The sequence below is a fragment of the Phaethon aethereus genome (genome assembly GCF_964289735.1).
Source record: "Phaethon aethereus genome assembly, chromosome: 28".
Classification (NCBI taxonomy): domain Eukaryota; kingdom Metazoa; phylum Chordata; class Aves; order Phaethontiformes; family Phaethontidae; genus Phaethon; species Phaethon aethereus.
In genome coordinates this window covers 1,397,147-1,535,184 of record NC_138604.1, presented here as the reverse complement: position 1 = coordinate 1,535,184, position 138,038 = coordinate 1,397,147, and the positions used below count along the sequence as shown (strand labels likewise).

The 138,038-nt window shown below is 53.2% G+C and overlaps 12 protein-coding genes across 26 annotated transcripts in view; 7 read left to right on the top strand and 5 right to left on the bottom strand.

Moving 5' to 3' along the window:
- Positions 1–289: 289 nt before the first annotated feature.
- On the top strand, positions 290–21,200 carry LMNA (lamin A/C; the record flags this gene model as incomplete). Of its 2 annotated transcripts, none has more annotated exons than XM_082011489.1 (12): positions 290–639; positions 16,656–16,812; positions 17,013–17,138; positions 17,262–17,432; positions 17,536–17,661; positions 17,769–17,989; positions 18,080–18,284; positions 18,413–18,520; positions 18,700–18,819; positions 18,906–19,001; positions 20,323–20,580; positions 21,174–21,200. In XM_082011489.1, 12 exons carry the CDS (start codon positions 290–292, stop codon positions 21,198–21,200), a joined length of 1,965 nt encoding a protein of 654 aa, XP_081867615.1. The 2 variants fall into 2 exon arrangements, with proteins under 2 accessions (XP_081867615.1, XP_081867614.1); XM_082011488.1 differs by having other exon boundaries at positions 21,168–21,200.
- Positions 21,201–29,311: 8,111 nt separating this feature from the next.
- Positions 29,312–35,012, top strand: SEMA4A (semaphorin 4A; the record flags this gene model as incomplete). The annotated part of the gene is made up of 14 exons (XM_082011417.1): positions 29,312–29,450; positions 30,593–30,753; positions 30,838–30,900; positions 30,991–31,089; positions 31,548–31,656; positions 31,768–31,884; positions 32,012–32,142; positions 32,240–32,409; positions 32,489–32,639; positions 32,873–33,062; positions 33,159–33,274; positions 33,364–33,533; positions 33,617–33,729; positions 33,848–35,012. The coding sequence occupies 14 exons, from the start codon at positions 29,312–29,314 to the stop codon at positions 34,477–34,479; spliced, it is 2,361 nt and encodes a 786-aa protein (XP_081867543.1). The 3' UTR covers positions 34,480–35,012.
- A 5,341-nt stretch (positions 35,013–40,353) lies between these two features.
- On the top strand, positions 40,354–43,788 carry SLC25A44 (solute carrier family 25 member 44; the record flags this gene model as incomplete). 2 transcript variants are annotated; one of them, XM_082011709.1, is made up of 3 exons in its annotated part: positions 40,354–40,975; positions 42,910–43,037; positions 43,597–43,788. In XM_082011709.1, 3 exons carry the CDS (start codon positions 40,354–40,356, stop codon positions 43,786–43,788), a joined length of 942 nt encoding a protein of 313 aa, XP_081867835.1. The 2 variants fall into 2 exon arrangements, with proteins under 2 accessions (XP_081867835.1, XP_081867834.1); XM_082011708.1 differs by having other exon boundaries at positions 42,874–43,037.
- Positions 43,789–46,600: 2,812 nt separating this feature from the next.
- Positions 46,601–49,234, top strand: LOC309414310 (polyamine-modulated factor 1-like). Its single transcript, XM_082011618.1, has 5 exons — positions 46,601–46,943; positions 47,065–47,170; positions 47,629–47,729; positions 48,502–48,697; positions 49,078–49,234. Exons 1-5 carry the CDS (start codon positions 46,711–46,713, stop codon positions 49,129–49,131), a joined length of 690 nt encoding a protein of 229 aa, XP_081867744.1. The 5' UTR covers positions 46,601–46,710; the 3' UTR covers positions 49,132–49,234.
- Positions 49,235–51,618: 2,384 nt separating this feature from the next.
- Positions 51,619–52,837, top strand: BGLAP (bone gamma-carboxyglutamate protein; the record flags this gene model as incomplete). The annotated part of the gene is made up of 4 exons (XM_082011403.1): positions 51,619–51,679; positions 51,993–52,037; positions 52,123–52,189; positions 52,392–52,837. The coding sequence occupies 4 exons, from the start codon at positions 51,619–51,621 to the stop codon at positions 52,522–52,524; spliced, it is 306 nt and encodes a 101-aa protein (XP_081867529.1). The 3' UTR covers positions 52,525–52,837.
- A 1,100-nt stretch (positions 52,838–53,937) lies between these two features.
- Positions 53,938–56,250, bottom strand: PAQR6 (progestin and adipoQ receptor family member 6; the record flags this gene model as incomplete). Its single annotated transcript, XM_082011533.1, has 7 exons — positions 53,938–54,205; positions 54,337–54,648; positions 54,859–54,949; positions 55,061–55,206; positions 55,434–55,561; positions 55,788–55,914; positions 56,180–56,250. The coding sequence occupies 7 exons, from the start codon at positions 56,248–56,250 to the stop codon at positions 53,938–53,940; spliced, it is 1,143 nt and encodes a 380-aa protein (XP_081867659.1).
- Positions 56,251–62,474: 6,224 nt separating this feature from the next.
- On the bottom strand, positions 62,475–92,125 carry SMG5 (SMG5 nonsense mediated mRNA decay factor; the record flags this gene model as incomplete). The annotated part of the gene is made up of 22 exons (XM_082011434.1): positions 62,475–63,889; positions 64,279–64,417; positions 64,763–64,837; positions 65,496–65,586; positions 65,974–66,133; positions 68,031–68,090; positions 68,308–68,466; positions 69,610–69,785; positions 70,244–70,319; positions 70,605–70,774; positions 72,612–73,313; positions 74,378–74,512; positions 74,657–74,865; positions 76,772–76,840; positions 77,295–77,420; positions 78,014–78,092; positions 79,006–79,095; positions 80,402–80,491; positions 83,591–83,747; positions 84,396–84,519; positions 85,135–85,233; positions 92,049–92,125. 22 exons carry the CDS (start codon positions 92,123–92,125, stop codon positions 63,806–63,808), a joined length of 3,147 nt encoding a protein of 1,048 aa, XP_081867560.1. The 3' UTR covers positions 62,475–63,805.
- A 2,295-nt stretch (positions 92,126–94,420) lies between these two features.
- TMEM79 (transmembrane protein 79) lies at positions 94,421–96,115 on the top strand (the record flags this gene model as incomplete). The annotated part of the gene is made up of 3 exons (XM_082011452.1): positions 94,421–95,153; positions 95,409–95,622; positions 95,911–96,115. The coding sequence occupies 3 exons, from the start codon at positions 94,421–94,423 to the stop codon at positions 96,113–96,115; spliced, it is 1,152 nt and encodes a 383-aa protein (XP_081867578.1).
- A 2,148-nt stretch (positions 96,116–98,263) lies between these two features.
- Positions 98,264–101,183, bottom strand: GLMP (glycosylated lysosomal membrane protein; the record flags this gene model as incomplete). Its single annotated transcript, XM_082011532.1, has 6 exons — positions 98,264–98,432; positions 98,754–99,031; positions 99,202–99,420; positions 99,582–99,764; positions 100,088–100,345; positions 101,094–101,183. 6 exons carry the CDS (start codon positions 101,181–101,183, stop codon positions 98,264–98,266), a joined length of 1,197 nt encoding a protein of 398 aa, XP_081867658.1.
- Positions 101,184–101,509: 326 nt separating this feature from the next.
- CCT3 (chaperonin containing TCP1 subunit 3) lies at positions 101,510–109,264 on the bottom strand (the record flags this gene model as incomplete). 2 transcript variants are annotated; one of them, XM_082011394.1, is made up of 14 exons in its annotated part: positions 101,510–101,774; positions 102,523–102,654; positions 103,247–103,492; positions 103,781–103,961; positions 104,088–104,169; positions 104,632–104,764; positions 105,193–105,342; positions 105,824–106,010; positions 106,192–106,309; positions 106,700–106,796; positions 107,396–107,458; positions 107,552–107,602; positions 108,060–108,121; positions 109,219–109,264. In XM_082011394.1, 14 exons carry the CDS (start codon positions 109,247–109,249, stop codon positions 101,670–101,672), a joined length of 1,638 nt encoding a protein of 545 aa, XP_081867520.1. In that variant the 3' UTR covers positions 101,510–101,669. The 2 variants fall into 2 exon arrangements, with proteins under 2 accessions (XP_081867520.1, XP_081867519.1); XM_082011393.1 differs by lacking the exons at positions 107,396–107,458; positions 107,552–107,602 and having other exon boundaries at positions 109,219–109,249.
- Positions 109,265–113,002: 3,738 nt separating this feature from the next.
- On the top strand, positions 113,003–115,007 carry SSR2 (signal sequence receptor subunit 2; the record flags this gene model as incomplete). The annotated part of the gene is made up of 5 exons (XM_082011682.1): positions 113,003–113,157; positions 113,717–113,815; positions 114,190–114,298; positions 114,472–114,549; positions 114,865–115,007. 5 exons carry the CDS (start codon positions 113,003–113,005, stop codon positions 114,973–114,975), a joined length of 552 nt encoding a protein of 183 aa, XP_081867808.1. The 3' UTR covers positions 114,976–115,007.
- A 20,849-nt stretch (positions 115,008–135,856) lies between these two features.
- Positions 135,857–138,038, bottom strand: part of TPM3 (tropomyosin 3) — a gene marked incomplete at its 3' end in the record, with an annotated part of 18,819 nt that continues 16,637 nt past the window's right edge. For 5 of the 12 annotated variants that reach the window (XM_082011389.1, XM_082011387.1, XM_082011380.1 and 2 more), the window contains one exon: positions 135,857–135,939. In XM_082011389.1, the coding sequence (XP_081867515.1) occupies positions 135,857–135,939 (83 nt within the window). Of the gene's footprint in view, positions 135,940–136,477; positions 136,664–137,419; positions 137,500–138,038 lie in introns of those variants that run through there. The other 7 variants (XM_082011384.1, XM_082011377.1, XM_082011385.1 and 4 more) reach the window with 3 other exon arrangements.

Genomic DNA, 138,038 nt, shown 5'->3' with positions numbered 1-138,038 from the left:
CAGCCTGAGCCGCGCGCCCCACAGCCGCCCTCCCAAGGCCCCTTTTCCCTGGGATGCCTTTCCAGCCTTTCCCAAGCTCGGGCCCGGACTGATGTAAGTGGGTTGTCTCCACCCAGGTTTCGGGTAACTCCACCCGCCTCCTCCTCGCAGCTCCTCCTCCTGGTGCGCAGCCCAGCTGAGATATAAGCAAGTCACTCAGCGAAGCAGGAGCAGCTGAGACAGCTGGGTGGGTGGTGTGGGGTGCCGAGCTGTGTCCTGTGCTGTGTCCTTTGCCTCGACGCCGGGCCCCATGGCGACGCCTTCGCAGAAGAGGAGCACCCGCAGTGGGGCTTCGGGGACGCCCTTGTCCCCCACCCGCATCACTCGCTTGCAGGAGAAGGAGGATCTGCAGGAGCTCAATGACCGCTTGGCCGTCTACATCGACAAGGTGCGCTCGCTGGAGCTGGAGAATGCCGGCTTGCGGCTCCGCATCACCGAATCGGAGGAGGTGGTGAGCCGTGAGGTCTCGGGCATCAAGGCTGCCTACGAGTCGGAGCTGGCGGATGCCCGCAAGACCTTGGATTCGGTGGCCAAGGAGAGAGCTCGGCTGCAGCTGGAGCTCAGCAAAGTCCGGGAGGAGCACAAGGAGCTGAAAGCCCGGTGAGTGTCCTGGGGACAGGGGGGGCCGCGGTGGGACGGTGACTGTCGTCATGCTTGGCAGGGAGCCGGGCGGGAGGAAGGAGTGACCTGGAGGAGGCAGGGAGAGGGGAAACCCGTGACCCGTCTGGGGCAGGAGTGTCCATGGCAGGGACTGAGAGAGGAGGAAAGCTCTTCCGGCATTCCTGCTCGCCCTCCAAGCGCCATCTTTGGCCAGGATGCCCTTGGAGGGGGGGATCTGGGAGCAGAGCTGCGGCAGCTCGGGGCTGGGGCCGAGTGGACATGCACCGGGCTCCTGGGCAGGGTCTGCGCGACGCAGGGCGTGAGTGCCGGGCTGGCGGCCCCTCCGCGTTCGTCATCCTGGAGCTATTCCTGAACACGCTCCAGCACAGACTGGGAAGCGGTGCCAGCCAGCTGGCTCTGTCCTGCCCACAGATCTCGCCTGCTCGTCCTATTTTCCTCTGCTGTCTTTGGCACCGGTTAAAGAACCGGCGCAGGTTTTGTTTGCCTTAACCCTCCCTGTGCTGAGCCGCCCCTCCTCTGCGAGGTCTCCTGCTTTGGGGCAAGCAATGCTCGGGCGAGACCTGCATCCCTCTCCCGTCGTCTGGCTCAGGGTGATGTGCTCCAGGTCTGCTTTGAGGCTCAGATCCCCCCACCGCTCACCTCGTTGCCGCCTCGTCGCTGCCGTCGGGTGCCTCTGCCCTCGCCGCCTCGGGACCGTGGCAGACGCCCAGCACCGGTCCCCTGAGGATGCTGGCCCCTGCATGAGGCGCCTTGGCCAGTGTCACGCTGGCCAGGGAGGGACCGGCCGCTGGGCTTCCCCGGGGCTCTGCCAGCCCATGTGGCACCGGGACCGTGGTCCTGTCGGGGCCAGCGAGCAGGTCCCCTTCAGTCATCAGCTTTGGCTTGGGGCAGGATCCAGGGACAACCCCCTTTTCCTCCATTTGATCTTTTGCCTCTTATTCTGGATGCCTCATTTTGAGTCTCTACCAAATGAGGCTAAAATTAACTCCCTCAGAAGACGCCATAAATATTCTACCTACTGGGAAGGGAGTGAATACGCAGCCTTTTACAGCTGTCTTTGAAAGCCGTGTGCTGTTTTATATTTAGCTTTCTATTTCCCGTGTGCTGCTGCGGCTCCGTCCTTAGATAAGGACGGCTTTGCTCGTCCCACTTGCTGCAAGGCAGATCCCTGCTCACCAGATCCCGAGGATCTGGGAGCTGCTGACATGAGGAGACGAGCTCTCTAAAGGCTTTTGCTGCCTTATGCAAACCCAGAACTATCTTGGCCGTGATCTTTTGAGGGCCGGAAAAAATGCCCGGCCTGCAGCCGTCCCTGGCCGAGAGCTGCATGCTCAGCCCGGAGCTGGCAGTCCCTGCAAAAAATACGTGTTAAGCTTTTTCCTGCGAGGGGGCTGTGCTCCTGGAGCTTGCTGTGCTTGTTCCCCGACGCTGACAGATCCCCGAAGAAGTGCTTTGACTCGAGGGGATTCCCAAAGAGCAGCTTTTGGTTTGGAGGTGGGTTTCGGTGGGGTTTCGGACCGCTGTTTCTGGAGAACGGGTGGTGAGCATGGTCTCTGAAGGAGAGAGGTGTTTCGATGTGCTGAGTTGTCTCTGAGTCACGGTTTCCGAGGTGGAAGAGCAGCTCCGCCGGGGGAAGCCGGTGCTATTCATTGCTGCCTCCGGCGTGCCCCTGCTTCCTTGGGCGGCAGAATCGGGGCTGCTTTCCAACCCCCAAAACCCTTGCGGAGGGGCTGCAGCTCACCTTGTGTCACTGGGGACCTTCTCAGCGCAGCAGAGTTGCTCAGAGGGGCACAGATCAGCTGCCAAGCTGCGGTGTTGCTCCGAGGGCTCAGTTTGGCTGGGCTGCCCCGAATCTTTCGGGCACGGGGGGAACGGGGCGGCCGTGAGCCCGACGCCGCGGATGGATCGGAGCCATTCACGGGGTCGGGACGGCCGTGCGCCGCGCTCGTGGCAGGGCCGGCGGCGCGGGTGCTGCTCCGCTCCCCGCCGTCCGGCTGGGCAGGGAGCTCCTGGTCCTGCTGGCTCTGCCTGCCCGCCCCGAGCCCCGGGGTCAGCGCCTTGTCCTGGGCGGTTTTGCTGACCTCGGTGCCGTGATGCTTTGCTCGGCTAATAAATAACTCCGCGGGCCTCTGCTCTCCTCGCCGTCAGCCCCAGGGGAAGCGCCGGGTATCTCCCGCGGGGCAGGCGGCTCTGGGGCTGCGTTATCGGCACCCGCAGCGTGGCCGCGGCCCGCGGCCGGGGTTGTCTCGCCTGTGCAGAAGGGAGGGCAGGGGGCTGGGGGTGTCGGGGCACAGTGTGTCTGGTTGTGGGTGCGGTGCCCAGCGCTGGTGGAGTCAGCGGGCGCTGGGCCCACCCCGGGCGGGAGAGGAGCTGGGTGCTCCATCTGGGGTGGGGGAAGAGGTGCTGGCTGGAGGGGGACGGGGCGTGCGAAGAGGAGACCAGTCTCGCCAGCTACCGATGCGCTGGTGCAAGAGCTGCGTGGGTGGAGGGGGGTCTGCCCAGCCTGGTGCAGGGCTGGGCCGAGAGGTGCAGGCAGCTGCCTGCCCTGTGCCTCCCGCCACCCCTCTATTCCTGCTCTTCCTTTTGGGCTGGACCCTTCCCTCTGCGGGTCCGGCTGCTCTCAATGCCGGGCCAGGAGCGGTTTCCCAAAGCACCCACCCCAGCCGCTTGCACCAGGGGACCCTCACCCCTGTGCTGGCTGTGCCCCGGTACAAGGGACCCCGTCCGGGCGCCGCTGCCTGGCTCTATGCCACGTGTGTCCGCAACCCCTGGGCTTCCCCGTCAGCTCCCCAGCTCTGCGTGGCTGCTGGCTGTGCTGGAGCCAGGTGCGGCGAGGGTGGCTGGTGACTCGGGTGCTGGCAGCGCCTGGCATCGTCCCCTCCCAGTCTGAGGGGAGAGCCAGGACCGGCCTGAAATGCCCCGGGCCCGGGTGTCCCCGAGCTGCGGTCCCCGAGGAGGGGCAGGCAGGGGGTTTTGGAGGGCACAGGCTCCAGCACGGCACCGGGCTGCTGCGGAGAGATGCTCTGCACCCCGGTCCTGCCCGTCACCCCCTCTCCGCGAGCTGGCCCCTGACTCACGGGGTGCAAACCGGAACCACAGCCCTTGCCCTGCTCCGCTGAGGATTCGCCTCCTCCCAGATCCGCGAGGCAGAGGTGTTGGTCAGTGCAAGCCCCATTTTGGGGGTGCAGGGGTGCATGGATACAGCCCTTGGGCACCTCCACCCCCAAGAGAAGGAGCCCTGGGGGGTTCCCAGTGGCCCGCTCCTGTGGGCAAGGGGTGGCTGTGCTGTGGCCGGCTTCCCTCCTCCAAAAGGGGAACCAGGCCCTCATTAGCAGTGCGGCTGATGAGCAATGGCTTCCTGAATTGCAGCCCCTAACCCAATTAAGCCAGTGCCTTGGCAGCCTCTTCCTGCCCAGGCCCAGATCTCATCCCTGGCCTTAATGAGGAAAAATCTCCTGTTTTCCAAAGGTGGTTTGGGGGCGGGGGGAAGCTCGTTCAAGGGCAGAGCAAAAAAGCAGCAGCGAGGGCACCAGGAGGGCTGCGGCGAGCCCCACGGTCCTTCCCCATACCAGGTGGATTTTGCCCCGAGCTGGCTTTAGCAATGACCTGCCAAGAAGGAGCAGGTAAACAGGACCCGTTAACTGAAAAAAAAAGGAGAAAAGGAAAAAGGAAGGAAAAAAAAATACCCCAAAACCGCAAAAACCAAACCCAAAATGCCTCCCGGCCGTGGGGCTGGGCGCTGCCTCTGTGCAGCCTTTAGCAGCAACGTGCTTGTGCTGGAACATTTTGCGTGGGGGAGAAACCTCAGGCTCCCGGGCTGTTTTCCCCCGCGCCGTCTCACGGAAACCCTGCCAGGGAAGGAACAGTTTGGCTCAGGGGAGGCTTTGCCCTTTCGGAGAAAACAAAGAACAGCTTGTGCAGCTGGGTGATGCTTTGGGGGAGCAGGCGACACGGGGCTGGTCCGGGACCCCCCCCACGCCCCTCGGGGACCCTCTTAAATGCACCGCCCGAGTCTCCAGAAAATAAATCTCTGGGCAGATTTATTTTCGCCCGGCAGATTGGGATGGCTGGGCACGCCTGCCCTCTCCATGTGCCGCGGGGGTGAAAGGCTCGGTGGCAAAAGCCCCGTTGCTTCGAGGCTGAGGCTTTTGTTAGCCCCCGGCTATCCCTCTGCAGGGGTACCTCTTGTCTGTGCGAGCATCCAGCCCCCCCTTTCTCCCAGCTCCAGCGGGATGATCTCAGGCCGAGGAAGAGGCTCCAGCACTTTCATCTTGTGGCTCGGCTCTCATCGCCGGCTGCCTTCGCCGGCATCTTCCAAACACTACTGTTACCCATCCCGCTGCAGGGCTGGGCCGTCCCCTCGCTGCGCAGTGTTCCCGCGGATGAGGGGAAGGAGAGGAAATCCCGTTGCCTGAAACGTTTTTATTACGCTAGGATCCACCCTGGCAAATTAAGGACCTCAACCTCAGAGCTGGGGGATTAAAGAGAAGCAATTGCTAAGGGAAATGGGGCTGGTTTTGGTGTGGGAACGCGTCCATCCCCCCGTGCAGCGCCTAGCGCAGCGTGTCCCAGCCTGCCCCGGCCACGCTTGCTGCCACAAGTGTTTTTTAGTCTCGTGCGCGTCGCTTCAGTTGTCTGAATTCCATTAACGCTTAAACTTCAGAGCCCAGCCGAAGTGAGAGCTGTTCCCGGCGCGGTGCTTGGCAGAGGCATGTGAAGAGGGTGGCGTGGCTGGGGTGCGGCACACCGAGCTGCTGCCAGCTCCTGATTTTGCTAAATTCATGCCCTTTGGGAGCACCGGTTTCCTCCCCTGCTGCTGGCAGCCCAAACAGGAGGAAGGCACCGGAGCTCTCCCCCCGGTCTTGGCCAAAATTAGGGCTGGCATGGAGGAGGCTCTGGGAAGCATCAGCCCAGTGGGTTTGGGATGGGATGCCCTGGGGTAGGGCAGGGAATGGCCTCCCGCTGTCCTGCCCCCAGTACGTCACCCATTTCCCCGACCTGCTCTCTGCAAGGCCCTTTGCCCAGCCTGTTCCTTTCTGACTGGCTCGGCACGTTCCCAAACAGTCGGTGCCATGTGAAACCCGTATCTGTCCGCAGCTGCCCTCAGCCACCCGCAGCCTCTCACCAGGGTGTCGGGGCTGGGTGCCCACCTGCCTCTGCTCCCTTCCCCTCCCTCCTGAGGGCTGAATAGCCCCAGTGTGAAGCTGAACAACTGCAGGGGCTGGTACAGTCCCGCAGCCCTGCTCCATGCAGTGGCAGCTGCTGAGCCCGGCTGTCCTGGAGAAGCCCCACTCGAGTACGTGACGGGCACTGCAGCGTGTCTGTGAGCCCCACGGCACAATCTGGGGCTGCGGGTATTAAGGAGAGCCGAAGCGGGTGGAAGTTGGTTAATGAAGTGCATTGAACCAAGCCCACAGAGATGCCACAAAACCAAACTGGGGTTGGGACGCCTTTGTTCCCTGAGCGACGCTGAGTCAGCATCGCCTGTTGTTGATCGTAAACCGCTTTCCTTTCCAAGGTGAAGGTGCCTGTTGCTGGGGTTCTCCTCCAAGCCGTAGTCAGCTGTGATGCTTTATTGCTGCCTTCCCTTGTTTAGAGCCGGGAGGTGCGACAGCACCAGGGACAAAGTTCCCCAACAGCCCAGGGAGCGTGCGTGGCGATTGCCCCACTGCCCGTACTCTACCCTGCTTAATTACGGGGTTGCACTATTGCAGGTGTTGGCACCGTGTCCCTGCAAAGAGGTGATGGAGCCAGGGCTGGGAGCGAACAACAGCTCTTCTGAAGCTTTTGGATGTTCGCGTTCAGGGCTGCGCGTGGCTCAGAAGCACCTCTGTAGGAGGGGGGTTCTGACAGCGGCGGTCTCGATCCTCTTGGGCAAAAGGCACCTCCAGCCACTTGCTCTGGCTCCTGCTTTCAACGTCCACACGCTCCTGCCATCCAGCTCGTTGCCCCCAGCCCCAGCTGAGCAAAGCTTGGTGTCTCCCTGCTGCAGTGCTTGGCTGGAGGCTGAGCTCAGTAGTGGCAATTTGTTGGGGTTTTGTTTAATAATAGTTTAGGGGCACGCTTTCTCCATTAAGCCCCAGCTCTGAGTCAATGTGGGCCCCAAAAATGTCCAAGCTCTTGACGTGGGTGTATAATGTGAAAGGGGTAGGAGCCCAAAGGAGACTTGGCCCTAGCGCTCATGGGCATCCGGCTGTTTTCCAGCACTGGGGGTGGCCAACTGCCCCATAGCAGCTCCCAGTCCCCGACTGGGAAGAGCCACTTGTCCTCCTCTCCTTGCGATACGGTGGCTGCGCAGAGCTCTGGGCTCGCCGGTGGCTTTGAGGGCTCTCAAAGCCCAGTGCTGAAGCAGGACGTGAATGGTGGCAATAAAACCTCTGTGCCGCTCTCCATGTTTTTTTAGTGCCTGTCCCCCTGCGTGGGGACAGGAAGGGAGGTTGCAGCGAGGCAGGAGAAGGATTGTGCACCGGGGCACAAGCAGGGAGATGAGTCACGTCTTTGGGCTGCAGCAGGGTGCGGCCGCCGCGGGGCCGTGCTTCGCTGTGTCTTCGGGAGGCCCCCGCCGCTTTGGCGGTTGTGCTCGTCTGCCCCTTCCTTCCTGGTGTGGCGGGTGCTGGTGGATAACCCACTCCACGGCAGCATCTGTGGGGTGCAGGGATCTGTAGGGCACCGTGCTGGGCTCGCTCCCCGAGTCATCTCCCCACAGCCCTCTGGGCGCTAGGAGAAATTAGGAGGAGTTTTGCAAAGCTGAGCCTTCACGCCACGGGCTTTAGGGGCGAAGCGGAGTGCTGGGGGAGAGCGCGTTTGCTCCGTGGCATCATGCTTTTACAGGCTGGGTTGCACCTAGAGCCCCCGTTTTCAGGGCAGGGACGCAGACCCGCAGCACGCGTGTCCCGGCTGGCAAGCGGTGCCTCGGCTCTGTGGCTCCAGCACAAAAAGCTGCCGGGCTGGGGCTCGCCCTGCGGCGAGCGCTGCGCAGGCACGTGGGGCTGAGCGGGAGGGAGGCGACGGGGAGGCTGAAGCCCCATTTGCAGGGCGATTCTGGGCATGCAGCAGTTGGGGCTGAATTGTACTTTCTAGGGATGCCACGTCGGCAGCCCTCGCTGGTGGGGAAGCGGTTATTTCCTGCACGCGCGCCGAGCAGGTCTGGGCTTCATCGTGGTACGGTGCACGCTGGCAGGGAAAGTGGGCAGAGGTGCGCTGGGAGCATCTGCCGCGCCGGCTGCGTATGGCGGAGCACATCTTTGCCGCTCGTCCCGGCGCTGAGCTGCGTTTTCCCAATGGCATGGCGTTCGGCTCCATCCCTGCAGCCGCCCCGACAGAGGCATTGCAGCCGGGAGCTCGCAGCGCCGGCGCTGACTCACGCCGGTGGCCGAAGCGGGCAAACAAGGCGGCTCCCGTACAGCCCGCGCCGGCCTCGCTGCTGCCGCCGCACGCAAACAAACCTTGTGGCAATGTAAACACCTCGCTTGCCTTTATCTGCGCTCTCGGAGCTGGGATAGCAAACCCTTTTGTGCCCGGGAAGATGGGTGGCAGCTGGGTCTAACAATCCCCCGCTTTGTTTCTTAAGCAAATTTTGCTGGTCGGAAGCTTTGTGTACCCGGTTTTATGGAAAATAGACTGAGCTGCTGCTGCTGGAGAGGAAAAAGGAGACCTTGAGCTTGCTCCCTGTTTTGCCTCTCTTGGCTCCTCGACGCCTTGTCCCATCTTGCCCAGGGACCCTGTTCCCAGCCGTGGATCGGTGCAATGCACCAGGCGCTGGCTGGGGTGCAGCTTTCTCCCCGCAGCGTAAGCCCCCGTTAGCAGAGCAACCTCCTTTCCATCTCCCCTCTTGGGGGCTGCGAAGCTTCTGCGTTGGGAGCCGCCGCCGCACGGCACGTGTGCGCAGCGGGAAAGGAGGCGATGGCCACATTTGCATGGTGGCAAGGCACTTCCTCGCTCCTGGGGCTGGGATTTGCATGCTGCTCCTTTTCTGCTGCCCCAAGTCCTGGCCGCATCGCCAGCTGCCCGGTCCCAGTGAACCACGAGGAGCTTACGGCTGTTTTTCCCCCTTGCCCCGACGCTCCCGGTCCCAAAGACACGATTAATATGACTCGGCTCACTGGTTTTAGCTACACTTGTAAGATCTCCCCGCACCGTGTCAAATCCCCCAGGGAAGCACAGGGAATCTGCACTTTGTCTTCATCCTTCAAGGTGGTGGTTTGTAGGCTTTGCATTTCTCATTTGCCAAGAGAAGGATGTATTAAAGGAAATCTAATGTTCTGGGATTTCTACGGAGGTGCAACAGTAGGAGTCGTTCTAGGTGCACACAAAAAAAAAAAAAAAATTTGCATACCAAACTTTCCCGTTAAGTTTTAAGCCAGTTATTGCAAAAACTGGAATTTGCTGGGTTGGAGTACGATAGTCAAGACAGAGCAAAGTCCCTTAAATTTCATTCAGTCCAAGATGTAATTGTTGTGTGACTATTTGTCCGTTATATTAACGATATGAAACTGCACTTGTCACCATCGTGAATGCTCGCAGTATTGCAACAAATACTTTGAATTTCCATGTTCTCTCCTCTTCCCAAAGGCAGAAGTATGCACAATGCAGGCTTAAGCTTTAAACAGGCTTTTGTATTATATACAATACTAGAAATTATTAGTAAATTCTGTATTGGAAAAACAAGCTTTCTTCTTGTGCCTTTGCTACTGAAGCCTTGTCCTCAGAAGATGGAAAGTGAGCAATGTGGAAGGTGTTGCATTCACATATTTGAGCTATGTCTAAAAAAATTTTCTTTTTCATTTTTTAAAAATTTAACTTTTAAAAAATTCCGGCCTTTTTTTAGGGAGTTCCTTTTTCCTGAAGAAGGACGTTACTGCTTTAATCTACATTTAAGGAGCTTTAAGTCCAGGCCATCAAGTGTCTTTTAGATAACCTGATTTAAAATTCTGTGGGAAGCCAGCAAAAGGCAAGCTGGCATGTTCATAATATATGGTTTTGGGTGGTGCCAAGCTTGGGCTGGCGAGTGGGGATTGATCAGTGTTTGCCTGTGGTTTTCCGAACAGTTGAGATGTTCAGGTTTTTAAAGTCTTTGGTGATTTTTTTTTTTCAATGGAAAATGCAGTTTTTGCAAGCAAGGAACCAGCCCTGCCTCTGGAAACCCCGGGATCAGCCCGTCCCCTCGGGACCTGCACAGACAAAAACGCTGGCCGGGTTCTTTCCGGTGTGCCATGCAGACGTTGCTGAGCTCTGCAGTAGCAGCTCTGGGGACACACCAGTTTCACTAAATCAAGTTTCAGCTGGTGGCACTCTGCAGGTCATCCTCATCTGGGTCTCTGCTTGTCCCAGGTAACCCAGGGTTCTGGTGGCGAAGGGAATCCATAGGGAAATTCTGCCCTCCTTTTGCTCGCTTGTCCCCTGAGGCTCAGCCACGGGTTCTAGGGTCTGCCCTCATGTTCCGGGGTCTGCATGTTCCCGGCGCTGCTGGCTTCCAGCAGCCGATGCTCTCTTGCTTTTTCCCAGCTCTTTGCATCCATCATTTTCAGGACATGGTTTAGGGGACATGGTGGCACTGGATTAATGGTTGGACTTGATGATCTTGAAGGTCCTTTCCAACCTAGTGATTCTGTGATCTGTCTCCTGTGGCTTGCTGCACCCTGGAGAAGTTAAAGGCAGCTGTGACGGGGGGTCGTGCCGGCAGCAAGGCACCGGCGGACCCAGCGGGAAGGTGTTGTGCCTGCTCCACTCTGGGGCACGCGACTGCGGAGGATAAATCCTGCCCCGTGTTTGTGCAGACACACAGAAAGCCAAGTCCCGTCCGTTCGCCCGTCGACTCCCACGTGGGAGCCAGCAAAACCTCCTTGCCCAGCTATAAAACCCCTCTGGTAATACCAAACGCCCTTCAAAACCACGGAGCCCTCCTGTTACTAAGGGGGACTCAGTCCAAACAGCAGCGTCGCTTGGTGACTTGGGGTTTCCATTTTGAGCCGCTGGTGAGGGCTGGGGTGAGTCACCAGCACTGGCGTGACAGCCCGGTGACACAAGGGCAGCACGGGCTGCGTAAGGCTTTTTAATATACTATTTATTCTCTGAAATTGTGTTTCCAGCTTTTAAACAATGGCGGGGGGAGGAAGCCCATCGGCCCGTGCCACGGTCGCCCGCATTGATTCCTTGCGGTGCTGATGAAGCCTAATTGCTTTTCCCCACCGTGCGAGGTGAGGCTGTGGGGAGACGGCGTGTGGGCGTGGGGTGTTTGCTCTGGCGTGCCCAGTGAAAGGAGGAAAGCTCCTAAAGCCCTTTTGGGGCATATTTGTAGCTGATTCCTGGAGGTATCAGCTGTGATCGGGTCCAGCCACGCTGGACTTTGTACGTGCCCACAACTCCCAGCGAGACTCCTGGCAACGGGGTTTGCGGAGGGACAGGAATGACTAAGATTTTGGGAAACCCCAGTCGGAGGGGTCCGTTGGCATCCCTGTGAAATGCTCTTTTCTGGTTCCCAAAGAAACAGCGGGTTTGGTTCATTTTTAGGCTGCAAGAAAAGTCCAGATCCCAATTCCAGGAGGAAGCTCAGCTCTTAGGAGATGCCAACAAGCTGTTCCTGCTCCGCCGGGGCCACGCGGAGCTGAACAAGACCCTTAGCCCCAGGGACGAGCGTGCCAGGAGCGTGCAGCGTGGCCGGCAACAACCCTGGCACCGGGAAAGGGGCTTTGGCAGAGTTGACGCTGGAGGGTGGGGGCTGTTTCCACGCATCCTTGAGCACAGCCAGCACTGGCATCCCCTGGCTGCCGTTTGGCAGGGGGTTTGGTGCCTAACAGGATGCTGGCTCCGTGCAGATGTTGTCCTTGCTATACATCGCGCTGGCTATTTACAGCTCCTCTGCTAGGAGACCAGCTTATGTTTATCCTGGTGATTTGGCAAAGGCACAACGGCACAGATGAGTCAGGAGCTGGGAGAAGCTGCTTTGCCACATTCCCATTGCCCCACCACAGAGGTTTTCCCAAGACCGCCTTTCCTCATGCTGTCCCTGCTGCTTGTCCTGTGGGGCCCTGGTCCCTGGGATGGGGCAACGATCCCTGGGATGGGGCAGCTATTCCTGGGATGGGGGAGCGATCCCCGGGACCGATCCTTGGTGCTGGAGGCAGTGCAGTGCAAAGCAGCAAGCTCAAGGTGGGACAGAGCAGGTTTTCCGGGTCCTCCCAGCAATCGGATCCATCACAAACCTCCTTGGGCGCACGATGCTTCTCTTACCTCAGTTTCCCAAGCTGTAAATATGTCGTAACGTCTTTTCTGGGGTAAGATTTCTCCAGTCTTGTGGCAGGGTTGCAGGGGAGCCGGCTGGTGTGTCACCTGGCTCCGTGGCCGCAGGACGAGAAAGAAACCCGCAGTCCCTGGGGATTTGCAGACGTGCAAAAAGATTTATAGATGGGGCATGAGCCTGCGAGCTCCCCTGACTTGGCACTTTGTCCGGGGTGGGGCAGCTGTGATTTGGAGGCAGGGAAGGAGGGGAACGCCTGTTTCTCCCACTGGCTCCATCCCACCCCCTTGGTCCCCTTCCAGCACGCGAAGCCCGGCGCTGCCCAAACGCTGCCGCGCTGAACGGCGGCCGCTCCGCCCGCTGGAGCGGCCTCGCGCTTCCGAAACGGCTGGTGGAGATTAGTAGTAGGGTGAAACCGAAGGGTGTTTCCTCAAATGCATCTCGTGGGTTTTGGCTTCTCGGAGAGGGTTGGCACCTCTCTGCCAGGCCGGTGGGGCGCGTGCCCGAAGCTGCTCGCCTCCCGTGAGCTCTGACAGCTTGGGCCTGCCTCGGCTTTTCCAGAGGGATCTGCCAGGTTTCTGGGCTGGGATTTTGGGGCAGGACGAAGGGGGGCAATTGCAGATCCTGGGCGCTGATCCAGCAGATCCCTGAACCTTCTGCAGGGACTGTCCGCCCCGAGGGTCTTCAGCCCTGGCCCTTTCTGAAGCCGTCGCGTCAGCTTTGCAGGCTTGTTTCTGTGTCTGTGCTGAGTGCAGTCAGAGCAGGTCCAACTTTCCATTAACATTTGGATTTTCTGGCAGCTCGGCTGCAATTTTCTTTTTTTTTTTTTTCCCTCCTTCCTGCTTCTAAAAGCTAAAAATAAAACGTCTTGAGGCCCCTTTTCCCTCCATCTTTTCTCTTGAGACATTTGTTTCTTGAGGATTTGGTGCCTCCCTTGTGTTTTCTCCTCTTGGCTTTGATAAATGCTTGTTTTTACACCCGACTCTCCCGGCACAGGGGATCAAATCCTGCAGGATGCTGAGCCCATGTCCCTTGGCTGCAGGCACGCAGCCCTTTAGGGTGGATCTCTGCTTCCCTTTTGGCTGGTGGAGGATTTGGGATCTTTTAGGCTCTAGCAGGCAGGACGGGGAGACCAGTGAAACCCTCCGGGAAGGAGGAGGAAGGTCCCCGTTCCTCCCCGTGCCAAGGGAAGCGGGAGCGATGCAGCTGCCATGAAAGTTTTTATTTTTAGCCCAGCGTCAGCTGGAGCCTGGGAGGCTGCAGGGGAAATAAAAGCAGGACCCAACAGGAGGTGAGGGGAAAACTCAAACCCTGCCTGGGCTGGAAGGAGGATCACAAGGGCTTCCATGGACCAGTGGGCACAGGTGTCCCTGGCCCGAGAGAGGACTTATGTGCGTGCCGAAATCTCGTCTGGAGGCTGCGGCGTTCAGGGTCAGGGCTGTGTTTTGAAGGAACGTGCGGGGAGATGCTCGGGTCCCAGAGAGCCGTGTCACACAGGCCTCCCGACTCACTGGAGGAAAGGAAAGGACAGGACAGGGTTCGTCTCAACCTCAGCCCTGCTGCCGCTGCAGCCCAAGCGATGAGCTCCGAGCTCCTGTCTCTGCTTTTCCCTGGTGTAACCCAGAGCAGAGCACGGGAGGCTTTTAAGGAAAAGGGGTTTGTCCTCGAGTCTTCTGGGATTGACCGTGACACTTTCTAGGCATCATTTTGCCCTGAGCCCTCCATCCTTCCAGCCCCCGGAGACGGCGAATCTGTCACCGCTGCGGACACACAAGTGAACCATCAGCATTTTCCCCTCCGTATTTCACTTTTAAACGGTGCCGGTGTCCCCTAAAGAGTCGGAAGCTCCCAGATGTGCCTGGTGCTGCACGCGCCACAAGCCCTAACCCAAAAAGCCAGTGACCCCCAGCTGTACGCAAGTCTCTCCAACTGCCATGGTGAGCAAAGAGCTACAGAAGCAAAACGCCAAGGGCAAGCTCTTCCCAGAGTTAAGCGGTGGTTAACTCGATCAAGGACAGCAGGATTAAGCCCTGCCGGCAGTGCCGGCGCAGCCACGCCGGCTGCAAGGGCGAGCCGCTGCCAGATGGGAAAACTCAGCTGCAAATGTAGCTTGCAATGAGCCGAGGAGGCTCCGGATCCCCTCCCAGATGGCATTTTTGTCCTGTGAGTCACTGGCATGGAAGGAGTGGGTTGCAAGGGGAAGGACCCGCCGGCGTGGCACTGGGGCGGCCAGCTCCGGCGAGCCGGACCACGGTTCCCTGCAAAAGGGGGCTAAGCAAGTACGGCAGGGCCTCGCAGGATGGGAATGTCTCGGAACAACTGCTCCGTGCTGGCTCGGGTCAGAAAGCAGAAAGAAATGCAGGAAAATCTGCTGTCGGCCAAGCAAGGAGCTTCCCACGTATGTGCAAGTCTGGGGACGCCGGTCCCTGCGTGTCCTGGGGTCCCTGGTACCTGTGGGCAGGAGTTGAACCACCCCCTCAGCGTCTCGCTGCCGACGGTCCCCATCCTGCCCCGGGGCCGGATCCTGCAGCTGAGGCAGGCTGAGTGCCGTCTGTGCCACGAGCCCCTCCCTGGTTTCTTTTTACCCATGATCTAGCGGCGTGGGTGCGCGCTCGCCGCCCCAGGAATGCGCACCACGTGCCGGTGTGCAGCCGGAGCTTGCCCACGGCCAAGGCGGCATGGCAGCTGGCACCGGTCCCTGCGTGCGTCCTGCCTCCATGGCTTCCACACACGATTTTGCAGGATGTGGGGTGACGATCTCTGTCGTGAGCTGACAGTGCAAGCCACCCTGGTGCCGCAGAAAGAGCATCGGGTCTTTTCTTTTTATAGGGTCTACCAAAATAGCGTCGGGTTGTGTTTTGGTGGTTTAGTCGGATCAAGTTGCCAAGGCACACAGTGATGTGTCGGGTCTGCTGCCTGGAAGAAATGGCTTTCACCTGCTGTCAGAGGGCTTAAAAAGCAAGGGGGGAGATGGAGGCACCACGCCGCACTGCACCATGTCACACCACGCCGCGCTGTGCCGTGCCACGCCGTGCTGCACCACACCACGCCGTGCTGCACTGTGCCACACCACGTTGTGCCGCACCGTGTCACACCACGCCGTGCTGCGCCGTGTCACACCAGGTCGCACTGTGCCGTGCCGCGCCGTGCTGCACCACACCACGCCGTGCTGCACTGTGCCACACCACGTTGTGCCGCACCGTGTCACACCACGCCGTGCTGCGCCGTGTCACACCAGGTCGCACTGTGCCGTGCCGCGCCATGCTGTGCTGTGTCACACCACGCTGCATGGTGCCATGCCACGCTACGCCGTACTGTGCCTGTGTCACACCACGCCATGCTATAGCACGTCACACCAGGCTGCACTGTGGCGTGCCATGTCACACCATGCTGCGCTGTGTCACACCAGGCCATACTGCACTGTGCCATGTCACTCTGTGCTGCACCGCATCACACCAGGCTGCACTGTGCCGTGCCATGTCACACTGTGCTGCGCCGTGTCACACCAGGCCACACGGTGCCATGCCAGGTCACACCATGCTGCGCCGCATCACACCAGGCTGCACTGTGCCGTGCCACGTCACACCATGCTGCGCCGTGTCACACCAGGCCACTCGGTGCTATGCCATGCCGCTGTGCCATGCCGCGCCACACCGTGCTGCGCCCGCGTCACACCAGGCCGCGCGGTGCCGCACCACGCCACACCGTGCTGCGCCCGCGTCACACCAGGCCGCGCGGTGCCGCGCCACCTCACACCGTGCTGCGCCCGCGTCACACCAGGCCGCGCGGTGCCGCGCCACCTCACACCGTGCTGCGCCCGCGTCACACCAGGCCGCACGGAGCCGCGCCACCTCACACCGTGCTGCGCCCGCGTCACACCAGGCCGCGCGGTGCCGCGCCACGCCACACCGTGCTGCGCCCGCGTCACACCAGGCCGCGCGGTGCCGCGCCACGCCACACCGTGCTGCGCCCGCGTCACACCAGGCCGCACGGTGCCGCGCCACGCCACACCGTGCTGCGCCCGCGGCGCCACGCCACACCGTGCTGCGCCCGCGTCACACCAGGCCGCGCGGTGCCGCGCCACCTCACACCGTGCTGCGCCCGCGTCACACCAGGCCGCGCGGTGCCGCGCCACCTCACACCGTGCTGCGCCCGCGTCACACCAGGCCGCGCGGTGCCGCGCCACGCCACACCGTGCTGCGCCCGCGTCACACCAGGCCGCGCGGTGCCGCGCCACGCCACACCGTGCTGCGCCCGCGTCACACCAGGCCGCGCGGTGCCGCGCCACGCCACACCGTGCTGCGCCCGCGTCACACCAGGCCGCGCGGTGCCGCGCCACGCCACACCGTGCTGCGCCCGCGTCACACCAGGCCGCGCGGTGCCGCGCCACCTCACACCGTGCTGCGCCCGCGTCACACCAGGCCGCACGGCACCGGCCTGGTCCGCACTGACCTCTAGTGGGTGCAGCCGGGCCCCGGGTGTGTGTATCGCACACGGGCGTTACAGCCCTGCCACTCTTCCAGTTCACCCAGTTTTTTCCCAGCCCTTTCTGCTTTCCGGTACCCGGACCAGTGCGGGACACGCCGGCTGGCCCGGACCTGCCGCTCCCTTTGGCGGGTGGGTGTCGGGTACAATCCTGCAGCTCTTCTGGGGGCAGAGGGGTGCGGACATGACGCTGTGCGTGCTTGGGGGGGTGCAGGGTGCCATGCGTGGTTTCTCCCTGCCGTGCCGCTCACCTGTGCCATCCGGTGCGTTGCAGGAACGCCAAGAAGGAAGGGGACCTGCTGACCGCCCAGGCGCGCCTCAAGGACGTGGAGGCTTTGCTTAACTCCAAGGAGGCCGCGCTCTCCACAGCCCTGGGCGAGAAGAGGAATCTGGAGTCTGAAGTGCGGGACCTGAGGGCACAGGTGGCCAAGGTGAGCGGTGGCAGCCCTGTCCCCAGCTGCCCCAGGGACCCCCTTGTCCCCCGCCTGCCTGGGGGCTACCAGGTTCCCACCGTGCCAGGGGACTGTGGGGCAGAGGCACGGCGGGGTGGTGGGTCCCCGGCCAGCGTCGGGTGCTGTGCCTGGACAGTCCCCAGGAACCCACTGTGATGCTCCTTCTCAATTCCCTGCAGCTGGAAAGCGCCTTGAGTGAAGCCAAGAAGCAGCTGCAGGACGAGATGTTGCGCCGCGTGGACGCCGAGAACCGGCTGCAGACGCTGAAGGAAGAGCTCGAATTCCAGAAAAACATTTACAGCGAGGTGAGCCGCAATGTTCTGCTGCAGCGCCAGACTCGCTTGGGATAACTCCTCCCGTGTGTTGTGTCCCCATCCACAAGCCAATCCCACCCTGCGGTGACACCGTGTCCCCTGACCTATCCCCAGGAGCTGCGGGAGACCAAGCGCCGCCACGAGACCCGGCTGGTGGAGATCGACAATGGGCGGCAGCGGGAGTTTGAGAGCAAGCTCTCCGAAGCCTTGCAGGAGCTGCGGAGCCAGCACGAAGCCCAGATCAGGCTTTACAAGGAGGAACTGGAGAAGACCTACGGGGCGAAGGTGAGCGGCACCCGCACGCTGCCATCCTCTTCCCACCCTGCCCTGCAGAGCGCTGGCGGGCAGAGGGTGCTGGGGATGCTAACCCACCCATCTTGTCCTCCAGCTGGAGAACGCCAAGCAGTCGGCTGAGAGGAACAGCAACATGGTGGGTGCTGCCCACGAGGAGCTGCAGCAAACCCACATCCGCATCGACAGCCTCTCCTCTGAAGTCAGCCAGCTGCAGAAGCAGGTGAGTCAGCACCAAGGGATTCCTCTGGATGTCCACCCCTGGGGATGGTCCCCTCTTGGGGATGGCCCCAGGTGGAGCAGCCACCCTCTCCTTCCCTCCCCACACAGTTGGCTGCCAAGGAGGCGAAGCTGCACGATTTGGAAGATATTCTGGCCAGGGAACGCGAGACCAGCCGGCGCCTGCTCTCTGACAAGGAGCGGGAGATGGCTGAGATGCGGGCACGCATGCAGCAGCAGCTGGACGAGTACCAGGAGCTGCTGGACATCAAGCTGGCTCTGGACATGGAGATCAATGCCTACCGCAAGCTGCTGGAGGGCGAGGAGGAGCGGTGAGGACGGGGTGCTGCACCCGGTGGGCTGTGGCGGGTCCCAGCCCTTGTGTCCTTACTGACTCCATCTTACCTTCTCCTCCGGCCCAGGCTGAGGCTGTCCCCCAGCCCTTCCTCCCACAAAGGTGCATCCCGTAGCCACTTGTCCACCCCGGGCTCCTCCAAGAAGAGGAAGCTGGAAGACAGCGAGAGTCGGACCAGCTTCTCCCACCACGCCCGGACAAGCGGCCGCGTCGGTGTGGAGGAGGTGGACTTGGAGGGCAGATTCGTCCGTCTCAGGAACAAGTCCAACGAGGTGGGTTTTCCTTCGGGGAGGATCCCTGGGATCCCTGGGGGTGTAGTTCAGCAGGCAGGTGGGAGGTGAAGCAGGACAAGGTGGGGAGGAACCGGGGGATCTCAAGGTTGCTACTCTCTTTCTCGCAGGACCAGGCGATGGGGAACTGGCAGGTCAAGCGGCAGAATGGAGATGATCCCCCCATCACCTACCGCTTCCCCCCGAAGTTCACCCTGAAGGCTGGCCAGGTGGTCACGGTGAGTCACCGCCTGGTGACGGATCCAGCCGAGATCCCAAACCGAGCCAGGCCTTTGGTGACTCAGAGCGGTTGGAGCCAGGGCGCAGGCTCCTTGGCACATGGCTTTTTTTTGGGGGACCCTGGGGTCTGGGCTCTGCAGACCTGAGACGTTGCTTTTCTCTGTGCTTTTCTCCCTAGATCTGGGCCTCAGGGGCTGGGGCGACCCATAGTCCCCCCAGCAATGTGGTGTGGAAAGCCCAGAGCAGCTGGGGCTCCGGGGACAGCCTGCGCACCGCCCTGATCAACTCCAACGGGGAGGTGAGAGCCTGACGGCAGCACCGGCTCAGGGCACAGGGGGGTCGACAGGCACCGAACTCCCCCGACTCCTTTCCTGTCCCCCGCAGGAGGTGGCCATGCGGAAACTGGTCCGCACCGTGATCATCAACGATGAAGATGAGGATGAGGACGACGATGAAGTTATCCACCACCGCCATCACCACGTGAGTACCGCGCTGGGGAAGGCGCCGGTCCCAGGGGTTTGTCGCAGGGATGCTGGGGGAGCTTGGGTCCGGTCCCAGTCAGGGTGGGAGGCAGCTCAGCATCACACAGGATCAGGCCTTATGGGAGAAGGCAGTTGGGAGTCTGCGGTGGAAACAACCACACGGGAGAGGCCAACAGGCCTCTGGCACCTGGAGAAGATTACTGCTTGCCAAAAAAGCTCTAGAGACCTTGCTAGAAGTCATCTTCAACCCTGAGCGACCTTGACCTGCTGTGAAAAGGGCTGGAGGAGTCGGGAGGGAGGCTGAGCTGGTGCCTCGCGTCACTTGGAGGTGAGGGACAGGATGGTGGGAAGTTGATGGACGACACTTCCCTGCAGCAGCAGCAGCAGCATCCCCTCCGCTTCATGAGGGTGCTGGAACAAATCCAGAGGTGACTTTGTCCTTCCTCTCAGCCCATCGCTCCCCTCACAGAGCTGAAATAAGCACCAGGAAGAGCAGCGGGCAGACAACAGGCAGCAGGCAGAGAGCAGGCAGCAGGCAGAGAGCAGGCAGCATGCCAGGAGCAAGAGCTGCAGCCGCTTCTCCCCGTATCAAAGAAAACATCCCTGGCTGTGGCCCAGGAACCCCCACCAGCCCATCCCACGGGGAGAGATCTGTCTTGCACACGAGATGCCTGCAGGAATCATGCGTGGAGAGATGCCGTCACCATCACGCTGTGCCTCAACACGGGCAAAAAATCTGCTTGATGCTGCTCCCTGGGACTCTGTGTGACAAGAGCGGGATGGAGCGTCCATCATCTGCTTTCCTATTTGTTCTCTGGATCTAAAGAGCCGTGCCATGACGGATATCGATTATCCCTGGGCGGAGGAGCCGAGTCTCGTGGGCCAGTGCTGCCCACTTGCCTGGGGCCTGAATCCTTTACAAGAGTGAATTTCCCATTGGAAAGCAGTCAGCTTGCACTGTCCCAGGCAGCGAGGAAGAGGATGCTCTTAGATAAGCACAAGAGAAGCACAGTTAAGTTGTCTGCTGTGTGCTGAGAGCCAAGGGTGCAATGACAAGGCAGCAATTTGGGATAATAATAATTAATAATAATAATAATAACAACTATTATTATTGTTGTTATTGTTGTTGTTATTATTATTATTATTAAACCACGTGATGGAGAGGATGGGTGGAGTGCAGACCCTCTTTGAAGACTGACTTGAAGAGCCCACCTGGGTCACACCGGTGCTGCCGCGGTCCTTGGGGCAGGATGCTCAAGGCGGAAGATGCTCGGGCGTGTGCTCAAGGTTGTTTTGTCTGTTCCCCCCCCAACATCTAGGGTAGCTGCGGCGGCTCCGGCGACCCTGGTGAATATAACCTCCGCTCGCGCACGGTGGTCTGTGGTACGTGCGGTCAGCCGGCTGAGAAGTCGGGCAACCAGAACACCGGTATCAACACCGTGTCCTCGGGCTCGTCCACTTCCAGCGTGACCGTCACCCGCAGCTACCGCAGCATTGGTGACTCTAGCAGCATCGGCCTGGGGGACAACCTGGTAACCAGGACCTACCTCCTGGGCAACTCCAGCCCCCGCAGGCAGGTTAGTGCCGTTTCCAGACCCCGGGTCCAGGCTGTCCCTGTGCTGCTGGGTCTCCACCTCGTCCCTGCATCATCCTTTCTCAACAGGGCAGCACTGTGGGCGTCCCTTCCCCTCCTTCCTCTCCTCCTCTCTGCTCTTCCTCTTGCTGCAGGCACCTTTGGGCACAAGCCTCTTGGGAAGGAGAGCATGGAGTCTGAGGGGGATTGGAAAAGTATGTGGCCATAGCATCTCCCCACCCCATCCCATGCTTGGCCCCACAGTAGCCCCAGAGCATCCCTCATCCTCCGCGGCTCTCGTTCCACCACTGTCAAGCGTTATTCATGCTGGTAGCATGAATATTTCAGCACGTGAATATTAATACTTTCAATATCAGTTAATATTATTACCCTCATATATTACCGCTAATTCTCAAATTTCTGACTTCAGTGCTATAAATACCCCAGCCAAGGGCCAGGGCGGACAAAAGCCGAGTGCTGGGGACATCCAGAGGGTCTGGCTTGGACATTGCTACCTCCTTCACAGCCAGAGCAAATGGATAGTAACACTGGGTTATTTTTAACGTTCTTCTTTTTCTTTCTTCCTCCCAGGCTCAGGCTGTGCAAAACTGCAGCATCATGTAACTCCGTGGCACCATTCCTGTGTTTCCTGGCCATCTTGAGCTAGTTTTTTCCCAAAGCAAAAGAAATCTTTTTTCCTTTAAAGAATTATATCAAAAACCAATGTTGGGTTTTTTGTTTTCTATAGCAGGAATTTTATATATATATATATAAAAATGCTAAAAGATGCTTTGATTTTTTTTTGTAAAGAAAAAATCTATTTCTATAAAAAAAACCCAAACAAAAAAAAGCTTTTCAGCTTCAAAATTTTTTTAAAACTTCAGCCAAAGACACCGAAGAATTGTGTTTACCAAACAGCCATGCAGGAAGAGATTGTAGTTTAATAGCTCTTTAGATTATATCTTTTTTGCCAAAGCTTTTTATATAGGATTGGGAGAAGCAAAGCCATCCCCGTCAGAGCTGCGCGCTCCTGCGTGCGTTGGGCGTCGCGCCGCAGCAGGAGCAGATCTGCAGAGGTGCTGGGGCAGAGGCTGAGCTGAGAGCCCCGATGCTGTTGCAGATCATCCTGACTGCGCTGGTGGGCACATGCCGTGGAGCGTTGCTGTCTCAAGCAGAGCACAGCGCCTTTGCAACCCTTTTTTTTTTTTTTTTGGATCTCAACCCAAAATTCCCTTTTCTTTCTTTTTTTCTTTGGTTTTTTTTTAATTTTTTATTTCACTGCAGTGCTGGCATGGGGGGGTCCTGGCAGCTTGCAGGTGATGCCCCACGTCTCTCCACAGCTGTGCGGGCATCACCCTCCTTCCCAGCCCCTTGCCCGCACGCACTCCCGTCGCTCCACGTACTGTATTTCCCATCCAAGGCACCTCTTGACCTTTGGGTTTTCTTTTTTTTAAGCAGCCGAGTTGTGCCTTAGCCAAGGCGGGGGCCGCTCCGGAGCAGGGCTGGGACCCCTGTGGGACCCCGCACGGCATTAAAGGTAGATGGAGTTTGGGAAGTGAAAACCCACCGGAGCTGCATCCCGGGACCAGATGGATTCGGTGGATGGGGTGATGGACCTCGTTCCTGTGGGCTCAGACCCAGTGGGACCCCCTTGGACCTCCTTTTTGGGGGCTGCTGCATCCAGTGGGGTTCACCCCTGTTTTTCTCAGCTGTGGTTAGTTGGGCTCATCTCCGGTGGCAGGAGCTCAGGACCCCATTTCAGGGCAGGATGAGGCCAAGGGTGCTTAGTCCAGGACAGGGCTGGTTTGCCAGGAAGGCACTGGGGAAGGCTTTTTATTTGAGTGAGGGGCATTTTGGGGTCTGGCACGAGCACCTCCCCACTCTGCAAGGGGCCATCCAGCTGTTGACGGAGGTTTCAGCTTTCTGCCTCGATTGGGGAACGCCCGCAGCCCCCCCCCCGCCTTGAGTGCAGCCTGGGGGCAGGCTCAGGTCCCCCGCACAAGCCCCCGGCTCCGGCGGGGGGCGGTGGGGCTGCCCGTGTATCTGTGCTTGCAAAGCTTCTGTACTGCTGCCTGTATTTCCTTCCAGAATCAATACAGCCGAACCTTTCCCAGCCCGTGTGCTGTCATCATTGCTGTCCCCGGGGGGGACACCCCAGCCTGCCGCTCTGTCTTGGCCCCGGGGGGAGGATCTCTGCTCGCCCCGCAGCCAGGGCTGGGGCTCAGCACCCTCCCGCGGAGAGGGGGAAAGTAGGGTGGCCCCCTGCACCCTGACTCACCCAGGGAGGTGCCTGGGGTGGGATGCTGAGAGCTGGAGCAGCCGGGGTCCTTGCAGGGCCAGGAGCCTCCCAGCCCTGGCACTGATGCAGAGAGGGGCTGGCGGGAAGGGGATGGAATTTGGGGAGAGGGCTCAGAGATTTCCTCCCCCTGGGGTTTTGGGGAGTAGATGTTCCCCTGGACGGGATGGACTGGGGCGGGTACAGAACCGGAGTCAGCCCCTGAGTGCGGGTTTGCTCCTACCATGGGGATGGCCCCGGCACCCCGCCAAGGGGACTCCCCGGCCCCCCCGGGGCCGTGCCAGGCACTGGAGCGAGGCAGGAGATGCCGGGGAGAAGGAGAGCTGTAAAGCCGGCGCGTAATCAGCTTTACCGGGCACAGCGCTGGGGAGCTGCTATATGAGGGAGCGCGGGCGGGCGGCTGGGTGCCGGCACAACCAGGTAGGTGCCCGGGGTGCCCATCCTGAGGGTGACCCCCGCCCCAGTGCTCAGATGCCTGGGTCCCCTCAGCCGTGCGGGGTCGCATCGCCCCGGACTCGGCCGAGCCCCGCGAGGGCAGAGGGTGCCAAGGAGCCTCCGGGGCGTCGCTGCCGCCTTCCAGCTTTGGGCTGGCTTGTGGGGACCCGGCGAGGTACCCGTCTCCCCTCCAGGAGGGGGTGTTACAGTGGGGGATCTCAGAGGTGGGTGCTCGCAGGGTGCAGGGGACACGCTGGCTCTGGTGCCACCCCCTCCCCGTGCCCTCTTTGCCCACCGTCTCTCTGCCAGCTCAGGGATGCCAATGCCACGGTGCCGGGACAGGTACCGCGCAGAGCCGGCAGTGCCGAGGAGCTGCAGCGTGTCACCTCCGTGCTGTGTCTGGCCCCGGGGTGGGAATCCAGCCTGACCCCAAGCCCCGCACCGCTGGGCCCAAAAAGTCATGTGGTTGTACCCAAAATAGCAGGTTATTGAATGGTGGGGGGAAGCCGACTGCGTTGCTGGGACCTCGTGCTCCCGCCCAGCCGTGCCACGGGGAGAAATTGGGTCAGGAGACAGGGGGAAATGTCACGGGTCCTCCCCGCGCCCCCCCATGGGACCTGGGCTTCTGGGTCTGCCGTGGGCTGGGGCTGAGACGCTGCGGAAGGGCTCAGCTGGTGTTGCTCCGTGCCCCTTCGCCACCCTGTGCCCCACGGCTCGCACGACCTGTGGGGTCCCTGCATGGCCCCACAGGGACCTTGCACAGCCCCTGGGGACATTGCACAGCCCCGTGGGGACCACGTAGAGCCCACGTGGACCTCGCACAGCTCCATGTACACCTTGCATGGCCCCACGAGGACGTTGCGTAGCCCCACAGGGACAAGGTACAGCCAGTGGGGACCCTGCACAGCCCATGGGGACCCTGCACAGCCTGTGGGGACCACACACAGCCCATGGGGACCTCACAAAGCCCACAGGGACCACGCACAGCCCACGGGGACATGCACAAGAGCTCCTGTGCAGAACTCCAGCGTCGCTCTAGCCGAAGCACCGAGTCGGGACCAGGTTTCTCCAGCACTTCCCGCAGTCCCGTGGGCTGAGCCCAGCTCCGGGCTCCCCCAGGAGGCTGGGAAGAGGGAAATGGGAGCCCAGAGCAGGGGACCATGACCCGCCCTCAAGCCCCTGTGCGCCCAGCGTCCGGGTTTCTGCGGAGGCACTCTGGGGTACACGGCCAGGTGGGAGCACCAGGGTTTTGGTGCAAGCAAACACGGGGGGGGCACATGCTGGGGACTGTCAGGCCTTTTGGGGGAAACAATCTAGTGCATGGGAGCCTTGGAGCAATCCCTGGGATGGGGTAGAGTCAGGACTGACCCCAACATCTGGCAGCCTCCGGGGTTTACCAGGCTGGGGCATGGGTGAGCGGTTGCTGGGGGCCCCACGAGCCCCACGCTGGCCCCCTCAAGGTCCCTGCGTGCCCAGGGGGATTAAGGTCAGGCCGCCCCACTAATCCCAAGGGAAGTTTAAGATGTGAGATTGTGCCCACTGCCACTCCCCAAGGTTGCACCCCAAGGTGCTGCACGTCGCAGAACACACACAGGGCACCCTTGGGGGGACCAGGCAGGGGTTGGGGGGCCGCAGCTCAACCCTTGGTATGGGAGGGGGCCAAGGCAGCTCTGCCTCCCCGCGGCAAGCTTTGGCTAAGCCTCCAGTGCCGGCGGGCTGGCAGGCACGAGGCACAAGCTCCTTACGACTCCCAGACAAAGGCTCTCAACCTCCCGAGCCCTGTGGGAACCGGGGCAGCAGAAACAGGGAAGCAGCTGAGTGGGCTCTCAGGTCCGCTCCCCAGCTCTGGGCAAGGCAGGTACACCCAGCGTGGGGTGGAAAGGGGCCCCTGGGTGGGCCAGTTCCCAGCTCACTGCTTTTGAGGGTGTTGATACTGGCACTCCAGCAAAGCAGCAGGGCTGGCACTTTTCCTGGGTGCCTCATGCATGGTTGCGCAATTGCAGGCTGGGGACAAAGTGACTTGCCTGAGGTCAGGCAGGGAAGGCGGTTGCAGAGAGAGGAAGCATCAATGGCGGGGGATCCTGTTTCAGGGCTTGGGGCACCCCCCTCTCACACGGTCAGGAAAGAGAAGGAGGGCAGGTTCCAAAGGAGAAGTGGGATCTGCCGGCGCCACTTGGGCCAGGCTTTCCCACCAGGGGAGTTTCAATGGGGGAAGTGCCATCAACCACAACTGGGTGCTGTGGCATTGTGGGGATACATGTGGAGATCCTGGAAGCTGCTGGTGGTGCCACAGCTGGACCCCGAAACCCCTCCTGGGACCCCCCAAAGCCAGGTAGCGCAGGCAGCCAGAGGCAGCAGCGCTCATCGGGGGCGGGTGAGCGGTGACGGGGGCTGAGACAGGGCTGCAGAGGCGGGGCGCAGGGATGCAGTGTGGACATGGGGTGCAGAGGTGGGGTGCAGGGGTGCAGTGCAGATTCGGGGATGCAGGGATGCAGTGTGGACATGGGGGTGCAGGGGTGGGGGTGCAGGTGTGCAGTGCAGATTCGGGGATGCAGGGATGCAGTGTGGACATGGGGTGCAGAGGTGGGGTGCAGGGACGCAGTGCAGATTCGGGGATGCAGGGATGCAGTGTGGACATGGGGTGCAGAGGTGGGGTGCAGGGACTCAGTGCAGATTCGGGGATGCAGGGATGCAGTGTGGACATGGGGGTGCAGGGGTGGGGTGCAGGGGTGCAGTACAGGTGCAGGGATGGGAGTGCAGGGATGCGGTGTGGACACGGGGGTGCAGAGGTGGGGTGCAGGGGTGCAGTACAGATGCAGGGATGCAGAGATGGGGGTGCAGGGACATGGTGTAAATAGGGGGGAGCAAAGATGGGCTGGAGGGACATGATGTAGTTACAGGGACACAGGAACGTGCCAGGAGAGGTGCCGGACGGGGCACATGTGGGTGCGCCGCTGTGTGCGTGCGGGTGCACAGGGGTGTCTGTGCCTGTGTGTCTGTGGCGGGGGGGGGGGGTGCGCGCACGTTCACGCATGTGTGCACGCACGTGGGCCCAGGTCTGCGCGTGGCGGTGCCCGCCTGCGCCCACCCGTGCCTGCGCGCGTGTCCGTCTGTCGAGCTTGTCTGTCGGTCCGTCTGCGGCTGCCTGCGCGGGCGAGGCGGCCGGAGCCGGCCGAGGCAAAGCCGTAGCCATGGCGACGTGAGCGGGATCCGGTCGCCCCGCGGGGATGCTGGTCCCGCCAGGCCGCCCGGGCGCGGGCGCTGCCACAGGTCGGTACCACCGCACCGGGAGCGGACCGGGGCCGGGGCCGGGCTGGGGGCGTCTCCTCGGGGGCGTGAGGCAGAGCTGGGGCTGGGGGCAGTCGCCATAGCGGGGATGGGCTTTGGGGATCCCCCAGACAGCTCGGACGCCACCAGGCAGTGACAAAGGGGCTGAGGTCCCAACCCCAGGGAGAGATTCCCTGCATCCCCCACCTTGCATCCCTGCCTTTGCACTGCTCCCATGCATCCCTCCACATCTCCTCTATCCCCCCAGCCCCCTGCTGCCTCGGCTCTGTTTCCTGCAGTACCCCCCATCTGTCCCCAGCATTTGCATCCTGCCCTTTGCCTTCCCCCACCTCTTGAATCCCTCCCCTATCTCCCCCTGCACCCCCCAGATTCCTCCCCTGCATCCTCCCACACCCTTACTTCATCCCCCTCCTCCCTTGCTTTCCATCTCCCCATCCCCTCCTGCTCTGGGTCTGGCGGGGGATTGAAGGAGCCTCCCCCAGTCTGAGCTGGGCTGCCCCGGCCCCTGACTTCTGCCTGGATGCTGGAAGCATCCCTGCACCCTGCCATGCTGCAAGGATGCTCCTGGAGGCGGGACACGCGCAGGGGATTGGGGTCAAGCAGCAGAGAAGGACCACACTCTTCCCTGCTGTGAGGGCACCCCAGTTCCCAGCCGCTCGGGAAACTGAGGCACGGGGAAAGTCTCGGCAGCCAGGAGATCGGTGCCGATGTGGCCACCAGCTTCACATCTGCCCTGCGCCGTCGCGTCTCACCCTGCTGAACACGTGGGCTCGGGCTGGCTCTGTCCCAGGGCAGGTTAAACCGCTCTTTGCCAGGAGGATGTGTGTTTATTGGCAGTATAATATTCCCCGGCTGGGAGGGAATCTGGAGAGTGGATGAGACAGGGGACCGAGTCCGTCGAGCCACGGCCGTGGTGAACCTGAAAGCACCAGGAAAAATTAAATCACCCCGATGTTGAGAGGCCCTCAGTGACACTCGCTTCCACGGGCCAAATCCTACGCAGGGAGGCTGTAATGGCCCCCCCGGACACCCCCTGACCGCTTTGGCCGGGGAACCCAGAAAGGAGGAGGGACAGGGCTATGCTGGAGCTTTGGCTTCCCGTGCCGCTGGAGCAGCCCTGAGGCTGCTCTCTCTTCACACCCTGTGTCAGAGCTGGCTCGTGCCCGGGGGACACTCTCGGGGGGCTTTCCCTGTCAGGGTCCCCTGAGTCCCCCCCTCGCTGCAGAGCCTCTGCTCCCTCTCCCATTCCTCCTCCCCCTCCGCCGGCCCTGGTGGCTCCGGCCCAGGGCAGAACAATGTGGCCGGTCCAAGCCTCCGTGCAGCCCCGTTTCTCAGCCAAGCCTCCGCCAAGTGGGAAATCCGGGGCAGAGTAACCTAGTTTCTGTGCTTACAAGGAGCTTTCTGTCCCGGCCAAGCAAGGTGGCAGGGAGAGCGCTGCCCTCCCAGGGCTTGGTGTCCCGGCGGGCAGATGGTGGCACTGGGGGAGGCAGGTAAGGAGACCCGGACAGGGCAGGATGCTCCTCAGCCGTGTCTGGAGCGGGATATTGGGGTACCTCAGATGTGGCCATGGTGTTGGGGGGACCCCAGGGATTTGGCTTCAGTGGGTTTCTCACCCACAGCCATCCCAGAGCAGCCTGGGATGGAGGATGGAGCCTGCAGGGAGTCTGGCTGCCGGGACAGCTACGGGCTCTTTGTGGGGGAGATGCTCGGCTTCACGGGGCTGTTTGGGAGGGCGATGCTCAGTCCCGCTGTTGATCCTCACAGTCAGCAGGAGAAACAATGCTGCTTTGCTGTCACCCCAAAGATTTCCCCAAAGCCGGGAAGGGAACCCAGGTGTCCGGGCACCCCATTTCCCCCCGCATCACCCCCTGGGCACCCCAGTCGGAGGAGCAGAGCACCCCGGCTCCCATCCCGGCTCCCTCCGCCAGGCTTCGCTGCCCTCACCGCGGAGCTGCAACGCAGGCGAGGCGGGAGCAGGCGCCTGCTGCCCCAACCTGCTGAGGCTCGTCCTCTTCCAGCAGGACTTTCTGGTTCCCGCAGTCCCCGGCGGGGCCACGCTGGGCTGGGCTGCAGCGAGCCGCGCCGCGAGCCGGGCTGGGAGCCTGGCAGCGCCGCCGGACCTTGGCCAGGCGCTGGGCATGGGCCCGCGGGGGTCTTCTGGCTGCAGCCCCCTGGGGCCAGAGGCCTGCCGGGTGCCGATGCTTCAGGGGCAGAGGTGAGCCAGCTCTGTCCTCGCCCGCCGGAGAGGTAATGCCACTCGCTGGGGACACGCTGGCCGCCTGCAAGGGGTCCCGGGGACCACACGGTTATCGAGACGTGGCTCTTTCCCCATTGCTTCCAACAAGAAGATCTGCAAGGGGGGGGTGTCCTGTCCTCCCCCCTTAATTTTGTGGACCCTCCAGCCACTGATGGAGCTGCACGGAGGAATCCTCGATGGGGACGGGCACCGTGGGGCTCTGCGGGGGCAAGGCAGGAGCATCTGGATACCCCTGTGCCGGGGGGTCCCGGTGCAGGGAGCCCGTGGGGCGTGGGGATGTCTCTGCCTGTGCCACAGCGGCAGTGGGAAGCTCTCGTCCGTATTTAGGGCCACACGCAGCTTGAGGCGCTGGGGACCCAGGGCCCCCCCGCGACGGGTGCTGGCGTCCCCGCTCTCGTTTCCGCTCGGTGGCACGCAGCCCTGACGGCGCTTGCCCTAAACCTCATCCTTCCTGCAGGGATGGTGCTGGGACCCTCGAGCGGTGCAGCCCTGCCGCCCCCCGCCATGCCCGCGGCTGCCCTCCGCCTGCTCTGCGGTGTGGTGATGCCGGCCGCCATGCTCTGCGCTGAGCCCCTGCCCCGTGTCGCCTTCGCCAGCGGTGAGTACGGCACCGAGAAAGCAAAAGGGCTGGGGAGGGGATGGAGACGAGCTGGCTTGCGGGGAGGACGACATCAGCTTGGGAGAGCAGCCGGCGCCAGGGCTGAGCACCCAGCGTCAGGGACCCATGGGCTGCTCTCCATCACAGGTCCCCGACTCGTTGCCCATCCCGGTAGCCCCGCGCAGGGCTGAGCAGTGGGATGGCGGCCACAGGGTTGGGGACAGGTGCTGGTGGCAGCAGGGTGATGCCAAGGGCTACGGGGCTGCTCGTGGGGACGCATGTAATGAGGCTGGTTGGTACCCAAACACCTTTCAGAGTGGGAGCTGGGTGCAGCCCAGGGTGCCGGCTCTAGCAGAGCGATTTGGGCAGCCACTTGGCCCCCGGGGATCTGCTCAGGGCCACCCCGGGTGGAGGAAAGAGCTGCCTCCTCGGCGGGACGGGGCGCTCCATGCTGCCTGCGTGCACAGCCAAACGGCAGCTGGCAAAGGAAGGGCTGTGGGACGGCGGCGTTCGGGCAGGCGGGAGGGGTCTGTGCCCCCTCGGCAGGGCCGTGCCCTCCCGAGGCCCCTGCCCGCGCTACCACTTCCCCTTCCCCACGCAGCCGTTCCGAGAATTGCAAAATCTCCCTTTTCTTTTCCCCTGTTTGGGTGGCCGGCGGGGGCAAAGGAGAAGCCTGCGGCACCCAGCTGTGCTTGAGGGCACTGGGGGGGCTTGTGACACCCCCGCGGGCCGGCGCCTTGGGGCGTCGCGTCTCCCAGGCAGAGCGTTGCCCGTGGCCGTGGCCCCAAAGCGTCACAGGCAGAGCCTGCAGCCCAGCGGGGAAAAACGCACCCCGTTTCTTCCCGGAAGGCGAAGCAGTGTCGGAGGGCGAAGGATGCGCAGGCTTTACGGCCCGGGGACGTCCAGCTCTTGCAGCAGGACCCCGAGGGGACGTGGGGGAGGCGGGGACCTGGAGGGGGAAGTGGGAACGGCGGTGGGGGGGGCTGTGGGTGAAGCAGTGCACCCCATTTCCTACATGGGAGGTGACACGAGTTGCAATGGCAGCTGCTGCTGCGGCCGCCCAGGGCTGGCGGCGGTGGTGGTGCTGGGACGGGGCGGGGGGGTGTCCCTTGGCCCCCGTCATCCCCCTTTGCTCCTGCCAGGGGACCCCCGGCGGACCCTGACCCATTTCAGCCAGGACAACGTCTCCCACTACGACATCTTCCTCCTGCACGAGAGCGAGGAGGAGCTGTACGTGGGGGCACGCGACCGGGTGCTGGCCCTCGCCGTCGGCACCCCGGGCAGCATCCGCGCCAAAGCCTCGGTGAGCAGCAGCTGCTTTTGGGGAGGCTGGGGGGGGGCCCCCCTCCGCCGGGCAGCCGTGGACTTGTCTCCCTTCCCTCCACAGATAATATGGGGACCCACAGCCGAGAAAACCTCCGAGTGTGCTTTTAAGAAGAAGAGCCAGGAGGTGAGACAGCACCGTGAGGAGCTCGGGGCGGGGGTCCCACAGAGCTGCAGGGATGCTCAGCCCCCGCCTCTGCTCTCTCCCCCCCCCCAGACCGAGTGCTTCAACTTCATCCGGGTCCTCGTGGCCCTGAACCAGACCCACCTCTACGTCTGCGGCACCTACGCCTTCAGCCCCGCGTGCACCTACATCGTGAGTGTGTCCCCCCGCCAGGGACGAGGGAGGGGTCTCCGGACATCTTGTGGCGTTGCCGTGAGGAGCCACAAAATAGTGGCCCGGGATCCCCAGTGGGATGGGGGATTTGAGCTAACGGCATCACGGGGAGTCCCCTGGGAAGCGGGGTGCTGAGTGCCCCCCCCACCGAGGTGCACCTTTGTGTTTCATGCGCTAAAGGAGCCCATGGTGTTTATAACCAGGGCTGCCGGCGGCTTTTCACCCGGCAGGTTAGAGGCAGGTGGTAAACCCCTGATTTTGGGCCCCGGTTCCCTCAGGTGACCCCGGGCAGCCTGTCCTGCCTCAGTTTCCCCACTTGCTGAGCACGTGGCGAGCACCGCAGCTTCCCCACAGGCCAGAGGGAGTCCACAGCCACTTCCTGCAGATTTTGGCTGTGGTTTTGCTCCATCAGCTGACTTTTCTCCCCTTTCCTACAGCACCTGGAGAACTTCACGCTGGTGTCCAGCAGCAGAGGACAACCTTTCCTGGATGGGAAGGGCCAGTGCCCCTTTGACCCCCAGCACACCTACACAGCCCTGCTGGTGGGTGAGTACGGGCCAGTGGCCCCCATGGGTGGGCACCCATCCCTGGGACGGAGTGGAGGGTGAGAGCGGTAGGGTCCCTGCCCTGGCTCACCCCCACCCCGTCCCCGAGCAGACGGCGAGCTCTACGCGGGCACCATGAACAACTTCCAGGGCAACGAGCCCATCATCTCCCGCTCGCTGGGCAGCCGGACCCTGCTCAAGACGGATGCCTTCCTCCGCTGGCTTTCGGGTGAGCAGGGAGACCGTCCTTGGGAGGACCCCCCAGCCCCCCTCACCCTCCCCATGCCGGGGGTGCCGGCAGCAGCCCCCCTCCTCGCTCCAGCTCCTCACCAACCTACCCTGGCTGTGCCCGGCAGCCGACACCGCCTTTGTGGCCTCCTTCAGCATCCCTGGAGATGACAAGGTCTACTTCTTCTTCGAGGAGACGGCCGATGAGTTTGATTTCTTCGAGCGGCTCCTGGTGCCGCGGGTGGCCCGTGTCTGCAAGGTGGGTGCAGGGACGATGACGGAGGACGATGACAGGGGACGACGGGGGTACCCAGCTCCTGTCACCCCAGGGCTGAGCATCCTCCTGGCTCCCGCAGAGCGATGTCGGCGGGGACAAGGTGCTGCAGAAGAAGTGGACGACGTTCCTGAAGGCCCAGCTGGTGTGCTCACAACCCGGCCGCTTCCCCTTCAACGTCATCCATCACGCCTTCGCCCTGCCCCGCCGCGACGGCGGTGCCGACTTCTACGCCGTCTTCACCTCGCAGTGGTGAGTCCTGTCACCCACGGGTGCCGCGGGTGCACCGGGGACCCGCGTCCTCCCCGTGCCCACCTTTCTGCCCCTGCAGGCAGGCGGGCAGGGCGGGCAGCGCCGCCGTCTGTGCCTACAGCCAGGAGGCCCTGGAGGAGGTCTTCGAGGGCAAGTACAAGGAGCTGAACAAGGAGAGCTCCCGCTGGACGGTCTATGGCGGCCCCGACGTGAGCCCCCGGCCCGGCAGTGTGAGTGCTGCCCACCCGGGGACTCGCCCATGGGGAGAGGTTTGCCTGTTCTGGTTTGCCCTGCGTGCTCGCGCTGGGGTGAAACGGTGGTGGTGTTGCAAGCGGGATGGGAATGGTGGGGGGGGTCCCTTTGCACCCAGCTGATGGGTGGCATGGGGCAGCCTGGTGCCGTGTCCCCCCTCTCCCTGTGCCGCGGTTTCCCCACGCCAGCACTGACTCCTCTCTCCCTGCAGTGCTACATGGGTCCCTCCTCTGACAAAGCCCTCACCTTCATGAAGGACCATTTCCTCATGGACGGGAAGGTGTCACCCACCCGGGGGCGGCCGCTGCTGGTGAAGACAGACGTCACGTACACGCGCATCGTGGTGGACGAGACTCGCGGCATCTCGGGGGCCACCTACCGCGTCATGTTCCTGGCCACGGGTGGGTTTACGTGGGGGCACACACAGCGCTTGGTCAAACCTCCTACCCTTCCCTTGGTCCCCCAAAACACCGGTGATGACCCCTGTGCCCCTGCAGTGGAGGGTTTCCTGCACAAAGCTGTGGAGCTGCCCGGGGGTCCCCACATCGTGGAGAGCATCCAGCTCTTCGGGACGCCGGAGCCGGTGAAGAACCTACTGCTGGCCCCGGGGAAGGTAGGAGATGGGGATGACGCAAGAGCCCACCCCAAACCCGGCATGGAGGGGTGGGCGGAAAGATCAGCCCTGCACCTCTCCCACCCCAGGGCATCCTCTATGTGGGCTACTCCGGTGGCGTCCTCCAAGTCCCGTTGGCCAACTGCAGCCTGCACCGGAGCTGCGCCGAGTGCGTGCTGGCGCGGGACCCGTACTGCGCCTGGCACAGCCTCGAGGGCTCCTGCCAGCCCACCCGTGCCGCCGCCGCCGCCGAGGACACGTGAGCTGGGGAGGCAGAGGGATGAGGATGAGAAGGGCGATGGGGAGAGGACCGGGATGCTGATGCCGCTCTCCTGGCCGCAGGAGCGCGTGGCTGCAGGACATCGAGGCGGGGAGCCCGGCCACCATGTGTCACCGCGGGAGGAGCGCGGCCGTGCCCCGAGCCCGGGGGGCACAGGAGGATCCCGCCGCAGAGAGTTGAGTATGGGGCCGCGGTGGGACGCGGTGGAGGTGCAGCGGGATGGGGACTGGAGGGTGGGACAGGGCGTGTGGGGTGCACTCCATCACCCCGCTCTCCCCTTCCGCACCCCGCAGGGCTCAGCCCCCCGCCTAACGCCGTGGTCCGCCTGCCGTGCCCCCGCCGCTCCGCCCTGGCCACCTACAGCTGGCAGCAGCCCAGCAGCCGGGCGGGCCACGGGGCCACGGCGCTGCTGCCCGACCACACGCTGGTGGTCATCATGCAGCGGGGGACGGCCGGCACCTACAAGTGCCAGGCCACTGAGAACGGCTACACCTGGACCGTGGCTCACTACCAGCTGCGGGACCCCAGTGGGGCGGCCCCCCAGCCGGATGGGCTGGCTGAGGAGGGGTTGGCCTGGGGGTCCTCGACCCCTGGCACCCCCCGGTCTTACTGGCCCCAGTTTGTCACCGTCACCGTGCTGCTGGCTGTGACGCTGGCCGCCGCCGCCTGCCTGGCCCTCCTCACCTACCACGACCAGCTCAAAGCCAGGAGCAAGGTGCGGGGGTGCAGCGCGCCCCACAGCCCCCCGTCCCGGAGCCGGGAGAAGGTACCCCTCAATGGGGGGACCAGAGAGCACCCGGCACCCGGAGCCCCCACCGAGGAGGAGGAGGAGGAGGAAGGCTCCCGCGCTTGCTGCCTCCAGCTTGATGGGGACATCGACGCTGATAACAACAGGCTCCGCGTCCCGGTGGGGGACACGGTGTGACGCTGCCACCGGGTCAGGGAGTCCGTGGGGAAGCAGTGGGGGGTGTGGGCGGGATATGAATGTGAAGTTTTTTTCTTTTTTTTTTTTTTTTTTTTAATTTAATACAGGTGTTTTAACATGAGGTAACATTCTGGGGTAGTGGCGAGGGGCCACGGCGTGGGATGTGCCCCTGGGAGCAGCGGGGGAGGCAGCAAGGGGGTGGGATGGGGCGAGGGGGGAGAGCAAGGGAAGGACGTGGGCAGAGGAGGGACATGGCTGTGGGGCAAAGACGTGGGGACGGTCGGAGCTGGCAGATGCTGACACCCAGGAAAAAAACCCGGGGATCCATAAAAGCTCCAAAATGGGGAAAGCCGAGCCCAGACGGGCTCCATGGGTGGGGTACCCCCCCTGCGCTGCCAGACCTCCCCACCCAGCTCCCCATCTCCCCGGGTGCTGCGGGGGGTGACACCACATCGCCCTGACACCCAGACGCCCATCGCGGTGAAGCCCCCCCCCCCCTTCCCACCAGCTGCCCCCCCCCGCGGTTGGCCCCTGCTGCTTTTTTGATGACGTTGAGCCTTCTTTTTTAAGACGAACCAGCTGTAAATTTTCCTGCTCTTTGTACATGTGATTTTTTTAATTAAAAAGGAAAAGCTACTGCGGTGTGCTGCTGGCTCCAAGGAGCGGGCCCCGGAGGGCAGCGCCAGGCCCCCCGGGCCTCGGGCTTTCAGGCGCGTGCGGCGCGTGTGCGCGGCCGCGCAACTGCAGCGCACGTGCGGTATGTCTGTGGAACGTGCGTGTGCAAGCTGAGGGTGCGCGAGGCGCGCGCCGGTGCCAACACCGCGCGCGCGCGCGGGGCACGTGCATTCACGCGCAAGGTGGAGGCGTGCAAGGGTGCGATGCCAGACGCGCGCGCGTGCGGTGTGCGTGCGGGATGCGCGTGCATGTGCAACGTGGGGGTGGGCATGTGCAACGAGGGGCGAGGAGCGGGTGGGGGCACCCCCACCCCATGGGAAGGGGGTAACGGCTCTCTTACCCCCGCCCACCACTCCCTTCCTTTCGGTGCATCTCTGCTGCTTCCCGCACCTCGCCGTGCCCTCTGCCCTTCCAGCACGTGAATTCTTCCCGGGAATCACAGAGGTCGCACCCAGTCGTTAAGGGCCGCTGGCCCTTTAAGAGCCGTAATTCGGCACCGCCCCCGAAGCTGAGGGCCCGAGTGATGCTCCCGCTGCGCGCATGCGCGCTGCGTCCCCCCGCTCGTCTTCCCGGGGCACAGCGGGCGGCCGTCCTCTTTACTGCGGCCGGAAGCGCGCGGCATCACTTCCGGAGCGCCGTCAGCCCTTCCCCAAGATGGCGGCGGTACTCGGGCGCTGATTGCTCGGGCGGCGCACGAGACCTCGACGCGCTGCCGCCGCGGCCGTTCACTTCCGGGCGGCGGCCGCCGAAGGGGGGAGCGGCCATGGGGTGGCGGGACCGGCCGGCGGCGGGGCGCGGCGGCGGCCTCCCGCCCGCCGTCTTGAGGTAAGGGAGTGGCGGAGGCCGGTCCTGGGGCGCGGGGCAAGAGGCCGTGGGGCGGGAATGGGGGCTCGGTTGTGGGGCGGGAGGGGGAGGCCTGGCCTGGGCCAGTGGCAGCGGGGCGGGACGGTGATGGCCCGGCTCCGGGCCGGTGCTGGTGGCGGCGGGGTGGTGGCAGCGAGCAGCTGCTGAGTGGGGCTGGGAAGGTGCTGTTGGGGGGCCTGGGACGGGACGGGGCGGGGGCGGTGAGGCAGGGGGGTGATGGGCAGCACCCGGCGCCGGGCTGCTGAAGGCGGGCGGCTGGCGGGGCGTGCTGCGGGGCGTGCAGGGAAAGCGGCGTGGGGGGAGCGCGGGGAGAGGCTGGAGGCGGCGGTTTGGCTGAGGAGGTGGGTGCTGCGCCGTTGAGGAGCCGGGGGGCAGGCGGGGAAGGGGGGATCCCCTGCGCCTTCGGGGCTGCGGGAACCGAAGCTGCGTGGGGAGCGAGGGGGCCGTGCCCGTGACGTGAGCCCGCGGTGCTGGGGGAGGCTTCTGGTCTGCACAACTGCTAATCCCCTCGGTGACCTTGAGCGGGTCCTGTGCCAAACTTTGCACATGTTCGCCGCCTTTAGAGCACGTTGGGTTTTTTTTGTCTGGCCAAACATAAGCGCCGATGGCTTTACCTATGAGGTAGGAGGATGGCTTGCTGCGCCAGCTTCCCGGCCTCTGCGCATGGGAGGTGCGGGAAGGCAGCGTGAGGCTGTGGGCGTGTTGGGAAGTGCTGCCCTTAGAGTGTCTGTGCCTCATCGTTTACAGAGAGACAGCTGCTCACGGAGGAACTGCAGATCTTCAGTGAGGCTGTTTGTATATCCGCTTCCATCCTGGGGTAAATTTAAGGAGTACAATGGTAAAGATTTTGAAAACGGAGCTGCCTACTTAGACCAGGTTTGGTGTAGCGTGGCACAGATAAAAGGCTTCAAATTTTAGAGACTTGTTGTGGGTTTGTTTGATCTTGCGCTTTCCCACTTGAGACAATCTCCACAGGCAACCGCATATAGCAGTTGGGGCTTGGAGAGGCCGCCTCACTGCCTGCTTCTGGATGGTTCCCAGGCCGTCGTGCTAAGGCATTAGTATTCTGAGCAGGAGACATCCTTGGCCAGGGATACACAAAGGCACTGTCTTTATTTGGCAAAGAATCATATTTAGATACAGCTGCAGCAAAAATGGTTTGAGGAGCAGATTGATGAGCCTGCATTAGAAAGGAGATAACTTGTGGGAGGGTTCATACTAAGTTGCGGTTGGTGTTTAGAAGACTGAAGCTGTGTCCTGTAGGTCATACCACGAATTAGCGAGAGAACAGAAACATGTGCAGTCTGCTTGGTAGTCCTCTGCTTTAATTTCTGGGCAGAAATTAAAGAAATGCTTCTCTCTTCATGTTAAGAAGGCACCGTCTATATAGATCTATTGAAGTGTAGTTTTGGCACAGAAACTGTTCAAGTGTTGAGGTACAGAATGCCTCTGTGACCTGGGAGGGAAGCTGTTGTATTTTGGTTTGGAGGTCAGGGCAGTTCTTTTGAGATTTAGCAATTACTTTTATATCGATCTCCCACAAATTACTTGAAAGATCATCAAATAGTTACTGAAACTGGATGCAACAGGATCGCTGCTCTGAGCAAGGCCCTATATTTAATTTCTGAAAGAAGAAATGCTCCGAGCGAAACTGTGGTCTTGGCAGAGCAAGAATTGTGGCTGTAGTGGTCAAATCGAAGCATCCCTGGTGATACCAGGATGCCTTTCCTCTTCACCTCCCCACAGGATGAACTCACGTAAGGCTTTGATTGCTTGCGGGCCCTGGGATTGGAGTGATATTGTCTTTCTAATTTAGATCCTGAATGAAAGTAGTTATTAGTAAGAGTCCAAAGCAAGTATAGTTATTTCCCCAAGGAGGTTCTGGCTAAAATTCTAAAAACAAAGCACTGTAGCACATAAAACTAAAAAAATCAAGGATACTTTTAAAATTATTATTTATTTGTTTTCCTTATTGCAGAAATGAGCATTTTTCTTAGCATGTACACTTTACCTTCCATGTGGGGAGCTCTGTTGCATATGGTTCAGTTTTTGGGTGGCAGAGGAATTTGGAGTATGGACTAAATCCTCAGGCTTCACCAGGAAATTGCATTGGCTAGACTTAGTTATTTTATTTTTTTATAAAATATTAAGCTAGCAGGACTCCTAACAAGAAGAAAATAATGTTTTAGTACGTGCTGCGTGCAGTTAATTCCTGTGGAGGAAGCTGTATGCTGTCTAATTATGCCTGTATGAGTGAACCAGTAATACTGTAATTATAATTAAAGCAATACAACTTTTGTTTCGGACAAGCCATGGTATTTGTTACACGTTACCTTGATACGTCAAGGTACCTGTAACCGAGATACATCAATTGACTGTAACAATGAAGTGTAGTTTTCTTTGTACCAGGTAAAATAGGGTTCCCCCCCCGCCCCGTTGGACCCAGATGCCCTTGGGTATTTTTAACTTCACTGTCCATCAGCAGAAGCCGTAGCAGCCTGTAACGCTGTTTACTGAGGTTAAGCAAATATTTTGTTGGCAAATAGGCAATGAAATGGTCTGTTAATAGCACTCCCCTACCCCCCAATTTCATAATCATAATTTCTTCTCTGTGCCAGAAGTAAATAATTATCAGGTGTTTGTTATTGCATTTCTAACCAAATGGCTCTTGACTGTTTGAGCCTTGACTTCATGAACCCTGCAGTTTGGAGACATTTATGCTATGGCCTTTCTTCATTACACTGATAACGTAAAATAGCCCCCAAATTGGTGTATGGTATTGACTGCATTTCATCGTAAATTTGGGTTCGCACTCGGTCTAGATCAAAAGTGAATCTGTGTTCAGTTTTCTGGTTTTGGCACACTTATTCCAGTTTCTGCATTTGCAAGTGGAGCTACTTGGTGTTGCTCTGCTCTCCAACAGTTCAGCTTGCGCCTGTGCACAGACTTCCCACACCCATTTGCCAGAGGCTGGAATACAAGCTGTGATGCAGCTGCAGTCAAGCCCTTTCTAATAATTTAGCAGTCTGCTGTTCCTGAAGACCTGTAGGCTTTTTTTGGTACAGAAAGAAAGTCCTTGTGGTCAGTGAAATAATCAGTTTCAGGTTGGGTTGATTCATTGAGATGCTCTTCTCTTTTTGCTTGTATGTGCCTGGCCCTGCAAGGAGGTTAGCTTATTCCAGGCTTGGTTAATCATGCACCAAGTTAGAGCAAGTTACAGCCAAAAGGGAGACGTGTGGAACTCCTGAGAGTCTTGTCCTGGGGAAGCAGTCATTGGTACCGCCGGGACGTGTCTGCCTGCGGGATGAGATGCAGTGACAGTGCATCAGGGGCAGGAGCCAGGCTCAGGAGGGGTCGGTTCCTGGTACTCTGAATGCTGCTAAAATTGGAAGGATGGCAGGTTTGTGAGTGTTATCATACCAGAAGCGACGATGCGGTATTGGAAGTGAGGATGAACTTTGCTCACCTTAGCTGAAAAGCGCAGTTAGGCACTGCTCAACCGAGAGATCCCCAGGCTGTGATTTTTAACCCTTTCTTTTCAGGGTCTTGGACATCAACATGGAGACTCTACATGGCTGTTTGCGTTTGCCTTGTTCTCCCATTGTTGCTGCTCTTTTCGTGACCTTCTCCTCCCCCTTCCCTGGCTTGCGTCACCCTCCAGTTTAGGAATGTCAAAATGGAAATACCCAGAAAAACGTGTCTAATTTGTGCAGGGAATCTGGGAACACCAATGGAGACTTGTCACTTCCTTCTTTGTACAGGGCCTGGAAATGAAAAGTGACATCCTGACATCTTGGAGCATCACAAACCCGGAATGATGGGGAGAAGCTGCTTTGGTTGACAAGCCGTATTTCCATGTGTTCGTTAAAAGGTAGTGCTTGCTGTTTGAGCAGTGCTCTTCCTCTGTGGATCTCAGACTGCTTTGCAAAGTCTGGCAAGCTTTGCTTTGCAGGAGAGTGGTCTGGACTGTAGTGAGAACTGCCATGTGTGCAGACTGCTTTTAGAGCTTAACAAATAGCTACGGTGACATCAGAAGGTGCTGCCATCAACCACGTGATACAGCCCTGCTTCCTGAGGTTACAGTCCCACTGCTCTGCCAGCAGGATGGTCTCTGCAAGGGCTCGCTGTGTACTTCAGGAAAATCAGCAAAGTTAGATGACGTAGGCTGCTTTAGCAAACGTAAGGTGCTTCGTCATCTACTGAAAGTGTCTCTCGTTTCAGATGCCAGCACTTCCAATCTAGTCAGTCAAGATAGGAGGGCTGAGCCTGGATCTGCTCTGTACTTTTGAGGTAGATTGGGGGCATACCACCTCTCCTACCCCACTCCAAGGAGTCATGGAGGACAAACGCAACATCCCTATCATTGAGTGGGAGCACCTGGACAAAAGGAAATTCTATGTGTTTGGGATTTGCATGACTATGATGATCCGGGTGAGCGTTTATCCTTTCACTCTCATCCGGACACGGTTGCAGGTTCAAAAGGGCAAGAGCCTATACAATGGGACTTTTGATGCTTTTGTGAAAATCCTGCGGACAGAAGGGACAGTTGGGCTCTACCGTGGCTTTTTGGTCAACACTTTCACCCTGATCTCTGGACAGTGCTATGTGACAACATATGAGCTCACTCGAAAGTACGTGTCACGGTACAACAACAACAATGCTGTGAAGTCTCTGGTGGCAGGTGGCTCAGCCTCCCTGGTGGCCCAGAGCATCACAGTGCCCATCGATGTGATCTCCCAGCATCTCATGATGCAGAGGAAGGGGGAAAGCATGGGCAGGTTTACGGTGCAGAACCAAGATGGGAAGCGGATGTTGGTCTTTGGCCAAACCAAGGATATCATTGTACAGATTTTCAGGGCCGATGGCTTTAGAGGCTTCTACAGGGGCTATGTGGCCTCACTGCTCACCTACATTCCTAACAGTGCAGTCTGGTGGCCCTTCTACCACTTCTATGCCGGTAAGTGAAAGGAGACTTTGAATGTATCTTATCCCAGCAGACCTAGAAGACCCTCAGATCGAGTCTGAAACTGTGGACCGAGCATGATTTGCTTTCTCTCTTTGATTTTGGGTGGGAGCAGAACTTGTCTTGAAACAAATACCTGTATCCAATTTAAACAAATTCTGCAGGTTTTGGGTGGAAGTTTCACAGAGCAGCATTGTTTTCAATGCGGAGTTCAAGAGTAGGGTTCTGAGCGCTAGAGGCCTTAAAACTGGATGGCTCTAGGCAAGAGGGACTTGATATGTCTACTTTAACTTTCACTTCCGCTAATCCCAAATAATGCTTGCTTTCTGCATGGAAGTGAGGAAGGCTGCTGTCTGGCACTGGGCAGAGTTTTGAAGCCACATGTAAGTATAATTCACCTTTCAGTCCATGTGGACTCGGGAGTCTCCTATACAGAAAAAGACTTCTAGAGCCACAAATTTCATAGCAAAACCAAACAACAGGGAGAGACAAAGGCCAAATCTTCCATGGTTTTGTGTCTTAAGATCATACTTCAGTTTCCATAGCTTTAAAACTGGCACCAAGCCTTGTGATGTAAAACTACACTTAACGGTATGTTCTCTCTCCCTAGTTCAGCTCTGGTAATCCTCAGGGTGTTCCCAAAAACTAAAGATATTGGCCAGCTAAGATTTATTCTCCCCCCTGCCCAATAATCCTTTGGATTTGTCATGCAGCTTTGCATAGGCAGGTTGCTACTAGGTAAATACTAGTCTAAAAGTGATGATAATGAAAGGCTTAGATTTCACTGTACTGGGCTTAAAGTATATCTTGGAAATCACCTGCTTTTAAAAAATACAGGTGTCTCAAACATCTAGTTTGCTTTTCAGAGTGGGAGCATTCTGGTAACAGTGGGGAGCACTGGTTATGCATCAGTGCCACGTTTAAATGGCAACAGCAGCTTGGGATGTTGGTCCAGTCTGAACTTTTGGGGAGCGCTCCCTTCACTGTCCATGTCAACAGTTTTTAATACTAAGACTTCCGTGCCAAAAAGGTTCAAAAGTGGACATCTAAGAACAAGCAAGTTGATATAGAGACAACAGAGCTTGCCTCTTTCGGATGTTTGCTCTCCTTGCTAGTCTTCTGCAGCGGAAATCAGGATGATGCTAAACGTAAGCCCCGGCTGTCAGTACATCTCTACTTTGGCTGCCTTTTCTAGTCCTCTGTCCCTGGATAGTGTGGTGGTCTCGGCTGGCAGCAGCAGGGAACCTTCTCGGGGTTCAAAGTACACTGCTGGCAGTGATTCAGATCAGCGCTCTGGGTCACGAACAGAGCAGCTTCCTTCCCTCTTGCCAGATAGACACAGCCACGACGTCTTTTGGACGGTCTTTCACACAACTTTAACCGGTAGAAGTGTGGGATATTCAAATCCTGTTTGCCCAGTAGTAGGAGCAGAATGAGGAAATCCCTGGGTTGATCAGCACATAGCACTTTTCTCCTTAGAGATCCCACAGCGGCATACCATGTGGCTATCTCTTGGACAGTGTGGTTGCTGGTAGTGACAGCTTTCTGGATCCGTGTGAATCTCTGCAGACAACTTCTGATAGCCTTGTCTAAAGGCTTCCCCCGTGCCTTTTAAAGGGGGGTGAATGTTTCCATGCTCCGTTTTGGGGACATACAAGCTTATTCTGCCCTGTTTGCCCCAGCAGGCCTGAGAGCCTATGTTTGAGCTGATCAGGCTGTATGCTGGAGCACTGAGCTGCCGGGGCTTGTTCCCTGTGCTTTGCAAACTTTGTTTGATGTAGAAAGCACCACTTCAACATGCTGTGGGAGGAGGCGAGAGGTTGTAAATTGGGGATTCTGCTCACTGCAAATCAGTCCAAATTAGCAGGTGGAGTTATGAAACTGATAAGCAGTTGCTCGTCTGAAACTTTATTCTCTCCCATTCCCAGAACAGCTTTCTAGCTTGACTCCTAAAGACTGTCCCCATCTCCTCCTGCAAGCTATATCGGGGCCACTTGCAGCTGCAACAGCTTCCACACTCACCAACCCCATGGATGTCATCAGGGCTCGGGTTCAGGTAAGAGCTCAGCCTGCTTGGCATGTCTGTCTGCAACAACAGCATGACGCAGGGGTGGGGTTAGGTCTCAGCTCTTTGATCTCTGTGGCTTCAGGTAAACGGTTCCCCTTCTCTCCCTGTTTGTAGGTTGTTTTGTCCTAGATATCCTGCTGCTTAATTTGCAGTTGACATTAATAGGAGGCAGCTCAGGTAGCAAGGCTAGTTTTGCCTACCTGGACTGCTCAAATGATGTGCCTGGCAGATGTGGCATCCTTCAGAAAAGGAGAGGTCCTTCTAGCAGTGTCAGTTTTAGTGAGACTTGAGCTGTTGTATTGATCCAGCCCCTTCTAGATGGGGGCAGATGGACGGAATGAGGAGACAGGTCTAAGAATTCCACTTACTGCTGCCTCTTTAGGACTTCTTGCTTTTTTTTTTTTCCACACCTCGGGGAGTTCTGACGACTAGATCAAGGTTATTGGACTGGCTGATCTGTAGGCTTTAGAGTCTTCAATTGGAGAAGGACCCCAGAGCAGCTCAGCCTGGAGTCTGTCAGCTCTGAATATTTGTTCTGGCTTTGCAGGTGGAAGGCAAGAGCTCCATCGTCCTCACCTTCAAACAGCTCATGGCAGAGGAAGGTCCCTGGGGCCTGACTAAAGGCCTCTCTGCCCGCATCATCTCAGCCACTCCTTCCACCATCGTCATTGTGGTGGGGTATGAAACTCTGAAGAAGCTGAGCCTCCGCCCGGAGCTGGTGGATTCAAGACACTGGTAGAGGCAGCTGGTGGAAGACAAACCTTCTTTTGAACAGTCTGAATTTGGACCGTCACGGTTGAAAGCTCAGGAGGAAAGGCAGCTGCTGTCTCTAGCTGGTTTCATAGTACAAGGCAGAAGCAAGAGCAACTGCAATTGACCTCTTTAGATTTGATTGTAATACAATGCTCTGCTGCTGTTTCTGCTTAAAACCATCAAAATGTGACCTTTGGCAATGCCGTTTGCCTGTGACGGTTCATTCAAGAGCAGCCAGGTGTGTGAACACATCCTGGCAAGTTCTTAGTTCCGTTTTTTTAAATTAAAGACTTACTGGCCGAAGCAAAAAGCCAGTTCATTCTTTAAATTATTTTAAACTTTGCCAAACTTCTGAGGAGGGGAGTCTTAACAGACTGCGGCAGAGCCCTCTGTTGGGTCGGGTGCTGATTGCAGTTGTACTGTGGGAAGCTGGAAGAAGAGAATAGTCAAGTAAATTTCTTCAATCACCCACATTTATTTGTAGAAGGTGTGAGACAAGAGTAACCTGGAACTACTTAAGACCTTATTTACTGCGTTTTGCATAGATCTGTACATACCTTTTTTTTTGTATGTTCTTGGAAAATGTTTCCTATCTCTCATCCTTCAAACAGCAAGCTGGCTGATAGGCGAGTTAAGAGTTGAGTTGGCTGTTTGTAATTAGCTGATGGCAATTTTGACACCTAACCTGTGTTTTTAATCTGTTGTTACTTAATTTTTTTTTATTATTTTAGGGAAGCTTATTCTGATTTCTGGGGGACTGAGTGGTTGTTCTGTGACCTTGTTCAATGTGAGTGTCAATACTGCATGTTCAGGGTGGCTGCTGCCACTTCCCATCTTTAGTTAGTTTAAGCACAAACAAATGCAGAGTTTGGAAGTGTCAGATTGCTGTGCTGCCAGCAGCCGAGCTGAGAACTGAATGTGATTTGAGCTACAACTGGATGTGAGGTGGGGAAGGAAAAAAAAAGCTTGTACTGGCTTTTGATCCAGTTCAAACCTGATTGGCATGTTCATATTGAATAAGAAGTAATGGTTCACTAATACTTTGTAAGTTTAAATCCTGCTTATCCTGTTTGGGGAAGGGCAAGGACGATTCTTTGCACACTCTTGCTGGATCAAAATCTTAAGCTATGGTCTGTGTTTTTTACCAGATGAAAACTTGCAATTGAGTGATGAAGCAAGAGGCTTTTCTTTGGGGAGGAGGAATAATGAAGGGATTTGTTTGACTTCACTCTGCTGGTCTCAGTATTTGAGATTTGCCTCTCGTGATGCCGGCCCACGCATGGTGCTCATCCCAGTTAGTTGTATGTCTGAGAGGTGAGAGATACACCTCCAAATAACAGATGTATATCGCCACCTCTGTTCATCTCACTGCCGTAACAAGGAATTCTTGGTTGTAGTGCTGATCCTGCCAAACTGTGGCTGCTGCCAGGCTCTTCGCTGTCTTTTCACCTGGGACTTGGCTAAGTGCGGCTCTTGTCTTTATCCTGACGTCTGCAGTTCAGCCCATGCAGAGGCTGGATGTGCCACAGTTTCTGCTGGAGGTGGAACAAGTACAGACAGATGCTGTTTAAGGGCAGAACTTGGTTATAAGACACAGTACTCTTTAATGGGGTTGTAGATGAGTCATCAAAGGCCTTTTAATCCCACCTTTGTTATCTGCAGCATTAAATAAGGTGATGTATGCCTGAGCCACTGACAGAGCTGTTCGAGCAGTGTGTTCTGCAAGCTGCTCTTCTGTCACTTTTTTGTTGTTTTAAAAGACGACACCGATCAGCCCTTTCTGTAGTAGCAGATTCTGCTCTAAAAAGTGGAACAGCAGCATCGCAAGATTGCAAGGAAGTATCCCGAGCATATGGTAGCCCGGTTCTCACACAAAGGCAGTAGTAATACCAGTACTAAAAGAAATAATAATGATAAGCCTGGGCTGATTACTAGCAGGGTAAGTCTTGGTGTGTGTCGTGGAAGCGGCAGACAGCACGAATGTAGGGAGATGCTCTCAAGTTTAATATTTCTCTCTTAACCAGCAAAGTTCTTGACAACTAATAAACTTCAGAAACCTTCAGTTTGACACCTGAGTGTAAAAGCGCGCTAGTCTTGGTGAGAGAGTCAAGGGGGTCTGCCAGTTTCTGTTGTTTCACAACCGTGCTTGCTGCTTTTTAACGCTTTGCCTTCTGAGTAGCACTAGGAGGGACCTGACCAGCTGAGACTGCCTGAAAAAACGATGACAGTGACTGCGTGCAAAGCCGAACAAACCAGAAAAAACATGCTAAAGCACGTGTAGGTACCTGAAACCACAGATTATTTGCCAGCCCAGGTCCTCTTCTACAAACCGTGGTTAGCTCTTGCAAGCAGTGTCTTGACAAGGGAAAAATGTATGAGATCTGTTGCTTTTTTCTCTCATTTTCTGTGCTGAACTTGGATTATTATTCCCTCTTTCAATTCTTCATCGTTTTATTTCGTTGAATGGCTGAGTATATTAGCCAGCCTGTGAGTGGACTTGGGTGGGGGCTCCCAGGGGGGTCTCAAGAGAGGGATGGTTTATTATATTTATGACTCTGCTTTAGCGGCTAGCTCGCTGTTTCCTGCCGTTGATGTGGCAGGTGAAGCAGTTCAGCCCCCTGAGATTTTTATAACTTTTTTTTTTTACGCTTAAGCGATTCCGTGCGGCCCCGCCCCCGGCGCTCGCGGCCCCGCCCCCGGCGCTCGCGGCCCCGCCCCCGGCGCTCGCGGCCCCGCCCCCGGCGCTCGCGGCCCCGCCCCCGGCGCTCGCGGCCCCGCCCCCGGCGCTCGCGGCCCCGCCCCCGGCGCTCGCGGCCCCGCCCCCGGCGCTCGCGGCCTCCCTAAAGGTGCGTCTTCGCGCTTCTCTGCGGAGGGATGGAGCGCGCCCCTTCCCGCATGCGCGGTCGGCATGGGCGGGACCCGAGTAACCACCAATGGTAGCGGTGCCCCGCGGCGGCGGCGGCCAATGGGCGGCGGCGGCGGGGCTGTTGGGCGGTGGGACATGGCGGCGGCGCGGAGTGGCGCTGAGGAGGCTGCGGTGGGCGGCGATGGCGGCCCAGCCGTCCCGCCGGCGCCGGGCCGCGACCAGGTCTTCGCCACCGTGGTGGACACTTTCCTGGAGAAGCTGGTGGCAGCCGGGAGGTGAGGCGGGAGCGCGGTCTCGCCGGGGCGGGCCGCTCTGTGAGAGCCGGGGCCTGGCCGAGCCCTGCGGCGGGGAGACCCCGGCCCATGGCGGTGACACCCTCCCCCTCCGGTGTTGCAGCTACCAGAGGTTCGCAAACTGCTACCGCTGCTTCTACAAGCTACAGCCCGAGATGACCAGGAGCATTTACGATCAGTTTATATCCCAGCTGCAGACGTCCATCAAGGTGAAGCAGACCATTAGGGGCTGGGGGGTGTGCGTGCCTTCGGAGAGGCTTCCAGCCCTCGGTGTGAAAGCGCTGAACACGTTGATAATTAAGGGTAGCAAACACATTTCTTGAATGGCGAAACCAGAAGGTTAAGACTGTTCCCCAGAGATTCTTCCAGACCACTTTGTCTTCCCCAGAAAGAGCTGTAGAACCATAGAATCCTTTAGGTTGGAGAAAACCCTCAAGATCATTAGGCCCAACCGTAAACCTAACACTGCCAACTCCATCACTAGCCCATGCCCTTAATTTCCATGTCTACACATCTTTTAAATATCTCTAGGACTGCTAACTCAATACTTTGTGATTCCCAGGATGTAGCCTTTATCCAGGGAAAAGCAAGGGCTCACAAGCAGAATGATGCCTATGTCAGTTCAGTTTGGGTCGTGCTGAATCCCTGTGGCATCCTTCCTTTGCAGGAGGAGATCCAGGAGGTAAAGGATGAAGGGAACCTGGAGGTGCTCTTTAATTCCCTGGATAAAATCGTGGAGGAGGCAAAGAACCAGGAAGAGCCTGCGTGGTATGGATGGTCTTGTGGAAGGCAGTCCGGGGAGTGTGTGTGTGTGGAGGCATGTTCCTTCAAGGGTGAAAGTCAGTTCCCTTGTGATGTTTTGGTCATGTTGATGTGTCCTGTAAGCCTTGTGCTGCACGGGAGTTTTTTAAACTTCATGTATCTTAACAGCAATGTCATTGCATCTGAAACATCTGAGAATAAGTTTTATTTATGCTTCTCTAGGTCATGTATCTATCTATGCTTCCTCGCTGCAAGGAGGAGGTTAGTGCCATGGAGACCAGAGGGGAGATAAACAAACTCAATTCTGAATAATTCAAAAGGCTGATGGCATGTTTTAGCCACAGCTACTGGTCTGATAGTAGAGCTCACATCAGCGCTTCTTGTTGGGACTCAGCAGGCACTGGAAGTTGTACACGCTGCCTTTTGTTTGCCCAAAAGGCAGGCTGGGTCTTTTAACTGAAATCGTCATCACGATTTCTTGTTTCTGTGTTTGGGGAAGTTAATTACATCCTGCCTGCCTCCAGGCCTGAACTGACAGCAGAGTTTTGGGAAGGACTCCTCCCGTCCTTCATGTACGGCATTAGGGGGCTGCGCAATGGCTGCCCGTTAGACGCGCGCGTTCTCGCTGTCCTCAAGCATCCAGTGCCAGAGGTAAATTGCCGGAGTCGGTGAGCTGATACGTTACAGCAGCAGCTCCTCTTCCAGTTGAGGTGCGTGAGGCTAATTGCTCTACAAGATTATTGCTCTCTGGTTATTTCACATCCCAGTTTGTTCCCAGGCGTCCCAGTGGGATCCCGGAAGAGGACGTTCGCAGCGCTATGGTGCCGTACCTCCTGAAGCACAGGTTGTACTTGCAGAAAGTCCTAAAGGAGAAGGAAGAAGAGAACAGGAAGGTAGCGGAGTCTGTGCTTGCAGGGAGAGATAGGATTGCAGAGCTGCAGCAGCTGATACAAGCACGCAAACATGCCTGGCAGGTAAAAATAAAAAACAGACAAATAAAAATCCCTTCTCTTTGCAGCGTCAGCCCGAACGAAACACTATTCTGTGGCTTGACTAGCAAATGGCTGCTCTATATTTAAGCTGTCCACTTGTCAAAGGCCTCACCAGGAGCCAAATACTGCTGAAATTGGCTTGGGAGGCCTGGGCATTTTCACTGGAGATCTTGGATATTTTTCCCTGTGCGCTGGGTGGGATGTTTCTGTGAGTGAGCATGTGGGATCAGTGGGTTGTATTCCGTTCATGCTGGGGATGGCAGCGACGCTCTGTTTTACATCAGCCTGCTTTGTGTCCTGAACGCTGGCATCTGTGGAGAAAAGCACTTTGCTGAGTTCAGTGGTGGTTGTTTTCCTTCCAGGCAATTAGTAAAGAGCAACAAGAACTCATCATGACATTCAAGGAGCCCCAGTGAGGCTGTGGGGAGATTCTGCATGTTTCGCAGGAGGAGTTTATCCTCGTCTCGGAAGTGCTAACAATGTGGCGGGGAGTGGGACTCTGTGCATGGCGTACTTGCGTTCACCTTGTCAGGCCAGAAGAAACTTGCAGTGGGACTGAAAAGCTGCTGGACATGCACAATTCGATCAAAGTTTGTGAAGAAATAAAAAAGAACACATCAGGATCTTTGGAAATACATGACTATTTCCTATTCCCTGCTCATCTCAAGAGGGAGGAGGGTCCTGCAGATCTGGTAGCCAGAGCACATCTGTATGCTCACACACTGCTTCAGCGCTGTGACGGGCATGATTCTAGCTTACTAAAGCCAAATTTGTAGCCTTGAAGGTATTTCAGATGTGCATTAGAGAAAAATTGGTGCCTTACGCACAGAGGCTGTGCTTTGTGCAGAAGTGAGGAGCCAGGGAGCTGCAGCACATGAAGCCCAGAGTGGGGTAAATGCTACCGTGGCGTTTTGTACAGCGGGAGTGTAAATAGCCACATCGGACTCTTCTGCCACATTTTTGCAGTGTTCATTTTCAGTGTCTGTGTCTTTAAACAATTCTCCACCCATGCCCCATCAGAACAGACATGCCAGCAGCTGCTTTATCACAAGTTCGTCGTTGCCTTTTATTCTTTTTGTCCAGTTATTTTCCAGCCCTGCCCCTCTCCCAGCAGATACACACTGAGGGCGCTTCTCTGAGGACCACAGTGTGAGGGACCTGGGGACGTGTCCTTCGTGTGTGTGGAGACGAGCGAAGGTTAGAAGGGCTCTGCCTCGACTTTGCGGGCAAAGGGATTTAATGTTTTCCTATGAAACCTCCACGTTGACTCCTGGAACCAAATTGGGTTTGGTTTTACCCATCTGGAGTTGTTGTTTACTGTCTCATCAGACGTTTGCCAGCCAGGGAAGCGGGGACTCGCTGGAGTCTGTGCCGGGGCTATAGTGCAGCCCTGCAAGTGAGGTTTATCTTCAAGATGAAGAAAAGGCTGGGCAGATAATGAGGAGAGTCTTGCTGAGCCTGAGAAGGACTGACTGTGAGTCTCTTTCCAACAGACACCAGATCTGTCAAGGGCAGCAGGTTCTCTGGTCACCTGTCATCCTCCTCGCCTGTTGTGCCCTTTGGCTGTTAGTACGTGCTGTCCCAGGGAGAGGCTGTGCCCTGTGTGGTGGGGAAATACAAATTCTGAGCGCAACAGTGGTGATTTCCACCAAGCAGGAGCCTCTGTTTTCAATTAGAGGGAGCCAGAGCCTGCGATTGACTGACTGAGGCATATTTTCCTTCTGTCGTAAACAAGCCTTCCCTCACTGCATTATAATCTAAATAAATTAGAGCTGTTGTTCCCCCGGTCTTGGCTCCTGCTATGTGCACTTGGCCCGTGTACTCTGTAGTTTACGGGTTTGTTTGACAAAGGCTCTGGCTTCAGCATTTCTCTCCTCCTCCACCCCAAAGCCTCCGGTTCCGCTTTTCAAGACAAGGCTGGATTTATAGGATCTGAAACTCTGGAAAGTGGTCAGGATCCCAAAAAGGAATGGCACCCCAGGCAGCCCTGGGAGCTCCTGCTGCTCGGAGCCCTCCTGGAGTTAAATGGGAGCAAACTCTGGAGGTGGGTGAGCACCCTCAGCACTGCTGGGGTCTTGTGGAGAGTAGGAAGTAAAAGGATGAACAAGAGATTCTCCTTCTCCAGCTGCCCCACTCCCCTTCACCTCTGCTGGGTGCCTGAACCACACCAGCAGCACACTTTTTGTTCTTGCAAAGCCCTGTTTTGGGGTTTGAAGACGTGCTGGACCTCTTTCTGGGGTCCTGGTTCCGGGAACAGGCGCTGCCTGGGGCCCAGCCCTGCCACGCAGCATCTGCCCCATGGGATGTGGTATTGGAGAGCTGCAAGGGCACCTGCTTGCCCTCTCAGCCTGGGTCGTGGCAGTCGGCCCCGGCAAGGGGCTGTGATGATGGTGATGCCGCGGAAGGAGCACGTGTTGGTCCCCGAGGCAAAAATTGGACAATGAGTCCCTGTTGGCCCTGCGCAGAGAGGAAAACCCTCTTTTGGCAAGAAACTCTCCTAGTGCAGCAGCCACCCTGCTGGGATCCAGCAGTGGGAACTGGGACAGAGACCAGTCAGTGACTGGGGAGTGCAGCAAGGAGTCCCACCAGTGCCCCAATCTCCCATCCCAGTTAGGGGCTGGGGGACTGGGTGCTGCCAGGCGGTAGGGCTGGGCCCACCAGCAAATCTCCACTGGCCCAGGGCTGCATTTCCCTCCCTGTGGGCTCTGGCTGGTCACGGGGGAACCGAGTTCACCCCAAACCACAATTGCTGCCTGTGCTGGCAGCTCCCGGCCCCGGCGGATGTGCTGGAAATAGCCCTGACGGGGCTGCGGGGCCCCTCCTTGACAGCGGTGGCAGCACCCTATAAAGCCACTCGGGGACCAGGGGCTGCACCGAGCACAGCGCCCACGCGGAGAGGCACCATGAGGCCCCTCATCCTGCTGACTCTCCTGGCCCTCCTCACCCTTGGGCTGTGCCGCAGAGGTATGGGGTGTGTGGGGAAGGGGTGGGGACAGGCTGGGGTGGCCATACCCCGGGAAGGGCTCTGCTGTGAGCTGGAGGGAGCAAAGGGGGTTGGAGGGAGGTTTGCTGAGCCTTGGGGTGGAGGATGTGGGGCTGGAGCAGGGGAACAGGGATCAGGACTCCCTTTGCCAGGCTGGGGGCTCTGGGCGAGGAGGGGTCAGAGCAGGGGCAGGGGCTGAAAGCCCCAAAAGGAGGAGCAGGGTGAGGGCACAGCCTGCACGGGGCCTTCCCGAGCCCACCGGCTGCCCCAACCGCTTCGCGCCATCCCTCGCAGTGGCTGACCGCTCCATCAGCGCAGATGACTCGCCCAGCTCCGAAGGTGAGTGTCTGCGGCGGGATTCGGCTCCGCTGCCCCGGGGATGGGGGGACCCAGCTCTACCTGACCCCCTGCTGTGTCCCCGCAGCCTTCATCTCCAAACACGCCAGCGCCGAGGTGGTGCGGAGACACAAGAGGAATTACATCTATGACAGGTAGCGCTTGGCCCCATTGTGCCAGGGACCATGGCCCCCCCCCCGGTGACACCGAGGGGGGGCAGACATTCCCCATCCAGCACATCCAATGAAATCCTATTTTTGGGAGGAGCCCCACTGGCTGGGCCCTTCCCCAGGAGCCCCCGCCCCCCTCGCGGTCTGGGACCCTCCAACCTCCCCTGCATCCCTCACCTGTCCCCAGCAGCATCTATGGCATCATGCGAGACCCACTGGAGGCCAAGCGCGAGGTGTGCGAGCTCAACCCCGACTGCGATGAGCTGGCCGACCACATCGGCTTCCAGGAGGCATACCGGCGCTTCTACGGCCCCGTCTAGCCCCAGCCCTGCTGGGTGCCGGGGCTGAGCTCAGAGCACCAACCTGCCCCACGCAGCCCTCCCTTTGCATCCCTTTCTGTTAACCGTGGAAAGAAATAAATGCACAAATGGTGGAGCCAGCTCCTTCCTCGTCTGAGGGCGTGGGGGGGTGAGGCCGCAGCAGAAGTCATCCCTATGGCATTCCCACGAGGCCGAGGACCCCCAGCCTCTTCCACCCTCTTCCAAAGGCTCCGGGGCAGAGCAGTGTCCATCACCATCCGGTGTCTGTCCCTGGCAATGATGAGCCCGGTGCTTGCACCACCATTATCCCAGTTTAATTTAAAGCTGCCTGTTCCAAGGGCCGAGTTATTAGGGAGCAGCAGCGCTGCTCCGTGTGCCCCGCAGCCCTGCAGCAGGGTTTCCCTAGCAAACCACCATTTCTTTAAGGCCGGGTTGGGGGGAGAAGTGGGGGGAGATTGGGACCCCAGTCGCATGCATGGTGCTCTGCCTGGCCACAGCCATGGCCCGTGCGCCCATGCCTCAGGCTGGGGGTTGCTGGGCTCTGTCTCTCCTACCTGCCCTGAACTACCTGCAGTGTTGCTGCTGGGTCCCCACATGGGGTGACATCTCTCTTCTCCCCCAAATTCAGCTCCTGTAGGGCCCTGGCCACAGCTCCTGGGATCCCAAGGCACAGGACCCCGGCCCACGCTGCCTGGCTCAGCCAGGACCCTGGGGCCAACTCCATGCCAGGCACTGACCCCTGCTCCCACCAAACACAGACACCTGCACCCTCACCGTGAGCCCAAATCCCTCAGCTCTGCCTCCAGCCACAGGCCCCGCAGCCCTCGGCTGCCCCCAGGCACCCAGCGCCGGACGCTGAGCAACGGCAGCGCTGCGGCGGGACCGTGCGTGGCTGCGGCAGAGCGGTGTGTGCCGCAGCGGAGCCATGCACGCTGTGCTGGAGCCGTGCACATCACACCAGGCTCACCAGTACTGCTGGGCTGTGACAATCCACAGGCAGACACAGACCCCCAGGGTTACGGCACTGCACCTGCTGGGAAACGGGCCAGTGGGGTGGTCCATGGATTTGGGGGTCCCACGCTCTGGGGCTGAGGCTGGGTGCCTCTGTGCGGGGCTGCTACGCGGGTTAGGTGCAGCACGCTACGCTGCCCGCCCTGCAGTGAGGAGTGTGATTAGCCATATTTAAAAGGTGGAGAAACTGAGGTGGCAGGGGGGCAGCTTGGCTGGCTGCAGCGGACTGAGGATGGGGGGATGCCTCATCTTATGACACCCCAGACACCCAGCAGCAGGACCCAGGCATCTGAGCCCCTCACCCCCCTCTCCCCACACTCTGGGGGGGAGCGGGAAGCTCTGGGGGTGCCAGGTTGTCTGGGTCTCCAGAGCTCCTGCGGCCCAGCAACTCACCCTGCAGTGTCACAGGTCCCTGTGGCGCCCAGCCTTGGTGGGGACACTTGAGGGGCTGACAGAGCCGCCAGGAGCCCGAGGCAAGGCAGTGGTGAAGGCACAGGGGATGGCAGCATCACCCAAAAGGGCCAGTCCCGCAGTGCCAAAGGTGCCGGGGAGCCCGGGGGCGGGCAGCCATGCCCGGCGCGAGCGCACATCACAGAGGACGGCCTCCAGCTGGAAGTGGGTGCCCAGCACGGCGCAGATGTGGAAGAGCTGGTGGCTGTGTCCTGCCGGGCTGAGGCGCCAATGTCACCCCGGGCACCGGGACTCCTTTCCCAGCTGCTGCTGCAAGGGGTCGTTTTGGGGGCAGGGGACGGGAGCCGCCGCACTGGGAGGCACTGGGAGGCACTGGGGGCTGCCGCTCACCGGTGCAGGCCAGGCGCGAGGCGCTGCGGCAGGCAGGACGCGAAGAGGAAGCCAGAGCGCGGCGCGGGGAGCAGGCGGTGGCGGCTCCCGGCCACAGCCGCATTCCAGACGCAGTTACTCTGGCAGCAGAAGAGCAGCTGTGGGGAGGTGGGTGAGCGACGGGGGGGGACCACCCCGGTGGTGGCAGACCCCTGTCCCGGGACACCCCGACTCACCTGGTAGAAGAGCCGGATGCTGTTGTAGAGGAAGGGGTACACGAAAGCCGCCGTCCGCAGCACCTTGCTCAGCCGGGGTCGCTCCAGCTCAGGAAAGCTGTGAAGGGGGAAGAGGGTGGGGGGACACGGACCCCTGTCAGCCCCCACAGCCAGGCCCCTGCAAGTGCCTTGGCTTTGGGGCAGACCCACTGCCTGAGCAGGGGGTCCCAGCCCAGAGACACTGCAGGACCCCAAAGCTGAGGAGGAGGAAACCTCCAGCCCCAGTTTCCATCCCGCCGCAGCACTAGCGCTTCTACCCAAAACATACCGGCAGCAGCAGGAGAGGCTGGTGCAGGCAAAGGAGTTAAAAGCAGCCGCGGGGACAAAGTGACGGTGCACGATGCTGCTGACGCAGGGGCCTGGCATTGCACAGGCACCGCAGGCCACTGCACAGCATCACGGGGCCAGTGGCTCCCTGTCCCTGTCCCTGTCCCCGTCCCCATCCCCAGGGCCCCGCTGCGGTGGCTCACCCGGGCTGTAGAGGCTGAGGGCTCCGTAGTCGCGCGAGGAGCGGACGCCGCAGCGCAGCTGGAGGCGACGGGGGAGATGAGCCGCAGGTAGGTGAGCAGGGGCCGGTAGCAGGGCTCCTGACGCAAATCCAGGGGGGATAAGAGCACTGGGAAGCACCACACAAAATACCTGCAGGCACAGCGTATATTGGGGTGAGCTCCATCCCTGTCCTCACCTCCATCCGTTCTTTGTCCTCATCCCCACCTCCGTCCTTTCATCATTCCCCTCCTTGTCCCTGTCCCCATCCCAACCCCACTCCTGTCTCTCCCGTATCCCCATGCCCATCACCATTCCTGTTCACGTCCTCATCTCTGTCCCTGTCCCCATCCCCACCGGGTCGGTAGGACGTGCGTCCCAATGTTGACCGTCTCGTTAGTCATCTGGACAGAGGGGAGGACACAGTCAAGGGCTGAGCTCTTGGGGTGCTGGTACCCTGACATGATCCCATCTTCCCAGAAGATCTGTGGGGACATCAGGGTTGGTCAGGGGGACATGCTGGGGGCATTGGGGCAGCCCCAGAGAGCTGCTCTGGTCTCGTGGTGGGTGGGGAAACTGAGGCAGGATGCACTGGGAGTGTCTCACCAGCTGCAGCAAGGCTGGGTGGGGAGCCCAGGTGATTTTTCCACCTTGGATGAGGGAATCCAGGGGAAAAAATCTGGGGGCAGAGCCCCAGCATCACCCAGCCACACGTGCCCGAGGCACCTGACGGACCCTGAAGGTCTGTGGCAGCTTTATCCTCGGGGCTGGAGGTGTCACGGCACCGGGCCACAGCCCATGTCCTGTGGAAATGGACCGAGCCCAGCGGGTGACGGGGCTGCAGGAGCCATGACAGCCGTCCCCAGGTTGGCTCTCGGCTCGGGGCAGCAGCTTTCTCCAGGAATGCGACCAGCAAACCCCGCTCCCTGTTTGGCTCTTCCAGAGAGCCACAGCGGGGGGCGTGGGTGAGGCCCCCCCAGGCCCAGGACGGGGTGAGCACGATGGGGCCATGGGGAGGGGGCTGCAGCAAAGAGCCAGGTCCTGCCCTCGTCCCCTGCCCCGCCGCATTCTCCGTCCCCGTGGAGGCTCCCGACCCCGCTCACCTGCTCTGGGGATGTCCCTGGTTAGGCGCAGGCTTAGGACCCGAGGCCACCACAGAGCGGGGAGGCCCCATGGACACCCTGCAGCCCCCCCGAGCCCTGGCCAAGCCAGAGAGGTTGTGTTATGCAGGGACCGGGATGAAGCAGGACACTGAACTCGGCGGTTGGGGAAGCGTTTCCCCAGTGGGGAAACTGAGGCACGGCATGGGGAAAGCAGCCCAGCAGCACAAGGGGAGTCCTGAGTGTCCCCACCCACCCGCCAGCCCAAAACTCACCCAGGGGTTTAGAAGGGGGAAGAAAAAACAAAAAAATCACCAGACCCAAAACAACCCAAAAGCATCCGGAGGCACCTCCCACCCCCCTGCGTTGCGCAGGAGAGCGGAGCCGGAGAGGAGCACCGGTGGGACGGTGGGCGACGCCGCGCTGGGCATCCCCTCCTCACCACCGCGGGCCGGGGGTCTCGGCCCCACCGCTGCGGCTCGCCGCCCTTCTCCCCGGCACCTTCCTGGGCTACGGCAGAGGAAAGCGGCCAAAGGGTCCCTCCTGGCAGCCCCCGCCGACGGGCGGAAGGGGCCGTCGGGGCCTCGCAGGGAGCTTTGTGCTGGAGCCTCGCGGCCTGCTTTGGCTGAAACCCCCCCAAATCTCCCCTAGGCGCAAGACCCTTCACCGTGCACAGGGAGTTTTGCCCCCGTGTGCACCTCTATCAGTGCAGGGACTATCAGAATGTGGCTTTGGGCATCAGACTTTAGATGCCCGCGAGCTCCTCAGCTGGGACAGGCAGGGCGAGCGATGGAGCCAAGTGCCAGGTCCACGCAGGGACCCACCGCAAACACCCACCGGGTTACACCACAGAGTCCCACGAGCATCGCAGTGCTGGGAGATGGAGAGAGGTGGGAAAAAAAGCAGAAGTTTGGGAAAACGTCCCCAACTGACCTGACTGCGTCCCACTAGCACAAGGAGAGCTGGCGGCGGCTCAGGCTCAGTCCGCGCCGCGCTCGGATGCAGCCACCGCTCAGGAGCTGGAGGGTCGCGCTGCGAGCGGCATCGATGCTTCCAAAGCCCCCATCTTCGGGGATTTATTTACCCCCAAAAGGGCTCGTGTTCCCGGCTCAGCCGCAGGTGCCGGGCACGGCGCAGGGGAGCCGGCAGCACCCCAGGGCGAGCGGCTCAACCGCACCGTGCGCGGTACGGAGAGCTGCAGGCTCGGGGCTGCTCTGCGGGCAGCGTTCTGCCGCACCGGCACCCCCGGCCAAGGGGAAGCTGCGTTTTTTGGCCGGTTGGGAGGATTTGGGGTCTCGCCGCCTGCCTGCAAAGGGACCTGCTGTATCTTCGCTGAAAAGCCCCTTCAAAAGAACCTGCACGAAGCACAGCAAACCCTGGGCGGGGGCCTGTTTGGGGCAGGGAAATCCCATCTCTGCGCAGGGAGAAGAGGGAAGCAGAGGCGCAGAGAGGGAGGGGAAGGGCCGGGGAGGAGGGACGGAGAGAACTCGGCACCCCAGTGAGCAGGACCAGGAGTCCCAGCTCTTGGTCAGTGTTATATAAGGCTTTGTCCCGCTTCAATTTTGTGGGAGGAAACCCCTCGGTTCATCTCCGGTGCAAGGGGTGTGGGCCAGACCCACACCGATGGGGCACCCCTCGCAGCAACACCAACTGAAAATGGAGGCCCGGAGAGCCTAACGGGGCAGGCAGCATGCCCACAGCCCCTGCCAAGGCCACTGATGCTGGGCAGCGTCTCGGCACGGCCCTCTCAAGCTGGAAGAGGCTTTTCCAGCCCCTTCAGAGGGGACAGAGCTGGCAGTGACAGGTCCCCTCCGTGCCACCGCAGGCAGCGGCGTTGGGACGCACGGCACGTCTCACCCCACGGGAAGACGTCGCCCACGGCTTGTTCTCCCACCAGGGACCGAATGCTGGATTCGCCTTTTCACAACCTCCCCGTCCGACCTTCCCGCTGCTGGCAGCCTCCAGAGGACCGGAGAGGGAGAGCAAATTACGTTGGTGCCTGGCTCAACGCTTTCCGCTAGCGGAGTAAATAAAAGGAGCTTTGGTGTGAATGAATACAGGGAAGGGAAGATTCCCCCCGCCCCTCTAAAACATCGGCCCCCAGCTTCCCCAGTCACCAGTGCCTGGCATGGACCCTCACACAGCCCGACTTCAAGTGTGCTGCCCAGCTCTGCCCCTGAAACCAAGCCTCTTAAAGGCACCTCAAATTAACACGTTTTTAAAAATGTGTATTTTCCAATCCCCCTTTTAAAGCCTGAGAAGGCACCCAAAATAAACCACCGCCGTTATTTTTGCTGATCACAACGTCGCTGGGGTTGGGGATGCTCCTGTGGGCAGCAACACGCAGAGTCCTGGCAAGGGGACAAACTCATCCTAAACCACAAAGGCAGCAAGCAAAGGGGAAAGGAACAAAGGAAATACTATTCCTGTTAGAGGGATGAGGAAGGGACCCACCTACATTTCATCCTACCAAATCAAAAGCAAACCAACATTATGCCTTCCTTCACCCGAGTCAAATAACATTCAAAGCGGTTAGGAACGGCAAAGCTTTTTTTTTCCTGAAAAGCAGAAAGTTTGGTCAGCAAAGTGCATGTTTGAGGGCGGATTCACGTATCCAAAATGTACCCATCTCTGGGGCTGCACAGGAGGAACACGAGCTGGGCTGGGAATCACCACAGAACAAGAGGTACAAACATCTTGTATTTTATTAAGCTAGTCAATGTGTTTGGATCACAGTCAAGACACATGCTGTGAGAGCCCCCGCGCTCCTCCTCGTCCCAGCTGGGGTCCAACAGTCGTCCCACCGGTCCCCCAGCGAGAGTTATCTAAGCACAAATCCACAGGCTGGGGGTTTTTTTGTGCTACAAGAGGAGGACTGAGAGAAAGATGATTGTCCCTCACCTCAAACCAAGTAACAGTCCTCTCCCTGCCAGCAGACAGAGGCAGGACCAGCAACATGGGGATCTTGTGCCGACCCTCCAGCCTTTCTCCATTCTCGCAGCCACCCCCTTTTCCCCACCCTACTTTCTGCCCCAGCCAGACTGGCTAGCTCTGCTAGACAACAACAAGGGAAAAAAAAAAAAATTAAAAAAAACCCAACCCAAACAAACAACAAAAAATAAGATGCAAGCAAAAATCCAAGGCATTGAAGGTGGCATTGAGCCAAGCACTGATGGGAGCAGAAGGAAGGGTTGCTTGGCACAGCCCGTGAAACCACTGAGCAGAAGTCCAACAAGCACCAGAGCGACTGTGTCTACCCACCACGGCACAGGGACAGCCCCTGGCCCCCGCGCTGCCTCCACGGGAACCCCTGTGAGCCTCAGCGACCATAAACCTGCGCTCTCCCAGCTCGGGGTCACCCCATAAACTTCTGGGAGCTCAACACAGTGGTAACAGAAAGAAAATCAAAACCGAGAAACACACAAAACACATTAAAAACAATGCTTTCAGCCCACAAGATCATTTTTCCTTTTGTTCTCCTTCCCAGCACAGTGGGTATGACAGGACTAGCTTGGAGCTGGTCTTAGCGAGCTTTGAGCTGGTACAGAAATAGCACCATATGGATTCGCAGTGGACCAGAGCTAGCGTTTGCAAGGCTCAACCGTCACGCGAGGCTAGCTTGGCGAGTCAGTTTGCGGCTCTCACGCTGGCACGAATACGCTGCGATGAGCTCTGGGGAAACCCCAGCCACAGCACTCGGGAGCTACGGGCAGGACAGCAAGCCAGGATACACGGAGCCTCTCCACTGACCTTCAAGTTTTCTTTAGCCCTGGAGAACTGCTCAGCATCAGCGAGCAACACAAGAGGCCAGGGAAACCAGCCTCCTGCTTTTGGCTTCTCGGCTGGGATTTGGAAGCGATGCACCAAATCCTGCATGGGGCAAACTGGCAGAGGCCCTCGGACATAGTGGACATAGTTCTGTATCAGGGAGGAGAATCCAATTCATTGCGAGTGCTGGGATTGGGGCTAAGAAGTGTCTTCCGTTACCCCAATCTTAAAGACGCCAAGTTGAGCCTCCATTAGAAGGCAACACTTGCCGGAGGACACAGCTTGCCATCTTCCCTGAGGCCATTTTGCAGCTACACTGTTCCGGAGGTTTGAAGTCTCCCACTTTTTCAGCTTCGTGTATTTGGGGACATATAACAAAAAAAAAAAAAATTCAGCAGGTCCTCAACCATAGTTGCATGTTCTGGAGCAGAAGCAGGTTGGCACAGGGATCTTCCAGGTGCCTTTTTTAAAAAGGTTACTATTCCTCCCCACTCAGCCCAGAGGCAGGATGTACTGAAAGGTGCCACTGGGCAGTCAGGATGCCCCACTGAAGGGCTGAGGCCTTTTCCTTCTCTCCAGGTGTGCAAAACTTCAGGGTAACATTAGAACAACCCCTCAGGAGACGAGGGTGGTTACTAAGGGATGGTTAGGAAGAAAGGAAGGCAAAAGCCTTGCTGCCTTTTAGAAAGAAGCCCTCGGATTTTGCCATGGGGCCCCTAAGTGAGGCTCACTGCAGCTCAGCAACAACGTCTTGTTACAGAAATGTCAAGTTTATTTACTTTTGTTCTTAAACGGCCTTCTGTGTCCAGCCCAAACAAGCCAGGCTGACTCAGGACATGGATGGACTTTGTTAAGCCCATCTTCTGCACGGGGCTGTGACCCCTTGCTCCCACCCCATTCAAGCGACAGCACCAACCTCGTCTGCTGCCCTGACTCCACAGCACTTGGCTCCCAGCTCTCATCCCACACTGCCAGCAGCCTGGGGAGCTATATGAACCGAGACTCCTGTGATCGGCACGACAGGCATTCCCTTTTGATTGCTGCTTTATTTGCATTGCTCTTTTATCCCCTCAAGCTCCGGCTGGGGCCAAGGGAATACCTGGCCCAGAGCAAAGCTGAGGAATGCCTCCAGCTCTTCGCTAGTTTGATTTCAGCCAAGCAATGCTCTTTTCTTTACCAACCTCAAGTGCACGCTTCATGCTACGCAGCCAGAAGGGAATGACAATTAGGCCTCTCAGGACTGCAAACACAGCCGGGCTTCAGCAGACCTCCAGAAGGGAGCTGCAGACCCTTCTGACATGCTCTGCAGCAAGGAGGTGGATGGTTTTCTTAAGCAGCAGATTACAAAAAAAAAAAAAAAAACCAAACAGAAAAAAAAGCAGAGTCCAGCAGCTATCCATCCCACTGAGCCAGGCTTCCACCGAACAAGGAGCGTATTTCACCGTAACTGAGCAACACTCTCCAAGTCAAGAGAGGGGCAGAAGGGGAGGTGACTCTGCTCTCCACATTGCTCTGGCTCATGCACTGAAGGACGAGTCCCACAAGGCGATCCTCTTTTTTCCCCCCCCCCAGCCCATCAAACAAAAATAATGAGCAAGACAAACAAATGGCTTCAAATAAAAACACTGGCAGCACTGGAGGAAAGACTGACTGACAAGCTTCACAGCCCATCTTAGATCTGCTGAGAAGGAGATTTCCAGATTGATCCAGTGTCTTTGACCTGCCATTCTGCTTATGTTGTTTCCTTGGCTTAGCCTAGAAAAGCACCGCAAGTTTCAGAAGCTGCAAAAGGAAAAACCTGTAGGGAAACCCTGCCACTCTACCCCACTCCACTTGCCTTTCAGATCACAAGGTACAGACCTTGTAGGGCCAGCTTCAGCTGTAACTTAAAGCTCAGCATTTCTCTCTGCTGTGCTACAAGGCTGCATGCTGCAAAGGAACTGAAATTGGAATATAAATGAATCCTCTGGGACTTGTGCTGGTTGGTTTTTTTGTTTTTGTTTTTTTGTGTTTTTTTAGTTTTTACCTGAAAACAAAGAACATCCTGCCACTCCAGTACAATGCATCATGCTAGGAAGTCTGCACAGATTGGAGTATGTTACTTGTCTTTCCATATTATGCCCCTTTTGTAGCAGCTTCTGGCTGGCCCAAGTGAAAAAACACGCAAACGTAGAAGACTAGTGGTTTTTACTTGCATAGCTGCTGTTAGTTCACGTGGATGAAGACATCTGTTTCTGGAGTACATCGACACAGATGAACTACAAAGAGGCTGTTCAGCCCATCTCCCACCGCTCTGCTGTCCTGGGAGCAACCCGTTTCTTCATTTCCAAGCATCAGCGTGCGACAGGAGGTCAGACACAGGTTGCTTGAGGTGCTGTCAGGATGGAGGTCTGAGAGGTCCCTCACAGGTCACATGGGGAATTAGCTCTTCCAGCATCCGTCCAGGTAGCGTCATCCCTTCTTTTTAGGATGCTAAAAAAAGCACGGAGCTGTTTGTGAGCTCAGTCCTGGGCAGTGGTGATGACTGCGCTGCCTTTGCCTGCCCTGGAGTGATGCGAGGAGGGGGGATACAAACACGCAAGTTCTGCCACCCTCTCTAGCATGGCATAGCAGCAGTGGTGTGTTAGAACAACCAGCAGAAGAGATAATGGCTTTGAGATCCCACTTCCTCCTCCGCACCTCGTTGCAAGATTTTGGGGGGGGGGAGGGGGGAAGGGGGGGGAGAAAAAAACGAAGAGGCATTGGGTCCTTCGGAGATGTCTGCTCCATCCCAGGGTCACAACACTCAAGCCAGGTTGTTGAGCCTTAACAGTGTTTAAATCCCACACAGATTTAAACTCTATCGTCCAGTAACTCTGTTGGATTCCACTCCTCTTCTCCAAGGTCTAATGCTGGAAGCAAAGAAGTGGGAGGGACTGGGGAAGGAGGAACAGAGTCTTTTTCACCTCTCTCAAGCAGCCCGGTCAATCTTGTCGCTCATGAAGCATGCAGCTTGGAAGGAGAGCAAGGATGTGCACCAAAACCCATCGGGACACTTCAGACTGCTCTCTCCTTGCAGGCCAACATCCCTTTGCACTGAGCCCGCTCCACGGGGGACAGGGAAGGAAATAAATATGCTCGTTCAAAGAAAAAAAAAAAAGTTATATTAAGAGCTTTACCCCCCTTTTAAATAGCATAATTGTTTCCTTTTCTCTCTGACATTGGCAGAGTATCCAGAACACCAAAGGAACTCAATTTTTTCTTTTTTTTTTTAGTATTATTTATATATATAAAAACTAAGAATTAAAAGGAAAAAAAAAAAAACCTTGAAAAATCATTAATTCAAAGGAAGGGGGTGGGGGGGGTGGGGGAATCTGCTTTCCTGTCACCAGATTGCCAAATAAGAGCTAAACACTCTTTGGATCTTCTTTCCCAAGCTAGGAGGGCTCCAGTTCTGCTGTCCTGGTTTGGTTTCATTTAAGTCAAGTCCACACTTTAGAAGCCCCCTGCCCATTTCAGATGGCCAAGCAAGCTTTGGGGAGGAATGAGAGGGGAATGAATGACTGCCCATCTCTCGCCCATCTCTGCCGACCGGGAGAAGGGCAGAGCTCTGCCTCAGCCGTGCCGAGGTGCCTCTCTCTTCTCAGAGCAGTTGGCGCCGTCGGAGATGTACAGCCGTCTGGTCGGGATACAGGTGGAGGGTGTCTGTGAGCGTGCCCAAATTGGAAATTTTTTTTTTTTTTTTTTAGGTATTTTTGTTATTGTTGCTGCTGCTGCTTCTTCGTGTCTAAGTGTGGCCCAGATTTTTGTTTCCTTCGTTCAGACGCTGCACGTTCCGAGAGGGGGAGAGAAAGGTACACCAACCTGATGCCTTTCTGAACATCAACCCATCTCTTTCCACTGCTTGTAGAACTCCAGAACATTTTTTATTTCTACGCTGGCATTGGCGGCTGCCTGGATGGCAGACTGCAAGCAGAGACAAAACAGGTTATTTTTTTCTTGCCTTGTCAAGAGTGCTGCCCTTCACAACTTGGAGATCCTCAGGCAGAGTCTGTCACAGCTAAAAGGCCCAGTTTTCCTTCATGCTAAAGCTGCTCTGGCACGAGAGGCCTGCACAGACATGCAAATTACTTGTCCCACCTCCCCCAGGATACTTTGCACCACAAAGGCATGACAAATCAAGGGGCCTTCAAGGAAATAGGAACCACGACTTAAAAACTAAATTTGGGAGATCCAGGACAGCTACTACCCAAGGCAGAAAACATTAAAAAAAAACCCTCTCTTGCCAATCAACCACATTTTAGTCTTGCTAGGAAGCAGAAAGGCTCATCTCAGCCAACCAAAGAGCTACTGACCTGCATGGGCGCTGAGAACGTGCTTGGGTCCTCTAGCTGAAAGCCCGTGATGATGGTGACCATTCCTGTGGTGTCGTCCTCTCCGCTTCCTTGGGACACTGTCAGCTGTTTGCAGCTGTCCAGTATTTTATAGAGATTCCTGCCACACAGATGCAGGAAAAGAAAAACAGAGGGGAAAGTCAGAGGGAAGACCACTTGTTTGTGCAAAGTTTCACACGTGCTCAGGAGGACATGCGGAAAGCAGGACTGTTTCGCTGTCGCCCACTGAGAGCTTCTCTGCAGCCCTTCTTAGCACCAAGCATTTGGTGCTACGCAAGATGCACAGATAGATGTCCTAACACTCTCTCCAGGGAATGTTATAATTACTCACATAGAGCACCAAATCAAGCAAGCTGCATGATGGGTCCCGGTGCTCACACCTCTCCCCAAAGCCACCTGCCTGCTGGGAATCAGGCTCGGACATCTGCAGATGCTGTAATCTTACCAGGCATCTAAATCTTGTCTCTTCAATTTATGCCGCTCAAAGCTCTTCCCAACATCTTTCTGGCAACGAATGTACCTAAGGAAAGATCAGTCACTGAGCTCACACGAAGACCGTCACAGACTGAAGTCAATGCCCTACAACAGGTCCACCAGGTGCTGCAGGACCCTTTCGCAACGCTGGCTTTTATCAACCAAAATAACACCCAAAGGCCTGCCCAAGGAATCCCCTGTGCAATCCCTTAGATCACCTCCCCTGTTTCATCACCATCCCTGTGTGCAGTTCACAATACCACAAGTGTTTCAAAGTCCAACAGCCCTGACACAGGCCTTGAAGATGCAGTTTGCCTTCACAGAAGCACAGCTGTTTGTCTTTCTACAGCTAACTTAGGCAATAATGCAGTACAGCTCTTCCAGCACTCCCAGGGCATCAGTAAAAGGTACCGTTCAGTTTTATATACAGATAAAGAGATGCAACTCCCTCCACTCCTCAGAAGCAGCTACATTTCATGGCCAAGCAGCAACTACAAGCGCATCTGGAGAACCAGCTGCCAAATCTGTTACTTCACCACCTTCCCTCTCGCCAAGTGCATTCCTGAGGCCTGGCTTTCCCTTGGCCCACTCCTCACTCTGCTCCAAGGGGTGCACAGTCTGCTCCCACCATTGGCATTTTCTTCCATCCCAAAATACACCCATTCCAAAAGCAAAGGCAAATCACATCACTCTCCCATTCTCACCTGTTTCCCTTTTTAAACTCTGCCTCCAGATACCGGATGCTGTCCCGAGCACCTGCGTTCTCTTTTTTCAAGAAGTCCAAGCCATCAATCACTAACAGGGGGAAAAAAAAAAAAAAAAGCAGAAACATCTGGCTTACAGCTATACTTCTGCAAACTAACCCAGATGTGTCAAGAATTCCTCACCCACTGAACTCTCTCTCATGCACGGCAGCAGTGGCTGCCACAGGAGGCAGACGAAGCGGAAGGTAAACAGGGCCTCTCTTTATCTTTGATTCACTATGTTAGATTTCAAGCATGGGCCACACATAAAACAGGCCCCAAAAGTGACATGTGGAAATGGTGTTTCAGCTGCTCCAGCTGAAGTAAAGGACACAGCAGCAGGAAAGAAAGCCACCACCTTGGCCTAGAGGGCTTGCTTCCTAGCAAGGAGGGAATGAGGGGAAGGCAGGCTTAGTTATTTGACGTGGAGTCCACATACCTGTTCGAGGGATGATGATTATGAACCTCCCGCTGGTGGCCAGCTGCTTGACAACAGCCAGGTGCTGGCAGAGGGCCTGGGTGTCCGGAACAAGATAAGGAGACATGGCTGACTGTGCTTTGGGCTGCTGGAGACTTCCCTCCAGCTGAGAAACCTCCAACTGAAAAAACACACATGCAGAGACACTTCCTTCACATTTCTGCTGAAACAAATGATCAAACAGGGCAAGACTCATCCTGCAAAGCTCCATCAGGCCCTTCCAACCTCCCAGCATATGAAGCAGAGGGCTGGATGCAGACAGAGGATCAGAGGGAGGCGATTGTCCCACTACACTGCACTGGTACAGCCCCTCCTCAAGTACTGCGCGCAGTTTTGGGCACCTCAATATAAGAAGGACATGAAACTATTAAAGAGTGTCCAGAGGAGGGAGACAAGATGGTGAAAGACCTCGAGGGCAAGACTTATGAAGAGCAGCTGAGGCCACTTGGTTTGCTCAGCTTGGAGAAGAGAAGGCTGAGGGGTGACCTCGTGGCAGTTATACTGGGTTTATGTGGCAAGGTAGCAGGGGGCTGCAGGGGTGGCTTCTGCAAGAAGATGCTAGAAGACTCCCTTGTGTCAGATAGAGCCAGTGCCAGCTGGCTCCAAGACGGACCTGTCGCTGGTCAAGGCCAAACCAGTCAGCACACGGTATTCGCAGCCAGAGACAGGAGTGAGAATATATGAAAACAGCTCTGCAGACACCAAGGTCAGTGCAGGAGGGGGAGGAGGTGCGCCAGGCGCCGGAGCAGAGGTTCCCCTGCAGCCCGTGGTGAAGACCATGGGGAGGCCGGCTGTGCCCATGGAGCTCCATGCTGGAGCAGATCTCCACCTGCAGCCTGGGGAGGACCCCATGCTGGACCAGGGGGATGCCCGAAGGAGGCCGTGACCCCGTGGGCAGCCTGCACTGGAGCAGATTCCTGGCAGGACCTGTGGCCCCATGGGGAGAGGAGCCCAGGCTGGAGCAGGTTTGCTGGCAGGACTTGTGACCCGTGGGGTGACCCAGGCTGGAGCAGCCCGTTCCTGAAGGACAGCACCCGTGAGGGGCCCAGCCTGGAGCAGCTCATGAAGAACTGCAGCTCGTGGGAAGGACTCATGTCAGAGAAGTTCGTGGAGAGCTGTCTCCCATGGGAGGGACCCCACACTGGAGCAGGGAAGAGTGTGAGTCCTCCCCCTGGGGAGGAAGGAGCAGCAGAAACAACACGTGATGAACTGACCACAACCTCCATTCCCCGTCCCCCTGTGCTGCTCAGGGGGAGGAGGGAGAGAAATCGGGAGCAAAGTTGAACCCAGGAAGAAATGGGGGGGGAAGAAGGTGTTTTAAGATTTGGTTTTATTCCTCATTATCCTACTCTGATTTTGATTGGCAATAAATTAAACAAATTTCCCCAAGTTGAGTCTGTTTTGCCCGTGATGGTAATTGCTGACTGACCTCTGCCTGTCCCCATCTTGACCCACAAGCTTCTTGTTATATTTTCTCTCCCCCGTCCAGCTGAGGAGGGGGAGTGACAGAGTGGCTTCGGTGGGCTCCTGGCATCCAGCCAAGGTCAACCCACCACAGCAGTTTCCAACTTCCTCAAGGTGGGCAGCAGAAGGGGAAGGTGCTGATGTCCTCTCTCTGGTGACCAGAGACAGGACACAAGGAAATGGCATGAAGCTGCGCCAGGGCAAGTTCAGTTTGGACATCAGGAAAAGGTTCTTCACTGAGAGGGTGGTCGGTCCCTGGAGCAGGTTCCCCAGAGAAGCGGTCAGGGCACCAAGCCTGTCAGAGTTCAAGGAGAGTCTGGACAACGCTCTTAGGCGTATGGTTTAGTACCGTAGCCCTGTGAGGAGCAGGGAGTTGGGCTCAGTAATCCTTACGGGTCCCTTCCAAATCAAGATATTCTGTGATTCTGTCTTTGCAGAACAGATTTATTGCCTCTGTGTGGGATGAGAACAGAGTGCCCCCCCCTTCCCTTTCTAGTTTCAGACATTTCAGCCACTACCCTGCAAGTTTTCAGGCTGGAACCAGCATCTCCTACCTGCAGTCGAAGCTGAGCCATATCTCTCATTAGCCTGTTCCGACGAGCTTCCTCTGCAGCCTGGTTACAAAAACAAACCCCAAACACTTCCATATCAGTTAGCAGGAAACACACAAGCTGACACTGGCACATGCTTCCACAAACAGGGTGAAAAGGGGACACTTGAGTTGCTTTAAGGAGCAAAACTTTCATCTCCCACCAAAGATGTGTGATTATAGTTACAATCTACAGGAAATTGTGCCAAGTACGGAGAATTAGCCCACCTCTGCCAACTCACCATGTGAAACTGGGCTTGGGCCTGGTGCAGCAAGTTGTCTTGCTCTGACTGTGCTATGCTGATGAAGATCCCAAGCTCCGAGTTGAACTGCAGGATGCTGCCTTGCAAGTGGGTGATGAAGTGGCCAAAGCTCCGAATGCAGCAAATCCGAACAACAGACTGCAAAGAAGTAGACAGGCAATCACCAGCCATGTCTCCCCATGGGGGCTGTAGCCTGAGCCAGCTCCGACGCTGCAGCTCACGCTTTTGGAAGAGGCAGCAACTGCTATTAAAAAAAATCCAAAGGAAACATTTCTGATGGAAATGTGCTTCTGAAGACAGAGACTGCAGGAGAGGGCTGCAGGAAAGCCTACAGGTGGCCAGAAGGAAGAACTTAGAAGTTCTTGCAGTCTGGGTTTCCCCAGCTCAAGAAAACCTCAGAAAACCTCAACAGGCTCTCCCTGAAAAATCTCTGCTCAAGCCCTCAGTGCTGGGAAGAGGAATCAAATAAAACAACAATTTATATCTGATTTTGAGGCAGGCACTACTCTCGGTTGAGCTAATAAGCAAAGGCAGCAAATGGTGAGCTCACATGGGATGTGAGATTGCTGCATTTTGCTCCAGCTGCCCCGGCAGCTTGAGATGACATTCAAGACCTCAGTCAGCTGGACTGTGATTTAACAAACATGGATCCCACGGCACACATCAGCGCAGTGCCCTCAAACTGAGGCAGAAGATGTTAACATATTCCCTGCTCCAAAGGAAGCGGATTGGTCTAGCAAGGCAAGACACAAGAAGTACAATTGCCTTTTTCTGCACACCTCCACTACCCAGAAACAATCACCTTGGTCCTTTCTGCTTGGGAAAACAGACAGAAGTGCTTTACGAGGGCACAGAGGGCCACACGAAGGGAGATTTCACTGACTTTTGCATTTACTAGAGAAGGATCACAGGAAGTATCCTGCAGCTCCAACCAAATTCCTTTCATTCAAGACAGGGCAGAGATAATAACTCTCTGCCCAGACCCGGAGGCCGGGAGACTTCATGCAGCAAAGCTGCCAACATGTGACTCTGCTTCCTTTCGTAATGACTCTGACAGGGAAGGGAAGGCAAGGCAATTTTCTGAACACTGATTTTTGGATACGCAGATGACTGCAGCAACCACCAATGCCATGAACCCATCTTAGACTCAAAAGTTTGAATTAGTTCGGGGTCTTTTTTGGCAAGAAAGAACGAGATCTTCGGCTGCACAGCTACGACAGGCTGCACCTCCAGAAAAGGAAATGCAGCTTGTGCCAAGATTCAGGATTTACCCTGACTCACCTCCTCAACTGCTGAGAAAATGGGCCGGTCCTGCTCAAAGTTAAACCTCTTGTGTGCATTTTTCAGAGGAGGAAGATTTCGCAGGGCCACATCTTCTGGGAGCAGCAAGTTGGCTTTCAGGTCTGGGAGCTCAGCACCACTCAGAATGTCCTTGACTTCATTACAAAGGGCCAGCCCTGGAGAGGATGGAGGGGAAGCACAGCAATATACGGTGACTTAAACAACTGATGTAGGGACAAAGAAGAACACTGCTTTAAGGTACACAATCTGTAATGATCAGGGGCAGAAGTTTTAAGCTACACATGTACTGGGAGCATGTGTTGAAGGAGGATCAAAAAGTTATGGTCTTGACAGTTAATTCCAATCATGTTAGCCACACAAGGACTTCACGCACACGGATGTTGAGTGTTTCAGTATACTGTCAGTCATAGATAATGAATTAATAGAGCTAAAGTCTACGGGACAGTATTTAACTGGAATGGTGTTTAAACACAAAAATAACACGTGCATGACGTCGCTTCCCATTGTGCTTATAAGCAAACTGCTACTGGTATATCTCTCTCCGTGGGATCTATAGAAACCACTGATGACTAGGCTTGCTGAAACATTACATTGCCATTTTCTTCTCCAGTACCTGACTCCTGCAGGTCTGCAGCAGAAGGCAGAAGGTTCAGGAGCACAGACAGCCTGTTCCACAGGCTCTGAGAGCTCTGCAGGAACAAAACACAAAAGGACACAGAAAACGTCAAGACAGACGTATGCAACAACCAGGCCGCTTGGGCTTTCCAGAATCTTTCACAGACCTCAGAACGTTTTATACAGAGTAAACTTCACTACACTTCTTAGGTCAAGATTATCTTAATTCAGCTGGTAGGGTATTTAACATCACCTTCTGTCCAGGACTGGGACAGCAGTTTCATCCCAGCCCTTATCATCCCAGTCCAGGGGAACTGAACAGACGCAGCCTTGGACCGAACACAAAGCACAGTTCCCACCTGAGCACACATGATGATGAGGTCCGTGTTTGTCCTCAGCCAGTCCAGGAACACCTTGACAGTGAGAAGCAGCCCTTCGTTGGTCACAATCTCTAGCTTCTCCTGAAGGGATCGCTCGTTCCTGAAGGATTTGTTACTTGAAATGCTTTCTTCGGAGTCAGACACATCATCTGGAAAATGAAGGGAAAAGCAGGATGGCAGGCATTAAACCCCTTGAAAAGCCAAGCCCGACTGGTACGAGAACAGCACTGGGTTGGTAAATGTTGAGTTGAACTTCTTGGTGCCTCCACATATTCTCATGAAATCAGTTCCCTGTCCCCTGTGCAGTGATAAGAGTGTATCACTGTTGTATTTTCTTCTTTGTTAGGAGAAGATTGCTAAAACCTCCCTGTGAAAGTTTGACAAATGCCTTAACCCCTGCAGCAGCCTCTGCTACGCTCACTAGCTGAGCAGGGGGAAGCAGCATGTGCCAGCACAAGGACTGTACCATTTACTGCAAAGAAAAGAGCCCATGATCACTGTTTAGGTCAGTGTGCACCAATCTTTGGGCTATGCAAGAAAAGGAACTGATAGGGCTATTTTATGAGCCAGGGCCCAGGTGATTTGAAATATTGAATATGGTTTGCAATCTTGTAATTCTACAGACGTGAGGATCTCAAAGCCACTGCCAGTGAAATTGTGTGCTAGCTGCATGAGTGACCAGAGGTCAAGGTAGCAGCAAGCTGGGAATCAACGACGCATTTTGCTACTGTCCCTTATTTTAATTGCACATATCAATTATCATTCAATAAACCCTCAGAATCAAAAGAGAGGAAGTAATTTATTCAGAAACCATCGTTGATAGAGTGTTAAGACCTTTAAATAGCTCGAGTTTTGAAACAGCACAGTTGAGGCAAGGAGAGCTCAAAACTAAAAAGCACATGGGTTAATTCACTCAACCTGGCTCATTCAACTTCTCATTTTCTACATCTTTAAAGGTATCATGGCCACACTATTCAAATACATTCCTGGAGCTGCAACATCTGTGTAACCCATTGAAGGAAAACGTTAAACAGACCAAAAATCGTTTGCTTCTTCCTTTACCCGCATCTCTTTCAAGTGGCTATGAAGCAATGCCGAGAGCCAGTAAACATTAACATGATCTAATACTCCCCCTTCAAATCCTGGCCCAGGCAAAGCCTGAATCTTGCCAGTGCTGCAGGCCCATTGAATTTGGCAGCACAATCCAAAAATGTTTCCTTGCTCCAGGGAAGCTGGGAGGAATGACAAACAAGACTGAAAAGGCCCATGTGGTTTTATCTGAAATATAAACAACTCCCTGTAGTGCATCAGATCTCCCTTTCAAGCTGTTTTTTCCCAGAACATTACTCAGTTGTGTAAATTGCGTGGTAATAGAGACATTGCAGCTCCACCTGCTGTGCGTCTGCAGTTTGGTTCAGCCCTGAGCACTCAGCAAGGCAGCATTCAGAGGGTCACAGAAAGAGGCCCTCAACTCCTCTCACATGCACCTAGGTCACACCTTACAGACAAGCTCCTGTGAGAGCTTTGCAGGTTGATAATCTGACATCTCATGGAGAACTTCCTGGACTGCATCGGAACTGTCCATCACCAGAAGTGCTAGTAAGTGTCTGATTACAGATATTTCCCATGGGAAAAAGGAAGATAATCCAAATTTTTAATACCTGCTGAATTATCCTCTGTATTATCAGAGCTGCTCAGCATTTAGTCTGTTGAGCAGACCAACACATAACCCTGGCTGGCTGCGGGTGTTTCCTTTGCTCAGTGGATGTACTCCTGAACATCAGGCAGTAAGAGTAAAGCTTCTCCTTCAGGAAACACCCAGCCCAAAACCTGCCCAGTACCTGGGCAACCTGCTTCTCCAAATCTGGCCGAAGGAGAACTTGCACCATGAGAAGGGGCGGATTTTAGCAAACAGACTCTACAGCTTGCAGTTTTCTACACAGAGCTGCCACAACAAATATTTTGAACAAGGTGGCTGATCCTTACCTTGCTCTGCCAAGCTGGGCTTCTCCAGATCTCCATTGACACATGGCTTGCTTTCTAGTCCATCCTTCAAGATAGGTGGTTCACTGTTCGGTTTCAGAAGGATGTTGCTGAACGTGGGAGCCAAGCGAAAGCAGCGTTTGGTCTGAAACAACTGGGTGGACATGGCCTGGAGATTACTGGCTATGCTTGCATCATTAGTGCTCAGGGAAGCCGGCCCATTGACTGCTGGATCTGGAGCCTCTATTTTAGAGATGCTTGGGCTCTTGGAGTCCCCTAGCCCATTGCCATCCACACAGTTTTTTAAGGCCTCTTTGGGCCCACTTTTGCCTCGACCACTTCCCCCCTCACCCGGCTCATCCTCCATGTCCTCCAAATCGGACCGAGATTCTTGGCTGTTCATGTCAGAGTCTGTCTCCACATCAAAAGCAGCTTCTGCTTCCTCGTCACTCTTCTCTGAGCCACTTTCTGAGCCGTCACTGCCCTTTATGGAGCCCTGGCTGGAGTCAGAGTCAAAGCCCTCACTCAGGTCACTCTCATCCACCTTCTGGGGGTGGCGGCGGCGACGCAAACAGGAGAGGCGGGAGTATTTCTTGCTTTTTTTGCAGTCATTCTTCCGTTGCTCCTCACTGGGCTGATGATTGGCCAAGTCAACTTCAGCCTCCTTCTCAATCGAGTTCAATAGCTCCTGCGGCTCCTGGTCATCTGCAGGCATTTAAAATGAGACCACAAGTTAAGAAAGTCCCGATGTGTCACACAAGCCACTTGCCAGCCCTGAGCCCAGGGAACCAATAGTGCGAATTTCAGCCATCACTGCAATGGAAACCCTAGAAGAATGACTCACTTTCCTTTTAGATGTGCCCAGAAAGACTTGAGAAGCCTGGATTCCTACCGCCCAAAGCTGTGCTGCTCCATTATCAGGCAGCTTCAGTGCTGAATGCTGCTAACCAGCATAAAATACACACTTGAATCTTAAATCTTTTCCCCAGCCTCCCACAGTCAGAGAACCAAGTGACCCACCAAGCAGGGCAAAGGCATGTGCCAGTTTGATTAAACCAGCCACTCCACCTGCTAACTAGATTGAGTGGACCTAATCCCTTCCTTGGCCAACATGCTCCCAGACTTTCCAGCAGCCCTGTGTCACCCTGACAGCTTCAAAACCCATGCAGGGGAGGAGTCATTAATTGTTGCTTTTGACAAGGAAAACTATAATCTTGTGTTCTGTGAAATATTACGGATTGACTGTTTGCAGGGGAAAGATTCATCAGTTTTATTCTCCACTCAACAGGATCCCTCAGAAACTAAAGATTTGGTTTTGTCTGAGCACAGATGAGATATGCTGAGCAGCGCCTGCCTCCCTCAGACACTGCTCTGCCCAGATGTTTCACCTGAGATCATCTCCTCAGTGGAGGAGAAGAGAGTCAAGTAAATAACAGCAAATAGAGAGACAGAAAATAAGGAGCACAGATTGGGGTAAACAGATGATGAATGAGCTGCCAAGAGATACAGAAAGATAACCCCTTACAACAAAGAAAGCAGCATTTTCATCCTGTGATGACTCTGATGCTCACAGACAGTGTCTGAGTGGAGACGGTCTCAGCAGAGACCCATCTTTGGGGACTTCAGCCCAGCAGTCAAAGATCAAGATGTCTCTAACACCACTCATGCACTACACTACAAAACCCATGCCCGGGAGATTTAGGAAAGTAAAAACCAGCCCTATAGACAGGCAACTGGGGAGACCCAACTTACGCTGTCTGTTCTCTTACCTGTGCCATCACTCTGAAAGGCTGGGACTGGATTTTCCCCTTCTAGCTCTGCCTGCAGGCGAATATTGACGTGATTTATCAGGTGAGAGAAGAGGGCCAGCGTGAAAGCGATGGCTGCACTGTACTGCTTTGAACCTGCAACAAGAGAGCATAACGAGGTGGAGAAGACTGACCGCTAGTTCAAAATGTGAATGCCAATTAAGACAACATCTTCAGCCTAACTGGACTGCTGAATGTTAATCACTAGATTTCTGAACGGCTGAATAAAGCACTGGTTACCTGCCCTCTTGAGGCTGTGAACACTCATAAGGCAGATGATCACCATGCGAAAGATCAGGAGATCAGGAAGGAAGGAGTAGCCACTCTCATACTCTTCTTCATCTTCACTAGTTGAGCTCAGATTAGGAGGAGAAGGCAGGTAGAACAAGCACAGGTTGAAATCCTCCAGCACAGACTGGCAGAGAGATGTCAGCTCAGAATCCAGAGAGCTTAACAGGAAAAAAACAACAAGAATTATTATTCAAGACTCAAGCGCTTGGCAATGTTTGCATGGAAACCGAACCAAAACTGGCAGTTACACTATCCTTTAGCATTAGATAGGATGAAGTATCAGAGAATATACTGCAGGCAGCAGCTATGGGAAGCAAGTGAGCTGAACCAGATTATGTTTTCCTCTTCGAAGCAACTAAACTAAAGGCGAACAATAACTAGAGCACCTCCCTGCAAAAAGATGGGTCAACGAAATGCATGACTTTTTCCCTGGGAACTCAAGCAGTAGCCATTAAGATACACAGGGCACTTCAGTGCTAAAGGTAGCAAAAGTTTTGGATCCACTGCTCAGTTAAAGGATTACATCACAGCACGCAGACTGCGGACTCAACTTTTCCTCCTCTTGCAGCTCCAACTTACAGCCCTGTAAGAATATTCCAAAATCCTCTGTAGCTACTTTAAAGAAAGCACCCACGGTATTCAGTATAATGGGCTATGGGAGTCTCCTAGTTACAAAACCTGTCTGCAAAACAGCTAGCAAATCCTTTTCAGGGGGCAACTTGCTTGGTAAATTGAAGTAATCTCCAGTTTTCTTATGCACTAAATGTGTTAAGCAGATATTAAATGAACCTTTAAGTTCCACTCCAGTATAATGTTTGAAAGCTAATCCCATACTGGAGTGCGTTAGCAAAGGCACAGCCAGCAGGCTGAGGAAAATTATTATCCCTCTCTGTTTGGCACTCATGAGATGGCATCTGGAGTACTGCATCCAGTCTTGGTGTCCCCAGTATAAAAAAAACCCAACCAAACAAAAAAGACACTGACAAACTGGACTTAGTCCAGCAGAAGACTGATAAGGAGAATAGAAAACATGACATATAAGAATAGGCAAAGACAATCGAGTTTGTTCCGCTCAAAAGAGAAAAGGCTTGGGGGGTAAAATCTTCTGTTTTCAGATGCCAAATAGGTGGTTATAGCAGACTGAGTAAGACTCTTCTCAATGCTGCACAGCAAAAGGAAGGGAAGCGATGGGTACAAGCTGCAGAAAAGGAAAATGAGACTAGATGCAAGGAAAAAAATTCCACAGTGAAGGCGGTCAAACACTGGAAGGGGGACCAGAGAGGTGTGGAATCTCTGTCCTTAAATCCATTCAAAGCTCAGCTGGAGGAGGCTCTGAGCAACCTCATCTGACTTCACATTTGAATCCACCTTCACAGCGGACCCTACTTTGGGGGAAGACTGGACCCCTAGAAGGTCCTTTCCAACCTAAACTATTCCACAATGAGTTTAACTCTAGCCTGTGTATAAGCTCTTTAAAACACCTGCTCTATTTCAAGCAGTAAGATATTAATTTACAATCACGTGAAAACCTCCCAGCAAGACAGAGAAAATCTAAGCAAAAAAAAATAATCGCACAACTATACAAAGCTTTCCTTTTATTCTAACGTGAACAGGTTATGCTATTTGTTTCTTTGAACAAGGTATTTGGTTACAGATTTCCAAATGCATTGAACAGCCCTGAACACGTACAGACAGTGACTCTTTGCTGTCCTATCAGCCCAAATCTAGTGCTTGTCAGGAAAAAGCATCTGATGACTGAACAAGGCAAGAAAACACTAAAGTCATAGTACAGCGATGAGCTGTGAGGTGCAGGAGTTCAGCATTCACTCAGCTACTAGCTTGATTTATCCAGAGTTGGAAAGTATTTAACCCTTTGGTATTTCAGCCTCCCTTGGAAGATAATCTTCTTCACTCTCCCTGCAAGGTCAGAAAACTAAAGTCTTGGACCTTTCGGCAGAAAGCCTCAGGACAGGCACTGTTATCCTACAGTGAACAGTCTCTTCCAATTCTGAATGCCTGCTATTGTGAGTTATCAATAGAAAATATAATCTGCGGTAACCTTACCTGCTCTTTGGCTGCAAAAGACTCTGCAGGTACATAAAGCTCACCAGCAACCTCTTAATGTCTTTGCCTCTAAAAAAATTAAGAAGAAAACACTGTAATGCAGGTACCCAGTCATAAAGATGGACTAGACTAACAGAGCTCTATTAATAGGTAAATTAGGTCTCAATGGAAAGCTACACTCTGATGAAACTGGAGGAAAAAAGACAGCTTATACACTTCTAACCTTCAGCAATATGCCTCAACCCTCATGAACAGTCACCAGCTCCAGGGGAGAGTGAGAAAATCTCTCACCTCAAACTCTATACCTAACCAGCTTTTAGCTTTTCTCCTGAAATTATGACCTGAGATATCAAGAATGGGATCTAGACCGGGGCTCTCAAAATTCTGGCAACAGTCACTGCCTCAAATGGGCCATCTACCAGATCCCACCTCCCAGAAAGACACTACTCTCAACCCAGAGGATGACACTGGTGGCATTGCAAACCCTCAGCCTGCACTCCTCTCCTTTTCTTTTTCTTCTTACCGTTTCTTGCTTGGAGACAACTTCCTGGTTTCACATTTCTTCAACTGGTGATACATTTTGGCTGCTTTGTCATACAGCCGCTTCAGGTTCCCGCAGGCACCTTCAAAGGACACTTCAGACTGGATACTGACATACCAAAATAGAACACATCAAAAGTTACTATGCCACAAGGTTGCTCATATTTTATGCCTTTAATTCACTAGAAAGTTATTCAGGCATCTAAGCATGAACACAGGTACCTAGTGCTTTTGTTCGAACATGCTGGGCTACTTAAACTCCCACTGATGTCTGCAAACCTCACTTCAAGGTGCACCGCAGCTCCATCTGCAATGTTTACACACCTTTTCAAATGTGCGCCTTAAGGCCATCTTCAGTTAACTGAATTCCACCCACCTCACTATGTGGGGTGCCTCACTCAGCACCTCCACTCCCCTTCACACCTGGCTCTCTAGCACAGACAGAGGGTCTTAGATGAAACCCTGCCCTTCAAATACAGACCTGCACATGTATTTTAGGGACCATCGGGATGGTTTGGTCTGACCAAGGCACGCTCTTATCAGTCCTCCTCAAGGGTGAAATAAAGCCATCTCTCTTCCCCCTCCCCTGAAACTCATCTGCCGAAAACAGTCACAAGTCCAAAGTAAAGGAGAAAAGAATCTGGCACCAGCAACCACAGTGCACTCATTCTCTGTTCAGAAAGCCAAGATCCTCACACTCACCAGCGTAAGTAGCAATAGGTAGCTTCCACATTGTAGTATTTGCTCCCTGCCAACGTCCCCAGCTGGTTAAAGGGCATGCCTGTCAGGAAAGAGAGGTGCAATGGCATTAACTTACAACTCTCCGATGGCCCTGCTAGAAAGCAGATCTTTTCCCCTTCACTACATTTCCACACAGGAGGGAAGCCAGGAGACACAAAAAGTAGTAAAGCTGCAGTACAAAGGTCTGGACTACTCAATCCTTCCACCACCCAGGGTTTTTTTCCTGTTTTATAGTGCTTTTAGATCCTCTGTACCTTCCTGCCAGTTATCTACATAAGAAAACAGAGCAAATAATGCCTCCTCCTCTGTATTAATAATGCCATAGCCTTGACTCTGTGTTCCTCTTGACATAGACATCATCTTATCAGCATTTAAAGAGTTCTGTTCCAGCTCACTGTGGTCCATACATTTTTGTCACTTATTAGTATTTGGGATCAGCCTGCCAAACAACTCTGAGAACTCGGCAAAGACAGCATAGCGAAAACATTTTTCTGGAATTGACCACTTCCTAAGACAAGACAGGCCTTCAAGTCTTGCCACAATGTGTTCTCATAAAGTAGTCACTGCTGAAGGAGAAAGCAACATGTGAGATTTTTTTGCGGGGGTAAAGAGATGGAGATGACCAATAATGCTCTGCTTCTGGCAATGGACAACTGGATCTTCCCTTAGCCACGCAAGCACAACTTTACCACATTCATGGAAGTCTGAGCTTCTCAGAGGGTATCAGCGGAGTAAGTTGAAACCACTGGCGAAGAGCACCTTTGCTTTAACTCCTCTCTTTGGCTTGCCAGCAAGAGAGGCATTCTCAAAGAAGGAAGTAATTTTAACCAGAGGATAAAACCACTCCTCTCAGCAGCAGTATATAAACATGACCAGTGTAATATCACAGAGTATTGTTTTTAGGTTGTGGCAACATGATTTTAACGACTAAAAATTCATGGTAGCTCACTCACCAATTTGTGGTGCAACAGAAAGGGCTTGATAGTAAAACCGCTCAGCCAGCAACTCTGTGTCCACACCTGCCAGTTCATTCTGATAGCGAGCTGAAAGAAAACCACACACTACACATCAGAAACCAGAAGGCAGTGTCTTTTCTTCCCTTCTGCAGAGAAGCACAGTTTCCCTACAGATTAAAAATGCCACAAAAATAGAAATACTGGCCAAGTCAACAAATCCATCAAAGAACTGCTCTTGGCAAAATGTACAGGGTTCACCAGGCCCGTTTGAAGCACTTGTATTTCTGCTGCACTATTCCACACATCACAAGCCCTGCCACTTCATGCAAAGGGGATATCCCTCAACACTTGAGGCAGCATATAAGCAAAAAGAAGAAATTCTTCTGCCCCACGTGTTAAGTGCAGATTCATTTATCCTTGAAATAACTCAGTTGTGCCCCATTTTCCAGTACCTCAGACTATATTCTTCTACAGCAGTGTGAAATGTAAAGCATGTCAGCTGACCTAATACAATACCTGTCTGTGGCTAGACTGGAGGGGCTTGGTTTGATTTGGTTTGGCTTTTTTTTGACAACAGTAGGCATTTTGGAAACCCGAGGTGAAAGCATTGTGAAGAGGTGAGCACATTTCCACCAGTCAGGTAAGTCATTCTTACTACCCCCGTCAGACATTTATTTGCAATGCCATTTTTGGGCTGATTCACGCGCAACGATATGCCGAACATCCTTCAAGAGCTTGAAGGCTGCTGTGTGTCAAGTGCATTTACCCGCGCCACACTTCAAATAGCTGTTTTTCACACAGTTACATGTTTTCTCATTGCCTTCACTCCCACATGTTCACAATCGAGAAGCTGACACACTTACCACACACTTCAGGTCGTGACTGTGGGACAGACACATCTGCTATAAAAAGGATGACATGCAGCCAGGCGCAATAACAAAACCTGGGGATTTGCAGTGGCCTGCCACTCTGGACTGATTCATAACATTGCTTAACAAATCTAACTTTGTCACACTTGTGCTGATGACAGTGGCTCCGTAAAACAACTTTAAAGCAAGTCTGAACTGAGAAGACAGCCCACTTTGAGTTTCTTTCACACTGTCCAAACAATGTAAATAAAAGCGAAGGCTTCCATTCTTACACAGCCTTATACAGCCATTTATCAATAGCAAACTCCTTGCCTACTTGCCCAAAAACAAAGCTTCTGCAATTTGTTGTGGTTCAGTTATCCACAAGGATTTCAGTTTATAGCAGCTATTTACAAACGTGTCTGAAGGAAACCAGTGTCTGCAAGTAACTATGGCTGATGACTAACAACGATGGACTCAACACCGTACAGGCACCATCTTTTTAACGTATTAAAGGTTGCCCTGAAAGATGATGCTGTTCTTACCTAGATCTCCCAGATAAACCAGACATCTGTGACATGCCATCTGTGCCCACTCCATCTCCTTCTCCGATGCAGACACGGGTTTCTTGCAGCCTACATAAGAAATATGAAGTCACATACACCATTGGGTAAAGGCTGCTGGAAAGACACATGAACAGCCTACACCTTTGCCCAAGACACCCAACATTTAACCAGATGAAAACAAAGACCACATGGTCAGACCACACTTTTGGTTGCTGTCTATGGCATCTTACGGGACGAGCACTGGTTCACTATTGACAAAATGTGGAAAATAAATGTAGAAAGTACATGTAGACACTGATGCTCACCCACTTCCCCTTCAACTCCCTGGTGATTAGGGGCAGTGCATGTCACTGCATCGCTAACAGTCACTGACACAACTGTCACTCAGACTTTGTCTACAAGATATGCCACGGAGAGCTGGCTCCATTTGCACACAGATGAGAGGACAAAGGCCAATTCCTGTCTGTAAGCCATGCGATCGTGTTAGCATAGCACTGAGCACAAGCTAATAAGGCCTGTCAAGAGGCTGATTTTGTTAGCATGGCTAATGAGGCCTTTGGATAGGAGCTGGTGCAAATCCCTGGAAGGCCGAATAAAGTCTGAGCACACTTGCACCTGGCAGTGGCATACGATGTAGAGGTACCTTCCCCGACACTGAAGATGGAAACAAACCCATGGTCTCAAGACTGAAATCTAGATTTAGGACTGGCCAACCAAAAAGGAAGGAAGAGAAGTAAAACAAGGAAAAATCAGGACAGCAAACATGTTGTAGACAGGGCAGCTGTGATCAGTAAGGAGGAACGGTCTCCAGACAAAACTGCCCTTTGTGTCCAGAGGAGGGCAACAAAGCTGGAGAAAGGGCTGGAAGGCATGTCCTATGAGGACTGGCTAAGGGCTTCGGGCTTGTCTTTGGACAAAAGGAGGCTGAGGGGCAACCTCATTGCTCTCTGGAGCTTCCTGAGGAGGGGACGTGGAAAAGGATGTGCTGATCTCTTCTCCCTGGTATCCAGTGATAGGACACATGGGAATGGTTCAAAGCTGCATCAAGGGAGGTTTAGACTGGACATTAGGAAGCATTTCTTTACCAAGAGGGTGGTCATACACTGGAACGGGCTTCCTAGAGAGGTGCTTGATGCCCAAAGCCTGTCATTGCTTAAGAGGTATTTGGACAATGCGCTTAATAACATGCTTTAACTTTTGGTCAGCCCTGAATTGGTCAGGCTGTTGGGACTAGACAATCATTGTAGATTCCTTCCAACTGAAATAGTCTAGTCTATTCTGTAACTGTACTTAAAAAAAAAAAAAGGCAGTTCAGGCAGTGGAAAGTGTCAAAAGTAGCAGGGGAAAGCTCCATCCTGAAGTAACTGAAGCCATCAAACATGACTTGGTTCCTGGGAGGTGCTGCCGCTGCCAAGACCGTGCTTCCCATCTCCCCATCAGCACCTTCTCCCCAGCCAGCAGGGCCATGGTTCAGTCAGAGATCAGGAGGCAAAGGCTACCGCGTTCATGCTTCCTCTCCAGAGAGCATTTACTGCCACCAGATAGATCAGTGTCATGGATTCAGTCTTCCTGTTGCCAAGGACTTCCACCTTCTGGAGGAGAAAATTCCCCTCAAGCAGGAATCCCAAAGGAAGATTGTTAAGACCAGTTCAGCCTGCAGTCTGAGTTACTTCCTTCCCTCTTGGCTTAGTTTAAAAGAGTGGAAATGAAATCTGGAGGCTTAAGTGACCAGTGAGGAATGGTTCCCACTTACTAACAGGCATTGTATGAGCTGCATTATATGAATACACGGCCTTCAAATCTGTGTCCATGTATGCTGTTGGACCCATCCTTCCTTTTTTGCTTTGAATCCTCTTGCTCTCGTTTATATAACCATCAAGCTGTGTCCACCCTCATTTGTAGCTCTTACAGGATTCTTACACATGTATCTTTTCCAGATATGCAAGGTTACATCTCTGTTATCCAGTTACATACTCATGTGCTGCATCTTTTTAATTAAAAGAGCCTAGACACACCAAGAAACCTGAATAAGGGGAGCCTTTCAAATGCAATCACACACCACAAGGTACAAACCCATCTGGAATGCACATTTTGAGAATTTATTAATTCTGCATTACTGAGATACACTTCTCAAAGCAACAGTTCCCAGGGACATCTGCCTTTTAAACTGACATTTCAGAGCCAGTCACGATATGATCACCTCCCAGAACTAAGAATAGGATACCAGCAACTAAAACATTCTATTGCTGAAGAGATACCAACTTCTCTTATGCCGGTTTCTGACGTCCCTCCCCTGCCAGCTTTAAGAATGTCAATTAAACCCTTGCTAATACAGTTCACAAAACATACAGAGGCACCATTTCTCACCTAAACCCACCCGAAGAGAAGCATGTGCTTTGACGCCACTGGACACAACCCAGGAACAAACGTGAACAAACTATTACAAGGTAATTGAGGATGTGAACGCATATGCGGCCTTGAGCTGTTTCAATACTGTAAATACTCTTATTCTTCCTCCCCTAACAGGCAAGATACCTCAAATTACCCTGCATCTAAGGGCATGCACAGAGGTGGTTACCTGAGATAGCAAACATACCTTACTGTGTTACAGGAGCTTCCTCATGTTCTCAGTCCAGGATTCAACAGCCCTTTCAAAGCTACACACAGTACAGCTAGGAAGTATATGAAGGGAGTACAGATAGAAGGGGCACCGAGAGAAGGAACAGTATCTTATATCTAGTAAATATGATGTCCTGACAAAAATCTGTTGATTTCAAGAACCTATTCCCCCATGGCCTGTTTGTCTGCTTTAATTAAACTTTTAAAAGCATTCTGTACAGCCAGAAGTGCTCTTCAATTTTCCAGAAAAATCTGCCACCACCAAACATTTACTGAAGCATTTTCTAACAGCATTTTCTTCCTGTTAGAAATTCTTCTTTCTTCCCTAGTTTAGTATTAAAAAAACCCAACAAAACAACACCACCACCAAAACAGTGCCATGGAAAAGAGAGCAGGACAGACAGTCTGTTCTAAACAGTAACTGGCTAATCAGGAAAAAAAAAAAAAGATAATCCCTTGAATGCCGAGACAAAGACGGACTAGCACAAGGGGAAGCCACCTGTCTGGGATTCAGGTCTTACCCACGAGTCCGACACACTAAGCACTAACCTATTAGAGGGTCCGTTACATGCGTCCAGTCAATACAGCACTGCAGCTCCAGCTGATAGTGAGACTGAATGTAGAGGAGAAGGTGCTGGTAAAATCCTATGCCAGCAACTAAGTGGGTCCGGTACGCACACTCCAGAGTGCTATGGCTGTGAATGTGCTGGAGGGAAGAAAAATGAGAGTATGTTAATGCAGTCCAGGTAACATTTTAGGCTGGCCACTCAAGTTATACCAAATATGAGCAAGATAGCAGGTAGCTCAGCTGTAATCGGTTTTGCACAGTTCTGTACTTCCTCTTGCTCAACAGTGGTGTATCTACTGGTATCTACCAAGGGTCAACATCAAGAAGGAGAAATACTTGCTGCAACAAATAAAATCAAGGTGTCTGGTTAGAGCACCTTAAATACATTCGGACAACCAGATCACCAGGAGAGGGCTCATGGCATTAGAAAACCCAAGTGTGAATACTGTTGAGTATTTCCAGCGATCAACTCCAGTAAAATCAGCACTGACAAAACCTCTTAAGACCATCATTCTACATGGAGATGTATGTCTTCTAAAGCTAGGAAGACAAAAATTAAGAAAATTATGTTTAAAAATCCTCTGCAATGGCAGCACACTCAGCAGATAGAGCCTACCTGCCCACAGTTCGACAAAAAGCGTAGGTCAGCTCCATGATTAAAATTTAGGAGTGCCTGGCTTCTTGCCCTGTTCAGACCACAACTCCTCCCAGTAAATGAAGCTTTTAACTTGGTCTCTTCCATTGAACAGCCAGAGACTTTTGCATGCCAAAGCCATAGATACCTGCCTTTTTATTTGTTTTAATGAGCTGGATAACTTCATAATAAACTTTTCTCCAGAGCAGTTCTTCTGCTTTTCTTCCATAATCCACTGGATGCAAGAACATCAGCTTCACACACAGCTCCCGCAGCCTGAGACAGACAGTGGAGAATTCACATTTAGCTATAGCAGCTTTAAATACAGCTGCCACTACATAAGCACAGAAGAAAATCTGAACTCATTACGATGGATGAGCTAGGCCATCTGGTGATGGTACAGCTTGTGTCACTCCCACACAAGAGCATCCGTAAAAGCCATACACCTAAGTAGTTACCTTGGCTCAGCTGGCCATCAGTAACTTCCTAAATGCAGGAATGTCAAGAATTGTCTTGACAGCTTAAAAAAAATTAACCCCTGCTAGGCACCCTCTGAACCCGATAAAAGATTTCACACAGATATAAGAAGTTTCTTCACCACACAGGTTTTTTTAAAGATAATTACCTGGAAGGCATTGGCCAACATGAAGACAACTTATTTGTATTACAACAGCACCCAGGAAAGCCTCCAGCCATGGCCTATATGGTTAGGTGCTGTTCAAATACAGATCTGAAATCTAGCCTCTACTTCAGAACCTGGAGGGGTCCCAGGTCAACAGGTGCACTACAAATTGAATACACTGCAAAACTGCAGATTCAAGACCTCCATGTTTTGCTTCACCTGGATTTTCCCCAGCCAAATATAAAAAACAAGCACCCTGCCCAACTTACTTATTCCTCAAGCTGATGTTCTCCGGCTTGAACACTTCTTGATACGCTGCCTTATTACCAAGGATGAGATCCAACCGATGAACGGCCTCTACCACTGCTCTGCAAGGTAACACAGCAAGAAAAGTTTCAGAATACCAGGTTGTCTGGGATTATTTCATGAGATGTGGGATGTCTGCACAGAACCATACCAGCCCAGTTAATTCCATTATTAGCAAGGCGCATTATACTACCACACCATATTAATTGACTTCCTTTCTGCACATTTTAAAAAGCTTACAGAAAGAAGGAAAAAGCAGAGTTACATACACAGTAATGATTTGGCTGCAAATCAGCTGTTTAATCACCAGTTACCACTGCCTGTCTAGTCAAAAATGTCAATTATTTCTACAGCAGCAGAGTCAGAAATGTCTTTGGACACATTAGCAACTTTTAACTTCAGCAATTAAATCATGCTATACATACACTCAGATTAACTTCAATGTCTTAAACTCCGATTTAAAAATGGATTGATTTCTAACAATTACTGTTTTGATAGGGTAAGAGTCAAACCTCCACAAATTCCTGTTTCCTTACCAACTTGTCTGTGAAAGAAGGCAACTCACATCATTCTCATTTGCCAAAACTTCCTGATCTTTGTTACAGTGATTCATTGATGAAAATCCTGAAAGATCTCTCAGTGATAGGTAACAGAGACATTCAAAACCAGCCTAAAATACGACTGTCATTTGTTACGAGATTTTTTTTCCCCTGAAAGCCAGCTAAAGGACAGACCAAGCAACCTCCAAACCTCTGAGTCATGCAAAAAAATACTTCGGTGAATCACTGCCCAAGACTCTCCTCCTAGAGGAGGAATACCACACTGCATGTAAAATCTCAAGCACTCAAAAGTTTGTGAACAAATCAGACTACAATTCAAGAACGTTGCAGTGAAATAAAACCAGGGACTTGCAGAAGCATTAGCGCTGACAGAAAGTAGCCTCATCAATATCTCATGGACAGTTTGATAAAGCAAAATCAACCAGCCATGTTAAACCCTTCCTACCAAGAGAGATCATCTCTGCCTTTGTTAAGCCTGCATTTGAGGTCAACAAACTGACTCCTGAAAGGAACTTTCCCAGCTGTTGACTCTACATGTTCCTCCAAGAAGACGTATGTCCTCCAAGCCATCCCCAGCCATTAGCTATCAAACTCCACAGGTACTTGTTCTGCCCCTCAATTTCACATCTACCTGTCATTCCTTGTTTGCTCCAATATCTTTACTGCTCCTACTGCTGAACCTGCCACACAGAGAGCTGAAGACAAGCAAGATGCATTGTAAATACAGAATGAGACAGACCTGATCAGAGTAGACTTCTGCAAAGCAGAACAGTTAGATGCTGCTACCAGCCTGCTCCCTCTCCCCGAAATCTCCGTCTGCAGAACACAAACTCCCTCATCACAACCACAGCACGATGCAATGACTGAACCTTCTTTTCACGCACGTGCACAAATGGTTGCCAGATTGAATACAGGGCACTCACATGGCACTTGCAAGCATGAGCATGCAAAACCATATGCTAAGGAGAAAGGCTGAAACCACCACCACTTCCTTGAAAGCTACAGATATTACTGTAAAGTAACTGACGGTTTCATATACCAACCCCTTACTAGCAAGGCAAATCTCCTTTCACAAACCCACCACACCAAAAGGAACCCCCCTGAAAAAAAACCAGAACATTCAGGAGCTCAAAGAGAAAATGTCCCCTCTCATGCTATGTCATGGAAAGCCTGGAAATCTCATTTGTCTTCAGCAAACCACAGAACCTGACAGAAGAGAAGCATAGGAAATAGGACTGTCTTACACAATGGCTTGGGAGATCAAAACATCACAAAGCTGAACCAACTTCTTCCTAAACAGTCATGAAGAAAACCAAGAATAGAGTAAGAATCACACACAAAAGTCTGCTACTAACCTTGATATCCACAGCCACTTCTGCTCACTAGTGTCCTTCTCACACAGCCTGAATGTCCTTTGTAAACTCTAACAACCTAATACCTCTAACAGCAAGTAAGGCAAGCAAGTAAAATGCTTTTTGGTTTACAGGTAAAAGGCCGTAAGTATGAAAGATTCATCCAAGCTCACAGCATGTTGATGGGGGGAACCAACGAGCCCCACATACACGCTTAGTTTCCCCAGAAGAGACCTCCACAAAGCAGCAGGCAGTAAACATATCCTTACTGCAACCTGCAATTATGTCCTGTCACTGTACCTCTCAAAGACCCTCAGCAAGAAACGAACAGTGGGGCTCACAGGGAACTGATTTGTTTCCTGTGCGGAACGATGACCAGAAGAAAGGGGAACTGCTGATTCATTTGATTCCCAGAGAGAAGTATAGGAAATCTATGACCTTCTATTCCCAAAACAGGCAGTCTCTACATCTTCAAAATCGCTGTACAAATGTGTTCCCTGTGCACTGAATAGGCAACTGCTGTGTATCTGATATTAAGCTCACGTCACTGACACCTCAAGGTGGGAAATGATTTCACAGTGACTTCAGGCAGTCGACACCCGCATCCAAGGACACAGTCAGCCCTTAGGGTGGGATGTCACGCATGCAGGTGTGAACCTGTGTGTCCAAATCCTCCTGTGCAAGTTAACTGTATTTGAAGGTTTAACACTGACTCCTCCTGCCGCTTACTCCATTCAGATTCCTTTAGGGGCACATGGTCTAGGTTCTCTCACTGCTCAGTAGCTCACATGCCAAACAAGCCTCTATTTTTTTTTTTTAATATAAAAAAGAAAAAAAAGGGTCACAAAACCTCATCTAAGAATCCTTCCGAGTTCAGCAGTGACAGAAATGCATCCTGATACTGTGCAGCATGACATGCATGAAATGACAGGAATTACTCAAAAAGCAGTTGTCAGAACCCCCTTTCCAAGTTGCAAGCAGACAGATATTTGGCTGCCAACAGTATCAGTGGGTAAGAAACGTGATCAAGCAGTTAAGGAAAGCCTACTCACATGCAGCAGGACTCAAATGCCTGCCAAATATGAAGCAGAAGTTTCCTTCCAAGGACTATCTGAGCAGGAACACTGGAGGGTATTTCACCTTCCCCTTGAGCACAGGGTAGGAGGCATCCCGGAGGGCATCTCCCATACAACCCTGTTTCCTACAACAGTCAGGGATGAGTAAATGAAGACACCAGTTGCTTCTGGTACTTTTTATGGGTTCATAAATGGAGAGTTGGTGACTTGAAAGTAGCAAAGTTTATCTTTTGGGATGTGGGCTGCTGAGCTGTAAGGTAGAAGGCAGACCCCACGCTAAAATGCCTTCTTAGCATGAGCTCCACGGTGCTGCTGGAGGAGGTGGAGGCAGGAGTAAAGAAGAATCTGTGACAGCCAGTGATGACCTCAAGGATCCTGTGTCCACGGTAGTGAGGAAAGGGGACACGGTGAGGACAAAAAGGTATGGGAGCCAGCCTCACTTCAAAAGTGTTAAGAAACATCAACACAGGCACTATAGACCATGGACTGATTAAAATGCAATTTAGCATTTGTGCCTTGGGTGGCATGAGACCATGGGCTTAATTTTATTTAGCAGTTAAGAGGCCAAATTTTGTCCCAGTACCCAATTTTATACCTGCTGGGTTTAAACGTTGCTTTCAGACAGCACATCAGAACCACAGAGGAGGCAAATCAGATGCCAGTCTATTAAAAGAACCAAGTACAGCACATCATGCCAAGGCAGGTGGAAATGGTCCAACACAAAGTCCTCTTCAGCCATGCAGACACTGATCTCTCACTTCCCTTCTGTGCCATTAACATTTTGGGATGGGGCAAGAGAGCTGGGAGAATTTTGTGTCCTCTCTATATTTCTTTATTTAATACATCACTAAGAGCCACAGTCTCTGAAGAGCAAGACATTTCTCAGGGAAAGAACTGCAGCCATTCATTTGTATTCTGGCATGTGTCAGTACACAAATAATACTGCCCAGAACAAGGCTGGCAGACAAGAATAGTAACACAAAGCCAATGAGCTAATGGTTACCCAGAATCTGGAAAATAAATCTGGTCACCCTACGCTAAAACATACATTGTAAAACAGCACCCAGAATAATCCAGTTGCCACATTCTGAAGTGAAATGTGGGGATTATCAATCCAGGAAGACTTAAAAGGAAAAGATCAAAGGCCATCCTTCAAACAGCAGTGGGCTACCTCATCTCCAAAAGGACACTCCAATGGCCAGCATATTTGCCAAGGACTGTGGAGACCTCAGCTCAACTTCAACTGCTCTCATGAGCAGGCACAAAGCTGATCCCACGTGAGCACAGTTTATAGCTGGGACTGTGACATTCAAACATCTGTGATTCAAAGGCACTGTTTAATCCGATGGCCGAAAGTTTCCAGAGAGAGTCAGCCATCACACAAAGTACAATGTGCTTCTCAGAGGACAGGAAGTTACTGCTTCATCTAACTGAACTTCAGGCTGAAACAGAGAAGAATTGGAGAGAGACTGTTAAGGTAGAAAGCTTGCTAAGAGAGCTATCAGCTATGTAGAAAGAAAATTTGTGGTCTCTGCAGACATTATAAATCCTGCACTAAAATCACAATACTTACTTCCAGCTAAAAGAAGAGCCATCTCTACAGGAATGTGGTTTTCTTTTCCTGCTGTAAAAATACTATAAAGCAACCACACACCTTATTCTGCCATAAAAATTTAAACAGAAAACAACCGTTTCCTTGCCTTGATGACCAATCCCATGTCTGGTCAAGGGACATTCACTTGTGAGCTCCAGAGGCATAGGAGGTACTGCTTGTCAGGTGAGCTAAGAAGCACATACATTCCTGGTCCACTGTAATCGCAAAGTAAAACACATCTTAAACCACGGTGAAGGCGGTTTAAACAAAATGCATTCTATTTTGCAAGCAGGAGCACATACATCCTCTCCAATCCTGTCCACCACATCTCAGGTGGCAGTGGGCAAGGTGTTACGCCGCTCTAGCTCAACTACTAGCAGATGTGGGAAGCCACCCCCAGGATCAAACAGGGTATCTCAGTGCGAGAGCAGATACAGAGTTCCGCAGCCCTGGAGGCACTTCCAGCACGACAACACAGCCCACACCTCCGGTAATCCAAGCCATTGTGTTTTACCACTGACCTTGCAATAAGAAAAAGAAATGCACCCAATATGACTTCAAAGTGCGGGGAACGTGCTTGTACGAAGCGCATCATGGAAACAAATTCTAGTAACTACCACTCAGACCTGCTATTACTGCTTTGGACTTCTGGGCAAGGATCTTGCCAGACTTCTCAGAGGGAGGCAAGCCTTGCCCTGTTTTAGAGGAGGACAGCGAGGTTGCACGAGATGAAAGGACATGCCCAATGTCACTGAGCAAGTCAGCAAGACAAAAAGAAAATGGACTCGGACATAAAAATCCATCTCTTGCCTTCACAATTTTGCTCATCTTCGAAACCACATTGTCGCTGCTGAAACTCCACTATGAATCTGCTTTACTGATGAAGAAACTGAGACAGAAGGGGACAATGCCTGGGCCACACTCATAAAACAAGTCATCAGCAGAGCGGAGCCAGGCACCTCAGCACTGACAGCGTGGCACCTCACCCCTGCTGGGCTGAGCTGACCAAGGCCATCATTATTTCTTGAATCTTGCCTTCTGACACTATGCACAGTGCAGAGATGTAGGTGAGAGTGGAGTCCCTGGGATTGTTTTCTTGGAAGATCTGCAGTTAGAGCAGTCTTGCCCTCCATACAGCAGGAAAGTGCCTTGGCTCAAGTTCCTACTCATCACTCCCTCTTCTCCAGCACTTCCCACATAATCCCTGTCTACTGCCAATGCCAGGGACTCCCTCTCCCTGGATAGCCCCCACATCTTGCGCTTATCCCACTGCATCCCCACACCTCCTTCCCCCTCAGCTCCCATCATCTCCCACCCCACCTCCTGGAATACTACATAACTCCTTCCTCCACTCCCCATGTCCTGACACATCTCCCTGGCTACCCCATGCCCCCTTTCCCCTGATCCCCTTCTTCCCCTCCCACCTGCCTTCCTCCCTCCATCTCCCCGTTGTTCTCCCATCTTGCCTGGATTCCCCCAGAGCTCCTTCCCTCACCACCCTTTGTTTTGACTTATCTCCCCTGGCCTCCATACACCCCTTTTTCACCAGTGCTGCCCCCCACCTGGTGTATTGCTCATGTCCTCTGGATCCCATACAACCCCCTTCCCCCTAGTCTTCCCTGAATTTCCCCCTTCTTCCTTCCCTTATCACTGCCCACTTTCCACGGATTGCCCCCCCCTTTTTCTTCACCTCAATCTTCCCTAAATCCTGCCACCTCCTTCCCACATCTTTCCTGAATATCTCTCCAAACCCCTTTGCCCTCGTTCCCCCCCCCGCCATCTCCCCTGGATTGGTCTCCCCTCCAGGCTCCCCTCCCATCTCCCCCGGATCCCCTCCCACCCCCTCTCCCCTGTTAATCCAGTATCTTCCCTCCATTCTGCCATCTCCTTCCCCAGCCCCCCTCAATTTTCCCTGACTACTTCCCCCATCTCCTTCCCTTCAGTTTACCCTAAACCCCCCCAACCCCATTCGCCTTGGTCCTCCCCAATCTCCTCTGGGTCGTCCCCCCGCAATCCCCTTCACCCTTGCCATCCCCAACCACCTCGGGATCCTCCTCGTCTCCTCCCGCCTGCTGTCCCTAAGCTCCCCCGGTTCCCCTCCCTATCCCCCTCCGCAGGCCTCCCCAGATCGCCCCCCAACCCCTCCGCGCTGGCCCCCCCAAACCTCCTCCGGACCCCGCCCCGTCTCTTTTCTTCCCTCTGCCCCCCTGAGTTACCCCTGGACCCCCTCATCTCCCTTCCCCGCTCCTCTCACCTTCCCCTCGCCCTCCCCTCCCCCGACGCCCCGCTTCTCACCGGTACAGCCGCTTGGTGTGCAGCACCTTGGCCTCCGGCTCGCTGCTCTCACCGGTGGCCCCGCCGCCCTGGCTCATGGCGCCCGGCGAGGGCAAGGCCCGGCCCGGCGAGGCACGGCCCACCGCCCCTCAGCACCGGCCGCGCCGCCGCGCCGCTCCTCGCCGCCGCCGCCGCCCCCAGCCCCGCTCGGCCGCCATGGCTGCGCGGCTGCCGCCTGCCCGCTCTCGCGAGACCGGAGAGCGGCGGGCAAACATGGCAGCGGCAGGGCCGGCCTCACCTCGCGAGAGTTTACCCTCTCGCCGCACCAGCACTTCCTGCTGGCAACATGGCGGCTGCCCGGCGTCATCTCGCGAGAGTTCCCCCATTCCCCCCCCCCCCCCCGCGGCCGCCGCGCCAGCACTTAGTGCTGGCAAATATGGCGGCCGCGCCGGCGTCAATCAAAGAGCTTTATTGGTCGCTCTGCGCGCCGGACCAGAGCGGCGGCGCCGGGGGCCGGAGCCAGGCCTGAGGGCTGCGGGCGTGCCCCGCGCCGGGGAGGCAGCAAAGGCCGGTTCTCACTGTGGGCCTGGTGGGCCCTCCCTACGACTGCCCCATGTCCTGGGCCTGGCAGGAGCTGTGGGACTCCCCCTGCCTTGGCGCCTCAGGGCTGCCGGGACCCCTGAGGGCTCGAGCAGGGGCCACCCTGCTGTGGGGGACCTGCTGTGGGGACCGTGAGTGGCCCAGCAGGACGGACCAGCAGGAGGAATCCTGCCCCACTTCTGGGAATCCCTTCATGCTGCCAGATAGCACAAAAGCCAGGTGCTGCCGGCTGGGGCAGGGGCTCCCCATGGCCCCCCATCCCTTTGGTGCTTCACCTCCTCGGCATGGCCATGGCTGTCACAGAAACAGCCGAGACAGACATCCAAGCTGGTCCTGTCTGCCGTGGCCGACAAGCACTGGGGCTTCTCCTCCACCGTGCCCTGGCCCTGCTGTCAGCCCTCCCAGCGCAGAAACCCCCTGGAAGGGGGACGTGCCCCCCTGTGCTTGCCCCTGCGTGGTGGCTGTCCCATGCCACGGAGGGGCCTGCTGAGGACACGTCGCCAGGTACAGGACGGCCCCAGGAGCCGGCACAGGGCCGAGGGGCCGCCTGCGGGCTCAGCGCCATGTCGGGTGAGGCTGCTGTGCCTGCCCCTTTCAGCCCGGCCCCACCTTAGCTGGTTAAACAGGTTTGAAGTCCAGACGGCGGAGAGACTGTGGAAGCATTTCAGAGGCTCCCAGCACAGCTGCCGCAGCGGTACAACCCCCAGCCCCATGGCCGCCCACCTCTCTCCAAGTAAGTCTCTCAGCGAGGGGAAGCTTGGTGCCACCTTCCTCCCGTGTCCCATGGGGTGATGAGCGAGTGGGGCTGGGAGAGGGGGGACAGAGGTGTGCAAGACACAGGATTTTAGCCATACCCTCTTGCGTGGACCTCAGATGAAGCCCTGCGCCACTCTGTGCCTCAGTTTCCCCATGCCTGTGGCCAGGCCAGGGCTCTTTCTGGGGGTGCAGGGATGAATATGCCCAGAAGGGAGAAAGGAAGAGTTATTTTCATTGCAGGAGGCTCCCATGCCCACAACCAGCAACGCCTGGGACGGGCTAAGAGACAGGGATCCCCTGCAAAGAGAGAAAAATGTGAGATTTCTGCCTGAATCTCCTGCTCCCCCATAGCAAGTGGAACCCAGCAGCCTCCTGTGCCTGCCCCAGATCGGTCTGAGCCACAAGAGGCAGCAAACCTGGCTCATCCTGGCTTTAGCTGTGGTTCCTAGATGTGGCCTGGATGGCTCCCCCTGAGTATCAGGGCTTGGCTGATGCTGGCATGGGTCGGAGCTGCGGGTGGAGCTAGCTGCATCGGCCAGGCAGTGTCCAGGTCCCTGAGTCACAAGGCTCATGCCCAGCCAGAAACCCTGCGAAGTTTGGCCAGGTGGGGAAGCAATTCCCAGTCTGCCCCCGTTTTGCAGCCAGACCCACACACCCAGGGCTCACCAGGCGCCCAGCTCTGGGCAATGGTGCCCACACGCATGGTACCACATGCCCTGACCCCACTGCCACGGGCTGGGCGCACTGGCAGGGCATGAGAGCATGGGGATGCTGGGCTCTGCTCTCTCCTAGTAGTGGAAGGGCAGGCAGGTGATGGGGACTCCAGGGGTGGCAGCTGCTGATTCACAACCCACGTTGTAACTGGGGCTGTGAGCATGACCCCAAACCTCTCATTTCTGCTGTGTTTTTGTCTGTCTCCTTTCTCCTGGTGCAGGGTGAAAGCGGAAGGGACGGGAACCTCGTCCCCTCTCGACACCCCAAAACACAGCAGAGTTTCTTGCCAGTCCCCAGCTGTATCCCCTGAGCCAGCGACTCTCATGGCTGCCGCTGACCCCATCCTGCCCTCTGAGGAGGTGGCTTTGCTGGAGCTGGGGAAGGTGGCCCTGGCTACCCCCCCGGACAAGGTGCCACCAGCCCCGGACGAACACCCAGGGGACCCTGACGCCACCCTGCCATGGGACCGGTGCCAGCACAGCGCCCAGGGCCAGCCAGAGCCTGCGGAGGCAAAAAGACGTTCAACTCCTGAAGGGGGCCACGAAGACCCTGAGGAGGCTGCTCTCACTTGCCCCTCAGCTGAGGCTGAAGATGAGGAAGCCCCGGGGCTGCCTGTGATGGCAGCCCACATCTTTGTGCCCATCGACCCACAGTGCATTGAGCAGACGCCTGGCAAGCAGAAGCAGCAACTTGCCCCATGGCCCCGAGAGGAGGGCACGGGGGGCTACGTCCCCCACACCGACAGACACAACAGCCTCTGCCAGAAGCAGGTCTTCCTTCCTCTCAGCCCCTCACGGTACAGGGACCCACTGGGCTTTGAGGGACGAGTGGCCAAGCCACCAACCGAGGGGCCACGGTGCCCATGCGCCACAGACTGCAGCACTGGCAACCTCAAGGCTGTGGCCTCGGTGGTGGGGGCCCTGCTTCTCTGCCCCTGCCTCATCTATGGGGCCTACGTCTTCCTGCCTTTTGACGCCCCACTGCTGCCCACTATCAGCGCCCGCCTGGTCTACACACTCCGCTGTGCTGCCTTTGCCACGTTCCCCATCGTTCTGGGTGAGTCACGGGGTTGGCGTACAAAGCCCTTCGCCCCCACCACTGGGCTGCATTAGCCCCGGGGGAGCAGGGGCTGTGGGGAATGGGGAGTAGAACTGGGGCCGAGCTCTCTGCAGTTCTATTGCTCCTGCCAGGAATAGCAGCCTGAGTTTTCCCACCCTCTTCTCACCCGTTGTGGCTGTCTCTGGTCCTCCCCCAGCCCTCAGGCCTCAATGCAGTTTCAGTGGGTGCTCAGCCCCTCTCTCTGCCCCCCAGGGATGATCGTCAGCGGCATCTCCCGCCTCTGCTCCTCTGCACTGGAGCCCTTCGGGGAGCTGCAGCGGGAGGTGGAGATCCACCGCACCTACGTCTCCCAGTCCATCCACCTCTTCATCCTCTACTTCTTCAACATGGCTGTGCTGGCCACCTACCTCCCACAGGAGATCCTCAAGCTCATCCCCCTGCTCACGGGGCTTTTTGCCATCTCCCGGTAAGCGGCTCCTTTACCCTACATGGGCTGCGGCAGCGCCAGGGTGCAAACGGGGTCTGTCAGTGCTGGCAAACACCATGCCTTGGTGCAAACTCCTGCTCCAGCAGTGCCTCACCCGGCCAACGACAGCCAGGAAAGCTGTCACAGGGGAAGGGTTGCTCCATCCCTCATCCATTCCCACAGCAGCCATGTCTGGTAAACCTTCACTGGGGTCAGAACCCCTGAGCAAAGCTGGCTGCCAGCTCCAAGGCACCACCCTCACTGAGCCCGCGCTTCTGTCCTCTCCAGGTTGATTTACTGGCTGTCATACGCTATCGGGCGCTCCTTCCGTGCCTTCGGCTTCAGCATGACCTTCCTGCCCCTCCTGGCTATGCTACTCTGGAACCTGTACAGCATGTTTGTCCTGGAGCCCGAAAACCTCCTTGCTGTGGCAGCACCAAAGCCCGAGGACCGCTCCAAAGACAGTGGGGCCAAACTCCGGTACTGGGGGTGAGGGAGGCCCAGGGAGATGGGGTACCCAGACCCTGCGATGCAGACAGGTTGAGCCCTCCTCACTGCCCTGCCTTGTGAGCCCTGAAGGTGGAGGAGTGCAGGCAGATCTGGCTGGGCCCCTGCTCCATGCCCGAACCTGGCAAGGTTTTGCTGGGCACCCATGGTTGATAGAGTTAAGCTGTAAAACCCTCTGCACTGCGAGTTTCCTGCAGGAGGGCGAACAGGGCCCACAGCAAGACCCAGTGAGCCCTGTTCCATGAGGATGGGTTGGGGTGGGATTTGCCTAACCTCCTGCTGGAGCTGGCTTTGCTCAATAAAGCCCTTCACCAAGTAGCTCTATGGCTGGTTTGGGGAGGGTGGGTTAAATTCCTCTAGAAATCGCTGCTTTTCCCACGGGATGCCATCATCCAGCCCCAAAATTATGTTTCTGAGAGGGGAAAAATGGTATTTCCCTAATCTGTCCATCTCCCAGCTCTGCAATAGCACTCCAGCCCTGCATCCTGCTTCTGGGTCCCTGCATGGCAGCGTGGCCAGTCCTGCCCAGCTCGTCTCTCCTCCTCTTCCTCCTGGTGGAGGTTCAGCACCTGGTTCACAAACCAGTCAGCCAGGTAGGAAGGAGGGAGCCCTGCCCCAAGGCGTGATGTGGGGAGAAGCCGGGATGAGTGAGATGGCACCAGGCTTGCTGCTGCCTAGGGCTGGGGATGGCTGATCCCCCACCAAGGACGGGCACCCATCCTGCAGCCCTCAGGGCACTGGGCCCCACCTCAGAGTCTTTTGCGGACACAAACGGACCCTGGGAGTCCAGTCCCATGCAAGTCTGATTGTCTCAGTTTTCTGATTCTCAGGCATTACCCAGAACAGTTCAAAATCCACCAAATAAAGGGAAAGCCCCTCCATCCCTAGATCTGCAAAGTGTTTGGCTTGTCCCACTCCCATCCCCGAATGCTGTGTCATGAGAGCAGTTCACCCACTGCAGCCCAGCCAAGTCAGAGAACGGGAACAGTCCAACTCTTTCAAATGCACTTCTCAGCAGGGTTACGGTGCACAGCCTGGCCTCACGGTGACCCCACGGCTCACAGGCAAAACCATCCCAGAGCACCACACGCTGCTGTGGGGCATGACTCAATCCAGGGGCAGGGAGCCTCCCTCTGCTCAGAGCCATGTTTTCGTACCTTGGCTCCTGCTGAGCTCTAGCACCCTTTAATACCTGCAAGGCCCGAGAGCTGCTCTCCTTGTGCTCAGCCGCAGTGTGGTGGTTCCTCAGGAAACTGCTCTTAGAAATCCACTTTATTTGGTCAAAAGCAAGTCAGTGATGAAGAACACAAAAACCCAGCACACTCCCCAGTGCCCAGCACACCCCCTCAAATGATGCGGTACCTCTGCAAACACCAAGCAGCCACAGACCACGCTTGCCCCATGGCTTCAAGCACTTGGATAGCACCTCCGAGCCAGCCCCGCAGGGCCAATGGCTGCAGTTAACTGAGAGCAAGGCTCGATCAGCCCTTTACGGGCTGACAGGACATACCTGAGCTCAAGCTGCTGCTGCAAAGTGCCGCTGGGTTTCCCTCTTGTACCAGCAGCCCTCGCTGAGGCCAGCACAGCAGAAAGTGCCTGTTGGGCATTGAGGAGTCCGTGAGCCCCATCTGGGTTGAGGCAGGCTATTCTGGGATGGCACCAGTACAGCGAGAAGCAGCAAGGCACCCTGCACACTGGCAGGAGCGGGACAGGGCTGGGGACCAGTACACCAGCCCTGCTCCTGGGTTGGAGCCACCCAAGCAACCCCAGAGTGCTCTGGAAGTGGCACAGGACAGGGCACAGCCAGTCCCAGCCATGACAACAGTGGTTTTATCCCTTGGGAGGAGGATCTTTCTGCAGCTCAAGGCAACCCTGACCAACTCCCCCCCAGTCACTTCCCTTGGCTGGATGGATCAGGAATAAACAGAGGAAGAAGTGTAATCAGCTGCAGGATCCGGGCAGTAGGAGGGAGCAGGAGGCAGGGATATGTGACATCGGCAATTTGCTGCAAACGTTGCCCTGGTCCCCTCCGAGCCTGGACTGCAGGGATGGAGAGGACAGAGAGGAGATTGCAGGCAGCCCCTGCAGCAGCCGCAGTCATTTCCTGGCGACAAGAAGGATCCTGGGGTCCCACTCAGTTGATGGGCTCGTACTCAGAGTAGCGTTTCCTCTGGGCAAAGAGAACCACACAGCTGCCCATCAGGAGCATCGCCATGGGGGTGCCCAGTGCCACGGCCATGATGGAGATGACAAGGGGGGAGAAGGTGTCCTTGGGGGGCTGCCCGAAGCCCAGCAGCGCCGACCTACAGGAGGGGATGAGACAAATCAGCCAGAGACATGGGGATCAGCTTTGTCCGACGGGTGGAATATCTGGGTCTTTCCACCCTGATAGGGTCAGATCAAGATTTCTTGGCAGGAGCCCACACAGGGCAGGAGAGGGTCTCCCAGACTGGGGGTAGGAGTGAGGGAATATATTAATAAACTGCTACAGGATCATAGGAAAACACAGACTTTTGAAAGGAGATAGTTTTAAACAGAGAAATCCCGTAACCTAGCAGTTCCCCAAAGTGCAAGTTATTAGTGGCTGGGAGAGCGTCGTTTCATGCACAACGGACCCCACTCACCAGCTAAGGTAGCGCTTCTCCTGGTAAACCTTTCCATCCTCTCCCCCAAAAGAGATATTGATGGCGCTGATGGTGTAGGTGCTGCCTACATCCTCCCCAAAGTAGGCATGGACAATGCTGGGCACGGGCAGGGTCCAGTTGGCTGCTTGCAGGCCACGAGACCGGCACTGGATGCTGTCCTCACGCCTGGGGGTCTGGGAGCCGTAGGCTGTTGCCTTCCACTGCAGGAAGCTGAGCGTTGAGCTGTCATTTTGTGACTCGGCTACTAGGGAGAGCATCTGGTGAAGGGAGAGCAACGGGCAGTGAAGTGATGGCAGGAGATGGCCTTCATGCCAGGGTGGCCACAGTAGGGAACCGCAGGTTGCCTAGGCTGCTTGCCCCAGATGCCCCTCACCCTCATTCCCGCAGCAGGGGACATCCCCAAGTCCAGTGCTTACCCCACACTCACCTCAAAGATGGTGGGAGTGTACTCATCGTCGATAGAGCGCACCGAGCGCACCTTCTGCGCCACCCCTGTCTCCTCCACCGTGGCCACCTCCAGCACAAACTGGGAGTTGTTGCCCCGTGGAGCCACCCCAGCCAGGACAAACTCTACTTTAGAGCTGTTTGCCGTGTGCAGGAGGCTGGGCAGGGGCCCGTCACGGCCACTGGCCTTGTACGCTGTCACCTGCAGGGGACACAGGTCAGAGGAACAGTATGATCACCAGGTAGGAAACCAAGGAGCAACATTCCCTCTCCAGAAGGTGTTTTGGGCCTGATATTTGCTGTGTTCTCCCTATAGAATCCCAGTGCAGTTAAATACCCCCATCGCTGCCCCTGTGGACTTACCCGAAACGCCAGGCTGCCGTTGGAGAAGCTGCCACTGGGGTCAGTGGCCGGAATGCCCGTGAACTCGGCCGTCAGGGCTGTGTGGTTCAGGGTGTGATTGATGCTGTCCCAGGAAAAGTCAGACAGGTCGTACGTGGGATAGAAGAACTCTTCCAGCGTTTTGGCCTCACTGTACTCGAACACCTAGGGAGAAGGAAGGGGAGAGGGGCTGGGAGCCACCAGCAGGTGCTGCAGACACTGACGCTTTGTGCTACGGTGCACGGGCTGCCGTGCATTGGGCTGCCACTGCCACCCGGGAGGGGAAGGAGACCAAAAAGGAGCTGCCTTGGCCCATCAAGACACCATCACAGCTCAAGCCAGAGACAACCAGGGTAGGACGCACAAGGGGCCGTTTTGCTGCAGCTGGGAAAGCTGCTGACCGACCTGCTCTGCCCCAAGCAGCCCCCCTGCACCCCCTCCACCATAGCGGGGCTCTCCCGGAGCAGGGCCACCTTCCTCAGTGGTACCTTGGTGAAGACAACAGCAGTGGAGTAGACAACACTGCTGGGAGGGTCGATCCAGATGGCACCCGCAGGAGTGGGCGAGAGCAGCTGCGTCCAGTTGACGCACAGGGCGCTGCTCGTGCTCTCCGTAGCCACCAGCAGCACCGTGGGGGCCCCAATACTGCTCCAGATGTAGTGCAGGGTGTCGCTGGGCCCCACCGCCCGCACGTGGAGCAGGTTGACAGAGGAGTTGTTCCAGCCAGGGTTGTACTGCATCGACACCTGCAGAGGAAGGAGAGGCCTCAGGGGGACTCGGTCCTACCTGGTGCAGGACAATCCCAAATGCGCAGCTTCCTGCTTAGACGAGGGCACGTGAGCTGCCTCGGCTTCCCGGTGAGCGTTGCAGGCGACGAGGCCCTGCCACGGCCCAAGTGTTGCTAAACAGACTTGGTCAGCGTTCCACATCCGGCCGTGTCAGAACAGCTTTCCGGCAGCAAGCCACTTCCCTGCCCGCAGCCACGGTGCTCCCACTGGACCAGGACACGGTGCGGAGACGGGGGACAGAGGCAGGGGGCACCGGGATGGGTGAGGGGGCTGGCAGTCCCCAGACACGGGTGACCCACAGCACACTGTGGATGGAGGGGGGAGCAGGTTCCCTCCAGCTCCGGGCCTGAGCCCAGGGGTGGGATTTGCTTGGCGTGGGGCAGGGGGACCCGAGGAAGCCCCTCTCTTCCCCGAACCCGGCACGTTTGGGCCACAGTATCGGCACCACCGGGGTCGGGCGGGATCTCCAACCCAGGCCCCTGCTCCGAGCAGGATCAGGCCTCCGAGGCTGCCCCCCGGGCGCTCTGCGGGGGAACGGGAGCTTACGCGGGGGCTTGGCCCGGTCCCACACACGGGTCGCAACGCGGAGGGAGCGGGACGAGCCCCAGAGCAGAGGCTGGAGCCCGTGGCGGACGCCCCGAGACCCGGTGCCGCCCCCCCTCCCCCGTATCCCTCGGTTACCTCCCGCCCCGCTGCCCCCGCTCACCTGCCGCCCGCGCCCCGCGCCCCCCCGCGCCGCCGCCAGCAGCGGCAGCAGCAGGAGCAGCGGCGGGAGCAGGCGCGGGCCGGCGGCCATGTTGCGATCCCCCCGCTCACGTGACCGCTCGCACCTCCCCCCCCCCTTAAAGGCGCCGCGCGGAAGGACTCTCACAGGAGCCACCGCCCCTCGGAAAGATTTTTGGGGGTGGAGAGAAGATCGTGTCAGCGGCCGCGGGGGGTCCCGTCGCCTCCCCGGGCGAACCCAGGCCCGCACCATTCACCGGGCAGCACCCAGCCCCCCCGAGAGGCTTTTCCATCACCCTGCCCCCGCGTCGCTGACCTGCATTAAAGGCGCAAACAGAGTGAAAGGACGTGGTTTATTTTTGAGGCAAAATTAAGCACCTTTATCTCCACCCCTTTACCTGATACATCTGCCCTTTCCCCACACCTTCGTGGGGTTTTTTCCCCCAGACTTCAGACAAACTTTTGCCCAGCTCAGCCTTGGGACAGAGTCGCTTCATCAAGCTCTTCCCACAGTCGAACGCGAGGTGCCCGGCTCTTCACAGCAGTGGCTCGACCTCTCTTATTCCTGGGCTGCCTCTGGCGCAACCGGCTGCTTGCTTTGATCATCTCCCTTCTTTTTGTGCCCCGAAACAATGTCATCAATGCGGAGGAGGAGAACTGCAGTCTGGGAAGAACCACCCCCCACAGATCTGGTCAGGAGCTCATCACAAAGAATCAAATCCAACCTACCTGGCTTTCACACCAAAGAACCATCTGCCTTTGATTAAATGATTCTCTCAGCACAGCACGAGGCAACAAAGGACCCAGTGCCCGTCGAAGGCAGGTGGGAGCAGCCAGCGGCTCCGGCACCTGGCCAGGATGCCCCGTGGCAAAGGGGGCACCAATTATCTCTAGCTGACAGACAAGAAAGGGACACAGCATCCCTTCAAACAACTGCCTTTGAGCATTGGCTCACTGGTGTTAGATCAAAATGTGACCTCTGAAGAAGGGGAGGGCAGCTTAATGCAAGGACATTCAGGCGATCCAAAGGGCAGGAGCTCCCAGGGCCATGAACTGGATTCCAGCACGTTGCTGGCACCGAATTCCTCAGTCATGGCTCTGGCTGTCACTCGGAGCAGCCCATCCTTGTGAGACTACAAACTAGTCTGCACAGTTTGCAGAAGGTGGGATGGAACACGACAAATTTAAGCCACAGGATGAAACATCAACCCCTCTGAAAGCCCGAGTCCAGGCTCTCACGGGTGCTGCATCCCTTGTCATCACACCTCCGGCGTTAGCGAGCCGAAACGCTGGCACGCACCACGCTCGGTTTGCGGTGCTTACCCCAACAGCCAAGCGCACAAGCAGTAACATTCCTGTCTCCCAACTGATACGCTAGAGAGGCTCGTAAGTCTTCCCTCCTCTCTCCTTACCTCTACCGCTGTTTTGTAGGTCTGCAATTTGACCGCTAAAGGCTCCCAGATCCCCAGGTCCTTCATATCAGCTAAGGCTCCGGTCTCACCATTTACTCCCCACGTCTGGCTGCCTTCTTGAGTGTGTTTTGCCTGTAAGCAGAACGACGGGTCACCACCGACACAGTAGGACAGCAAATCCACCTTCTGGAAACTCAAACTGACCATGGGCTCAGGAAAACAGGAAAAGCTCATTAGAACTTTTTCAGGTTTGGATTTTATATGAGAACATGTTACTGAGCACCGCTTGAAACAATTATATCAGAAGTTAAGACTTGGAGATACTCTCTCATGCCATCCAGTTTAATCTCAAAGGAAGATTTTGATTTTGTTCACCCTCAGAGTTTTGTTGATTTTTTTTTAAACTCTGGTACCTCAAGCAAGCTATTTAGTCCCGTTTTCATGCTTTCAAATTTGTCACAAAACTTCAATAAAAATGTCTGCAGCCCAGCTAATGCAAAAAACCCCAATAACAGCCTTTCAATCACCTTCAGCAGATCGGTTACTTCAACACAGGTTTCCTTTAACGTAAAAGCCTACTGCAACTACTAAAAAGCTGCACTCTGAACAGCCTGACAAGCTGCCCCTACAAGGGCACTGCTACAGAGGGATGATTGATCTGAGGGGTAGGACGCAGCAGGAAGGGGCTGGATCTCTTCGGGTGATGCCATGCCACGCGCCTTACCCTGAGCGAGGTCAGCACACGGATGGTACTAGCGCCACAGTTCTGGATCAGCGTTCGGGGAATGACTTCCAGAGCCTGGGCTACTGCACGGTAGGGCCACTGCTCCACGCCCGTCATGCCCTTGGACTTCTCCGTCAGCGCGTGGGAAACAGCCATTTCGGTAGCTCCCCCTCCGGGCACCAGCTGCGGGTCGATGAGGACATTGCGACACACTTGCATGGCATCCTGAAGGTTACGCTCTACCTCCTGCAACAGGCATAAAAGCACAGATTACTGGTTGCGGGGAACTGTGGCACACCACCAGCTGGAAGCACAGACCTCAGTCTGCCAGGCCGGTTCCTCTGCAGTATACACGTTTTGCCTCCACTGTACAGTACAGCCCACAACATGGGAATTACGTGTCGCTCCAGAACCCAGAGGAAACTTGTGCTTGCTGCATTTGGACGCAACAGCTGCTCAAAAGGAAGCAATGACTTCTTGACACCCAAGAAGGTGGCCAGGACAGGAGGAGAAGCAGAACAGGTAATAACTTACTGCTAGGATTTCCTTGCTGGCTCCCCGCAGAATGATAGTGCAAGCCTTGGGGTCTTTGCAATCAGTGATGAAGGCAAAATACTCATCTCCGATTTTTTTAACTTCAAAGAGCCTGGCTCCAGTTCCCACATCCTCCTCCCGCAGCTCATCCGTGCGACTCACAATGCGAGCTCCGCAGGCCCTAGCACACAAACAGCAGTCACGTTAGATGCTCCCAAGTAAGAACTGGGGGGAAAGGGTGAGGTAAGAACGAAAATGCCGTGCCACAGACAGCAAGAACGGGCTCCAGCGAGGAGACAGCGTTTACCTGGCGATCCTGTTGTTGTCAGTCTTTCTCACTCTGCGGATCGCAGTGATGTTGGCTTTCATCAGGTAGTGTTGGGCCAAGTCTGAAATCAGGTTTGTGCAATTTTATTGATGAATCATGACACAAACTTCTTGTGTCTTTAAAGAAGGGTTATGGAAAGAAAAACCTAAATGTAGCTTCTTAAACTAAGCTGCAAGGCACAATTACAGTGCAGCTTTCCATGGTTTGCAAGACTCATCCTCACTTATATTTTGATATTGTTTCCAAATGCTGGAAAAGCAAAATATTATTATAAGTGTCCATGTTCACAAGGTGACCTCAAGAACCAGCTTCAACGCCTGCAATGTAGAACTATTTGCTAGAAAGCTAAAAACCAACCAAAACACAGGGTCATGTTCAAAATCAGGTTTGTGGGGATCTTTTTGTTGTTGTTGGGTTTTTTTGTTTGCTTTTGTTTTCTTAAGTTACTGAACACTGCATTTAACACGAGCATGAACCTTATTAAGATGAATTCAACACAAAGAAGGATCACACGTGTTATTACCAGAAATTCCTTTTTCTGTGATGACCAGATCTGGCTTGACTCTCATCAGATCCTCACAAATCTGCTGAATGTACTCTTCTTCCATCTGCAGGATGCGGGCAAAGTCTTCCTCCCGTGTTATTTCAATATCAGTCTGCATAGAAAGAGGTGTAAATACCTTACTGTATTCCTCCCAACCCTTCACCGAGTTAGATCCCGTGGCTTGCGTGATCTTAACTCCTCCAATATTGCCTGGGGAAGGGTTAAGTAGAACTACACAGTGAAAAAATACTGATCAAATAAACTGTGACACTGTGCCAGTTTAACATTAATTAAAAACACGGCATATTTCTTTGTCTCTTGACCATCAATTAGATACACAAATCACTGTAGCCTCAGTTATATTTCTCTACCTTTTTCTCTAGGGTACTGACCTCACAGCAGAATTAGCCTATATGTGCAAAAGGTCTCTGAAAGGCAGAACACGAAGAGAGCCTTTTGCCACTCACGCTTTTAACTAGCTATCTGGATTTCTTCACTTTACTAGTCTTAAATCAAAATCTCTAACGGGACTTGCTTTACCTGGCTCTCTCCTTTCTTGTACTCTAGCGAACAATCCAGAAGGACAATGCGTGGATTCTTAATAAGGCGACGCATCCTGGGATGAGTTACATCTTTATTCACCATGATTCCACGCAAAACACACGAGTCTTCACTAAAACCACCTGGAATCTGACAGACACAAGAACGGGGGAAAATGAGGCAAGGCAGTCTACTCTACAAAAAACTGTATATCTGTGCTCCTGAAACTATCCACCCCACGTACTGAAAAAGGAAAACTCTCCCAAGTAACCATCATGAATCCATGTCACAATCAGAGTTAATTTTAAGAGCACGCTGGCTTAGATAAGCGAAAAGCCATGGAAGAACTTGAGAAACTGCTCACATCCTATTGCCTGGCAACACGTGTTTGGAAGACAGAAACCTAAGCAACTTAAATGATCTTTTTGACAAATATTCTGAAAGAGTTGACATAAGCTGCCCCGTTTTTCACTGTAAACCAGCAAGGCTGATAGCGCTGACTAAAACATCTTCAAGGGTTATGTTTGTGGACTGCAGATCAGTAACACAAGATTCTTCCCACTGCATCCTACAAACTAGTTCACAATGAGAAAGAGGCACACAGAGAAGAAACAGTTCAGGACATACTCACCTTTTCTACTTTTGCATATTTTTTAATATCAATTTCCTTTCTGCCATTTTCTTCAAACTCCACAGTCTTAACAGCATCAAGAGCAATGCTACAGGCCAAGTCAGACCAGCGGTTTATTGCCTTGGTATTTATAGCACTTTTTATTATTTTAAGCATCATCTCTTTGTTGTTCACGTCCACTGGAGTGCTGACACAAAGGAAAAACCAAACAGTAAACCGAGTACTACTCCAAACTACAATCTATCCATAATCCCATTGAGTCCCCCTCCAACTATATTAAGTTATATTTTACTAACATGATTCCCTGCAGAATCATCTTTCATACAGAAACCCCATATTCCTTCTTTCTCCCACCAGCCCATACTTACCCAATTTTCTTTAGAATACTGATCATGTCATCCAGAGCCTTACGATAAGCCCCAATGATCACAGTTGGGTGCATCTGCTGTTCAAGGAAGTGTTCAGCGACAGAGAGCATCTCTCCGGCTAAAAAAAACCCAAACCAAACATCAAAATTCCACAGATAAGTTAGTAGAACAATCAAGAGTCAGGACAGGAGAAGGGCATACCACACAAAAAGCATCTGCTATCCACGCAGAGAGCTCGAACACCAACTATACCTGTCTTTATACCCAACTGTGCTTATCTCCCGGGAAAGAACACAACTTTCCAAAGCACGGAGCTGAGCACCTAAAGGTCTAATGAACCTAGCATTCTCTTCCACAGTAAAAAAAAAAACCCAAAAAATCAATTTTAGGGTTGGTAAATAACAAATATATGTCTCATTAAGGAACACTTACTGGGCTTTGATGAGCAAGAAGGGTGAATTTCAGCATTAACCCTTTACAAGAAGTATGTCTTATCCACTCTCCTTACCAAGGATAATTACAGATGTGGTCCCATCCCCAACTTCTTCATCTTGAGTACGGCTGATCTCTATCATTGATTTTGCAGCTGGATGCTGGACTTGAATCTGTACAGGAGCAAGGGGTATGTTTTCGTTCCAGAATACTAAAGCTGAAACTTCTTGCATCGCTCAATGGAACAAATACCACACCTTTGAAACAATCAAAGGCATCCTGCCCAACTACAGCAAAGATTTTTCTTCCTTTTTGAGACCAAAAATAAGCCGTTGTATTTCACAGTATTGTGTCTTCCACAGTTTTTCAGGCATTATGATTTTTGTGATGTTATTTTAACAGCACTTGCACCAGAAAGACAACAACAATTTCTTGGTCTAATTATCTGGCATTGTAAAAGCAAGCATCTGCTCGTAAGGTTTTGATGCAAGTGATTATAGCAACAATTACCACAGAATTTACCCCAGTCTTGTAAAACCTCCATGAAAACTTACCACCCTGGGATCAAACCTACTTTTCTGAGGAAGAAGAACATTTACTGGAAATATTTAATTCCTCCCCAGTAAGCACCCTTCTTGGTACTGCTGTTTAGTATTTGCTGGCTCTCAAGACAGAAGACAAAATAACATAGTTCCATTGGCAGCTATGTAACTGTATTCTGGAAAATTCCAACCCGCACGTTAAGCAAGACAATCCTTCAGGAGAAACTTACTTCTCTAAGAATAGCATTGCCATCATTGGTCATCACAATCCCACCCATGGGGTCCAAAAGCATCTGCAACCGAAAGAGAAGCAATATTTGCACCAACCTATACGTGTAGTGTTTCTGCTCAGTATGCACCACAGGTATTTCAGCAAAAGTTCTTACCTTCATCATAGCTCTTGGTCCCAAACATGTTCGAATAATGTCAGCAATAGTCTAGGAGGAACAAAAGAAATGGGGCAAAATAGGAGGGCATCAAAAAGCCTAAAAAAAACCACAGTCCATACGAAACAAGCAGCCACTGCAAGACCCAATGCCTCTCCAGTTGCTTAGATGCAGCAGAAGTTAAGAATAGTGTGGGAATGAGAACACAGGGATTATAAGAGCACTGGAACCACACTAAATTATTATCTACATCAGATGTCAAAACTTACACACTTTCAGATTTTGCAGAGACAGAGGTTTTGGTGGGTTAAACCCCTCCATGTTCAGTTACATTGCAACTGTTATTTTAACACTGAAAATTAATTTTCTATGCTGCTTCTACTCTGGATTCATACAGACTAGAGAAAACATGCTTCAGATCCAGTTTTCCCTCTTAAATCTATACATATATACACACACATATTAAAAATAAAAAGAATCAAAATAGCCTGATATGAGAACATGGTACCTTAGCAGCAGTGATGTTTCCAGTCTGGACTTTTCTTCCAGACTCACGTTTCATATTCTGACCTAAAGCACATAGAAAAAAAAAAAAGATTCAAGTACAAACATAACTTTAATTTGATCCTACTAAGAAGTCCAAGACTAAAACAGTAATACTGACTGTTTAATACTAAGATACTCTCTCAGTCACACACTTGATATACGCCCAGTTCTAAATTAAGAGTTTACCATATAAGTACCACAGCCACTATAAGAAAGGATATTCATAGAAGAGCATCAGTGAAAAACAACATTCTTTATTACAACAAAATTACTTATTAGCATTATAATTCAACTGAGACAAAACTTTGCAACCCTGAAATATAACCTACTCCCCCAAGAAAACCAAAGAGCAGTGACTCACTAGAATCTTCAAGACCCCACAAAGCCTGTTGCACAGTAGTTGTCAGTCAAAAGAAGTTACAGATGCTCATGCATAGTAAGTAGAACACTGGTTTAAAATTGAGTTTTATACATCAGTGTTGCTAGGCCTTCGGCACATTAGGACAAGTAGCCGTTGCTGTACCACAGGCTCACAACCATATTTGGGGACGAGCTGTCAAAAGGATCTGCCCTAAAGAATCTCTAGGCTTGGTGCTGCTTTTCTTGTGTTACAAGCCTACGTTAGATGAACATATATTTACTTCAGGAGCGGATGTTTGTGCATAAAGATTTATAAGGCAGAACAAAAGAAAGCAGTTGTAAAAGCAGCACCAAGAATAAGGTAAGCAAGTCTACAACAGCCTGCCTCCCGGGTGAGTGGTGAAGGGAGCACACGGAGGCGAGAAGGAGAATCCCGAGCAGGGGCTCCGATGCCCCGAGACCTCCCGCGCAGGGCGGGCAGGCCCGTCAGGGCTGCGCAGCGGCCGTGGAGAGCTGCGGGGATTGAGACGAGGCCGCGAGGGGGCAGCTCGGGGCGTGGCGGGGGCGGGAGCCGGCGGCCAGGGGGACCCCCCGGAGGACAGAGGCCCCCGGTCCGGCTGGGGGTGTGTGAGGGAGCGCCCGGCCGCGAGGGGGAACCAACATGGCGGCGGGGAAGGTGAGAAGGGAAGGGGGACCCCCTCCCCCGCCCTCCGCTCCCGGGAGCCCCCCGCGGGGCCGGGCCGCCGGGCGGCCACACTCACTGAGCACGAGGACAGGGCGCGGGCCCATCATCTCGGCGGCGGCTCGAGCGCGGCACCCAGCGCGGAACCTTCTGGAGACAGCGAGCGCGAGGCGGCCGCCCCGAGAACTGCCGCTTCACTGTGCCGCGACACCCACCCTGCCTCCCGCCCGCAACGACCAATCCCGCCCCGCTCCGCAGGCCCGACGTCCAATAGGGACGCGGTGCTCCTCCTCCCCGGAGATCATAGCAAGTTCGGTTGATAAGTGACGCCCCCGCCCATGGGGTCGCGCAGTGTTGGGCGGGGCCGCGTGGTACTGCGCATGTGCGAGCTGCCGGGGCCGAGCGCATGGACGGTGCGGGGCGGTGGGGTGATTCACTGCACACACGCAAAGGGGCCGGTGGACCAACAGTTGGGCGGTCGCGTGGGGGACACTCTCCTGCCCCGCTCCCCGTTGCATCTGGAGGGCACCGGAGCGGGATGCGACAGCTCACAGGCGAGCTGGGAGGCGGATCGGGGTCTCTGAGAACCGTGTGTGGAACGGAAGTCCTCCACGTCCAGCCCCCTTCCCGTCAGCGCTGTGGTCTCGCCCATCCCGCGCCTCGGCGCACCATGGAACAGGCTGCCGCGAGGCATGCTGGGAGCGGTAGTTCCTGAGGCAGCGGCCGTCCCTGTCGGCCTTCCACGGCCGCGGCTCTGCCACACCTCGGCCCCGCTACACCTCGGCCCCTTCGGCATCTCAGTGGCTGAAGCGGAGCTGCCTGGTGGGACCTGAGACCCTCCCAGTTCCCCGGAGGCTCTGGTGTCCCGTCAGAGAGCTCCTCAGCCTGCAGTTGTGAGGCAACCCCACAGCGCACACTTTGTCAGGTGTGTCCGGCTGTTCAGTGTTAATTACAGTGAAAGAAGGCACAAAAACAGTTCCATTTGCCCTTTCACAGCCAGCCTTTTCATTTGCACAGAAAAGTTTCCAGCTTTTTTGATTTTTTTGTCCCCTCTCAAACTGCTCTGCTGAATAAGACGGCTTTGTCTTCATAGTTAACTGCTGCCTTCCAGCTCCCATGGTACCCACCATTAGCCAGGAAGAAAAGTACACAGAAAAAGTAGGTTGACCTACTCAACCTCTGATAGCCAACTGCTGTTTGAGTATGGTGCTTTGCAGAGAAATTCAAGCCTCTCTGTCAAAAGCTCTAAGCTTCTTAGGCCAAGGACAGGTATTTTCTCAGTATTTGGGTGATGGGGTTCTAGTCTATCCTGGCACTGCAACAAACCCTGTTGAGGTGTGGGGGAGAGAAGCCCAGCTTATGGTTACACTGCCTTAGTGGCAGGTGGTTAATGTTGATTTAAGCTCTGTGATGCTTTCCATAGTCTGCAGCTTGGGTAAGACCTGCATGGTTCAGCAGGGAAGGGAGAAGGTGGGTGTATGGAGAACTGTTGGCAAAGGTTGGGAGTGAGGAACTTTGATTAGAGTGTGAGGTGGTACATGGAGCCACCCAGCTGGGGCCCTGCAGAAATGGATTCATGGTCTGTTCATGTGTGAGGAGGAATATGTGTACAGAAGTGTGCATTTGTGGCCCTTCTCCCACTGGAGATCTGCAGGCAACTGCCTGGGAAACACAGGAACAGGTGACCTCTCAAAGCTTCCTCTGGTGCTGAAAATCAGGCCCAGTGGCTTTCTGTTCTCTTACTGGTTTTGCAACAGGGAAGTCAGGACATGTCCGAATCTGTCAGAAACTGAGGGTGGGGCCTGTCTGGTGTGGGGTTAGTTAAGCAGAACGTCCCTAATGTATTAAGGTATAGTTTCGGGGTCTGTGCACTGAGAGAGGCATCCCACCTGATGTTTGACGAATTTAACCCTGATCCTCCTCCCTGCTCTCATCCTCTTCTCCCTCATCGTTTTATAGAGCCTCTATGCAGTTGGCAGCACTGGTGGGCTGGGCAGAGCTGCTGGCCATCTTTGTCCTAGGCGTGCTGCTGCACTGAAGTGCTCTTCCGAGCCATGGTGGTCATTGAGCTTCTGCTCTATGTGCTTGTCACTGACAGCCCCTCTTTTTTCCCCGTGTTCTCAGAGCTCTTCAAGAAGGCCATAAGAGGAGAGTCACACTGACCTCAAGAACAGATGGAGAGAAACGTGCGCTGGCTTCCCGTGTTACACCTTTGCTTGGCAGCTTTGTTGGCTTCACTCCCAAAGCACCAGTTGCAGCAACTGGGCCTCCAGACAACCCAAATCACAGGCTCAGGCCCCTTGTCCCCTTTCAGGGGAAACTGATTCCTGACAAGGTGTATTCCTTCAGCTGCAACCCTGTCCCGCGACGTATCAACCCCCCGTGTCACCACTCCAGAGCCTGTCGCACTCCAGGTGGCTCCACGGTGAGGCTTGCGGCCCTCTCATGGGGCTGCGAGGCCTGAGGCGGGGCGGGAGGCAGCACTCTGTGTTCTCCCCCGGAGGGATTATAAGTAGTATTTTTGGAGTAAAAGCTGGCGTTTCGCAGACGCATCTAGGAAGGCGCTTCAACCCTCCTTCCCCAGAAGCCCCAGAGGAGGAGGCAAGGGCACCGGCAGGAGGCGCGCTCTGCGCAGGCGCAGAGTTCCCCGCTGGCGGGCGGGCTAAGACTACATTTCCCAGCGGGCCGTGGGCCGCCGCTCAGGCGCCATATTCCGGTTGCGGTACTTCCGCTGTCTCTACGCTGACTCAGCCTTCGGGCACCGCGGGGCAGAGACGGCGAGAGGCCGAGGGTAAGCGTGCGGCCGGGAGGCTCTGTGAAGGGACGTGTTTGGTGGCGTGTCCCCGGGTTTCTGGAGGGGGGACCCCGGGAAGGGTCTGTGGGGGTGGCTTGGGCCGAGGTTTTGAGGTGATGTGAGGGGTCAGCCAGGATCTGCTGCTGGAGTGCTGGTGTCTGGGTCTCCTACAGGCGGCTGTCGGTGAAACCGTTATCTCTGAGCTTACCTTTGGATCTCTGGGCTGTGTGGATGCGTGGGAGCAGCCTGGGGTGGAAATGCTGGTGTGAAGACTAGTAGGGGAGTACTGGGGGGAAGGGAGGGTCCTCTGGCATAGAGCGTGGAGGCTCTGACCTGTGAGCAGTTTTTGTGTTTAAAAGCACTAAGCAGTTTCCTAACGGGTTGCATTTATAGCGACTGTGTGGTCTCCTTGTCCTCTCAGCAGGGCAGCTCCAGAGATGCTGGGCTTGGGGAAACTGGGACACGTGGCCTGAAGCAAGGACTTCTGGGGACCAAAAGGCCTCTGGAGGGAGTTGGTAGTACCTCAGTGGCTGGAAATAGGAAGGAATAACAAGTGTTAGAAATGAGAAGCAAGTACTTTCTGAGAAGAACTAACTCTGTTATGTAAGCCAGAGCTGGAAAGCTACCGTGCTTTGCAATGGCAATTAACTGCTAATTGTTAAAACTGGTGAAAGTGTTAATTGCCAAAGTTTTTGCTCTGAAAGTTACTAGAAGAGGCTTTGTGATCTGACACCTTTGCCAATTACTGAGATGTGATAAGGGGAGTGATACTTGCCAGGGCTTTGAAAAGGGAGAAACCCATCACCTTTTTTTTCCATGCCTGCTGATCTGGGATGCTGCGCATCCTTGCAGGAAAGTGTACAAGCATTTCAGGGACAGTTGCAGACTTGTGTGGAGCCAGGGTAATTTTCTGCCAGCTTGTGATAATCCTTTATCAATATTGCTGTGAAGTATACAGCTGCTCATGTCTTACTACACATGAATATCCAAATTGTCTTGTTTAGTTGTCCTGTTTGTGTTCTTTCTGCAGTTAAATTATCAATGATGTTCCATTTTCTTTTACTTCTAGATGAAGCTCCTGATTGTTGCTGTGTTTGCTCTGTTTTACGTGGCCCACTGCGAGGAAGGCGCCAGGCTCCTGGCCTCCAAATCTCTATTAAACAGATATGCAGTGGAGGGCAAGGACTTGACTTTGCAGTACAACATCTACAATGTTGGCTCCAGGTAATCCTTGTCCAGGCTTCTACCACCAGAAGCAAACGTTACATGTGTGTGCCTGCAGGGTATGAGACTATTTCTAGGTTCCATGATGTGCTGTTACCCTTGTTCCCTCTAACTCTGAGCTTACCGCCAGTGCTTGAAAGTTTGACCCTGCAATTTCCTTTTTTCTTCCTGTTCCATTGTCCCTGCTTTCACTGTTTTCTGCTTTCACCTCATGGCCGTTCTAGCTGTTGGTCCAGCATGGTGTAGTTACTTTTGTGTCTTGGGACACTCTACTCCCTATGCACACAGCCTTCTTTTCTTTGTGAGTTCTTTCTCGCATCTGGTTTCCTGTCCCTTTTGCAGTTGCTCTCAGCTTTGCCGCCTTCTTTCTGCAGTCTCCCTGTAATACACCTTGACTCTCCTCCCTATCTTCTGTTGGTGCCTTTTTATGTTTCAAAACCCAATTCTTCCAGCTGCTGAATTGTCAGTGTGGAACTGTCATCCCTCTTCGGTGCAGTCCGCAGTGAGTAAAACACAGAGTCAAAGACTCTTTTCTCATCCCTTTCTTTGTTGCATTTAGTGCTGCTTTAGATGTGGAGCTGTCGGATGACTCTTTCCCCCCAGAAGATTTTGGTATTGTCTCTGGGATGCTCAATGTCAAATGGGACAGGATCGCGCCGTATCTTTTCATGTTTTGAAATTTCTTCCAACACTCCTTCTTATCCCTAAGCATCCTGTAGCTCTCCTGTCTTCATTCATTGTTACTGAAATTCCAGCATGCCAGACCCTGGGCAAGGTATTGAATGCAAACCTCTGTTTTCCTTGAAGGTGCTGTGTAAAAAGTTCCTTGCAAACAGGGCCAGGTCCCTGTGCGATTCACCTGCCTGGGAAGGAGGAGCAGCGGGATCAGCCTTGGGTGGGTCTGGATGTCTGTAATGGCAGAGGACTCAGATCTGTCATCAGGAGTGACTTTTCCACCTGGTTCAAGGCTCTTTACCCATCTCCTTGCTTTTCTTTGAAATGCAACTGGTTTCCTTAACTTATGGTGCTCAGAGCGAGTAATGTGTCCCACACTGTGGTTCTGCGGCCTCTCAAAGCTGGTTACTTCAACTTCACCTCTGCCACCATCACGTACCTGGCACAGGAGGGTGGACAGGTTGTGGTGAGTTGACAATTTATAGGATCCTTGCCCAAACTGGACAACAGATACACCCGACTGTGCTCTTTGAGCTGCTGTTAGGGGATGATGCATGTCCCTGCGCTCTTATGCTGCATAGGCTCTGTTGCAAGAAGGAAAAGTGGCAAATACTATCTTTTTCCCCATAACTTTTCCAGGTTGGCTTCACTAGTGCTCCTGGGCAGGGAGGAATCTTGGCTCAGCGTGAGTTTGACAGGAGGTTCTCCCCTCACTTTGTAAGTACCTTTCAATCGGTAATTGAAATTGCACTGCAGCAACTGGGCAACCCAGCACAGTGGCTTTTTGCCAGTTTGTGGTGCATTTGGTTTGCAGTACAGTCACCTGGAAAACATGAACGTGGATTGCAATTAATCCGTATCGGTTGTCCAGAAGAGTATCACAGAAAGAGCGAGTTTTCATCCCAGCTACCTCTGTGAAGGAGCTGGCACTGTGGGATTTGAGCCAGATGCATTGAGAGTAGAAGATTTGATGGTTATAAGACTTGTATACATGATTTGTTTTGACTTCTTTCTAACAATTTCTCCTTCTAGCTGGATTGGGCAGCTTTTGGCGTCATGACCCTGCCCTCTATCGGGATCCCGCTGCTGCTGTGGTACTCGAGTAAGAGAAAGTATGACACACCCAAGACCAAAAAGAACTGAGCAAAGTCAAATGCCACCAGCACCCCAGAGCTCAGGAAAGAACAAATGTTAACCCACCCAGAACAGCAGGTGTGTTGGGATCAGCAATGGTCACCCCTGCAAAGCACTGCCTGGGGCTTTGCTTCAGCCCTGCCAGGAGAGAATCAAGCACTTCAATAGCAGTGATGTGTTGTCTTCTACCTTTTAAAAAAGAAACAAGCAAACCAAAAAACCCCACCCTCCCCTTGTCTGCCTGTTTGGAGCAGAGACCCCTCACTCCATGGCAGACACAGTGCCAGTGCACCTGTGATATGAATGTGTTTTAACACACAGAGGAGCTTGTTTGTGCGAGGCGCAGCTCCACAGTGTTTCTGGCATCTGTGCTGCCTTCCAGACTCTGTTCAGCCAAATGGCTCTTTGCCTGCTGCAGTCTTTTCAAACACGGTATACCTCAGGGCCCCTCTCCTTTGAGTGCTGCCTGCCTTGCTGAAACATCTGTGGGAGGGAGCTCGCTCTAGTGACAAAACCAGATTCCTTTTGAGAGCGGTTTGTTAGAGCTGCTGCTTTGCTAGGTGGGGCAGGGGAGGTCCCTGTCGATGCTTGTTCTCTAGGAAGCCCTGTTGTATCTTGGTGAGCAGTTAATTAATTGCTGTGTTTCTGTTCTTTCTGGTTGCTCTGTTAAGGGTTGAGGTACTAAGGATTTTGTAATAAAATGACTGTGAGAGAAGCCTGCCTTTCTTTTACCAGGAAGTCCTGGAGGCACCTGGCTGCCTTCAGAAGTGGCTGAGGGGCGTACAGTTGGTAAAAGAAATCACTACATAATCAATAAAACAAATGAAGAGGGAAAGAAGGGCCCAGAAGGCCTGGTACCTTGCATCGGCTCCAAGCCCTAGTACAAGGTTTTTCCAGCCATAAATAAATGCCACTGTGGCTGCGTGTTGGGCATCAGTTTGCCCTTTGCCTGTGGGGGAGGAGGGAGCACAACGAGGAGCTGCAAGTGGTGAGAGGGGGCTGATTTCTGCCCTGGGCTTTGGGCAGGGAGGCAGTGGCCGTTCACAGGCCGTGGCTGTGCTGTGTTCCTGTGGCGGTGCATGCCCTGGTCTGGCCAGGTGCTGGGCCCCACTCAACAGCAGGGTGGTGTCAGCTGAGACATCCTGGAGTGAACACCAGGATTTTTTGTTACCAGACTAACATTTCCAAGCCAGGATTCTTCACTGCCTCACCCCAACCTTTGCTGCTGCTGGTTGCACCCTCTGTTTCACCTGGAAAAGGCCCCAGGGCACACTAGAGTGCAGCAGGGAACTGCCTGGGCATTGGCAAAGCTTGGTGAAGGCAAAAAGAAACTCTGGAGCGTGTGAGGGTGTGCTCCCTGCCCTGCCCTTTTCCTATAACCCTGCTCAAGTGATAATGACTGGTGGTGGGGTGTGATGGCTGCATCTGGCTCAAAGTGCATTCAGGGGAGACCGATCACAACAGCCAAGGGCTAACATAGAGCAATGCACCCACCTGACAATGGTGCTGGTCAATGCCCAACTCAACCCAAATTTTTAACAAACTACCATCTGGAGTCGGTATGTAAATATGACCATTAAGTCAATCACCCCCATAAATAGTGAGCCGCCCGAGAGCTCTTTGAGAGAGTGGGCTGCATGTGAGCATCTCCCATTGAGTAGGGATGCCGCTCAAGGTGACTCCTTGAGGTTGAGAGATTCCTTGCCACAACAGATTCTCGGCAAGTGACTAAACTTACTAAAGTAAGCATGCTAAACTTGGAAATCTTAGCTAAGTTATATAAAGGATTGATTGTGCATATATAATCCTTTTGACATAAATCACAGACCAAGTCTGGGACTAAGATTGGATCCAGCCACACCTAGACTCCCCTCTGAGGAGGAGTTTAGAATGCAAGGGTGTCCGCTAACTGGCCTCTGCTTGCGTTATGCCTTGTTCTATCTTTTCACATACCAGCTGGCTGCAACTTAAGTTCAACTAACTAATGCATACATAACCACCAAACTTAATAACCCTAACAAATTACACTTCAATGCTGTCTTAAGCATTTTTTCCCTAACCATTCTTTTCATGTCTGGGAGTCATCCACAGCAGTTTAAAAGTTTGGGGGTTTTTTTTGGTTTTGTTTTTCAGGAATTTCATGCATTATTTGAAGTTTACCTCAAATTTTATGCACGTCCCTTTCTAGTCTCTGATCTTGGTCTGCATCTGTACAGCAAGTGGTGTATACATGAACCTTTCCTGAGTGATGGGCACATAATTTAATGCCACTCTGTTTTGCAGGGCTACCTGAGATGTCTGTTCTACCTCTAAGGCTGAAATAGCGTTAACCATCTCTTCCATTACAGTAGATATGTTTACAACAGCCCTTTGTAATTCTGATATTCCTAGCCAGGGGAGGAGTGTTTGTCCAAACTGGTGGAAGCCAGATTGTCAAATATTTATTTAACAAGTGGAGTTTGCACAGAGCATTTTATGCTTTGTTTGGTACATTGGGGTAAGTTGTGCACGTCATTCCAGAAGAGGGCTGGATGTATTGAAATGTCAAGGGAAAAAAAAAAAAAAAACCAACAAAACAAATCCATCCTGATGTGCATTAGTCCAATTAATGGGAGTGAGTGCTCCCTCAGCAAATTTGCTGATGACCCCAAGCTGAGTGGTGCAGCTGGCACACCTGAGGGACGGGATGCCATCTAGAGGGACCTGGACAAGCTCGAGGGATGGGCCTCTGTGACCCTCATGAGGTTCAACAAGGCCAAGTGCAGGGTCCTGCACCTGGGTCAGGGCAACCCCCAGTATCAGCACAGGCTGGGGGATGGAGGGATGGAGAGCAGCCCTGTGGAGGAGGACTGGGGGCTACTGGCGGACAAAAAGCTGGACACGAGCCAGCAACATGCCCTCGCAGCCCAGGCGGCCAGCTGTGTCCTGGGCTGCCCCCAAAGCTGCGTGGCCAGCAGGTCGAGGGAGGGGATTCTGGCCCTCTGCCCCGCTCTGGGGAGACCCCCCTGCAGTGCTGCGTCCAGCTCTGGAGCCCTTGGCACGGGAGAGACATGGACCTGTTGGAGCGGGGCCAGAGGCGGCCCCAGCAATGCTCCGAGGGCTGGAACAGCTCTGCTGGGAGGACAGGCTGGGAGAGCTGGGGGGGCTCAGCCTGGAGCAGAGAAGGCTCTGGGGAGACCTTTGTGCAGCTGGCCAGAACTTAAAGGGGGCCTATAGGAAAGATGGGGACAGGCTTTTTAGCAGGGCCTGTTGCCATAAGACAAGGGGTGATGGTTTTAAACTAAAAGAAGGTAGATTTAAACTAGATATAAAGAAGAAATTTTTTACAATGGGGGTGGTGAAGCACTGGCCCAGGTTGCCAAGAGAGGTGGTGGACGCCCATCCCTGGAAACAGAGCCAGGCTGGACGGGGCTCTGAGCAACCTGCTCCAGTGGAAGATGCCCCTGCTTACTGCAGGGGTGTTGGACTAGATGGCCTTGAACCGTCCCTTCCAACGCAAACTATTCTGTGATTCTATGAATCCTCCTCCTAACACAAGGTTAGCAGCCCTAATAACTACTATTAAGACACCTAATAACTACTACCTAATCACATAAATATAGCACTGCCACCATCAAACCCAATAGCAGAACCATTATAATCACATTATTCAACCTATCTGCCTTCGCAATTATTTTAATCAGAATTTCTACTATATTAACTAATTATACACCCTATTCATACTACTATTAACCCAACAAGGTACATTACCAATCCACATCACATCCACACAAAACCCAAAGGCAAGAGAACATCGCTAACAGACCTCCACATTATACCATACTACTTCTAATCCTACCACCACCAAACCTAACAGAACAAATCAGTATAATCGCATTGTTCAATGTAGGAGAAACAGAGTGTTGTGGCCGTTCCGAGTCTAAGCAAGCGCAGGGCCCCAGTGTTGGTGGGGCTGTGAAAGTTCTGCCAAGGGAAGGTGAGGGCCAGCAAGAGCGTTCATTCCTGGCACCTTCCTTGTCGGAGCAGTCATTGGACTTTGTGCAACACTTAGAGCCGAGCTCTGCCTAGTAAGAACGAGATTATTGTGGCCCTTAGGATGCTACAAAAGCAAAAAGCCCCCAGTGTTGTTTAGGCTGGGGAAGGGCTGCCAAGGGAAGGTGAGTGTAAGAAACAGCAATCCGTCCTGGCATCTTTTCTGTGTGAGCAGTACCTGGATGTTTTCAGCTTTGGAGCCGGGCTCTTCCTAGGAGAAAGAGATGGTTGGGACAGTGAAGAGGCTAAGAAAGTTCAAAGCCCCAGGGTTTCTGTGGCTGTGAAAATACTTCTAAGGGAAGGTGAAGATCAGCAACAGCAATCCGTCCTGGCATTCGTGTGAGAACAGTTGCTGGTTGTTCTTAATTTCAGAGCTGAGCTCTGGCTAGAGAGAGTGTTGGTACCGTTTAGAGGCTAGGCAAGCACAAAGCCCCAGTGATCGTCGGGCCGTGTAAGATCTGACAACGGAAGGTGATGGCCAGCAACAGCATTCACTCCCGGACACTTCCATGTGGGAACTTCTGCTGATGGCTGTACTTTTGCTTCCTGGGCTCTAGTGATGTTGACTTCCAGGTGTTGGAACAATCGCAGAGCCCCAGTGCTGGTGGGGCTGTGAAGAATATGCCAAGGGAAGGTGCGGGCTACCAACAGCTCTTGGTCCTGACTCGTTCTGTGTCGGAGATTTCATTGGAGGTTTTCTCTCACATGAACCTGGGCTCTGGCTAGAATGAGGCTGTAAGTGAGAGAAAGCATCAGCAGGTTAGGCAAGCACAGAGCCCCAGTGCTGGTCAGGCTCTTTATGAGCTGCTGAGTGTCCAGCAGTTCAATCCTGGCACCTTCTGTGTGAGAGCAGTTGCGGGACATTTTCAATTTTGGAGTTGGGCTTGGGCTAGAGTGAGGGAGATTGCTGGTACTGTTTAGTGGGTAGGCAAGAGCAGACCCCCAGTGTTAGTGGGCCTCTGGAAGTGCTCTCACCTTCCCTCACAGGGAGGTGAGGGCCAGCAACAGCTTTCTCCACATCTCTACCTGCTCAATATTGTACATCTCCCCTAAGTTCCATTGTACATCTGCCCTAAGTCCCAGGCTGGAATTTTTTCAATGACACACTTACTTTTATTGTTCTATTGCTATGTGAAAGATAACCAACAAGAAAAAAACCCACTCCATATGCTCAATATTTAGGAGGGGAAACAGCAAAATTCATAATCCAAACAACATTGCTAAACATGGCAATACAGAGATTTTTTTTCTCTTATCTGTTACTTGTGGCCATCTTAGCTGTGCCTGTAACACAGCAGGATGGAAAACTTGTGAATATAGGTGATTTAAATATACTCTTAAATTTCACTTACTAAAAAATGGATACCTGAACTTTAGGAACGGATATGTATTCTTTTGCTGAGAAGCATCAGAATGCTTGCCATGAAAGGCAAAGCTACAAAAGATTAAGTAAGTGCCACAAAAAAGTGCATACTTTACATGCATGTAGCTAAAAATGCAGTTTACCTAAAATAGCCATCTTTATATAAAGATGGAACTTTGCAGTAAATATTCACCTTGTAGGTTGATTTTTGTATCCGGACTTTTATGACTGCTGCACCAGTTGTGATTCCTGACAGCAGAATCCTGTCTCCTTGTTTTTCTACTCTTTCCAGCTCAACAATGTAGTCTGGGGTAGAACAGTTGGCTTCCAAGTACTTTAAAATCCAGATAAAACCAAATTAATTTTTACTAGGTAGACAAAAATCTCCATCATCACTTCAGATTCATTAATATAGACAATGCAGATGGACAAGCATCCCGTGACTACACTGGTCAAGAAGAAATAGTAAGCACAGAATTATGAAAAAAACAGCTTGAAAATATCTCTGTGGGTCTCTAAACCAATCCTCAGTTCAAAGCAAGGCTAGCTTCAAACTTGGATCAGCTTCCAAGGGATCTTGTCCAGCTGAGTTTTAAAAACTTCCAAGGATGAAGTTCCAGTGCTTACCCCAACTTCAGGGTGAATTTTTTTTGGCCTAGTCTCCATTTTAAAATTTCCTTGCTGTAACTTGTCACCACCACCTCTTGTCCTTTCACTGTGCACCTCCAAGAGGAGTGTAATTTCACTTTCTCTACTACCCAGTGCAATTAGAAACCCCTTTCCCTTCTCCCAGGCTAAACAAACCCAACACCCTGAGCCTCTCCTAATACATCTTGTGCTCTAGACACTTCTTTGTGGGTCTCTGCTGCATTCTCCCCAGTTTCCTAATCTTTCTTGTACTCAAGTGCCCCAAAAATGTACTTACTGAATCACTCTGACCAGATTTGATGATCACTTCTCAAAACTATTATCCTCCGTAATAACAAAACAAGTTAGGCTACTACAAACTAGTTTAAACCCTCTAATACTTGCCAACATTCAAACCAAAAGCATTCTTGCAGCAGACTGCTCCATTACAATTGTCTGTCTGACTCCAAAGGCTTCTCAAGAAGTCACTTCCAACACTGCAATGTCTGCGATGGCTCCAGCTCTCAGGAGAACTCGATCACGTTCCTCAAGGACAAAAGAGTCAGGTAACACTGCAAGACTTCAAAGCTCACAGATTCAGTCCCTTCCCTTAGTGAAGAACAAAGTGAAAGAGGTCTGTTATGCTTTGATAGTCTGGCAGTTCGTTTAACTCAAAGCGGCAGCCACTAACATGACAAGAAACATCGGCAGCTGTTGCTCTTTTCCCTGACAATCAACCATGTATTCAGGATGCTGCTCTTGAAGTTCTTCTAGTTCAAGATCACACTGAACTACCGACTCACAGGTTCAACAGTAGCAGGAGATCAGGTTATGGTGTTAAGTCTATGTGCTGGTTTTGGCTGGGACAGAGTTAATTTTCTACATAGTAGCTAGTACGGGGCTACATTTTGGATTTGTGCTGAAAACAGCATTGATAATCCAGGGATGTTTTCCTTATTGCTGAGCAGGGCTTACACAGAGTCAAGGCCTTTTCTGCTTCCCACCCCACCAGCGAGGGGGCTGGGGGTGCACAAGAAGCTGGGAGGGGGCCCAGACGGGACAGCTGACCAAAGGGATATTCCAGACTATGCGACGTCATGCTCAGTATATAAAGCTGGGGGAAGAAGAAGGAAGGGGGCACGATCGGAGTGATGGCGTTTGTCTTCTCAAGTAACCATGACACCTGATGGAGCCCTGCTTTCCTGGAGATGGCTGAACACCTGCCTGCCAATGGGAAGTGGTGAATGAATTCCTTCTTTTGCTTTGCTTGCGTGTGTGGCTTTTGCTTTACCTGTTAAACTGTCTTTGTCTCAACCCATGACTTTTCTGACTTTCACTCTTCCAATTCTCTCCCCTGTCCCACTGCGGGGGAGTGAGCAAGCGGCTGCGTGGTGCTGAGCTGCCAGCTGGGCTTAAACCATGACAGCCTACAGCTTCAGCCTCATGCCGACAGCCTGAGCACCATGAAAGCACACTTTCTTGAACGAATTTGTTAAACTGCATGTAATGGGCAGATGCAGCCCTGCTCAGCAGTCACTCCAATACACATCTGGAGGCTGTGAAGTAACCCAGGAGATTCCCCAGAAATGCACAGTATAAACCTACCAGCCAAAAAGAATTACATAAGCAGACACTGTCTAAGACCTACCTACATGCAAGAGATCTGCTTTATAGGTCTAGAGTTCATTTTCTCAGATTAATCATGTTGCTCCACCTGTCAATGCTCGCAGTGAAAGTTTCACCAGTACAGACCTATCCCTTTAAAATTTGACTACCATTTTATGCTCCGCGTTGAACTACACTTAATACAGCCTTTTTAGACAGAAATTTGAAACCGAGCATGCCTCAAATTCTCAGTCATGCAGCAGGAAGTCCACAAGTCTCTGCTGAATATCTTAGGATGGGAAAAATAAGCTGACAGACAGCTTCACGCACTAACAGGAGAGAAACACATCATAAATTGTCTTTACATTCCAGATGTTCCTTTCTTTGTCTACCTGTGTACAGCTTGAGTTAAGAATTCATGGACATCAAAATTTGTTCAGTGGAAAACACAGCAGAGAATAGCAGCAACTTATCAAATACCTACAGGCAGAACAAAAAGAAATTACTACATAGAGATTTTTTTTAAAAATCTGGATTAATGACAGCTGTAAGTCAGAAGTAAAAGAAAACCTGTTACCGGTCAACAGAAAAAACAGACATGAACAAAAGGAGGTGTAAACCTCTTTATACAGGTATGCCCAACACGTACGCCTGGAAGGAAGCTTTTTGGATGCATCTGTCCATGCATACTACCTGCCAGTTTCTTCCACTCGAAATACACCTACCTCCCTCACAAGCATGAGCCGGCACTTAACAGGATTTGCACTGCATCCGATAGTTCAGTATGGTTTCCTTCAAACTGTCCAGGAGATGCGTTCAGACACTGCACCGTTACCTTAATACTAGTTCTACCTGCTGCTTTCATAGACATGATCATAGCGACATTATTCTTTGATGTGAGCTGAACGGAAACCTGTTAAGAGATATAGCACAGCTGTCACTACAGTGACAGTCCTTGCATTAAGTGACAAGTTTTAGTAAGGAGGTAAAGTGACACGTGTAGAAACAGAAAAATCCCCTTTTCCTTGGATTCTGTTTCTAACAATGAGATCTTCTAGCACAGATGTGATTTCATCTGTTCAGATGTCGCTGCTCCCCATACAGCACTTTCTAGTGGTACACAATCTTGAGCATCTCCATCTGGGCCATACGTATAGTAGGTAAAGAAAATTACAGCAATATCATTACAGAGTCAAAAGTTTTATGCAAAATCTTCTGCAAAGGCTTCCATGTTTTGAAGACTTTGAGAGAGAAAAGGTGGAAAGAGCGTGAGATGCCCTAACTTCATATACTAACTATAATTGACTGGGAAGATAGCACTTGAACCATAAAGTCTTCAAGGCTCATCTGCTCAGTTAAGAATCCTAAATGCTGCTTGCCCCACGTCCTGATGCTTTCAGCCACAGCACCGGGTCTGCAACCCATTCTTGGTGATTTGCTCTGTACCTCCATGTGTCGAGGAACAAGGTCTAGAACATCTCTCTTGCTCACTGGAGTATCAGTTTGGGGTTAGCGTTACCAAAGGAAAACGGAGTCAGCATGCTGTTCAGCCCCACCATGAAGACTGGCATATGCAAAGGAAGAATATTGTCACCACAGAAATTGTGTGGTGGGTTGACCTTGGCTAGATGCCTCCCAAAGCTGCTCTATCACTCTCCCTCCTCAGCTGGACAGGGGAGAGAAAATATAACAAGAAGCTTGTGGGTCAAGATGGGGACAGGGCGAGATCTGTCAGCAATTGCCATCACAGGCAAAACAGGCTCAACTTGGGGAAATTAGTTTAATTTATTGCCAATGAAAATCAGAGTAGGATAATGAGGAATAAAATCTTAAAACACCTTCCCCCCCGCTTCTTCCTGGGCTCAACTTTGCTCCCAATTTCTCTCCCTCCTTCCCCTGAGCAGCGCAGGTGGACGGGGAATGAGGTTTGTGGTCAGTTCATCACGTGTTGTTTCTGCCGCTCCTTCCTCCTCAAGGGGCAGACTCACACTCTTCCCTGCTCCAGCGTGGGGTCCCTCCCATGGGAGACAGCTCTCCACGAACTTCTCTGACATGAGTCCTTCCCACAGGCTACAGTTCTTTACAAACTGCTCCAGCCTGGGCCCCTGCCACGGGGTGCAGCCCTTCAGGAACGGGCTGCTCCAGCCTGGGTCACCCCACGGGTCACAAGTCCTGCCAGCAAACCTGCTCCAGCCTGGGCTCCTCTCCCCATGGGGCCACAGGTCCTGCCAGGAGTCTGCTCCAGTGCAGGCTGCCCACGGGGTCACGGCCTCCTTCGGGCATCCCCCTGGTCCAGCATGGGGTCCTCCCCAGGCTGCAGGTGGAGATCTGCTCCAGCATGGAGCTCCATGGGCACAGCCGGCCTCCCCATGGTCTTCACCACGGGCTGCAGGGGAACCTCTGCTCCGGCGCCTGGCGCACCTCCTCCCCCTCCTGCACTGACCTTGGTGTCTGCAGTTGTTTTCACATTCTCACTCCTCTCTCCGGCTGCAAATACTGCGTGCCCTTTCCCCTGCTCCCCTTCTTAAATGTGTTATCACAGAGGTGCTACCACCGTCACTGACTGATTCGGCCTTGGCCAGCAGCGGGTTTGTATTGGGGACAGGGAAAGCTTCTAGCAACTTCTCGCAAAAGCCACCCCTGCAACCCCCACCGCTACCAAAACCTTGCCATGCAAACGCAACACAAAATGGAAGTCATCTTAGATTTCCTGTATCGTGGACTTCTATCCTCAATCCTCAATACAAACAGCAGACAAATCATTAGGTCACATTATACGCCATTAGAAATTGAACATGAATGGTTAAAAATTGGAGTGGAAGGGGAATGACGATACCCGCATTGTAAACTTATTACCAGTAGTATATTCTCTGTGGTCCTTTAAAATACAAAACAAACCCTCCTCTCCTTTGATTAAATTACTAACTTCAGTGAAAAGATCCTACCCTCTTCCCACCACAAATCCATTCCCAAAGCATATGACAGCATTCCAAATTTCTACAAAGGAATTTCCCAAAGTACCGTGCATTCGTGAGCTAAAACACAACTGAGGTCAGTACCGCTACTCCAGGCATTTGTGTTTTGGCAATTCTAGGCTCCTCCTCACTGGTATTTCTCTGCTGCCCTCCCCTGCACACTCACACAGTCATTTCCCAGACCCTAACTGCAGTTAAGTGCAGAGCCCTAGCCCCTTACAACACTTGAATTCCTTGCATTAGGTGAACAGGACTAAGCAGCTAGCCTGAACAGCTGGACAAGGCTGTTTCTTCTGTTTCATAAGCTAGTAGTAGTACTTGCTTTAGCATGCTAGAATTACTGAATTAGAGAACTGAAGAAGTTCTTTTTGCTGATTGTATCGCTCAAGTAAACACCTACCTCAGGGTTTAAACCCGCAGTAAATTATTCATTGCAGAAAAACCTATTAGGGTAAGAATCCTCCTCAATGTCTGGCCAACAGAAGTTTTCCATATCGGCTACAATACCTACCTCAGGGGCTGCTGCAAGTTTTGTGGCAGGTACATGAATTCTTATTGCTCTTAACTGAACTTCTAATTCCACTTGATCCTGCAAAAATAAAGCAACAACTAAGCTTTGAGACATATGAGTGAACTAAACAGCCTGAAGGAGTCTATAGTTCTACTTCTGAAACAAAATGTCCATATCCTGGTTAAGGTCTCAGCTGTTTTCTGCCATGCGGGGAAGGTTGAGCTACTACATCTCCAGGAGCCATTGAGTAGGTGGTTATATTGCCACGCTGGCTTACTGTTTCCAAACTGTCACCTGTACAACGCTGGTAACTGCTGACAAAACACAGATTTCTTTTAAAGCTCTTTGATTCCTGTTGACTTCTCTCATGGATTGAATATTGCCTTTAACAATATCCCCCTGAGGGCGCCAGAAAGCAAGAAAAAAGAACAACCTATGGAGAAATGGCAGCTTCCCATCCAAGTTGTAACAGCCTCAACTCTTGTTTACAATGGGAAACAAGTTAAACTGAAACAGTGGTTTTATAACTACCTTTTCCCCTTAGCTGTCACAGTACAACATGAGAACAAATATACTATTAATAGGAGCTTTTTCCAAGGCCAACTATTCAAGGTCAAGGCAACCAAGACAAACCATTACCATTCTATCCAAGCAGAACGGAAAGGATGAGACAGAAAAAAAATATAATGGAAAGATACCTGTGAAAAAACAGTAACTTTTCCTGTGTCCTCACTAACCGCCTTCTGACATCACATGAAATATATTTAAATAAAACACCAGCTGTTCACTGAGGAAAACAAACATACATGAGTTAGTAAATGTAAACCCTGGCGTTTAGGGAATTAATGTCTTCAGTTGCCTGCTGCACACCTCTCCTCAAATATACCAATACTGAGGAGGAAAGGAAGCAATAGGTGAAGGGGAGTGAACAAAGTGAAAAATTCTCATTTGTTCACAAGAAATAACACTCACCTGCATCATATTGTGTGGAATAAGAGTGTGTTTCTTTGGAATCAATTTAAGTGAAGACCTGGTAAAAGGGAAAATATTCTCCTGTAAAATGTTATACACATTTCTTTTTTGTGAAACATTGCTAGACAGAATACTAGGACTGTTAGCATTGAATCACAGGAGCCTGTCTAAGGACATCTTGGCACAGATTTATTACAAACAGAGATTTCTAGTGAGGGAAGTGATTATTCCTTCTGAATGACAGGACTAGGAAAAAGACAATGGACACTTTGCCAAAATACAGAAATGTTATCAATGATCCCTGACAACAATTATTTATAGGATCTTTTTTTATATGAATTTAAGAGACATAAAACATTGAGGCTTCAGAGTATCATCGTAAGTGGGATTTTTTTTTTTTTCCTTAAAGAACTTTGAAAAAAAGGATTCCACAGTGGGCCAGAAACACTCAAAGGTGAGCAGATTTAAAAGCTTAGCTTAGCTCTTAGCTCAACTTTCTGAGGAGCAGAAGCAAATCTTCTTCCCATCTCCCAGGGTGTAGCTACCAGTTGTCTGGCCAACAGCAACAGCTAGAAGTACGTACAATTCAGAATATTCTTCCATTTGCTCGTGAAGACACCTTTCTAGAATTTCACCGTTCATTTCCTGTACGATAACTAGGAGAGAATTCAGGCAGGAACTGTCTAATAGGCAAGTTGTGACTGCTATACTACTGAGCTTGAACTTTGAGATATCCATAGTCCTAGACAGAGGACGCATAGAGCTCCGAGTGGCAAAATACCATCCAATTAATACAGTAAGTGTGAGGGAGTCAGTTCCTTTGTCAAAAGAAAATTTATGGACTGAGCTACCAGGTCTGAATTAATGCAGACATATATCACTCTTTCAGATATATTTCATGTGCCCATAGGCAGTGGGAGATGAAAAAACATACTAGTCCTGCAATCAGGAATTTCAAAGACCTTTACAAATATGAGTTAATTACCACAGCCTGTCAAAAAAGTTACCTAGAAATTCATTAATGTTTTACAGAAGGGTAAGTGGAGATTCTCCAGAGAACTCACTGCTAAAGCTGGCAATTACGATCCTGACATCTTTCATACAGTCTACCAACGTTTACACAGCAAGCCAGAAAATAGGAAGGGGTTTTTAAATAGGTTTTCTTCTGTAATTATCAGTCCTGTTTTTTTTCAATACAAGATGAACATTATCAGTTAGTACTTAAGAGTGCTCCAACCTGCCAACTGTAATACTCACACAAATATAACGATAGGAGATGCTGCTTGCAGCTTCAGCTTCATGTACTTGAAGTATTTACTCCACCAAGGAAGCCACTGAAAACCCAGGACTCAAGTGGTAATGACAAGAGACTTGTCGATCTCAAGCTAGATTAAAAAGAGAAGAGGCAAGGAGAAAGGAAAAGAATGCTTCATACGTTCCTCCTTGAGGGCTCTGTATCCATGTCCTGCTCTGGGTGCTTAATCCTAAGACCTATCTTGGTGCTGCTTCCTCTCTGTGGGCAAGGAAATATAGGAAATATATCCTACCACATTAGGTTTTAGAAACATTTGAGCTTCCATAAGACTGCATCTCATCAGTGAGATCCACCTCCAACTCATGCACATCAGACACATGGCTGTAATTGGTCCCAGAAATCTCAGAGATCATAAATTTCCAGGCTTAAAAATCCAGGCTGCAAAGAGATGACCTATAATGAAAGCAAAGAGGCAAAGACATAGTAACTGAAGAAAATACACACTTGTGTCTCTATTACAGAGAAATTAAACTTACAGAGAAATTAAACTTACAGAAAGGTGATATTCTACTCAAAAGACAAAAGCCATTGCTCAAATCAACTACATTGATTTGACATAGAATCATAGAATGGGTTGGGTTGGAAGGGACCTTAAAGATCACCTAGTTCCAAACCCCCTTCCACTAGACAAGGTTGCTCAAAAGCCTCATCCAACCTGGCCCTGAACACTTCCAGGGATGGGACATCCACAAGTTCTCTGGCCAACCTGTTCCAGTGCCTCACCACCCTCACAGTGAAGAATTTCTTCCTTATATCTAACCTAAACTTACCCTCTTTCAGTTTAAAGCCATTACCCCTTGGTCCTATCGCTACATGGCCTTGTAAAAAGACTTAAGAAAAGCTTCACCGGGCTCAGCCCACCCAATTCACCACAGGATTATTTCCTGTAACAAAGTGAGCAGTACTAGCTTAGCTATGGAGTAACACTATAAAAAAACCCCAAAACCCAACCAAACTCAGCAACAACACTCCTATAACTTTTTCAGCTGAGAATCTCAAAGTACATTTCAAACTTCTATTATGTCTCACAATGGACCGTCAGGAGTAAAATGAAAAACATGTAGACTTTTTTTACAACTCAAGTAAAACCAAATAAAATCCATTTTTCCAGCCAAGACACAGGGAGACCGTTTATCCCAGGTAACTAAGGACCAAAGCTTGTGAAAGACCAGGGAAAAAGTGCATCTCGGTTGCCTCTTCTCACAATTACACAAGACTATCAACAGTTCAAAAATCCAGTGAACTTTCATGATGCACAGCCAAGTGAACAGCAAATGACCCAGGAATACAGGCATGTGATCAAAGAACAAGATAACAAAAAGACATGAGAGAGGAAGATAGAAAGGGAAAGGGCGGGGGAGAGGGGGAAGAACCCTTGAGGATAGGAGCATGGCATCTCTGGAGAAGGGAAGAGAGTACATGACTTTATCGACAAAAAGTGGGGTTTGCTGCAGGGAGCTAAACAGAGAGCAGCGTAGGAGTAGAATTGTTACAAGGCTAAAGAAGGAAAATGAGAGTGTTTTGGCCCATTCAGTGTTCAGGATCCTCACTGAACCTCTATTGGCTAGATGTTTTTAACTAACTTTTCTCCTGGAGAGGCTCTCACACCAAGAAGGGCTTCATGATTTTCCTATCGACCATCTGCTTCACCTGAAGTTTATATTGATACAAGACTTCCATGGGATGGTGTGGAAAAGCGAGGAAAGAAGGTGACAGCTTGATGGGAAGGTAAATCTTCACTTCCTGCTCATGGCTGACTGGTATGGGGAAGTAAGCCTCAGAGCCATCCTACAAACAAGGTGAAAAAAAGAAGTAAGCTTTCAAGCAAAGTAGCTTGCCATCAAAAGGAGAAAGCTCACGCTTTCAACCATTAGCAAATGACAGGTAACAGAACTAGATACTTCATACAGCCTTAAGAGGTCTGAAATCCTGCGAAGAAGATTTGTACTGATTCCTTAGAACATAAGCTTAAAAAAACCACATATCTGAAATCAGTTGCTTCTTTTCTGAGGCAATCAATATGGTGCTATAACAACTGGATTGCCTCTAAAATATTTTGCTCTGTATAAAATTAGAGGCTGGAGTCTGTGGCTACATCAATATTAGTTCCTGAACACATTTAATTTCATTTACATTCCCAGGTGCTGAGGCCAGTTGGCATGGAATAACTTGCTTCTACTCTGAAACTCATCAGCTGCAAAAACTACATCTAATTCACCTATGGAAAATGGTCCCTGGAACACCCTCACTCCAAAACTTTGTTTGGAAATTGTCTGCCACAACACTACTTGGCAAAGAGCAAGTGTGCCATGGACCTGCACATAGTCTAGGTAAGAAGAAGCCATGCTGCACACAGCTCAGATAAGAGCTGCTGCTGCTCGGATGCCAAAGCAGAAAGTTCAAGAGTTGCTGCTGTAATTCAATTTTTCCCAGCCTTTCTATCAAAATGCCTAGTTTCTCACATTTCTGAGGAAGTCAGATTTGCCTCTTGGACTGCTCACGACTGCAGAAACTGCAGAAGGTATTGTCTACGGAAACCTTGTAGAGAATAACTTGCTCTTGCAGGAGAAATATGGCAAAACTTGAACCACAGAGCAGCTCCTTTCACATAGATGTGAACAAGAGTATTATTATATGACCTGAGGGACTAGAAAAAACAAATTCTGAAGAAAATTACTACCACCTTTGTCTCTTACCTGTAGAAGAACAGAAACTAGGTCAGCTTTTATCCGTGTGACACCATCTTTCATGACCTGAATTATATGGTAAGACCCATTATAAGACGACAGGAGCTCTTCAAAATACTCAAAATGGTGAGTTATTCTCAGATTCTGCAGATTGACAGAGATCAGTGAAAACTGTGTCCCTTTCCAAGGAAAACACAATGCACTTTCCATAAACACCCACAGAATTGTGCATTTCTGTAGAGGTTTGTAGCACAGTAAGAAGATTGGTATGGATGAAATGTGAATAGAAATGTGTGCAAGAGAGAGACAGAGATAACAACAACGCAAGGGTTAATTTCTTTCTCTCTCCTTCTCATTTCCTTATTAGTGCTAAGTATCTGTAACAATTCATCATGGCACTCCCTTTGGCAGCTGCTCGTTGCTAACTAAACACATACTCACAGCAGATAAATACACTTTAGTGCTGCCTGTGTCACAGACTTCTGCAGTGATCACATACTCTCGCTTCACTTCCGGTACCCACTTGTCTCCTGGGTGGACAGCGAAACCTGAAATAAAACACGTGGTTTGCTCCCAAGAACCATCAACAGCAACTAATGGTGGTAATGCATTTTTCATTAAGAAACATAACTCTACTATCAAAAGTTATTAATCTGCAGATTAATAACAAAAGCACTCCTAAACTGGCTTGGAAACCTGAAGTTTGCATTACATTTTTTCCTAGAGCAATGAGAGTGGCAGTGATGCTGATTTCTGTAACAGACATCTTTCTGCTGCCAATAAACAGATTTCAGTGCAGAATGGAGAAGGACAGCCATGAGGCAGCCAGCACTTATGGTCAGTGTGAAACTTTTCTGGATAGGAATTCGTGACTGAAGCAGAAAGGCTCTCATTATTCATCCTCTGAAGTATCCAGTATCATGTAAAAACTAATTCTTGAATCCAAACACTCTCCAACAAAAATAGTTCAGCAAGCAGCACAAAAGTGGCACAAAGGCAGTCATGACACACGCTTTCCAAGCTCCAAGGCCCATTCTCTGTTGTTAATCTTTAGTTTAGTTAATTACTCTGATTTAGAGAGCAACCCATCAAACGGAGAAAAGCCAACTTCAATTTTCAAATCAATGCACTTGAAAAGATGCAGTCTGCTTTTGCCTTAAGGTTTAGATGCCCACTGCCAACAATAATAATAATGGATGCAATTATATTTTAGAGGAGAAATATGTTCCCGATTAAAAAAAAAAAAGAAATGTGAGAGTTTTACAATCAAGCTTTCATCTTCCTATTACCTAAAAATCCAGCTTCTACAACATGGACAGTGCAATTAGGAAGACCAGATGAAGCTCACATGTGATCATCTTTGTTCTTGTATAGGAATTCTTTCACAATTTTCCTTTTATTAAAAGAGAATACGGATGTCCTCAGAGAGCTCAAGTAATTACTCTGAGAAGTTCAAACATTCAAAGAAATGCAGAATCAGATCCCAAAATTTCCTGTTCGCTTTTATAGTCTCTTTTACTACAAATCAGGTTGGTCATACTTGGGAAAGAGGACGACCACATATTGGGACACAAGATCTAGCTGGAACTCTATTTAGAAGGATACCCTTAAGAACAAAGACAAGATTGCTCTGTCCCAACTGCACTACTCTCACAGTGGCTGTCTTCACCTCCAGGCCACTGGAAGAAGGTCAGACCCACCAGGCACAATAACTTGGTCACGAAGTTCTAATTCTGCAAAAAGGTCACTTTACAAATCACAGGAATCTGATAATCATCTACATAAAGAATTTGCACAGAGACAAAAACTCATGGATTCCTGCTAGTCGACATAGTAAAACCAATCCTCCTTTCCCTTTAAATATGAAGACAAGAAGAAGCATTTCTTTCTCAGGAGGAAGAGTTACAACTTTGGAATTATATCAGGAGAGCTTATCTCACAAGTAATACCTTCAATGTCCAGAGTTCTCACAGGCAACTCCAGAGGAGAATCGTCCACACAGAGTTGTCAAGTTCAGGAGATAATTTCAATACTGTCTATCATCTCAACAATGACATCACAACAGAGTAAATGGCCTGTCACTACAACAAATAATCCTTAATTCAGTATCTGCAAGTTCCTACTGGCTTCAAAACTCATAAAAAACTAGTACTTGTGAAAATAATAAAGAACAAATTAGTGGCTTCCCATCCTACAGAGCCTGAATAATATGCTATCACAAACCACAGTTTTTTTCAACAGAAGAATTGTTCTTCTTTCTAAAAATTTACATCTATGCATACAATCCTCTGCTCTATGAGTTTTTACTTTTCTACCTACCGTGTTCCTCAGAGGTCACAATACTGCTTAGCTTTCTGACTTGTGAAGACTGAGTAGACACCAAAGCATTTTGGGAACAAATGGCACCATTCTCATAAATGGGCTCAACAGTGACTATATCATGACTTGAGGAAGGCCTGAAAGACCAATAGGAAGATGGTTTTCCCCCCACCACTCACAGGTTTATCTTTAAATGGGCTTAAAAAGTGGCAGAGTGCTTAAATAAATGCAGGTTTATATTGCCATTAAAGCACTCCCTTTTTTAGTATGTATTCCTGTATTAACCTGCTTCAATGCACTCAGTGCTGGGTAGGGTCTGCTCACATGTCAAATTCTAAAGGTGCATAAGCCAACAGTTGATGGTCCCTCTTCTGCAAGTTTGGATGTTGACACCAGCCAACATTAAGAGCCTAGAAAACAAATGAGCCCTGCTCCAACTACCCAGGCTGGCGTCCCACAGCTAAGCACAAGCAGATGGGACAACATCCCCTCGGTCACCTGCTCCATCAGATTGCAGAGGCCCCTTCGGACTACGGTGCTTCTGAACAAGGCGAGAACCTTGTCTCACAAGCACGCAGCCCAGCCATGCCGACCACCCAACAGGAAGATCCTGAGCTCAGGGTTTTGGTTTTCAGGACAAAAGGAGGGTTTGTGCCCTCCAAACCTCTCTCGAGCCCAGGAAAACAAGCCACTGACGACTCCTCAATACATTCTCCCTTAGCCCCTTCTTTTTTTAGCCCTGATACCAGACGGTTCCCACCTTAACACTGTCCATGGCCTTTTTTTCTCCCCTCAACAGCACTCCCTTTTTCATCAGGAGCAATGGCCCCTGCTTCCCCATACCACTGCCTGCTCCCCAGGAGTAAGAGACCTCCTCAGCCTCCAGCTCAAAGGGAACCTGGAGCTCCCAGCTGAAGGGCTGCAACACTATGGGCACCCCCAAGAACAGGAGGAGGAAGAGGAGAGCAGACACCCACGTCCGCCTCACCCCCCCCAGCCTGGAGCCACAATGGCGCTGACGGCACCGCGCGCTTCCCGCCCGCCAGCACGCCGCCGCCCTGCGCATGCGCGAGGCGGCCCCGCCCACACGCCGTGCGTGCCTCAGCGCCTGCGCCGTGCGCGCTGCCGCCCGCCGGTCTGCGGGGCGGGGGGGGCGGCGCAGCGGCTGCAGCCCGACAGGCTGAGGTGAAACGGGGAGGGACGCCTCGCCCCACAAGGCCCCGTTTTGCGCTCTGGGCCCGGGAAGCAGGCGAGCCTGGCCTTACCTCAGCCCCGGTCTCCTCCCCGACGGACAGGCACAGGCCCCGGTCTGCAGACCCACCCTCCTTCCCCACAGGCCTGGACATGGCAGCTCGCACACAGTAAAACTCTGCAGCCAGACAGCAGCGTGGAGGGATTGGGTTTTATTTCAAAAGACAGTAAGACAATTTTTCAATTTAGTATCAAAACACTTGATAGGATTCTTTTCTCCAGATTGGCCCCTAAAACTGCAACAACCAAGCAGCATGCTCAAACCACAAGCTGCACGCCGCAAGCTCGACATGTCTCCACACTCACGCCTCGCAACAACTACACATCAGCAATGCACAGCAAGATGGCTTGTACCTTAATAAGACACTAAGAGCACTCCTGGCCAGGAAGGAAGGCCTTGGTTCCCTCCCTCAGGGTAGGCAAAAAAAACTTCTCCAAGAAAACAAGGCTGTTGTACTCAAGCTGTTAAGTGTAACCCAGCAATGAGCAATAAAGCTTGGTGCGTCAGCACTTGGTGCAGGCAAATTCAACCCCTGTGTAGCAATGGGTTAGAGGGGCCACAGCTTCACTAAGCCTACCAGGAAAGGAAGTGGCCAACCGTGGGGCAGTAGGGAAGGGAAACAACCCCTGTGAAGGTTCAATTGTTCAGATAAACTTGGCTTTAAAAAAAAAAAAGTCTCCTTTTGCTCAAGTTGCTTCTCCACAATACAAAGAGTTACCTTAAAGCTGAGAAACTGAACTGCTCTTTTGGCAAACAGCTCCTGGAAAGGAAGTTTTCCCAAAACAGGCTTCCATCCCTAGCCCAGCTACTCTGATTCAGTGGCCCATAGCCAGAACCATCACACCCTCCTTCCTCCCCTGCTGAAGTAGGGTGGCCCAGAGCTGATTAACAGAAGGTTAATACCAAATTTTAAAGCCAAGAGCTTTGAAGTGTAGCTCACCAGCCTCACAAGTTATTTGGAATGTTTACAATGGTTGCTACAAAAAAAGGTAGTTACAAAATGTATACATCTCAAACATGCTCCCCAAACATTATTGCATTGTTTAATTTCCCTTAATAATGCTGTTTGAAGCTCTGCCCAACCTGATGGCCTTTAACCCTGAGGTGAAGAAGATTTGTGTTTGGTCAAGTTGGCAACAGAAAGTAAACTCTGGTCCCCAAGGGTTAGAGGTCAGCAGCGGCTGGGCTGGCCCCTCTGGGCATTGTGTGGCGGAGGCAGTGGCAGGGATCCGTTACATCTCGTTCAGGTCTAGCAGGGTCTGGTCCAGCATTCTTTGCGTGCAGAGATGCTCCTCTTTGGTGGATTTCAGTTTATCTGACAGGAAGCAAGAGTCAAGAGTTACAAGTCACTTCAGACAACCCAGAGACCTTTGCCAAAGAAAGCTTGCGCTAGCCCCTTCCCAGCACGCTGCCGCAGCAAGTCCTCAGACTGGGGGTGCCTGGCTGGGTGCAGCTAGAAGCTCTGAAGTTACCTGGCTCATTTGTAGCCCTTGCTGCTCACATTGCCAGTGCTCCCAGTTGGCACGGTCACGATGTACTTTTAGCCAGTGCTCTAGGCAGTGTTTTGCATGCAGGTGCCTCCGACTGTAGCTAGCTTTCCCCAGGGCTTGAACACTTCCAGACAGCAGACCCCCGTGGCCCAGCAAGCCACCCAAGAGCAACGCAGAGGTAAAACACACTTAGAAATCACCCCCTGGAATTACAGCTGGTTGTGCCCCTCCTTCCCCCCAGCACAGGACAGAGATGCCAAGCTGGTCACTGAGACCGTAACTACCTAGCAGCAGGGAGCAGACAACCATGCCTCAAGGACAGCGGGGAGGAGGCTGTTTTCAGTGAAGGGCAGGCAGGGAGCAAGTAGGAGCAAGGGTGCTGCAACACTGCCTGAGACTGCAGGCAGCTGCACAGTCAATTCTCACATGTTCCTTAAGCCAGGAAGAGAGCTCAGATCAGCAACTAGCACTCTAGGTAGGCTTTACTCCAAAGGTGAGCCCACCCTTATCACTGAAGAGATCCACACGCTGGGACACTGGACAGACAGGCTGTAGAAAGATGTCCTTTAGGTACAGGCAGTTTCTCAAAGCCACTCCCCAACCTCCCCAGGGTCAGAAACTGTGCACAGAGCAAGAAGCAGCCTTCCTAGAGCACTAGCAACTGCAGCATTTAAAGATTCCCTGCAGGTACTCAAGACACAACTTCATGCTGTGGATTTTGGAACTTGCTTTCAAGATGTCCATGAGCTTTCCAAACCCATTCTGGGGCTCTGCCGCTGCACTGGGCTCAGGCCCCAGGAATGACCACTTCCCCCAAACCTAGGTTAGGACTCAACTATATAGGAAAGTACTACAGGTGTGCAGCATCTTACAGACCACCAGGTCAGTCATTTATTGTTAGAAGCCATCATTCCATGCAGCAGGAAATACTACAATCATCCAGCTAACAGTAAATTAAGTCGTAGCACTTGACAGGCATCTTCTAGCAGACATAAGCCTAACCGCACCCCACCCCTCTCTTGGTGGGTGCAACCATCCTCGTTCCACGGAGGAGCCAGGCAGGCCCCCCGGAGAAGTGAACAAGACTGCTCACAAAAAAAACAGTCAAGTCTGAGGGTTACTTCACCAAGAATAGAGATTACCTTCATAAAAAAAACTCTTAAATAAATTAGAGGAATTCAAGTGCCCCATTAAATAGCGTAAAATTTGAAAGTCTGCAAGTCTTAAGAATGATCAGATTTCACTGTGGTCCACAGCACTGGTAGTCGCAATAAGCTTGTTTAATGGCATTAGTGGGCCCCCTTCTCAGTCACACAGATCATGCAGCGTTAACTTCAGCTCGTTAGAGAGCAGGCGGTTTTTCTCAAGCTGGCTGTACAGGCGCTCTGCAGCAGCAACAGGATGAGGGAAAACAAGAGGAAGAGAGAAAAAGAGAGAAAGGGAAGGTTAGTAGAGTACCAAGTCGAGCACATCAAATAAGCTGTCTCCATAACGTGTGCCTCAGGATCAAGTCTAGGCTGTTACACAGATGAGGCCAGGGAGAACAAAGGTTTGTTTAACTTGCGTTTCAGCTCAGGAAGACCACAGAGGAAGCCAAGTGCAGGCAGAAATGGAAGTGCTGCCAAGGGCTTGCGAAGGCAAAGAAAGGAAGAGGAGAACACCAGAAGAGGAGCCTGCAGGCTGGGCTGTACCCAGGTAAGGAGAGAGACTTAGGATGTGCTTTAAGCCTGCGGAGTACTTTGCAGAAAGAAGCTGTCCTACCACAGCTGAACCAGAAGCACCTTCCAGAGTGAGCCACACCACACAGCAGTGGGATTGATAGTTTTAATGGTAGGACAGGAACACCAGAAGAATTGAGAATGACAGCATCTCATCCAGACCTGGAGGACACTCCTCCGAGGACATGCCTTTGTGCCACACTAAC

What these genes read in the sequence shown, in the direction of transcription:
- LOC309414310 (XM_082011618.1), top strand. Translation starts at nt 46,711, where the DNA reads ATGGGCGGGACCCGAGTAACCACCAATGGTAGCGGTGCCCCGCGGCGG. An exon ending in AAGCTGGTGGCAGCCGGGAG is followed by an intron (nt 46,944 to 47,064) that starts GTGAGGCGGGAG and finishes CCGGTGTTGCAG; the next exon opens with CTACCAGAGGTTCGCAAACT. An exon ending in CACGCAAACATGCCTGGCAG is followed by an intron (nt 48,698 to 49,077) that starts GTAAAAATAAAA and finishes TTTTCCTTCCAG; the next exon opens with GCAATTAGTAAAGAGCAACA.